General features: G+C 40.8%; 1 protein-coding gene and 2 long non-coding RNA genes across 7 annotated transcripts; 2 read left to right on the top strand and 1 right to left on the bottom strand.

Moving 5' to 3' along the window:
* Window positions 1-33,139: 33,139 nt before the first annotated feature.
* On the bottom strand, window positions 33,140-128,838 carry TLE4 (TLE family member 4, transcriptional corepressor). Of its 2 annotated transcripts, none has more exons than XM_040540884.1 (20): window positions 128,666-128,838; window positions 128,201-128,298; window positions 127,062-127,125; window positions 125,626-125,670; window positions 97,460-97,522; window positions 88,632-88,706; window positions 75,624-75,828; window positions 75,179-75,195; window positions 46,492-46,611; window positions 45,897-45,950; window positions 45,049-45,201; window positions 43,691-43,823; window positions 43,198-43,391; window positions 42,921-42,997; window positions 39,113-39,362; window positions 37,785-38,032; window positions 36,659-36,806; window positions 35,954-36,104; window positions 35,234-35,310; window positions 33,140-33,583 (listed from the first exon to the last, which is right to left on the bottom strand). In XM_040540884.1, the coding sequence occupies exons 1-20, from the start codon at window positions 128,708-128,710 to the stop codon at window positions 33,476-33,478; spliced, it is 2,325 nt and encodes a 774-aa protein (XP_040396818.1). In that variant the 5' UTR covers window positions 128,711-128,838; the 3' UTR covers window positions 33,140-33,475. The 2 variants fall into 2 exon arrangements, with proteins under 2 accessions (XP_040396818.1, XP_040396819.1); XM_040540885.1 differs by having other exon boundaries at window positions 75,624-75,825; window positions 128,666-128,815.
* On the top strand, window positions 67,246-73,629 carry LOC121061681. 2 transcript variants are annotated; one of them, XR_005815214.1, is made up of 4 exons: window positions 67,246-67,818; window positions 68,081-69,780; window positions 70,264-70,388; window positions 72,209-73,629. It is a non-coding gene; the product is annotated as an uncharacterized LOC121061681 (long non-coding RNA). The 2 variants fall into 2 exon arrangements; XR_005815213.1 differs by lacking the exon at window positions 72,209-73,629 and having other exon boundaries at window positions 70,264-72,193.
* A 69-nt stretch (window positions 128,839-128,907) lies between the features above and the next one.
* On the top strand, window positions 128,908-133,448 carry LOC121061680. Of its 3 annotated transcripts, none has more exons than XR_005815211.1 (2): window positions 128,908-130,026; window positions 130,530-133,448. It is a non-coding gene; the product is annotated as an uncharacterized LOC121061680 (long non-coding RNA). The 3 variants fall into 3 exon arrangements; XR_005815212.1 differs by lacking the exon at window positions 128,908-130,026 and adding an exon at window positions 130,155-130,311; XR_005815210.1 differs by lacking the exon at window positions 128,908-130,026 and adding an exon at window positions 130,155-130,434.
* Window positions 133,449-144,179: the final 10,731 nt, after the last annotated feature.

The raw sequence follows: 144,179 nt of genomic DNA, 5'->3' as shown, positions 1-144,179 counted from the left end.
GATTTAAACTAAGATTAATATTTTGATTTGGTGTGAAATAATAACCCAATTAAAAAACATGCTGAAAAAAAAAAAGCCTCCTCTCACCTTCTCTCCCTTCCCCTCCTCTCCCCTCATCTCCCCTCTCCACAACCCCATGTGGTGGTCAGATAAGGCTGGAGAAACAACAGTGAGCACCAGGGAACATACACCATGTTTACAGACACATCCTGCTAGTCTGTTCTGATCCTACAAGTCATACAGCAACAGTGCCCCCACCCCATCCACCACCCCTCCCTCCCTCCAGTGTGTGAGACTAGGAGAGGGACTGGATCATGCATCCCTACCAGCTCCACCACTTCTAGCACAGCCTCTAAAGATTTGTCTGCAATAAGAATTTCGGTACACATATTGTCTTATTGGTAAAATATATATTCTCATGGCTGGTATAGCATTGATAGCCTGATATAAAATGGTTTACTTTGATGTAATTTATCCCTGTTTAGAATTAGGATTATTAATTCCCAAACAAATTACTCTTTACCTTGGAGCAGTGTACCTACTGTGTACAAAATAATGCAAACAATCATGATGTTTATAGTTACAATTTATCTTCCACTTCAGGACCACCTTTATTTTACACCTAGCTTGCCAATAAAGCCAGCTCTTACTGGAGGCAAGTTGAAATTATAAGATGGAAAATATGGCAACTAATACTGCAAGCTCTCAACAGTTTTGCTGCAGAGGAATTCTCACAATCATAAAGCCATAATTGTGGAACAGAATTCTCACAATCATAAAGTCACAGACTGAGAAGAGAACCCTTTCTTAAACAAAACATTTGGGAAAAGATCAAATGCTTAACACAGGGAACCAAAATGAATGTGGTTTGACTAGTTTTAAAATAAATGGAAAAAAAAAAAAAAAAGATTATTCATTAAATAAACATACTTGTGTGTATCATGAATGGGATTCAACTAATACAAGAGCACATGTTTAAATTTAAACACCAACTGCAACGTGTCTTAGGTGCATATTTATGCGCTATGCTGAACAAAGATTTTGCAAGTTAAGTTGTTGCCTGCTTCACTGAATCGCATCATATTGTAATTTCGGGTGGGGGGGAGGGAAAGAGAATATCTTACTAGTGTTTTACAGTGAGATACTTTTCTCTTTGCCATCATCCTTTTATAATAGTGGTAATGAATGATTATAAAGAAAACATCCTTGACTTTAGATAAAATATTGGGCTCGTGCATCTTTTAAACAGATCATGTCTTGCTGCTTGGAAAACAACCGAGGACTGTAATACCAGCCCTATATAGCTCTGCAATGACTAACAAGGCTAAAAGGATTAACATTTAGTATCTATTTCATGAGGGAAACAATCGAACTCTGGAAGATGACATAGAGAAAGCACTTGAAAAAAAAAATCTGGATTTTTTGACAAGTGAAGGTTTCTTTTACCACTGTTTGTAATTTCAGAGCATATGGCTGCTGGCAACCATTGAAAAATGACATCATCTTTGACCCCAGAAATACGAGTGATAAATATAAGAGGATTATAAACCATTTTCCATAGTGCTTTAATGCTACTTCCTAGCTTGTCAGAAATGATTGCCTTAGAAGCAAAGTAGTAAATATTTAAAAGTCTTCGTTGTTGCAGATTTAGCTTGTTAACTGTGAAGGCAACATTAGCATAAATATCTTCTAAATAGTACCATTGCTGCTCCCTGTCTACTCATGTGACCAAGCCACAGCTCGCTGAGCTCACCATCACCCACCTCTGGCAAAGGGCTTGCTCAGCGTTTTTGAAACAACTTCACTTCCCGTGGCTGTGGCTCACCCTCTCAGACTCTTTTATTTTCTCTAGGCCACCATTCTCATCCCTGCATGTCCAAAGTTTCACAGCTGTGATGCACTTTACATTTGATGCCACTTGAAAATAGGTGCTTTTTCTTTCGGGGCTGTATCCTGGTTGTCCCTGGAGGCACAACACCGGTTTGCCAGTGGAAAGGGCCTTCAACTGCACAGGTGATAAGCATTAAGGAAGAGCTGAATATCTCCACTTTAAGTCTCGAAACATTCTGACAGAGTGGATGTTGGGTTTTTATCCACTCTCCAGAATCCCTGGTCTTTTTTCCACCAATTATGGTCTGCAAATGGCAGCAACATTGGAAGACAGCTGTTGCCTGTTGTATTTTGATTTACTACATTACAGCATTGTTGTTAACACATAAACAGTTATGCCAAGCTAATAGGCGCAGAAAAACACTACCACAATCAATAAAAAATGGTACATTTTATATATATTTTAAACAATTTTTCTCATTTATTTATTTACTTTTGTGGGGTGTTAGAATTAAAAACAAACAGCAATATTTTTAAAAATTTGTAGCAAGATATTTACATTAAAACACACTTTCTCCAGGGGAAAAGGAGAGAAAGGTTAATGTATTATTTCATCCTTGTGTAACCCTACCCTGTTTGTTTGTTTATTTCACGTGTGATCAAGCATGCTGATATCTGGGATTACACATCATCAAGGGCATGAAATTTTAACTGTGCAGTACTTCGTGCTGTAATCCTATAGACAGGAGAAGGGCTGTAGAACCAACCCCCCTGGTTTATTTACTGTACTTGTCTACTGTGCATCCCATTAGATATATGGCTGACCTGTACATCAAATAAGATTGAAACCAGGATATCTGTTACACACTCCAAGTGTGGAGTTCTGGAAGCACTTACTTTTACAAGGAGCGCTTACCCATTTGAAGTTTAAAGAGACTCTTACAACACTGGCACCACTCACATGAAAATAACAGCAGGATCAAGTCTCATATCAAGACGAATGTAAGCAATGTACTTAAGCAGGTGCTCAGGCACACACACAGTGCTACTGAATTCAACAGTAATACAAGATGCATAAAGCACCTTTGCAGAAGGGGAGTTGAGTGGGGTGGCTTCTCAATGGACTAAAAATGTCTGCCCTAATATATTTGTCCTTGGTTAAGGATAACTTGCGTAAGTAAGGCTGTGCAAGGCTGAATAGTTACAAAACCAAGCCAACAACCTGCACTCTCCAGGAGAAGCATAAGATTGGTGGCTAACCCTTGTACTCTTACAGAGTCAGTACAAAATAAACTCACTAGTATTAAATGAAAGGAGCTTCACTGAAGATTGGTTTTAAAGAGGAAACATACTGCTTAATTTTCAATTTCAGGTGAAGGTGATTTGAAATAATTAATTTTCTCACATTTCATGTTAGAAACTTATAAAGTATTGCAGTTTTTCACAGAACTATTTTCAATAATTGATGATTGTTTACCATGTCAGCTTGCCCTTTGATGTTTGTCATTTTTTCTCTTTTAGAGAGCACTTACAGCTGTACAATAGATTGTTTTGTCATCAGCAAACTGACATACCTTGGAATATTATTGTTTACACAGAACTCCAGTCCTGAAGTCACCAGATCAACAGGAAATATAACATTAAATTTAATAACACCAAGATGAACTTTTCAGTTTCTCTCAATCTTCCAGCCAGAAAGTATACAGGATGCCCATATCCACATGCACATCGCCCAGGGAAAGTCAGATACTGCATTCTGACTCATAAAATTAACAGTAAGCCTCTATGCCTACTGAGGGTAAGAGGACTCTTATACTGATGTAGCCACCGTCACTACGCTATTAATTATAGCTATATCAAAAGAACTGGAGACTCAGATGTCAAGACATTGCACAAGCAATCATTCTCTATTTTCAGCTTTTCTACCAAAGGAGTACTAGACTGTGTTGATAATCAGGGTTTTTTTCTTTTTTCTTTTTTTTTTTCTTGGTTTGGTTTGTTGGTTTTGTATTGTTGTTGTGGTTTGTTTGATTGTTTTCGTTATTGTTGTTTTGTTTTGTTTAAGTCAGCCTATCTAAACATCAGTCATGGAACATGAAACTGTTGAAGGACATAGACCCATTACAGCGAGTACAGAGGAGGGCCAGAAGGACGATCAAGTTCCTTGGGAACCTCTCCTGTGAAGACAGGTTGAAGGAGTTGGGGTAGTTCAGCCTGGAGAACAGAAGGCTCTGGTCAGACCTTATACATTATACACCTAAAGGGGGCATACAAGAAAGCAGGAGATGGACTTTTTGCTTTTGAGTGTAGTGATAGGATAAGGGGTAATGGGTTCAAAAAGAAAAAGGGTAGATTTAGAGTAGATGTTTGGAAGAAATTCTTCACTATGAGGGCAGCGTTGCACTGGGACAAGATGCCCAGAGCAGCTGTGGTTGCCCCATACCTGGAGTGGTTCAAGGCCACGTTGGAAGGGGCTTTGAGCAACCTGGTCTAGTGGGTGGTATCCCTGCCCATGGCAGGTGGGTTGGAAATAGATGATCCTTAAGGTCTCTTCCAAACAAAACCATTCTATGATTCTATGATTTTATTGCAAGTCATTGGATGAAACCTCAGCTCACATTTAAAAGAAATATAAATATTCAATGTAAGTTTCAAACCATATTTTTATATGGGGCAGGAGTGTTCTAAAAATCAAATCAAATCAAAACCTCTGTCTCATTTTTATCTAAAACATTCTTCAAGCTTTAAAATTTTTGTTCTTTTTTGGAAAATACAAGAGAATTTGTGGAAATGACAAAAAGCAGTAATGCTGGTTGGTTGAGCTTGTCTTTTCTTAGAAAACAGATAATTAAATTATAGTGAGAGCTTAAGACCTCCCTTTTCTGGACAGGGAAATTACCGTGATCAGCTTCCACATCTGATTCTTATGTCCTCCTGATGAAAGTCACTATCCTTTCAGATTTTCCAGCTGAGCTTGCTCACATATGATTTCCAAAATGAATCAGATTGGCTCCTTTCAGGCCACTCTTTCTACTGTTTCTCCTAACCTGGTTCATTTGGACCAAAGTTTACAAAACATTCATGCAAACACATTTTTTTAGGCAATATGTGTGGTATGAAGCTCCAGGAGGAGAGCAAATACGCAATGCTTAGTACAGGCAGTGATACAACTATGTCACTCCCTGTTAGAGTTACTCAGAGCCCCCACATTGGTCTTCGGTCTTTCACTTTTTTCCTGCTCTACACACAACCTCTCAGAAAGATAGGAGGGAGATTTTACTTAGGATAACCAATTCTGTAGATAACAAGGAGAGCAAAATATTAAAGAAAACTGAAAGTATTTTATTTGAAGGGTCTGCAACAATATTTCAGATTAAAATAGCTTTTATTAATACCTGGCGAGTTAGTTTCTAATCTGAAATATATATGTACATATTTGTGGTCCTTTAGATAACTGAAAATGACCTATTAGTGTTGATATAGTATTTTGGATGGAGCAGATCTGTCTTCAAGTCTGTGTGTGATGTATATGCACAAGCTCACACACCTGAGTACATTTGCATCTCCAGGATCAGCCATTGTGATAAGGAGGAATTGCAGACATACAGAGAGGAATCAAGCAGATGAACAGAAATAACTAAGGGATCTGGAATTTGCATGGGCTGCATCATGTAAAGGTTTGGAAACTTCACAAAGAATGACAAATGATGCAAAATATAGTATATATTTGAAGGAATTAAAATAAAAGTTATCCTCACAAAGCTAAGAAAAGAAATGTGCGTACATGTCTGTACATAAGTGGTAACTGTAAAAAAGCCAAAAAATTGTAAATGGGAATAAGCTAAGAACAAGATCAACTGTCAGAAAAAATCAAAACAAACCCAAAACCCAACAGTAAAGAATGCATTGAGACAAGTGAGAAAGATCTGATGCAGCTGCCTGATCTAAACTAAAAACTAAACTGAAAATGTGCAACAGCAATGCCTTGTCAACACTAAAACAGAATATGGAGCAAAATGCACAGAGATAATTAAAAGTTTTCAACACTTCTTGCCTGAAGATGATTTTCAGTTGGCAATACCAAAAAGGCTGTGGTGATAGCCAACCAGGCCTATGTATAGATCACCATCTGTAATTCTGAGGCTGGTGGAAAAAGCAACAGATGACTGTACTCAGATCTCACATAGCATCTTTATAAGTGAGGTGCAATCATTTTATGGACTTTATCTATTATAATCTCAGAAAACATCAGCAATCTTCAAAATAATTCCCGCAAATAACTTCAGCTGAAGAATGAGATAAAGGGCATGGCTCAGAATAGGTGGAAGAAATGAATGAATGAATGAAACCAAGAGTGATCTACCTATATGCCTCCAGGAGGAGGTGGGCAGCCTGAGGAATATCAGCGAGTTGGAGGAGATCAACTGTTGGAATCATACTATACTGTCCCTGAGACAGATACATTGGCCAGTCACAGCACAAGAAATGCATAATCCCCTAGCCTATTGCTACCAGGCTGTAGGAGGGGACCTAACAGAGAAAAGGGAATGGAAGCAGGTTTATGCTCAGGGTGGCATGTGAGCCCTCCCTGCCCACCTCACCTTCCCAGGTGCCCTTATACAACAGGTATGAGTCTCTAGAACTTGATGAACCAGCAAGCAAAGATGTGGATGAAGTTCCATGCAAGCTGAAGGGGTGTGGCGGTTTTATTCATCTGGGCAGCTGAGCTGCACCACAATCATTCTCTCACACACCCTTCTCAAAGACAAAAGGGGGAGAAAATATGATGAAAAGGGACCGAGGGCTGAGATAAGGATAAGGAGATCATTCAATGATTATCATCACAGGCAAACTAGACACAGCATAGGGAAATTAACGTAATTTGTTACCTACTACTAACAAGCTAGAGCAGTGAGAAAAGATATACAATAATAATAATAATTAAAAAAACACCTTTCCCCCATCCACCTTCTTCTACTTCCTCCCGCTGGGCAGTAGGGAGAACAGGGAATGGGGGCTGTGGTCAGTCCCTAACACTTCGTCTCCTCCACGTCTTCACGGTCACTCTCTGCCCCTGCTCCACGCGGGGTCCCTCCCACGGGATGCCGTCCTTCCTGAACTGAGCCTGCAGGGGCTGCCCAGAGGCAGCAGCTCTTCAAGAACTGCTCCCACATGGCTCCGTACCACAGGGTCCATCCCCTAGGAGCAAACTGCTCCAGCATGGGTCCCCCACGGGCGGCAGCTACCCCCAGACCCCCTGCTCCTGCGTGGGCCCCTCTCCATGGGCTGCAGCTCTGGCTCGGGGCCTACTCCTGCGGGGGCTCTCCATGGGCCGCAGCCTCCTCCAGGCCACATCCACCTGCTCCAGTGGGGACTCCTCCACGCGCTGCAGCGTGGAGATCTGCTCCATGTGGGACCCATGGGCTGCAGGGGGACAGCCTGCTCCACCAGGGGCCTCTCCACAGGCCGCAGGGGAACTGCTGCTGCATGCCTGGAGCACCTCCTGCCCTCCTGCTGCACTGACCTGGGGTCTGCAGGGCTGGTTCTCACTCCTCACTCTCCCAGCTGCTCTTGCAGAGCACTTTTTTCCTTTTCTTAAATGTGCACAAACAGCATTGCTTGTTGGCTTGGCTGGCCAGAAGCAGCTCCCTTTGGAACCGGCTGAAACGGGCCCTTATCTAACATGGGGCAGCTGCTGGGATCTGCTCATGAAGCCACTCCTGTAGCTCCCCACTGCCAAAACCTTGCTACATAAACCCAATATGAGGGGCTGTCTAAGGCAAGTAGCCTACCCCACATATAGCAATAACCTCCATCAAGAAAAAAAGAAGGGTTATTGTCATAGGAAACTCCCTTCTGAGGGTGACAGGGGGCCTGATATACCATTTGTACGCAACCCTTAGGGAAGTCTGCTGCCTCCGTGGGTCCTGGGTAAGAAACATTACTAGAAAGACACTAGCTTGGTACAACCTTTTGATTATAATCTACTAGTGGTTTTTCATGTTGGCAGTGATGTAGTAGCAAAGAGAACTTCAAGGGCAATCAAGAAATACTTTAGGGCTTTGAAGCAATTTGTTAAAGGATCAGGCACATAGGTAGTGTTTTTCTCTACCTTTCCAGTATCAGGGAACAATATTAAAAGGAAGAGGTAGACCCAGCTGAAGAATATATGGCTCTGAGGCTGGTGTCACTGGCAGAATTTCAGGTTCTTTGAATATGGGATGGTCTACGCAACACCTGGCCTGTTGGTGCCTGATGGAATCCACCTTTCTTAGAGGGTCAAAAGGATTTTTGCACAGGAGTTAGCAGGGCTGATTGATAGGACTTTAAACTAGACTTAACAGGGGAAAGGGATAAAATCAGGCCCACCTGTGTTAAGCTATGGAGTGGCAAACAAAAACCTGAAGAACTAAGTGCTACTCAGATCCTTCAGTCTGCTCCACAAGGTGCTGGGTACAATGAAGCACATTTGAAATGTTTCTATACCAATGCACACAGCATGAGGAACAAACAGAAGAACCTAGAAGCCTTGGCGCCATCCCAGAGCTACAACATCATTGGCATAAGTGAAACTTGTTGGGAAGAGTCCTCTGACTAGTGTGAATTGAGAGTACTACACAGCTGGTACAAACAGGTCCAGGAGATTCCTAAAACACTTTGATAATAACTTCTTGGTACAGGTATTAAGGGAGACAACTAGGAAAGGTGCCCTTCTAGATTTTTTTGCTTGTAAACAGAGGTCTCATGGGTGAAGTGGCAATTGGTGACTGTCTTGGCCACTGTCAACATGAGCTACTCAAGTTTAAAATCTTTGGTGATAGTAAGAAAACTTCGACACTGGATATGGGAAGAGCAGCCTTCAAGTTGCTCAGGCAACCAGTTAATAAGATGCCCTGGGAAACTGCTTTTGAAGACGTTGGGGTCCATCAGTTCTGGTCACTTTTCAAGTAGCACCTGTTAAGAGCACAGAAACAGGCAATTCCAAAATGTCAGAAATCAAGAAGGCTGGTCAGAAGATCAGCTTGGCTGAGCAGGGATCTTCTTGTAGAGCTCAGGTGGAAAAAGAAAAGATATTGCCACTGGAAGTGAGGTTGGGCAACAGTGGAGTACTACAGAGATGTTACATGCCTTCATAAGGATAAAACGTGTGCCCAAAGCTCAATTAGAGTTAAAGTTGGCCAGTACTGTGGGGAACAATAAGAAAGGATATATTTTTACATATGTTAACAAGAAAAGGAGGACCAGAGAAAACATTGGTCCATTACTTGATGAAGATGTTCACCTCACAAATAGGAATGTAAAAAAAGCAGAGATGTTTCTTTGCCTCTGTCTTCAACATCAGTGATGAGCTCTGGGACCCCAGGTGCCCTGAGTTGGAGGACCATGACTGTGGTAATGATAAATTCCCAGCAAACCCTGAACTTCTGTGAGACTTGTTGCTCCCACTGGATGCATATAAGTCTGTGGGACCTGGTGGGATTCATCCCAGGGTACTCAGAGAGCTGGCTGATATCACTGTAAGACCTCTCTCAATTATTTTTCAGTGGTCTTAGGAAGGCTCCATTTTCATACAAGTTCTCTTTAATGTTTTCATAAACGACTTAGATGCAGGACTTGAAAATATACTAAGTAAGTTTGTGGACCATGCTAAATTAGGAAGAACTGTTTAATTCCTTGAGGGTGGAGAGGCCTTGCAGAGAGATCTTGACAGACCAGTGGGATGGGCAATCATCAATAATATGAAGCTTAACAAGATCAAGTGCTGGATTCTGCACCTCGGAAGGGGCAACCCTGTCTGTACGTACAGACTGGGGACAAGAGGCCTATGGAAAGGGATCTGGAGGTTTTGGTCAATGCCAAGTTGAACATGAGCCAGCAACATGCCCTGGCAACCAGAAGGGCCATCCATACTGTTGGGTGAACCAAGCACAGTACTGCTAGCTGGTTGAGGGAAGAGATTGTCCCTCTATGCTCTGCACTGGTACAGCCTTACCTTGAGTGCTGTGTGCAGTTTTGGGCGCCACAGTATGAGAAGGACATAAAACTGTTAGTGCCAAAAGAAGGGCTACAAAGATGGTGAAGGGTCTAGAGGGCAAGATGTATGAGGTGTGGCTGAGGTCCCTTGGTTTGTTCAGCCCAGAGCAGAGGAGGCTGAGGGGAGGCCTCATGGAGGCCTGCAGTTCCCTCACGAGGGGAGCAGAGGGGCAGGCGCTGAGCTCTGCTCTCTGGGAACAGTGACAGGACCCGAGGGGACGGCGTGGAGCTGGGACAGGGGAGGGTCAGGCTGGGTTTCAGGGAAAGGTTCTGCACCCAGAGGGTGGTCGGGCACTGGGACAGGCTGCCCAGGACAGCGGTCACAGCACTGAGTCTGCCAGAATTCAAGAAATATTTGGACAATGCTCTCAGACACATGGTCTGATTTTTGACATATAGTGATCCTGTGTGCAGCCAGGAGCTGGACTCAATGACGCTTGTGTGGGTCCCTTCCATCTCAGGATAATCTACAATTCTATGATTCTATTCTCCACACTTTCTAGAAATATATCATTTAGTTCAATTTGCCATTTCAAAGGCTGATATTATAAAGAAGAATGAACATGGAGATTTGAATGAAGAGCCGATCCTAAATTTTTACATGTAGGGTGCAAATACAAAAGGGAGTGTTTATGGGTTCAGGTCTCCTGCATGTTGCATATGGTTTTCATTACTTTTCAGAACATAATCTTAAATATCTTCTCTGTATGAAATTGCATTCTTAAATGGTAAAATAGAAAGCTAGTAAGACTGAAAAGGTAATATTACTGTCTTGAAAGAGGGATTGGCAGTTTCAGTCAAGAAAATAAAATTCTAGCATTTCTGGCATTTATATTTTGATTGACTGACAAATAACTTCTTATAGCTTTAAAGCACAAAATTATATGTATGTTTTAGGGATATAAAATACACTGGCTAAGTGTTCAAAAATAACAAACATCCAACTCTGCCAATATCTCGTGTCCAAGACAAAAGCATATTGTAAACCAAAAAAAAAAAAAAAAGTAAGAAAAAAATGAAATTTCATAAATGTTACAAGTACACATAGGAATGTTTCACTTGTCAGACGACAGACCAACCACTGGAAAAGAAAGTATAACAGACTTTTCTACAGCTGTACAGTTTGAGGATCTCTGTACAAAGAGCTGCATTGTGTTTATCATGTCTACAAGAGAGCTCTGGACCCATAAAACACTTTTGACCATGATTGGACCAGTAGAAAATGCAACCACTCTCTGTTTCTGACAACTACATAGTGTCAAGAGATATTGCGGCTTCTACATGAGGACCTCATCTGAGCGCAAATTAGCTGTAAAAAATAGGCTCAATAGCAGGACTTTTAGTGATTTGGCTGAAGCAGGCTAGAGGATGCCTACTCAAACAGCTGTGCCAAGAAATCTCAGGGAAAAGTAACCACCGCTAGGGAGCCAGTGATGACAGTTGATAATCCTGAACCAATAAGTTTTTGAGTAAACAGGAATTGCAATAAGTTTTCTCCAGCATAAAGAAAAAAAAAAGTGGTGTTTCTCCAGCATAAAGAAAATTCATGCCTTGGAAAGCTGACAATGCAAGTAAACAGGTAGAAAAAGAGGGACAGAAAAATGGTGGTGTTTTTCCTCATTTTCATGCAAGAAATTAAGTGGTGATGAGACAATTTCCTATGTTCCATGAAACACATCTTGTGATCATTGGGACATAAGTATGTGTTCAAGCATTTTGCCAAAAAAAAATGTGACTTGAATAATCTGTTTGAGACCACTCATGGTACCAGTAATAGCACACACTGTGTTCTGAATCTCAGTCCAGTGTCCTATTAGAAACACAGAAGTAGTTGAGCATGGTGCCAAATGTCTGTATTAATTTGGCTACCTGTACTCAACCTCATGTTAGCTACTAGCAATGGCAGTGATGGACTTTATCATTCTTTAGAAATGCTGGACTCCTTTAGACATTCTTTAGACTGATCTTCACTTGAAGAAAACACTGGAAGCTTGTCTATTTTGGGAAAAGCACTGAAGCAGTTACTGCAAGACACCTTCTTCCCTCCAAAGATATTTCGTTATGGAATGGAATGTCTATTTATCATACTTTATTCTGGAAATACTACCTTTTTGACAAAGTAGGGATACAATATCTATAGGGCAAGCTATTTTCCAAACACTACTCAAGTAGTAAATCATATTTTAGGTGTATGTAAAATGAACATAGACTGAATAACAAAAAAGGAAAATAGAGTATTCAAAGAACATTTGGGGGAGTGGAGGGGCAGGCACCGGTCTATTCTCTTTAGTGACCAGTGATAGGACCAGAGGGAATGGAGTCAAGCTGTGACAGGGAGGTTCAGGCTGGATATCAGGAAGAGATTCTTCATCAAGAGGGTGGTCACGCACTGGAACAGGCTCCCCAGGGATGTAGTCATGGCACCAAGCCTGTTGGAGCTGGAGTGTTTGGACTGTGCTCTTAGTCACGTGGTCTGAATTTTTGGGTAGACCTGTGTGGTGCCAGGAGTTGGATTCAATGGTCCTTATGGGTCCTTTCCAACTCAGGATATTCTATGGTTCTATTCTATGATTCTATGCCCATTTCAAGCTATACTAAGGATTAGATTATAAAGTAATTCTTAATACATAGTATATATACATATATATATTTAGTAATCTATATATATTACTTTTTTTTTTTTTCCAGATCCAGTACACACCCTTTTCATTCAGTAATTTGGCAATATCTGTGAAGACTATAGAGAGATATATTCAGTGTTAGCCATCTCTTGGTCTGGCAGGCAAAGTAACATCTGTTTCATTCCCATATTTTTCTTTCTTATTTTAACAGTCATGAACAATTTCTCAAACTGAAAAAGAACAGAGCTGCAATTCAGATAAATTAAGATTTCTGAATTCTGAAAACTATGCTTGCAGTTTTTCGCCAAATCAAAATAAAATTTATTTTACTCCCAGAATGTCACATTCTCTACAAGTACTAGACAAGGTTTCAGCAGTTTTACTCATCCCTTTGATTTTGAGTTTTCTGATCCCAGTAACACCAGTAATGATAAACATTCAGGACCATAAAGTTTAGTCACCTCTGCAACTTATGTCCACATAAGCACTCCAAAGAGCAGTTGAAAACCAAGAAGTCTTTATCCTAAGAAAGTTAGCAATAGTAGGCTGATCAACAGTGTCTTGTGAGTAGAGAACCTTCAGGAAACTAACCAAATCTTGAGTATATCCTCTCTTAATATTCACAATGAAATATTACAAACTAAGATATATAACCAAATACAAAAGAGCAAGGTAAAATCCTTTTCTATTTCAGAAGATCTGCACATCTCCTGTTCTTCCACTCTGAGAAAGGATTACATAAATATTTAAATAGGGAATACAAGCATGCAATTCACTATCAAAGAACAAATATAATAGCTGTGGAAACAGTAATAAAAGTACAGATTTGCCCTGGACAGAAAAGGATCAAAATATATTAAGCAATTTCCTGAAGCTGTGCCTTGAAGGGAAGGGAAGGGAAGGGAAGGGAAGGGAAGGGAAGGGAAGGGAAGGGAAGGGAAGGGAAGGGAAGGGAAGGGAAGGGAAGGGAAGGGAAGGGAAGGGAAGGGAAGGGAAGGGAAGGGAAGGGAAGGGAAGGGAAGGGAAGGGAAGGGAAGGGAAGGGAAGGGAAGGGAAGGGAAGGGAAGGGAAGGGAAGGGAAGGGAAGGGAAGGGAAGGGAAGGGAAGGGAAGGGAAGGGAAGGGAAGGGAAGGGAAGGGAATCTATCTTCTTCTATTATAACTGATATACAGACTTTCAGCCAACAATACTATAATTCCATGGCCTCAAACAAATTATAACGATCAAAATAAGGGTGAGTTAAAAAAAAGAGGAGTAATAATATTTGCTGAGCAAAACTGATATTAATTGGATTGCAACCAGTGTAGAAATGTAACCTGTAAAGGACCCTCTAAGCAACTAGAGGATTCAGGTTGCAGTTAGGTTGAAAATCCGCAAACAGAAGTCCCTCCCAGCACCTTTTCCTTCTTCTCACAGCTCCATCTTACTGTAATAAAGGCTAACCTAAGTTTCAAGCTCTGAATGCAAGTTCTAATGAGCTATTATTCATGAACTTCAACCATCATCAACATTTCTTCTTCTAATTCCTTCCTATCTAATTAATGTAAAGAGTTTCATTATCAGGTTTACCAAAAAAAATAAATCAAACAAACAAAAAAACATTCATTGGGAAGACAGGAGTATTCTACATTTGTCATATAACTAAAAGAGAAGGTGGCCCTGGAAGCTTCCAAAGATTCGAAGGGAGAAGTGGGATGGAAAGAGTGAAAAACAGCTAGTTCCAGAAACATGATCTATGAATTTCATGGCATACTGATCTTACCAGATGTCTTGGTTTCAGTTAGGACAGAGTTAATTTTCCTCCTAGTAGCTGGCAGGGTGCTATGTTTTGGATTAGAATGAGAAGAGCGCTGATAACATGCTGATGTTTTAATTGTTGTAGAGCAGTGCTTACACCAAGCCAAGGACTTTTCAGCTTCTCGCTCTGTCCTGCTAGCGAGCAGGCTAGGGATGCAGCAGGAGCTGGGAGGGGACAGACCCAGGACAGCTGACCCAAACTGGCCAAAGGGGTATTCCATACCATCTGACGTCATGCTGAACAATATATAGGGGTGGCTAGCCGGGGTGGAGGGGGGGGGCGGCTGCTCAGGGATAGGCTTGGCATCGGTCAACGGGTGGTGAGCAATTGCATTGTGCATCACTTATTTCGTTCACATTATTACTATTAATACTATTATTGTTATTATTATTGTTGTTATTCTTTTCCCTGTCTTAATAAACTGTCTTTATCTCAACTCACAGACTTCACTTTCCCGTTTCTCTCCCCCATCCCGGAGAGGGAGGGGGGAGGGTGAGCGAACGGCTGTGTGGTGTTTGACTGCCAGCCGGGCTAAACCACAACAGCCCATTTGGCGCCCAACGTGGGGCTTGAAGGGTTGAGATATCGACAAATTTGACCAGAGTGTGTTAAACTAAAATTGGTATAAGTATTCGACCTGCTTAATAGTTGCTAGTCACAATGTTGATTGTCTTAATCTCAAGTCTGCTGTGCCTGTTTCCCAAATTGAGTTTTATAGCAAGTTACTTTCTGTATGTGCTCCCTGTCGTGCTGTTTATCCTTTCCGGGCCCTGGTTTAAGATTGTTATGGTACTGTGTGGTGTAACGATGGCTTATGAAATGATGAGATATCTGGTCATGACTCTAACCTGGTATTTGTACTCAGCACTGTCGTCGACTCTATACTTCGGAAACCATATCTCAGAAACTATTAGCAATTACACCTATTGCCTTTTTTCATCAGGGAGTCAATCTGTGGAGGGGACAGGGGAAGATATTTTTTCCTACCTGTTCACTCTCCCTTCCTCCTTCACCACTCTCTTATCCCCCGAGCTAGTTACGGTAGCTCTCCAAGATGTTGAATATCCTTGGGATACTCAGACCAGCATGTTCTTGTTGTTATGTCTCCTGAATGCGCTTCAGGTTTTGTTTAAGGTTAAACAACTACTTAGGAATCTCATCCGGAGATCTGTCTTGAGGCAGGATATTTGCGAGTGGCAGGGAGTGCGGGAGGATATGGGCAGGTTTCTAGGGCAGTGGGCACCTCCAGTGTTTTGGACATTCACCCCTGAACAACTGCAAAATCCTAAAAAACTGGTAGAATGCTTGAAAAAAAGGTGTCATGACTCTGGCAGTTCCAAAGTGACACAAATCACTGTGGTGTGCTGGGGTCTGGCTTGTGCCTATCGAGCTGCAATTGATGCTACTATCAACCTAGTGACAGACCCTGCGGCCGTTCCAGTCCTGGCTCCTGCAGCCGTTCCAGCTCCAGCTCCCGCAGCCGTTCCAGCTCCCGCAGCCGTTCCAGCTCCAGCTCCCGCAGCCGTTCCAGCTCCAGCTCAGTACTCTAGCTGCCAAATTTTCCGTTGTAAGCTGATGGGAATGAGATGGCTAGGTGCCTTTCAAAGTATTACTGCTAATTGTTCTCTTATTGTGATTAATACTTATATCTTTTAAGTGATTAATACCTGTAATAAAACTAATAAGAATTTAAGCTCAGCTAAAGGACGTTTTTCTTTATTTTACTTCCAGAGTATAATAAGTATATATTTTTACACAATGTGAACAGCATAAAGTAGTGCATGACCTATAGTAAGTCTGAAGAATCTCATTATTTCATACTAGCAAAAATACAGTTTTTACACTTCAAAATGTTAATGTAATCCATGTGAATTAAAAAAAAAAAAAAAAAAAAAAAAAAAGCTGAAAGGATTCAGTGATTGTATTTAATTGGTTTTCCACAAACCAGGATATATTTCCAGAGGCAACTGATAGTTGTTATTGTGTTAACAGACTTCCTTTTGTGAGTCCTTTTCCTGAGCTGCCAAAAGCATTTGCCCCTTGGCAGGCAGCCAGCTCTGATTTTAGGCCCATAGCAGGATCTATTCTCTAACGTGGTTGCTTTTGCTGAGAGGAGCTTTCTCAGCATTGTACTGGTGGTTACTGCAACAGTCAGCATATTCTTGGAAACATGCTTTAGCTCTAAATTAGGGATGAGATGCTGTAACACATTGCTCTAAATTTTGCACACCTGTCAGCAGTAGCTTTTGAAGCTTTGAAAGTGCTGCAAGATGATCCTCCTTCTCCCTTGCCTTCCTGCAATTCAAGGTCTCCTTGAAAGTGGCAGCAAATGGCATCAGGGCCAGGTACCCACTCACCCAGCCCATCACTCTCATCTTTACAGGTGCAACTTCTCTTCCTGCTCTCTCATTTCATTTTGCCTAATAGTGTCTCCCGGCCAGCTATACAGGCTGAGAATCAGAATGTGGACTGGAGTTTTAGTACAAAATACAAACCCATGGTGAGTTCATAAGGAATAGACTTAGATTTTATATATATATATATATATATATTTAATGCAGAAAAAAAGTGTGAGGTGTTAGTAGGTTGAGCTGGGGGAAAGAGATTATTTCCCTAGTGGTTAAGAACAAATTGAGATAGAAAATACCTTTTACACTTGTTTACTGCTCTGCCAATAAGCAGGTTGCAGCTGCAATACATGACATCTGTCTTATCATAGAATCATAGAGTGGTTTGGATTACAAGGAGCCTCAAAGATCATCAAATTCCACTCCCCCTGCCATGAGCAGGGACACCTCCCGCTAGACCAGGTTGCTCAGAACCCCATCCAGCCTGGCCTTGAACACCTCCAGGAATGGGGCATCCACAGCTTCTCTGGGCAACCTGTTCCAGTGCCTTACCACCCTCTGAGTAACGAACTTCTTCTGAATATCTAATCTAAATCTACCCTCTTTTAGTTTAAAGCCATTACTCCTTGTCCTATCACTACCCTCCCTGACAAAGTGTCCCTCTCCAGCTTTCCTGTAGGCCCCCTTTAGGTACTGAAAGGCTGCTATAAGGTCTGCCCAGAGCTTTCTCTTCTCCAGGCTGAACAACTCTCTCAACTTGTCTTCATAGGAGAGATGCTCCAGTCTTTTGATCATCTTTCTGGCTGTCAACTGGACTCACTCTAATACTTCCATGTGCTTCTTGTGCTGGGGGCTCCAGAGCTGAACACAGAACTCCAGGTAGGGTCTCATGAGAGCAGAGTAGAGAGGGAGAATCACCACCCTCACCCTGCTGGCCATGCTTCTTTTGATGCAGCCCAGGATGTGGTTGGCTTTCTGGCTGCAAGTGCACATTGCTGGCTGATGTCAAGCTTCTCATCAACCAACACCCCCAGTTCTTTCTCCTCAGGGCTGCTCACAATCCATTCCCCACCAAGCCTGCATTTGTGCTTGAGATTGCCCCAGCCCAGGTGCAGGACCTTCCACTTGGCCTTGTTGAACATCATGAGGTTAGCACAGACCCATCTCTCAAGCCTGTCCAGGTCCCTCTGGATGGCATCCCTTCCCTTGAGTATGTCAACAACACCACACAACTTGGTGTCATTGGCAAACTTGCTGAGGGTGCACTCGATCCCACTGTCCATGTCACCAACAAAGATGTTAAAAGCACTGTTCCCAATACTGACCCCTGAGGAACACCACTCATTACTGATCTCCACATGGATGTTGGCCATTGACCACAAATCTTTGAGTGCAACTATCCAGCCAATTTCTTACCCACTGAGTGGTCCATCGATCAAATCCACACCTCTTCAGTTTGGAGACAAGGATATCACGGGGGATAGTGTCAAATGAAGTCCAAGTAGATTATATCAGCTGCTTTTCCCCTCTTCACCAATGCATCACAGAGGGCCACCAGATTTGTCAGGTACAATCTGGCCTTAGTCAAGCCATGTCACATATCACCTCATTATATGCTCATTATATTATATCCTCCTTACTATATGCTCATGACTTTGTGACTTTGAGAAGTCATGTTGCTAGGACTCCAGTGTGACTTCTAAAGCATGTCTCCATATTTTGAGAAGATCGATCAGCATTTTTTCACAATCATGCAATGTTATCACATCAGGCATCACTATCACTAAGTCCCTGCCATCCCTATACAAGATAAGGACAAGAAATTTTATGAAATGCCCTTTTGTTAATAAGCATAGCTGCAGCTAAATTCCAGACTCTTGAGCTCCAGTCACTTGTACCACAAGAGTGGTTTTGGATGGCTTAGCTCTTGATCTTCTGCTGTTTCCATGAATTACTTGATTTGACCTAAAAACATTTCAGGCTAAGTTCCTTGGTGATTGTACACACACACAAACACACACACACACACACACACAAAAGAAAAAAAAAAGAGAAAAAAAAGCTCTATCATAACCCATAAGTAGATGTCTGAATGGTGAGAAAACCTCAAACCACCCTCTTTAAGACCTTTGGCAGGAATTCTCAGGGAGGAAGATCAGCTAAGTGGCATTTATCTATTCTCTTTCTGTTGAAGAAGAAATCAGGTCTGTGAAATCTGTTAGGGAAGAGCTATTCATGTTCTTTTTCTTCCTCTGCTTCCATCACCACACACACACACTAATAATTACAATGCCCTGTTAAAAAATGACTGTTTGCAGTACTGTGAGGGGAACTGTCTGCTGACCAAATCAGGCCTTCATCCACTTGGGGTTGTCTGCCGTATTTATATAAAGAAATTAATGTTGGAGATAGAAAGTCATGTTCAAAACCATATTCATCCAAGTTTTCTTTGGACATTAGAAAGAGAAGAGACAAAACTGAAACAGAAACAAACAGAAACAGAAACGGAATAATCCTATCCCAGTTTTGTTTGGCATAACCTATAAGCTCTTTCTTTAACAGTGAACATTATTTTGTATTCTGTATTTTAAATATTCAAGGAGTTATACAGATCGAACTACCTTGAAGATTTCTGCTCTCCTTACAACAGGTCTAATTATAATAACAATTATTTTTAACATCACAAATCTCTTCTTGCTGTTGATTGCAATTAGACATTCGCCTATTTTCTGTAGAGAGCAGACCTAGTTTTTTGTATATAGGTATTATCTGCATGAACAAAAATTGTCTTCACATTTGTATCTTTGCATTTGCAGATACATATTTACATAAAATACATATTACATTTTTGAACACTTTTCAGCAATAGATTACTTTTGAATTATAAATATTTTTTATCATCATTTTCCTGCCTGTATGTACTTCATATTTGACTTGCTTGTAATGCAAATAAACCAAGGCTCGGTGTAAAGTTTTCTTTTTTGTTTGTTTATTTTTTTATTCTGTGAAGATGATTTTTTTTTCATGGTTCTATTGCTGTTGTTTATTTTTTTTTTCCCTAAGCAAAAATGTATGGAAGCAAAAGGCATGTTGTCTGAGCAAGACTAGGTGAAAATCACTGGACTGGCCCTTTAAGAAAATTATATCACCCTATATCATTCAGAATGGTTGGATTACAGCTCTGCTACTTTTGTGCTTCAGTTGAGCAAGTTACAGATATTAAACAGAATGGCACATCACAATAGGACATGAAATGAATTATAGCATAATGAGTGAACACATCTACTGTATTATTATACATAGTCACCTTTTATGTATTATGTAAAAGAACCCAACTTCAGAGATCTAGCTCATTTTTCATTTCAAAAGAATTTTGTAGAGAACATTTATAGTGTCAATTACTTCACTATCAAATACTAGATTTTTTTTTGAAAGCTGGAAGGTGCAGGAGGGGCAAACAGAGGTAAGTACATCACTAATCACTTGGACAGCACTGATCTTAACACACAGCTGTGAAAGTAGCAACAACAAATTTCAACCCCATTTTGCTATCCTGCAGTATAACAGCTCTGCTTCAGATAAATGACAACGCAGTGTCAGGGCTCTGACAGGCTACACAGAGGTCTTACCAGTGTCTTGGGAGGAGCACCACAGCTATACCCACCATCCTATTTTACAGGTAGCTGCCTGCACTGATGAGAGAGGTTTATTCAGTAAAACTGATGTCCTGTGGAAAATAGGGCAAAGCAAAGTGGAAGAAAACATTCCTCTCCAGGAGGAAATACCAGCAGCCAAAAAATAAGGTTGTCTGCTGTAAGAAAGCAGGCAGATTACAGCTGATTGCATCTTTAAAAGGAGATGAAAATGTTTTCAAGACTTTTTAACTTCTGTTCAGAAAAAAATGGAACATCAGATTCTTCAGCTATCAGAAAAACATTCAAGCTAATGCCTAGGCCACCCACAGACCATCCTGCACAAGGTGAAACCTACGTCCTTCAAAATTTACCAATGTTTGTAACAGAAAACAATGTTTTACCTTAACTTCTTGGATTATAATGGCTCATATGACGTTGTGATGTTTCACTTACTAAAAACAAACAAGCAAACAAGCAAAAGTCAGCCATAAGTAAGCCATCAGGAAAACACACAATAGGAACTGTGCACTATATTGGTGCCTCCAAATGAAAATTATATCATTTCTGTTCTAAATAAAATATTTCATTGATAGATGTGATTCATTTGTAGCTTACCTGCGTGCAGCTGAAAGCATTTACCTATTGGATAGCTAAAACACTTAAATAGGCTAACACTGCCTATACTGCTGATAGTGGTTTAACAACTGCAGAAAATACAGTTTTCTTTAGAGAAATAATTTCAGTCTTTTATCTATTGAAAACCAAATACATTTTAGGAAAATTACAAATATTCTTTTATTTTACTGTGATAAAGAGATTTACTGCGAACATTAATTTACCTACTCACCACACATAACTTATGACAGAGGAAGAATTTGAAACACTTTTACGTAATCAATCATAGATTTTTCTGTGTTTACTAAGAGGCTGTTTAGAAGTCTTTAGAGCAAACTCCAGCGTTTCCTTTAACTTTTGCAAAATATTAATTCTACTGGCACTATATTTGTCTCAAACCCTTAAATTATCAATGTTTGTGGTAAACCTATTTTTACCAGTTTCTTGTAAAGCAGACCCTGGAATAGATATGGAAACAAGGAGACCAGTGTAAACTACTGAAAGTGTCTTCAAACCCCTATTGCTCATCAAGTAACTTCAGGTGTCTCCTTTCACAGAAAATGACACTTTTACCTCAACTTGTGGAACAGAAAGTATACAGGAATCCAAATATCATACGACAGAGTTTCATAACTAACAATGCCTGTTATTATAAAGAATGAGCAAGGATGCACTTGAAAGAAAAAAGAAATACAGTTATTATACACTTGCCCCTATGCCCTCCATTCACATAACAATGACTAGAAAAAACTTTCAACTATAATGCAATCTTTTGTTGAAGTTCACCCATCTGGAATCTGGCTTCAGAAAAGGAGAAATGAGACTCCAGATGTGATCACCTATTTATTAGAAGGCTGTTTCGAGACTCAGAGTAGGCTTAATAATTTAAGTTTCTGGTCTGTCTGGGAAACTACTACAAGCCTCCCTGTTACATTAAGTCCTCCTTAGAGAACAGTGCATCTGAGGGTAACATCATAGTGCAAGGCAAATGCCGACTGACAGACATTATGATAACCCTCAGGAAGGTACCTCATTTTATACATGATCCTGCATAATGAGACACAATGTGCAAGCATTCTGGATTCTGGAATATCTATAGACGTGTCAGGTTTTCACATTAGCCTGTCTTTTGGTCTCAAATTTCCTGAAGCTGATGTGTTAAAAGTATGTCTCTGTTCTTTATGTAATCATCCACTGAAATAATGTTACAGAGTTTATAAATTAATTCCTGAGTAAAAGATAATAGTCACACTTCTAATACATAGTTATCAAAGTACCTCATAAAGAAAAAGCATATTTATCAACTATATTTTAATAACGGATAGGAGCTAAGTTAAAGTACCTTCACTAAAATAAATAAATAAATAAATAAATAAATAGATAGATAGATCTGTAGGTTTCACTGTAAGACATTATCAGAACGTTTAATTAGGAGTCACTGTGGAATAACTGATCCATTATGGTCATTACAGAAAAAAAGGAACATGATTTACATCAGACTCTAGTATCAGCTAGTATGGGATCATACTAGCTGAAGTCATGTCTGTAGACACATATCATAACAGAAAGCAACATCAAACATGCCTCAGAATCCTCTAGCTTGGTCAGAGTAGGATTAGTAGGAGTTGATATTTCATTTTCTAACCCCCAACACAGAAAAGAAAAACAAAAAGAAAAAAAAAGTCCTAGACCCATTATAATCAATTAGTGTGAAAGTTTATAATATCAATCAGCAGTAAAATAGATTATAAAATAATTCAGAAGGACATTCAGAATTGTGCTTCAGTCTAGACCTGTAGACACAGTTACCAGAACACGACTTTTGTTCGTGCTGTGGTTAAGGCACAAAGACCTCAGAAAGGCCAAGGCACTGCACACACAGAACAAGAGGCAGTCCCAAAAGCCAAAGAGGCTGCAGCCCATGAAACAAGATAGAAAAAAAAGATGATAGGCACACAGATGTGTATCTGATGGCTGGGATCAGTAGCCTGCCACATTGGCAATGCCTCTGTTCAAGCTGTTTGGCTGAGCTCAGCAGAGCAGGTGGCTGAACATGGGGCTCCCGTCCCATCCCTGGTCATACCCAGGATGCCCTCACATTGGAAGAAGAGAGATCTTCATTTCAGCAGAAACTGAGTTCTGAGTCTTAGGAAAGCTTCCAGTTGAATTTGTCTAAATTTGCCTAAATTTGTCTAAAATAAAAATTTCAATTTAAAAAGTGAATTAGTAAAATTATTTGCATTTCCTGTGAAGGAAAACCAGGACATTTTTCTTGAGGTGTTTTTAATTTATTGGGGGGGGGGGGGGGCATTATTATTGTTATTATTATTTTAAGATTTTAACTGGCTGTAATTTGATGCATTTGATGTCCTAGCAATGCCTAAACATAAGAATGACCAGCACCTTTATTAAGGAAATGTTTCAAAATGAAGCAAAAATATGATAATAGAAGGCAAATATTCATCAAGCTGGGCTGGCAAACACGACTATGCAGCACACATACTGTGGAAGTCATACCACTGAGTGGCTTGAACAACAACGCTTCTTATTTGTCTTTATCTCACACTGGGCTAAGGCCATGTAGAGATGTGGAGTGAAAAGCAGATAATATTTTCCTTTACCTCTAAATGTGGAAAGACTTGGTTTTCAACCAATTCAATAATATTCTTTAAGAAATTAGCTCTTTTTTTTATTTTACTCTCTTGTTCAACTATGCCTGTTCTTTCAAAAAGAAAAAAAAAAGAAAAAAAAGAAAAAAAAAAAAAGATTTGTACTTTTGTTGAGCTGCAAGTACAACAAAACCAAAGGCTGCCAAGCAGCTGAGAGGCTTTGATTGGACACAATAGGCAGCTGTCCCAAGAATCTAAAGTGTCTACATCAAACTTATTTTCTAATAGAAAAGATTATCAGAAAGCAACATAAAATACCAAATTCCCTTCCTGAAAGACTTGTCGAGATTATATCTCAGAGGAAGGGCATATCTCAGATGAGGTCGCAATGGCTGAGAAAAAAGTCCTTATAAGAGCTCAAAATACAACCAGTCCCAGTCACAGGAGTTTCAGATGCTTTAAAGTTTTCCATGCCTGTCATACAGTTACCATGAGCATGGGAATTCCATTTGTGCTTGAAGTCAGAGCTGCAGGTGAGACATGGTGGGAGGAGATCACGGATGGTGTGATGGTGAAGGCCATACAGTACTGATGTGCCTGAAGCTGGAGTCCCTCCATGCCCAGACTTGCAATGCCAAGCTAGGACTGCCAGGTAGAAAAGACTGATGCTCCTTAAATCCCAGATATTTCAGTACCCCCAGTGTGGGTCAACCTTTCAGTGAGATCAGTAAGACAAACCTCAGTGCTCCATGACCATTTCATGTGCTTCCTTCTCAAGAAATATTACTGACAGTGTGTGAACAATTGGGTTCACAAACACCATAACTGTGAAAGATTATCAGAACCTGCTCACATGAGCAAGTGTATGATGGAGCACATCCCCACCAGTAGCTGTCCTGTATTTTCAAAAATGCCTTACTTATTTTTTAAGTAAAGCAAATTTAAGTTTAAGGCAAAAATGCCTTACTTATTTTTTAGCATACCTTTGCTCTGCTGAGTGGCTGCCTCCTGCCAATCCCGCAATGGCTGGAGCTCAGCAGTAGATAAAGCTTTCCCTGGACTGTGCCTGTGGTTTGTCAAGTACACTGGACGAAGGTGCTACATAAATGTCACTAGTTATATTAGGTGATTCCCTAAGGGAAAGCTGCTATAAAAGATGCCGGGAATAACTGTTACCACAGTGCTAGCAGTAGACACACAATCCCCCGGAAGAGTCTTCAGCAGTCTCCTCTCACAAGTCATGGCAAGAGAGTGATGAAAAGTTACACAGGAGCTACTGAGCACAGGTGTATGTTCTCCACTGCATATTCTCAAAATGCAGGAGAGCAGAGCAGAGCTCTTGTCTTTTATTTATTTGTTTGTTTGCTTGAGTATGCCAGCTGTAATCACCCTTATGACTGTTTTCTGCATTAGAAAATTCAGCCATCTACTTTTTTTCTGTCTTCTGGGTGTTCCCCTACCTACCTGTTTTATTTCAGTATCAAAACAGCCAGGCACCTAACTTAGCTGTATCAGACTTTTTGTTTTTGTTTTCTTTTGTTTCACATCTAAAACTGGTATGAGGCCACACAAAACTCAGCTCAGATTCTCCTTCTGTTGGTACCTTTGCACTTTGGTACATTAAGTTCTGGAAAACTACGCAGGGTGATGGACAGTGATTTCTCAGGTGGACTGGTGTTCAGCTTCAGAAAATACGGTTTGAAATGAAAAAAAAGAAAAAAAAAAGAAAAAAAGAAGTTAGAAGATATAAAACAACTCTCTAGGTGATCTATCAAGCCTGTACATGCATGTTCACATTTTTCCAGCTGCAGCCTTGCCCAACTAAAGTATATAAATACTTCTGGCGACATATCAGGAATTCCTTTTGCTAAGCATTAAGAAAAGAAATGCCCCATCTCAAAGACACAGCTGATAAAATTTAGCCTGGTGTGGTATAGCTGCCTGAGTTTCACATGGAACAATTTGGCTTTTAATACCATTTTCCCCTACTCTTCCTGACGTGTTAAGTGAAGGAATTTTCAGCAATCCTTGTCCCCAGGCCACATCTCTCTCAGCAGTGAGCAGTAAGCAGCCAGTACGACTGATGACCCCCAGCTGTAACCATCTTGCCTCCTTCCTGTGCAGGGAAAAAAAAAAAGAAAATCTTCCCTCTCTTCCCTTGCTGTTAGTCTGAGCAGTTTACAGCTACCAGTCTGCAAGCTGCAGTCTGGGTTACTCCACTGAGCCCACAGTGCCCTGGACATGACCAGTGACAGACGTGGAGAAGCATCTGCTGTGTCTCCAAGCTCAAGAAAAATCCAAACATTTTGGCTTATAACAGAAACCAGATCACTTGTCTGGGCTGATAGAGTACAAACCCAGCAAGTCTAAGTAGGCTGCAACATGCTGCATTAGAGCTTGAATAATGTGCAGTTTTCTTTTTAACTATTGTTTTTAGATAAGCAGTGTCATAATAAATAGACCTAACAAGCAGCACTCATTTTTCAGTAGCAGTGAAGCACTCCAAATGAATGTTTTCTGTTTGACAGGCTTTCTCTCCCACTCTCTTCACCCACCTCCCTTCTCCCCCTCCCTCACACCAAACTTTTTTTTTTTTTTTTCCAAAATAAACATCACTTCATTCCCTTACCATTATATACCCCTTATATATGCAGGTCGAACACACAGCAAGGACTGGAAGAGACATGCGGGGCTGTGGACTCACTGCCCTCCCGCCTCAGGTACCCTTTTGTAAATGCATCACGCTCCAGCTAAAAGCAGTCTGTGATTTTCTCCGCTGCTTCTGGATGGGAAGCCTACTCCAGGACCTCCCTGCTCTGACAGGAGCCTCTTTAATTCCAGGCTACATCGTTTTCCGCACTTGCTTTTTATGCTAGTTTTATCTTTCAGTTTTAATACCTTTTCACCCTCGATGAATAAACATTTGAAGCATTTTTAGATGACATTCGTATCTGCTCTCAGCCCGCCACTTCACTAGATTAAAAGGACATAAACTCTACTTACATGACATAGTCTTCATCCCCTCAATTTTCTAGTCTGCCTGGTAGGCCCTTCTCCCTATCAGTCCCATTTTCAATTAAGTTTTTTGAACACAGATGACCAGACTAGCACTCACTATTCCAGGCAAAGTCTCGCCAGTGCCTTGTATAATGGCAGCAATACTTCCCTCTCTCTGCTGCAAATGTCTCTCCTGACACATCCTAGATCACATTTGTCTTTTTCATGGCTGTGTCCTGCTGGCACGCTGAGCCCAGCCAGGACACTCTGCTCCTTCTCCTCCTCCATCATTTCCAGCTGATGAACACCTGTGAAACCTGGTAAAGCAGAAGGGTCAGCTAGACCGAGGGCTGCTCCTACTGCATCTCTTTATTTAAGACTGCTCAGAGGAAGTCAGAGTCATAAACGAGCCTGCAACAGCTGTCATGGCAGTTGTTACAGCCAGCCAAATCCCATAAACACTTTCCACTCCCATTCGCTGAGCAGCCCCCAAGATCCAGAAAAGCCACATGCCACAGCATCTCTTCAGCCTTGGAATGTTTGCCAGTGGAGGAGGAAGGAGTAGGAAAGCAGCAGCAAAGCCACACGCACAAACACACAAATGCAATACCACAAAAGCTATTTTGTTTGCTTCCTAAAGGTCTGAATGAAACGGGCTAATTTGCAAAGGAAATGGGATTTTTTTATATCAGGAAAAATATGTGTAAGGGAATAGGGGGATAACGTTAATGTTGCTTTGGAAAAAAATATTTTCACTGAAATATTAAAAACACTGTCCACACTTAGGAAGTTATACTGTAAAGGGAGCAGAATTTTGTGTATACTATTGCTTAACGTGATCCAAGGAGACAGCCTGGTAACTACCTTCATTCTTTAAACCTCGCTATTTTTTGTAAGCTGGCTACCCATGCCATGCTTAGTATCACAAAAGCATTCATGTTTGTTTATTTTAAAATGAATGTAAATTAGACTTTATACCTAATACCTTAAAGCCATGCCGGAACACAAGGAAGTCTATTATCTTCATACCACGTATTTTAGGATTTTTTTCCCCTGCCCCATTAGCAGCTTCCAGCCATTAGACAGAAGACTGACAGTCTGTAATGCACCTGTGTGGCTGCCTTGTTTGCACTTACCGTGATGATATGGGGTTGAAATGCTTGATTCCCCAGAGGTCCTCCTTGTTCTTTTCCCAACAGAAAATGTCTCCCTGTATTTCAATTTGGGTGTGACAAATTCTTATAAGTAAAGGACATCTAGTATTTAGATAATACCTTTTGTGCAGAAGAATGTGAAAAACATTCTCTACAGGGCTCAGGCAAATCATCTCACTATCTGCCAGGAGGCAGAGCACAGCCCAGGAGCAAACATGGGGCAGCCCGCTCCACCTGACACTGACTGTGGCCCTGGGACCCAACCCATCAAAAAGCACCACTTTTTGCATCAAATACTAAATTACAGGGAAAAAAAAAAAAAAGAATTGTTGAAACCCATCAAAATTTCCCTAAGCCACACTAGATATACTGCCAAATGCACTCTAACGTATTGCAAAACATTCAGGTCCTGTTGCTCAGGAAATGAGGTAACACCATTGACCACCAGGTCATGCGGGCTTTTTTTTATATCAATAGCACTGTCCAAAGTCTGATTTTTAATAGCTACTCCATCATCTATCCCCATTTATACCATTACAGTAGACTGTGCCACAGCACATTTGTTATAAATTTCTTCCAGAATAATGATAATAAAACTAAGGCAATTACTCTTCCAAGCACTAACATTAGGGTATTTTTTAAAAGAACATATTTGATTGAAACATAAAGATTAGCATTAAATTTTTCCACCCCCTCCTTTATTTGAATAAGAAAAGAAGGTGTAATACAGATGCTTGCCTTGATATGACATTAAAAGACAGTTTGGGTCAATATAATTACTGTAGAACAGCAGATTTTTTTTTTTAATCCTTAAATATTTGTACTTACTGATTTTACCCTTCAGATGCATTTTAGCATTTTAGGGTAATTGGCTAAGTCCAAGACATGGATGCAAAAGTCCCTCACTTAATGTATATACTACACGTGCACTATCATCGGTTAATTCTCTCAAAACAGGGAAAAAAAATATTTCTGCAACAACATTTTAGAACACATCCATGTGACTCAGAGTGACCCCCAGAAGAGCTTCTTTGCACTTGATGGCAGGTTTATGGACATGTTGTATATGTCAGACTACACCATTTTTAATAATAAAAAAAGACACTATAATACTGTTTCCTTGTAACTGGGACAGAAAATCATTTGGTAAGAGTAAGAACATTTATTGGTTTTGACATAAAAATTTCTTGCCGTGAGGTGGAAACACTGTACTCCAAATACCGGAAGAAACGCGAAATCTCAAGGGCTATGTTCAGTAACTCTTGGTTCAAAAGCAGACGCGGCAGGTGCATTATTTAAGAGCTTGTCAGAGATGATCTTGTACAGCACACTACTCCAGGATTCATCTCCTGCTATGCCTAGGAAGGGGATTCTCATGTAAATATATGGCAGAACTGGCTAGCTGCCTGTCCGCATGTGCAAGCCCACACTGCCCAAACCACTTCAACACAACTGTGGTCACTAGAAAATGTTAATACTAGAGAAGGTCTTCAATATTGAATGCAACTACTCCTCCCACATATTCCACATAAGAGCAGCTCTTTGACTGAGCTCTTCAGCATGCATTTGTTCCAAAAAATTCAAAGCAGCATTTCTCACAGCAGCCATACTTGATGTTCTTAAGCATTTTTTGTATTGCTGAATTCAGTGTTAATTTGGTACCATAAAGATATAGGAAATTCAATGCAAATGACAAACAGTTGCAGACCAAACTACTGCTTTGAATTTACTGACTCCTGTACATGCAAAAACTTGACTATATTTTATTTAACAATATTTTGCTTGTCATTCTTTCAGAGCATAAATCCTTGCATAGAAGCTAGTCACTTCAGGATTTCAGTGGGGACGATCACAAATAAGCATGCTAGTAGAACAGAAGAGGCTCAAAGGTCCAAACTGTTAAAAACAAAGCAAAACACCACCACCAGGAACAAAAAGTAGTTTGATTAGATCCTCTATGCCGTAGAGCTAGAGTTTCATCTGCATATGTCATGGGAGCATTATTGCCTTAAGAACAGATGCGTTCACTTGTGCAAAGGATATGACCTGTGTTTCTGTAGAGGATACTCCAAATACTTGCATATCTGCAAACCTACCTTCCTGTTCCTCTCATTCATTCACCAGCATTTTGGGAAGAAATAATTTTCTGTATGTTTTAGGTGCCAGAGTGAAAACAAACAAAGTCCTGTTTGAACTATTCTAATACAGACTTAAAAATACAGAGAAATCACATCAAGTTATATATCTGGTATATATCTAGTATATAATGTAACTGAGTAGCTTAAAAATAACTAGGAGAGAAAGCTCATGCCTAAGCAGATGCAGGAGAAATAACATTTAAAGTTACACATTTTTAGAAAATACCATTTTGATGGAAAGTACTCCCACCAAACATGTCTATACTGGCCAGAGAGAAAAGACAGAAAGATTAGAAAGAAATGGCTTTCCTAATGCATCATTGCACTAAAAAGCATTTGAGAGGGGAAAGAGATTCAAGACAGAGCCATTGCTTTTTTGTACTATGGAGAATGTTGGCCACGTTTGTGGTACAAAAAAAATAGCTGTAACAAAACATTTCTGCGTGAAATTGTGCTCTGCAGTGGTAGGAGAAACTAAAGAATGAAAAAGGAAGGTGCACCTATGGGAGTTTAACTGAAGAACAGAATGTAGCTGTTTACCACCTCTCACTTGCACTGAACCCTGAAGGGGAGAAAAATTAGGATGATTACCCATTTAACTGCGATAATCTTTGATTAAAACATTTAATTCCTAGACTGTTTACAAGCCATCAATACATATATTAACAGGCAGATATATGGCAGGTTGCTTGAAAACTGTATTACTGCACTGTCAAAACTAGCTCTGGTACAAATTCAAGATATGCAGTGTTTTATTCTTTTTAAAGGAAAGCTTTATTTTAGGGGTTTAAAGTAATCTCTTATGCCTGAACTATTACACAAAAATACAATATCCTCTGCAAACATTAAGAAGATGGCTTTTCTTTTGTTAGTAAATGGAGTACACCCCTAGCCTTTTAAATTTTTGAATGGCTTTGAAAATAAAAGGTGTCTCCAATATAATAACAGGTAAATTATATCTCTTCAGACGAGTAACAATTAACAGAAAGCATCTGCACAGTGTTTATCTTTACAATGCATTATTGTAATAAGTAGCACAGAATCTTCGTGTGAGTGAAAACTTATGTTATTTTGGGGGACATCTGGAAAACTCTTCAGTGTTAACTGTAAGAAATCTGACAGCTCTGAGGGAAAAATACCAGCATTTCCCTCCACACTCTTCTCCACTGACAAGTATTACCCTGTCACTCACAATGCAGGTAAATGACCTAATCAGCTTAAGCCTTGTTTTAGTACTTCAGAAAAACAGTAATTTCTCAGCCTGGGGTTCATGAAACAGAAGTTACCATAGGCTGGACCTCAAAGCACAACAGGTTTACACCTCTGATATTTGTAACATGCACGTCACTTTCAGATATAGGCTACGGGAGAAAGGTTTAATTCCAATTTCCACTTGGATTTCTTCCATTTCTCCCATTATGACTAGTACAATTTCCCTCTCCCTGCAGAGTGTACAATATTTCCTCTAGTTCACTTTATTTCCCCTAATAATTTCCCATAGTTCACTTTGTGTCCTAACTCAATGGAAGCTGGATTGACTTCTTAACCAAAAGCCTACTGTAGTCAAGAGAAGCCTTTGCACTGGTATGAACAGGTTTTAGCCCTTGATGAGGAAACCCAGGTGTGACATTTCAGTGCATCATTCCTCTCCCTTATCTTGCTGAGCTCTGCATACTTCAGCAGGCCTGGGAGCTGGAGTTGTTCCAAATTTCCCTCTCATGGACATATGGGATAACATAAAACTTTATATCTGATGAGAAACTACACAAACAGGAGGTGACAAACTCCTAGGTGACATACTTGGAAGTCTTGTGGCCTCCAAGAGCTGATACTTCCAAAAGCTGAGAATGAACGCAGTCAAGAAACTTAAGAAATTATAAATTCATTGATTTAGCTGGCTGGGAAGAGCTTTGTGAAACCTAACACTGTCTATCAGTGACAAAATTGCATGCATCTGTACTGGCATGCTCTCTGAATGCCAGTTCTCCCTACCAGCAGCATTCTACACAGGTAACTGAGACTGTCGTACGCGAGAAGAATGAGAGAGGGAAAAAAGACTTAGAAAAATACATCTTAGAAGTTACTTATGTTTAATGCTTAAAAGTCTGAATGCACAAACAATAATCTACCATTATAGAAGTACTGGTGGTCAATACAATGCATTAGAACTATGTACAATGACACAGTTTAGTATCAAAATCTTTCTACAATGTAGAGTATTACGAAACTGTTAATGACATCAAACACTAAGCACTTAAGACACCATTTTTTGCTACCACATTTGGAACTTCAATGAACAGTCCATTTTAACTTGCAGCATCAATCCATTTCTAGTATGAAATTAAGTAATTTTCTACTTATACAATAAGATTTATCTACACGGGTCTTTTGATTTTGATCCATAGCAGCAAAGGCACTGTACATCAGCAGATCCACAGACTTAAAGATTTTTTTTTAAAGCATTCAAAAAAAAAAAGTCACAGATCATAGTTTAACAGCAACAACAACAACATAAAAAGATAACACGTTGTCTCTGGCACAATGGCTCAGTCTATGTCCGTTTTAGGGACATCCAATCGAGACTTGGATTGAACTGCTGGCAAACAAAGCAAGTCCTTTTCCCAAATGAGAATCCATTCCACTTTGTATGTTGGAATGAGTACTCTTGTAAATCCTACCTCAGAGGTCATTGCTTTTGTAGTTTGTATATTGGTAGGCATCCATTCTTATTTCAGTGCAGTTTCCAAAGAACATATCAAATATTTTTCATAATCTCTTGTAATTGAAAAATTGCCCAAAGACACATATCCCCATTTTCAAGGAAACATTGCAAAAGTTTCCAGAAGTAACAAAGGTGATTCTTTGAGGCAACTTATTGTACTCTCTACAATATAACAAAGAGAGGTGTTCATATTAAAAAACCTAGCTTGACACCAAAATGCTTTATGTTCGTCAACAGAAAAGCATTGAGAACAAATCTGTACACAAGATGCTATATTAACATTGCAAATATATAAATTAGCACATTCTTACTTAAAGTGAATTTAATTTAGATGTGAACTGAATTTGCCATTCATCACAGGCATGTAGATTACTGGCTACAGTTTGCGATTTCCTAAGTTTCCAAGACTGTCTAAAATAGTTAAGTTACAGCATCTTCCCACCAAATAATTATACTGTAATAACACTTAAGAGGTCTCATCCAAGAACAGGACTAAAAAATATAACAAAGTTTATTTTTTTTTTAAATAGAAACTACAAGTCTATTTAGTGTAACCTTCACCATCTCCTGAACATCCTTCTCCAAAATCCCCAGTTTATCCACTAGCAAAAACACAAAGTATACAATGCACCTTTTAAACTAAAGCCGGGCCAGACAGCTTTATTTAGTCAGTTCATTGTTAGAAAGCCTTCTTTAAACAAAATAAATACATTACAGCTATAATACATAATTAAAGAGTCAAGTTCACTGTTAAGTATGCTTATTGAATCTTCCAAGTAGCTATCTGACAATTTGGTATCACAAGTTGTTAATGAGCATTCACAAATCAACAGCAACTTAAGAGGGTAAAAATAAATTCCACAACTGTGATGAACATTTAAATCCTCAGTTTAGAAAAGGGAACAAAAAAAAAAAAAAAAGGAAATACAGCAAAGTGCTAGGAGAAGGAGTTCTGCCTGCATTTAGATTTGTCTCTAATAAATAACTTCATAGACTGTAGCTTTCTTGTCCCCAGAGCCAGTGACAATGTATTTGTCATCCACAGAGATATCACAGCTAAGCACAGATGAGGATTCTTTGGACTACAAGAGAAAAAGACAAAAAGAAAATTATGTATTTTCCATCTTTCCATCCAGAAGGGTTTGAAGATTAATCAGAAGAGCTTATTGAGAGGGAATACACAGAAAGCTCACTTAAATATCACCACTGTAGGTTCAGACCTAAAGTGACAGGGTGGCAACTTCTGCTACAGGACTGTTACTCCAAACTTGTTTCACCTAAAGCTCTACGGCAACAAAAAAGGGCAGCAGAAAGGAAAGTGAATGTTTTATTCAATGCTATGGACCTAGAGATAATCTGTCAATCCATCAAAAACAAGCAGTCCCTTCTATACACTTTACAAGCAATGAGCACTTACTAATATTTTATACGTTAGCCTTTGCTTAAAAATAAAAGACATCTTTCTTCTTCCTTCCTTTTTTTTTTTTTTTTTTTTAACTTAAACCTTATGGAGAAGCACTACAGAGCCCTACTACCTACAGGTATGAAACAATTCCAAAGAAGAAACTATATCTCATCTCAGTATTTGCTCAACATGGAAGACAAAACTCTTGTACAAATGAATTTACATTATCAGGGAGGATGTAAATATAAAAAAGATACTGTGGTTTAATAAGAAGGTGAATGGAAGACAGGATATGACAGGATGCAGTAGCTTTGTCTTTCCCAGATGTTCTTTTTTTCAGATTATGTGTATATATTGTCACATGTTACTTGCTATTTTATTGCATGTTTCCTATATATATGTCTACATTTTCTTTTCTGCCTGTCACTGCAAGAGCTAAATACTACCCAATCATGCTAAGTTATTGCAAAGAAACCTCTGCTACGCTGCACAAGAAGTTTCTTTCTCTACCCCTCATTAAGAAAGCTGCACCAGGAATAATAGTTTTGAGTGAGATGGGCTCCTGAAAGGACAACTCGAGCTGCCTGTGGTAGGTCATTCCATAGCTGAATACTCTCCATTGAGAAAACTCAGATTTCTCTTGCCAAGGCAGACTGCTCTAACCTGAAAGGCAGAACCACAGCAGGTATCAGTACAGGTGAGACCTGACCATTTAACCCTGAACACCAGCTACCTTAATTGAAAAAAACATCCCAGCATAGAAGTACCTGTAGGTGAAAGAAAAGAAGGACATGCCCAAAATCCTGATTTTCTGTAACGGCACTGAAGTGTTGTTAAAATTGGGCACAGAGGGACTAAAAACTGCAGATAGGTTAAGACTCCCAGTTACACTTCACAGGATCCTTCCATGAGGGCACAGTCTTCAGCTCGTGAGTCTGCCTGTCCAATCTACTGACTTTACGCATTCCATCCAGGAAAAATATGTGTTGGATACAACTTCCACTAGTTTAGTTACATGACCTTCAGTGAATGTTAACCTAACATAACTTGGGTGCTATATTACAGCAATATGGACAAGAAGGTGAGAAAGAAAGGTATTAAAAACAACTTCAGAATAAACGGTTAATTTATTGTAAGAGACAAATTACTAGAACATTAGGAAGGACAAATGCTCATGTCTATTTAATTACAGACAAAGTCTTAAGGAAACATAGCAATTAGCCAAGAATTTCTGTTATAAACTCCTTGAGCTAATAACAGACTGTGGGATGTGCAGCTCTACTGCACTGTAATGTGAAGTGGAAAACAGCTTTTAGGAGATTATTACCTGGAATATACTGGCTCCATAAGGTGTTCTCCAGGCATTAAGAAGATTATCTTTTCCAGTGCTTACAAACCATTTGCCTGCAACAGATTGTTTAAATGTTATTGTTGCCTTTTGTTTTCAAGGAAGGCACCCCAAGAAACACAGTAGTCATAAAAACAATGCATTCACACATTAATGAAAAACCTATCCAAAGAACAGACATTTTCATCTGGTTACACTAAGGTGTTTGATGACAACATAAGGAGTTCTCATAAAAAAACAGCCATAGAGATTTTTTTTTTTATTTTAATACTTAAATTTGGTGGGGGTTGGTCTATTCTCCCATGTGCCTGGTGACAGGACGAGGGGGAATGGGCTAAAGTTGCGCCAGGGGAGGTTTAGGTTGGATATTAGGAAGAACTTCTTTACCGAAAGGGTTGTTAGGCATTGGAATGGGCTGCCCAGGGAGGTGGTTGAGTTGCCATCCCTGGAGGTCTTTAAAAGACGTTTATATGTAGCCCTTAGTGATATGGTTTAGTGGAGGACTTATTAGTGTTAGGGCAGAAGTTTGACTAGATGATCTTGGAGGTCTCTTCCAACCTAGACGATTCTGTGATGCTGTGATTCTGTGAAATTTAACATCTAATTTTTTTAATATCTCTACTTTCATCTAAGGATGATCTTGAATGAATATCTCAGGAAGTAAGGAAGGAAAATACTGGCATGGAAATATTTGCTTACCACAGTGAGCAAATTTGAGTGACAGCACACAGCTCTCATGAAGATGCAGCTGATACTTGTCCGGCTTAGTAACATGCAGCACTTCAACATTACTGTTCTCCATTCCTACTGCCAACCATTCACCGGTTGGACAATAGCCCAGTGAGAAGATCTGGAATGAGCACAACACATGCTTCAGTTAGTAAGGAATGAGAATGAGGTATTGAAAATCGACTTCTGCGAACACTGCAAAAACACATTTTGGTCTGCCACAGTTTTAAAAACATGATAATCCAATTACTATAGTAATCAAGATAAATTAGTTCATGTAAACAAAGCTCAATTAAAACTGTAATAGCAAAGCACTGAATCAAGCTATAAAAGTTAATGTCCTAGCTTATCTGACAGCATTTTAAAATATTTTTGTAAAATATTTTTGAACAAGGATCTACAGAAATAGGAGCAGATTGTGTACAGGAACACTTTAATCTGGCAATTCTTTAATAAAAAGGATTCTCCACTGCTCTCATGGGAGAAGTACTAATCTGTCAAACAGTCATAATCCAGAAAGATGTTTAGCTGCCACATCAAAAAAAAAAAAAAAAAGTGTGAGACTAAGTGAAAAATTCTTTGGAGTTCTCTGAGTATGTCTTTTTTTTTTTTTTTTTTTTTAAACAAAGGGCTTGACAGATTTTTCTTAATATGCCAAAGCTTCTAAGATTGAACCTGTGATGTGAAGTCATGTTGCTGTAGCTGTCTCCCTTCTCTGAGGTCCCAGGATCTGACTGTATTGTCCAAGCCTCCTGTCCACAGTTTGGTGCCATCATTAGAAATGTCAATACAGCTGGCTCCATCTGTGTGACCCTGAAATTGCCTGAAAACATCAGAAGAAGGTTCACACATTCTTGCATTGGAACGAGTGAGTTCTGATCATGTACTCAATATACCTCCTTTTTCTTTTAGTCTCTGACACACAGCCATTGAAGACAACAGAAAAGTATATGCTAGTGGAAATCCAGGATTAATCTAAACTCTAGGATGAACATGTGAGTTTTGTGATGAATTGATGAAGCAATCAATCAGACCAGACAGCTCAAGAAGCATGCTTTATGAGTTAGGTATTTTGGGGATCTTTGTTGCTGTGTGACACCCACCATTTGACTGGAAATACCACATACCCCTGAAAGAATGTAGCACGATTGTCAAAATTCACTTGCTTTAAGAAGAATCTGCAGGACATCAACAAAATGGTTGTTTTGTTGGTGGTGTTGGTTTTTGTTTGTTTGTTTAAAAAGCTGCCCAACTGAGAATATTAGAAGGTGAAAGTCTGCCTTTACATGCAATACTGAAAGAGTACACGTAATAGTGTGTACACAGTGCAGTGCACAGAGAAGGTCTGTATGACTGGCTCTTAGCTAACTGTACATTAGTGTTGAAGAGCAACCCATATCCCTAAGAAGCTGAGGTGTGCAATGCAGTAATTTACACACATTTGTACCTGAAACATTTGCTGAAGCATTGATTAAAGAGATTGGAGTGTGAGCACAGAGTATGACACGGGAAGAAAGAAATCCATCTGTTCAAAGAACCTACAGCAGTGTCAACACCAGCTGATCTTAGGCAATTATAGTTATGGTGCTGTTTGGTAGGCCTGAATTTATGAAACTCGCAAAACTTACAAAATACTATATCGACTTCTGTTGAAGTACTACCATAGTTATTGCCTAGCAATGAAATGCCAGGAGCAGCTACTCTGATACCATGAAAAAAAGAGTGTATTTATGCAGAAGAGCATGTAAGGCTATGTCTAATTAATTCTTCACAACCCGATGATCTGGTTCTGTCGACCTACCTTACCAAAGTCTGGTTATGCAGATCCCACACTGCAATGTTCCCATCGCTACAGCATGAGAAGCAGACCTTGGAATCAGGGCTGATTGCTAGGGCATAGCAAGCTGGAGCAGAAGATGTCAGCTCTGCTTTAATGCGTGGAGTTGGAGCTGCCAGGTCCCAAATGGATAACGTGCTGGCTTCCCCACCAACAATCAGGGTGCGGCCGTCAGGGAGCAATCTGCAGGAACGGATGTAGTTATCTCTGTTCTGTGGAGACAGAAGCCATCAAGAGATTACTCATGAGGAAAGGAAAATAGCATTAACATGAGAGCAGAAATCCATAAAAGTATTGTATTCCCTCCTGGTTTTAATGAGCCATTTATACTTATGACAATGATAAAGTATATTAATGCCAGAAAATTACATGACATTAGGGAAGTACTTAAACTTGATCTACAAAATTCAGTAGTGAGAGATATTTAATCTTAATTAGCATCAGAATGCAAAGACCTGAACCCAACCCCAAACAATTCAAGATAGCTGTATTCGACAGCTTGTGTAGAAAGTTACATTTTCATACGCTGTTTATTTCTGCACATTAACCTCTCGGTATGGGGGAGTACCAAATTCACTGCACACCCCCCAGCTCTGCTCCAGTGAGACTTGCTGCCACCATCTCGGAGATGTCAGAGAAAAATATTTGGGCAATTTTCTTCATTTGTGTAGCAATTTGTGTAGCAATTCATTATATGTCTAGATGTGCTGCACAGTTCTCGTTTTACTGCCTCTGTAACAAGAAGCAACATCTTACCAAGAACTGGTAAATGACACGAGAAAAGCTGCTAACAATGGTTCATCTTGTTAGCACATTCAAATAATTTGTGAATAACACTCAGGGATATTTTTAATTGTCACATTAAGACAGCGTGATGCATGCACACACATACACAGACAGAAAATACGTGACAATCTTCAAATATTCTCTGAGAATACAGCCGCAAGACAGCAATTTTTAGCATTATAGGATATCAAGCTTTAACATTACCAACAAATGTCAAAGTTTATAAACAATATCGGGTGTGCTGTCTTTGATCTTTCCCCCTGTGAATACAATTTTAGGATATTAAAAATGTTTTGATTCACTGGGGGGAAAAAAGACACAAGTACTACAAGGAATATACTTTAAACTCCATTCTAAAAGAAACAACAAAATTACAAATGAAATACCAAGCTCTGATACCAATGACAACACTCAAATAGCCACTCTTTTTGTACCTTACCAGTAGCATTTCAACCTTAACACAAACTGCCATTTTCTTCCACTGTCATATGCCACTGTTCACCTACCAGGCAGTCCAGCTGAGAGACAGGACTCTTGTTGCCAGGGTGACTGATGTCCCAGACTTTAACGCAGCCCTTGCCACCCGTGTACACGTGTCTTGTGGGGTTGCTGATGGTAACTGCACACACAACTTCCCCGTGATTCAGAGTGTTGATCTGGCGGGCATGGCGAGGGATTCCTGGACCGATGAGGGCGTCAGGAGGGAAAGGAACAGGCTGCATCTGACCATCTGCACTTACATGAAATGAGTAGGCTCTATGGGGAAAAAAAAAAAGCGGTAAGATTGAAGAAGTTTTTCTTCAAGCCTGTTTAAAAAACCAGATTTATAGATGTGTTTCCAATGCAGGCATTCATCAGATTGTTTGCTTAGTTCCTCTTGCGATTTTTTCAGTGATGTAAAGAAGAAATCCTTTAGATATTTACAGTATGGATCTCAAAACATACACTTTTAATGGGGCAAGCCAAGGACCATCTACCAATCAAATGAGCTTTCACAACTCATGCAATGACAGTTTCTGGCAATGCGTGGGGAGGCCACTGCCTGCAGAGATGTGAAGGAAGGACAGGTCAAGGCCTACTGGCAGACAGAAATAGCTGGCCTGTTGCTGCAGAGCGCTGGGGCTAGATGACTGCCAGCAGACATTTGGTTGTTCCCTTACTGACTCTAACATGTGGACTTCAGCTGGACTGCTGCCCAGCTGCGCCGAACACACCACGGATCTCACGCAGCTCAAGTGAAATTGCCAAGCACAATGTGTAAGGGTGCAGTGAAACCACCACCACACCACCATCAAGGAGTTAAGCCCTCAGGCATGCTTGCTGACATCTGACATGACAGACCAGCAAAAATACATTGGGATGTTCTTCCTTCTTTTGAGCTTACTTTCTTTTTCCCTTTTTATTTATTTTGTTTTTTTGTGGAACTGACACAACAACTACAAATCCCGATTTCTCTTGCCAGAATCAGGACTCTCACTGAGAAAGAATGTGTTGTGTGACTGCCAGCTATGCCACCTGTGAATAACCTATCAACAGCTTCATCTCAAAATATTTTCCAAGGAGAACAGTTAGGTTGTGAAACTGTCTTGTTCTTAGATGCTCCCTGACACATCACATCTATTACAAGAGCACAAACTTAAGAGGATTCACCTAAACACACCAAGTATGCTTAACAGAAAGCTTTAATTTCCTTAGACCTAAAATGTCACAGAAATACAGATGAAAAAAAAAAAATGTCACAATGGTGAGAATGAGAAGAGCTCACAAAAAAAAATTATGATACTACTTAGAAAGCTCATTTCCTTAATTGTTGCTTGAAAGTCGTTGAAGAAGGGAGGCTTCAGAATTCAACTACTGAATTTGTTATTTAAGATTCATAGTGCATTAACATCTGAACAATAATTTTCAGCAGGATAAATTGCAACTGCATTTTCACCTTTCTGCCCAATTCCCAGAGCTTTACATACTCTTCTCATCCTGCCCTCTGTTTCTTGTTCTGGCAGGTCTGAGTGACAGATCATATCATCATTCTCCATTTTTTGACATTAAACACATTCAGGAAAGGGTAGGACAGATTTCTGTGGTTGTCAGAAGCAGCAAACTGCCAATATAAGTAGAATCTTGGGTTCAATTATCACCACAGAAATCTGAAATATCTTCCCCATTATCTCCTTAATTCCTGTTTGCTGCAGTAAGGTACTGAAAAAAGAAGCTAAAATCTCTAACAAAACAAGTGGAACTTCATTATCATCTTTTCTGATTTCTGGCTAAAGTTTCAGTCGCTCTGTAGAGTCACTATGAACACTTCGTATATTATTTTCATCAGTCAGAGAGATTTTTGCCAGGCTTATGAAGTACGTAGGGAACAAATTTGAACAACTGCAGAAATAAAGCCTAGTTCTGGAGCAATCAGTGACTACAGTATTCTCATTCTAACCATTATTCCCACCAGCACATGTGATTAAACTGTTGCTTTGTTGTGTTTTTTGTTTTATTTTTTTTATAAACACTGAAAACTCACACTGCATGTTGCTTATTTGAAGTACCCTAATAACCTAGAAAATATCTGACACTATAAACACCCAGTGAGCACTTTTTTCTTCTGTCCAGATTAGCTACCTTTTCTATTTATATATTGTACTACCCTCAGTTCTCTGAGATATGTCCAAAGTGGAAAGAGAATTATTAGTAGCCAGACCCCTGATGTGCCACATGCTACCAGCTGCATTTCAACTAATACTCAACAGTGCAGAGTTACACAACTTTTGCTTTAAGGGCCAAGAAAGAGTACATGAGAAAGCAACAATCCCAAATGGTAGCTTTGAAAAATAACATACCTAACAACGAAGAAAAAAGAATGCAATCATGCTAAAGGAATCACAGATTTCAAAGGTTTCAGAACCGAAGGCTGACAAATATTTAAATGCAACTGTCATTTCAAACTGTCATCAATATGTCAATGACATTCAAAATCCCTTGAGATGTAACAGAACTTGAACTGGTTTGACTTCAGTTTGCTACATGAGCAGGAAGGTCTGCACAGTTCACATTTCTCAGAGCACAGCAAGCAAACCCTAGCAGAGCTGGTCACCTTTCTTGGATCCGGCTCCACCAAGGATGAACCTGAACAGTGCAAACATCTGAACGTTACATCAGGAAATTTCTAAGTGCCCATTGCATGTGTAGAATGAAAGTCTGCACCCTGCAGAATTTTTAATGCAAACAGCTGACCTGGTGGCTGCTGCACACAATTTCCAAACCCAGCTTACGCAACAGCCCATCAAAGTAGATCAACTGGCAGAAAGTCAACCGAGGCGAACAGCAGTGTGTGCAGTCTGAGAGTTGGATATAGTTTATGATTCCTGTGATATGTTTGCACAAGAGGAGTTACAGGCACTAGGACTTATCACTTCTCCCATGATAGGTTACTAATCCTGCACGTCCACAAGCTCAGTGGGAGGTAAATACACATTCACTCACATGCAGGTGCATGACTATCTCCCATCCACTCCCCCACAAACACGTTCATACGCGAGACAGAGAGAGGAGGAATGGCACAAACCACGTCCCCTGCCCTTCCACCTCTGCAGTATTAGCCAGCCACAATTTCCCATGAGTGTCACGTAGGAACTGGAGGACCATCACATAAAATCTGAATCAATATGGTTTGCATTGCTGTTTCATTTTTTTCCCTCTCTAACTCAAGAGGGATGTGAGCTCAGAGTTCTTCATATCTGTGTAATTCTTCTTCTGAGGCTCACAAGAGATGCCTGGTAGAGCAGGTCACCTTTTACAGTCAGTTCCATCAAGGATGAATTTGAACATTACGATACAATAATTCTTTCCAGTATTTTCAATCAAATAAAACATCTCAGTGTTCCTTTCTCTGCACACTGCTGTCTATAGCAGCTGGTAAGTTTGCAAGTAATTGCAAGGCTTTTGTGAACAAAGAAATCATTTTTTAAACTGAGAAGCAGAGTACAGTGGAGAAGGAAAGCTGAGATCCCATTCCATTTTGCATTTCTATATAAGACTAACCAGTCAGACTCAGCATGTAGTACCTTGAAGCTCAGCTCCTTTTTCCATTTATTTCTATCTCCTCTATACCACCCAATACTTGCCCGCTGCTGTTAGTTCTTGAAACAAATTTACACATGCAACTTTAAGATTAAACAGTTTCTCCTCCTTTTGTCAAACAGCTGTATTTATTTCTATTCACACAATAATTTTCAGTAGCTAAGGGAAATTCCAACCAGCAAGGGAACATAACTTCAGCAGATGAATAATTTGTGATGTTGAATGTTTGATACTCACGGTTTTCCTCCTGGGATGCCTGTGAGATTGGGAGGGATGCCTGGGACTCGCATGTGATGATGTGGATCAAAACCAACCTATAGGTTTCCCAAGCAAAACAAAAAGGTATATTAAAGATGGAGATAGGCAAGAGAAGACTGTTTAATTCACTTTCTCCATAGCATACTTCCCAAATTACAAAGAGACTGAACTAGATATAACCCCACAGGTCTTACTTTGATATGAAATTTGATATGAATTACTTTCAACACCAACTGCACTAGCAGCAAACACTTACCACTGGAGATCTCCCATAAGCTGCTGCCGCTGCAGCTGCTGCAGCTGCTGCACTCATCTGAGGGGAAATATTGTGCAGACCAGCGTAAGCAGCTCCAGGGCTGGTCAGCTCCCCATTCATTCCAGCATGCGGAACGATGCCAAACGGAGTTGGATAGGGACACGGCACTGCCATAGGTGTCCTTAAACCTGAAGCTATTGAGGGAAAAAAAGAGAGAAATCACACAGCCACCCCAGACCCATTAAATGAAATACGAGTTTCCTAAACCACTAAACCGTATTTATATATATATACACATATAATATTAAACGTATATAAAAACAAGCATATATACATATATACATATGTAAAACATATATAAGTAAGTTTTAAAGTGCTGAAGAACCAGTTCAGCATCCAATTTAAGCAGTCATAACATACTGATTTTGCCACTGTACATGGAAAGGAAATGAATGGCAGCAGTTTCACATTGCTGAGACAGACTGACGCTCACCTAGTGGGTCCACACCCGGGGGCTTGCCCGGCACAGGCCTCAGCCCAGGAGTGGAGTTGCTGCCTGGAGTTGGCGCATCAGTCCGTGGAGTTGGGGTATTTGATTTAGATACAGGAGTGGTAGATTTCTCATTCTAATTACCAAAAAAGAAAAGGAAAAACAGTGTGTTCGTTATGTTACCTTTTTGAGTACTGGCTGAAAAAAGAGCGGAAGACAACAAGAGCATGCACGATCAGTGAAATCTAGCTTTTGGGTTTGGGCTTCAAAAGTCACTGGCAATGAAGAGAAGCTACAGAGACAATGAAGAAGACAGAATGGCTTTGCAAATTAACTATAGCCTTCACAGCTTTCCTTGCCTGGGGCATCCATGTGATTCAGAATGAGGTCAATGACTGAAGATCATTGCCATCTGGCAATTATATTGGCAGCATGTGATCTATGGTGGTGGTCTCAGTCTGCTTGTGGTGGACATGCTCATGTTATGAGCTTCCGTGAGGGTCCACCTCCCAGCAGACAGGAAGAGCAGAAAAAACATACAACTGACCAACAACTCACACCCAGATCTGGGGCTGGTAACATAGGATGGAGACAGTGATGAGTATTAAGTCAGGAACTGTGCAGTGCTACTCTTGTGACAAGCTTGTTCATCAGACTCCCAAGCCTGAACATGTCATTCCATCACCTTTCCTGAGCACTACTTTCACTTTAAGCTTTTTATTTATTTTATTTCTTTAAATAATCATGTACCCTGACCTGTGAAGAACGGAGATGGGAGTTACTGTGCAGCTCAGAAATGTGATTAAATGTGGTCACAAACAGGAAAGGAAAGAACACCCCCGACTTGCTGGCAGCTCTTTTTTTGCCTTGTGATTTGTGATGCAAGTCAAGGAAGGCTCTTGTAAATGACAGATTACTTTTTAGATAGAAAATAAAAATTATTGTTGTTGTATATGGCCTGGTAATTCAAACAAAGCTAACAACCAAATCACATCCAAGCAGGAACTGAATTTGCTATAAACCACAGTGCAGGAAAACAGCTCAAGGAACCCCTGTGTACTCTTATTTATTCTTAGAATGACAGTTTTTCATATGGGGGAGGAGAAAAACATCTCTCAGCACAGCACATCTATCATCTACCCACACCACCAATGAAAATAACCTCTTCCTATACCAAAAAAAAGGCTGTGGATATTCTGCTTACTGTTTTATAAAATTTACTGAAAATTTTTTTTTTGAAATTAATGTTTCATGATGATTTACTGATAGTTGCGGAAATCCAAATGGTTTCTAGATAGAAAGCTGGTAAGCATTTGTTTCAGCTTATTATCATAGGTTTTGGAGACTTCAGAAGCACTTACAAGGCTAAGTTCTTTGGATTTGGAGGAAGGAGTACTGCTGGAGGATGCAATTGACGCCGGACTAATTGGTGCATCTTTCTTCAGCAGTCGAGTCTTGTCCAAGCCATTCTCTCGTGGAGAGTGTGCTGGGCTCCCCCGGGGAGAGGAAGGATCCTAAACATCAGCAATGTGGATTAGCATGAAAACTTCATACTACCCGCTAGTGCTTGTCTTGAGCAATTCACACTTTGGAGTGAAGTTCTGTCATAAAGTGTGACATCTTCCTTCAGTCCTTAAGTAATTTAGTTGGCAAAAATGTAAAATCAGTATCAATAATGAAATATTTTTAAAGCCTTAAAATTTGTTGCCATTAAACATGAAAAACTGTTTAAAATCTATGGATACTGAAAAATATTTGAAACCTATGGATATTGAAATAGGCAAATAAATCTATTTTGTTCAGTTGACAGACTGGAAAGGTTTAAGTTGACAGACTGGAAAGGTTTAAGGCACTTTAAAGGCACTTGGCAGACCTGATAAAGTTCACAAAAGAAGTCAGGGCCAGAGTGAAAGAAAACACAGATACTATTACAAGCTGCATCCTATCTGCTGGGCTGGGCTGGCTTCAAAAATCTCAAGCAGACTTTTGGTGTGAACAAGAAACAAAAAGGTCCTTTGTAGAAATAAGTATTCCAGATTTGATTTGCATTCTAAAGAAAGACCTGACTGGACTTCCTTACGCATTTCATGCCCTCTTATGAAGGCAAAGGCTGTAATCTTATTCATACCCAATACACCCAGAAATCGTTGAAGATACGACCAACCCCACCACTGCTAGTGTAAGGTATAAAAAACACAATTCTGCATACCTCATTGGAAACGTCAACTACCAAGTTATCATCACTCTTTTCACCATCACTGTCCTGCAATGACAGATCACAATGTGTAAAAATATATATTCGATATCCTGAAGTTTCTTAAGTACAAAGAAAAAAATAAGCCAATGAAATGCAAAGCTGCTCACAACTATGTAATATTTCCTTTACTTTAATCAAACTTTATGTAGTAAAAAAAATGCTGTAATATTTAGGTGCTTCCCCTTAATAGGTTCTCACAGCTACAGCATTCTTCCCAGTTTTCAGAACAGTGAATGAGGCCCGAGGATGAAAATCTTCACTCAGAGTTCCACTGCACTTTGGAGCCAAGCTATATTCCAGATTTATCAAGTTCCAGCCTAACTAATGCTCCATCCTCGTCCCCTGCCTTCGAAGTGCTCTGTATCCGTATTATCAAAAATACTATTAATCACACACACCCAAACCTTCTACCTATCACAGATGCACACAGTAAGAACACAGTAAAAACCTGACCATCAATTTTAAAATTAGTTGTGCAGTAGGAAATTGGTGAAATTACCGAGGAACACTTAAGTTTAACAGTGCACAACATAAATGTTTTACTCACATAACGAGCTGCTATTTCCTTCTCTTCTGTTTTCTGTTTTTTACTCTCTGAAGAGTAATCTGTTGAATTTCTGTGCTTTTCCGCTGTTCTGAAACTGGCTGAGGGAGATACAGAAGAGCTCTGCAGTTAGAAAAGAGATGGAGAAAACATATCAGATGCTCATTCCAAACAAGGGTTTATTTGTCACGTTCCCTCAACACAACTTAAGCCAATGAGGTGATTTAGAGCTGCTCTTATGGACAGCACTTTGGGTTTTAATCACTGATAGCTACCCAGCAAGTTTCTTGCGTTAAAAGTGCACTGCATTGCAAGATATACACATAAAGGAGAACAATTTACATCACTGAATAGTTGATATCTGTGGTGTCAACAGGATGAATGTAGAGCTACTTTGGACCATTTTAAGAATACTGTACATTGGCCTGGTCTTGCCTTGTTTCCTGTACAAACATGCAGGGTTAAATCAATACTGACCTCCGAGAAGGGGGGTGTGTATGTATGCATGCAGGAATCAAAACAAAAAGAACAATGAAATCAAAACAAGAAAAAAGATGACTCAAGGTAAGTCAGACCTCAGCAAACATTTGAATGAAGATTCCTAGCAAAGACCGAAGCTATCTTCTGAACGAACAATCTTGCAACTGGAAAGAATAGGGGAAAACACCTAAACTGGTTTTAATCCGTCTCCTTTTACAACTACCAGGTGTGCCTGCAGTAGACAGGAACACAACACAGTGTCTCAGGGAGTCTTGTCATTCTGCGGCCCTCACTTAGCAATGATGGTTGCAAGGCATATTTATGGGACAGGAGAGCAAGGAAGGTAATTTGTACTTTATGCACTCTCATCCAGCAATTCTGCTCTACTCCTTTAAACAGGAAAGGTGACATATATCAAGTCCTACCATATTTCCAGAGCTTGGTAGAACCTGTATCTTGGTATACAAACAAGGAAGTAATGAAAGATGCAAAGTTCCCTCTGGGATTGATTTTAGCAGCAGCAGCAGCAGCTTTTGGCCCTAATTCAAGAAAGCATTTAACCATGCGCTAAATTTTATCTCACACTGAAGTCAATGGTTGAACATACATAAGTAAGGATGTGTTCAGGCACTTTGCAGAATTGGAACTGACAGGAATGAAGATGAAAGTAATCCTCAGTCGAAACCCTGCTGACTGTTTCCATCTCTCTATTCTCCTTATATAAGGGATTCAGAGGAACAACAACTAATGAAGTCCTTACTACTGGATTTCAGACACTCCTGTTCATCCAGAAACTCTCATCTGGGGGGTTCTTCTTCCACATGCTATGACCAGTTGTTGTTCCTCATAAAACTGTAGGATATAGCACTCTGGTTTTGGGGTTCTAAAGGAATATCTCCCTAGGTTTATTTTAATCACTGCTACCAGGAACACAAAACCAAGAATTAGCATTTACATTGTGCAACTTCTGTTCCATTTCTTCTTTTCCTTAACTTATTACACCACAAACTTCTGGTAAGAATGAAAAACACTTAACCATGGAAACGGAGCTGCGATCATTGCCCAAGTCACGTAAGAGAACATTTCTCATTGCTGGGACACTCAGATCTCTACTTCTCTAAAATTTCCAGTTCTTGTCAACAGTAGCTCAGATTAATGAGTGTAGAATTTGGAAAACAAAACAAAACAATTTTTGGTTGGTGATTGCTATTTACCTTTTAAGTACGCTGAGTGGAAATTAAAATTTTAGAACAAAGATGGTGCCGAGCACAGCCTGTGCCTTTCTCATTTCCCTCCCTTCTTCCTTCCTGACAGTATACAATAGGTAGACAAGGATTTCCTATTGTGAGCAAGTACATCTTAAAATGAGTTCACTGATCTAGCTTTAAAGTAGATCATTAATCAACTATTATACTGTAAATGACACAAATTAAAAACGTTATTGTTTGCTCTGAAAAGACAATGTACGTTAAGGCATTTGGAGGCAGTAGTGACAGTAGCCACAGAAACCCTTATAATAAAGGCCAAGTAGAAATACACTATTAAATGAACTGATGGCTTGAAAGAATGTAATTGTTTACTGCAATGATATAGCATAGTCTTTTGCAAAAGATTTTAATAGCATACTCCTATTACATTTATATTCATTTACAGTTTGGGAGGCAGTAGCTTGTAATGTGAATTCAATTCATTATTTCTCAACTTCACCCTACAGAAAGCAAATTACTTTAAAACGAAGAAAAATAATCACCAGTAAACTACAAATTAGAGTGGTGTCTAAAGAATTAAAGCAAACTACTGCACTTATTTAAATAGAAATATTTATTTTCATAAATTTGAAACCATATAGTTTCATTTTTCACAATCTAGTTAGCTATGTGCTATACATACCATTTTAATCTTTGATTTCACTGCTTAATAAAGTAATAAATTAAAGCTCCCTACTAGAATGATAAAGTAGTTAATTATCACTAGCACATAAAGGATGAGCACCACATTGGGCACTGGGGCAATGGATAGTGCTTAATGGTTTTATTGCTTCAAAGATGGATCAGACTTGATACTGATATGAAAAGACGGTATCCCACCTGACATTAGTAGAAAAAATGGAGACAACTAACTTAATGATAGCTGGTGGGAAGAGTGGGCAAATTAGTGGAGTGAAGAAAGCAGGAAGAATCTAATTTCCCAAACTGAAATTTGGCCACTGAACTTGGATTAACATTATTTTACCTAAAGAGTCAATTACTACAGAACAAATTAAACACTCTCACTTAAAACTATTTCACCCCTTTTCTTGCATGGAGCCACAGTTACCCAACGAATCAATACTCCTGCAATACCAGCTTCTTTTCTGTTCAGTATTTAATGCATCTGCCACACAGGGATCTCTAACTTCATGGGACCTCTAGTACCGGTACTGACAGATCTAAATTTCTCTCTGATTAATAATGATATGTCAAGTACTGCTCAGCCAACAGGCTATGGTCTAGATCTTCACATGCACCTAACTCCTATTAACTTCAGTGTGTGAGGGACAACATTATTACCCATAACAAGTGCCTGCTAATTGTTTATCATCTTATCAACACCTGTAAGGATCTAGCTACAAATGAGAAATTACAAATGAGAAATACCTAGACTTAACAACGTCTTCATGGTTTCCACCGATATCAAATTCCAACATACAATCCTGTATACCCACACATCCTGGTTCTCGTGTGTGCAAGCCTACATATATATTCCTTGAGAGATTCTTACATATGCGAACTGTGCAAGGAAACCTCCATCAAAGCGCACCACGTAGCTGTCAGACTCTGCCCTGTTTCTCAATTAAAATATTGGTGCTCTTCTAACAGCTGCCTTTAAGAAACTGGAGTAGGATAGCTACTTAGAGAAATTAAGTGATTCAGCATTATACCTTTGCAGGCTGTAACTTAATGGGCCAGAGTCCTCATTTTAGTAACTATTAAAATTTATTGAGAAATAAAGACTTTTCGCACTGCTGTTTTCTTCAATAAAATGCATTAATCTACTAGAGAGAGAAGCATTTTCCTGCTAACCAACACAGAGTTTGCTCACATAAAATAATTAGATCAAACATAGGAAACAATATTCTTTGGTAAAAATGGGTTACATTTAGTTTCCATTTTAGCAAAATGTACCAGTTATTCATTTTCTGCTTAGGTAAGACATTTTTATTGATGTTAAATACATCACAAAATGCTGACAAAAAAAAAAAACATTTGAACAGATACATTTATAGAAACGCTGAGCACATTGCCTTGTAGTTTGCTTAAGAAGTGAATCTATTTCTAGTGCTGGATCCACACTATCTGTTGCACTAGACCATAAAGCATGACACGTTATACTTCACTGTGTATTTTGGGCAGTGCTGAGCACAGTGCTGAACAAAAAGATCACCCATCATGAAGGCCATTTGGAGTTTCATAAAGCAGTCCATTTGCTCTCCAATGCTTGCAGGGTGCTGCTCCTGGTGGAGTATCGGTGCCACACAGGAACAAATTAAACGATCATAAAGAGGGCAATATAAGCCTCTTACAGAGCCGTAAAATTCTCACCGGTAACAAGGCAAACATCTGCGTGCTCACTGTCTCCTTGGGAAAATTAATACTTCAGACTGCTTGGAAAAAAAAAAATCACAGGAATCACAATCACCATTTTAACCCCAGCTTCCACTGGAAGTTCCTTGCATTAACACAGATGACTCATGCTGGAACACAGCAGAAAAAAAATCAATATGGTCAGATTGTGCTGCCTTCCAACTGCTCTCAAATCCTGTAAGCCCCAACTCCCCATATGCTAGCTCCTGCAGATGAAGACCTGGCTTGAGCAGACTAAGTGATAATTAAACGGAGTAAGTGTTAAAAGTAATGACTAGAGATGACAGGATGAAAAGCCCTCCCACACAATAAAGCTGGTAACTCTTTAAAGCATTCATGAATATGACCATTCCCCAGCGTACCCTTACCGCTATGCCAAAATGATGTATTTGGAGTGTAATAATTAAAACAATAATTCCCAACAAAGTGGGAATTATGAGATAATTGACCATCCTGAAGTATTAAGCAAACTGCAGTAAAAGCCAAGGATGCTCAACGCTAAGGTCAATTACAGTATAATTATCTGAATGACATTATTGCTGTTATAAAGTCTGTTGAAAGTATAAAAGAAGCTAAAGAAACAATAAAAATGGATACAGCATGCATCACAGTCCAGGGATGACCGGACAGTAATGCTGCTTGGTTGGATGGTTGGCACCAACGTTGTACGTGGGTGTACAACCGCCACAGACTGCCTGCAGGCACTGCTCCAGGCCTGGGCAGGCACTGGCTGCTGCCCTGTCCCTCCAGCTTCCCCAGCACCCTGGGCTGCTGCACGGAAGCCACCTGAGACCCTCTGCCTCTTCCCTTCAGAAACCACCAGCAAACCACCTATCTGGGTTTGTCTCGCCTGCCCCTCTGAAACTGCTGGTGACCATCCTGCCTCTGCTGCCTCTCATAGCAGCAGGCTTCAGATGATCTGTGTGAAAAGGGCTTTCTTTTTTCTGTTTCAGACTCAATCTTCCCACTCATTTCGTCATGTCCCCTAGATCTAGGGCTGCAGGAGTTGGTGAACATAGCCCGGCATTACCCACTGCCTTGCGGTTTTGCACATCATCCCTCAGCCTTCTCCTCCCCAGACTGAAGAGGTCCTACCTTCCCAGCCTCCCCTCATCAGGTGGGTTGCTCCATCCTGATGGCTGTTTCAGCTGCCTTTCCCTGTACCTCCTCCGTTTTGTTTCCCTTGAGACATGCAACCAGGAACCACACACGGCGCCCTAGCACCAGCCACCAGACACAGAGCAGCAACACTTCCCCTTTAGGATAAGGCCTGCACCAGCCCAAGCCAAGGCAGGAATTGTCACCATGCTGCCTTCCCTCAGGTCGTGGAAGAAAACCCCACCAGCTACCAGGTTTCCTCCAAAGCCCTGCCCAAATCACATGCTGCCCCCCTGAGCTCAGGAGATGCATGTGTGGAAGAGACAAACAGCTTCACGGAGCCCTCTTGCCTCTTCCATGAAATGGTGAAGGAAGTCGCCGAGCCTTCATCTCCACTCCTCTTTTTAAAGGCAGGTGATTAAAACTGTCTGGAGCAGTCTGTCAAGGCCATGTCACACACCCATGGAGAAAAACTGCAACTAAGCTCCCACGTATCAAATGTTCTTCATGGCTCCAACTATAAGGGAACACCCATCTGTTTAAAAAAAAAACATTTATTTACATACTTCTGTACGCATATGTACAGTACTTCCATTAAACTGCGGGAGGTGGTGTGAAATACCATGGGCTGCTCTGTAGGTACCGTATGGTGTTGTTTGTACAGGGGCTGTGTTCCTAAGGTCACCCACACCTCCACTGCTACTACAGCTTTTTGCTCTTATTATCACTATTACTACATCCCAGAATCCATGCCAGCCTCACTGAATTTCTGCTATTTGCATTATTTTAACAACATCCTCCCTTTGCTGTCCTTATTTAGGCAACTAGGTTTTCCTTATCCCGTTATGTATACACAACAGATTATGATCACACGAATACAGCCCAGAATAGGCTTATCGAATGAGGAGAGACCCAAGTATTGTTCCCCACATATATCACCAGTCACAGTGAACATTTTAAATATTTCCAGCTGCTCATTTCCAACTTGTTTCTCTACTTACCCAAACTAAAACCCAAAACCTAGTCTGCCACACCAAGATCAAGCTGTGTTTTTTGTCTCATTCACTGCCTTTTCCCTGTATCTGCGTTTTCAGATACCAAAGTCTCAGTAATTGTTTGTGAAAAATGCTACTAACTAGCTAAGAAAGACACAGAAAAAAGCTGTTTTTAATATCACATGACCCTGCCTGAGCTAACTGAATCGAGCTTAGTAATCAAGGGTGTGATAATTATTTTTAATACAAACTATGATTAAGATGCAAACTTTGAAGTTTTATATAGCATTTTTACCCACTAATTAACTTCACTAATTGCAAAATTAATGAAGTTAATTAGTGGATAAGAGTGTCAAAAAAACATCAAAGTCTAGATGTGCAGTGCTGCTGCAAGAGCAACAAAATGGCCGTAAAAAAAAGCCAACAGTAAAAGGAATGTGTGGGCTCAGCAGTTCATCTTTGAAAGACAAGTGTTCTCAGAAGTTTTACATGAATAAAAATATAGATATGTATATCCATTATGCATATGTGCTTGTAATTTCTTTAAACATAATCATGCAACTGTTTACACGGGTGATCTGCTTGCCCTGCTGGCACCACTGTGATTTCTAATCTAACCTAGTCAAAAGCACCGAAGTCTAGATGTTACAAAAGGGGTGATAAAACAAACAATAAACCACTACGGCATGCATGTTAATTCCAGTTGTGTATTTTAACATACACTTATCAATTTGCTATAAACTGTGCCGGCCACACAGGAGAAATTGGAGATACCCAGCAATTTTGACATGTAATCCTGTCAGCATGAGCTGTTGTTTCTCCAGTCCCTCCTGGTGTACAGGCGCACAGTGGTGGCAGGAAAAGGAGGTGTTTAAAGCAATGGCAAGGGCTGCCGGCTAGCCTTTCACAGATGGATTTTTGCAATAAATCCTTTAAAATACAGCTTCTCCAGTAATCACTGGCTGAGGGACATAACACACATAAGGCCTAATCACTGCTGACACTGTGAGGGTCAAAGGATGGAGAGAAGAACCGATGCGGCTTAAGTACAAGCAGTGAAGTAGTAGAGGAGCATAGCTGTGAGGCAAAAAGGAAAGACAGGTTTACGTTAAAGTATATCTTAGCACAAGCACATGAAGGTAGTGAAATCAAGCAGTGTGGCAAGAATAACAAGCATCCTTTGGTAAGCAAGACGGTTTGAACAAAGGACCTGGTTTCAGCAGGGAACAAAAGAAAAAGAAACAGATGGGGCAGGAAAAGGAGTTAAACACTTCTGATAGGTTTACAGAAGCTTCAAAGTTCACGGATTACATTTACCATCAAGCCCGCTCTTGTCCACATCTGCCAACTTGTAAATATTGAATTTAATTGATAGTAACACAACCCAGGCATTGTCAAACATCCTCCCCTTTAATCCGCAAAGCAATTCACCTGATCCATTTCCCACTCGCTGTCCCTCAGTTCAGTCTCCTCCCTTTTGAACAGACCCCAAACCAAGACCATGGGCTTCAGCACACAGAAGAGCAGGTGATTTGGACAGAATGAAGAGATTTACAAAAAGGTGTTAACACACAAATTACAACTGGTACAGGGAATACAGAGGATGAGAGCCCCAGGGCATATGCAAGATGCAACGGAATTCTGTCGCTAATGATGCCAGAACAGATAAACACTCCTGAAAAACCAAGGTGCACAAGTGCAGAAATGCTACCTGACAGAGAAAATTCTAGTGCTGGCATATTGGAAAATAAATGCCAAAATCTGGGACAAGCCAGCATATCAGTCATCACAGCGTACAGAATCCTAAACGTTATTTTAACCAAAATCAGAGACACTGAAACAGAGGGGTCAAAGGCCAGTGAGTTACAGAGATTCAGAAAGACTGAGGGTAAATACAATCATCTCTGGAAATCTGAGGAACAGAGCTGTGCCAAGGAAACACAGAACTACAGCTCTGCTCTTCTCAAATATTTATTTGGGGTTCCAATTACTGATCTCTCATGCTATTTCCTTCAGCAGAGACCTGAAACAGTTTGAGCAGCTCTAGCAAAATAGAGGCAGAAAGAGAGAGTGTTGGGAGTTAGCTAGAGAGAACAAGTGAGGGAGAACACGCAATCACAGGATAAGAGAAAAAGCTCAACCAGCCAGAGCATTCAATGCAGCAATTTAATTGTGGGCTCACCACCATGAAAGAGAGAGAGACAGATAACCACCAGCCTGCATTACAGGCTTTGATTCAGCAGCGTGCCACAACGCGAGGAAAAGCAGCGGCGCTATGTGAACATTCTTCAAAAGCCGGTGATGGATGCACACAGAAAATTCCCAACATCCAATGTATCTCCAGAATATTAACACTAATTACATTTCCATAGCAGCTGAATCTAAACAGAGCACACAAGGTAATTTGGTTAGTTTTAGAACAGTAAGAAAACACTAAAGACGGAATGTTTTATGATATCCATTAAAGGCCTGTGTCAGTATGCTTTATACTTTGTTAAAAAATATCTATAAGAATCAAGAAATCCCTCCGAAGAACAGCTGGCCCTTTTCTCAGACTGAGTACCAAAGTAAAACTGTTATCCTTTCACTTTGCACAGTAATTAAAATGGACTGTATGGCACTGAGCCAAGCTGAACACGAACACTTCCCTGCAGTGGCTCAAGCCACGGGGGTTATAAAAAATATCGTCAGTACTAGCAACAGAGGTCAGGAGGTAAAAATACACACACATACACACCCCAAATTTTCCATGTTAAAGTAATAACAATCAGGTTTTAAGGTTTACCTTCTCTGGGGATAGCTAAGCGGATTCACTTTTCATGTGACAGGTCCTAACAACTTTCTCCAGGGATTTACGTTCCCTATCTAATTCTTCACTTTGACCGGAAGGATATAACCTGGCACTAATTAGCCTTTTTTGTTGCTGTAAAACCACAGAGATCATGTCTGAGGGCAGTCTCATGGGACATTCCATTTAGCTGCTTTCAGGAGACATTCAGATCAGATACTTTGCCCCAGTGCCCCACATTTTTAGTTTTGGGTACATCTAACACAGGTTATATCCATGGCAAAGGCATCAATTTGAGTTTTCACATTTCCGTTCCTTTCCAATGTATCCATATATATAAATTCTTCAGAGGAAAACATGTTCATTTTTTTCTTTCTGCCTGTCTCGAAAGTTGCTTTGCTGCAGAGATGACCTAGGAGATGACAAGAAAACAACGCAAATGATCGTTTTTACTGAATACTTCAAGGGTACCACTAATGATCTTTCTCCACACTTTCTAACTTGTTCCATCTCTTCCCCTTATTTTTAATCTTATTTTTTCCTGACTTGACCAGTAGAAAAGTGATAGGAGAAGTTATAGAGGGTAACAAGATTATAAAAAGCACACTAAATTTCAATAGAAACATTATGTTTACTTGCACATTGCTTCAATCAGCAGCAAAGCATTCATGTTTATCTTGGGTATTAAATCAGAGACTGGCAATTTGCTCACTCATCTCTTCCTGTGTCAGATCTTGTGCTGCTTTTGAAGACCAAATATACTTCAGCCTCTTCTAGTACCCTCCATGACTGAGGAAACCAGAGCCACTGCTACTCCTCCATCAAAACGTAATTCATTATCCAACCAGTGCAGGTGAATAAAACATGACTGGGTGCTATTAAATATTTGCAAATTACAGTTCATGGCGATTCTGAAGAAAAACATTTTCTCAAACATCTAAAAAAATATTTTCCAGAAAGAAATCTTTGAGCACTACCACTCACCTCCCTGCCCACATAACATCCAAGCCCAGTATCTTTGCCTCACTTCATTTATACTCACCTACTTGTGTTCCCAAGACCCTTGTTCAGGAAATTATCCTATTTCCTATTCAGGAAAGCGCTCGAGCAGTTGCCAGATTTGAGGCACACACTTTGATTTCAGAGAAGTCACAAGGCAGATAAAGAAATGAGAAGAATGTACATATGTGCTGAACTTTGGATGCCTACTGTGTGCTACCCTGAATCAAGACCTCAGCTGGTTGCAAAAATAATTGTGCCCAAACTTATTTTTCAAATCAAGGATTGTGGTAAGTGGAATGGATAGAACAGTGGTAGGAGCACAGATCCTGCAGTCAGCCTTAAAGCAGTTACATCAGTATATAATAGCACATTATATGTACAACACCTACTTTGAAGACTGAGAAAATAAAACACACAGTACTTCTGCCAGATTTTTAGATGCATTACAGCTCCTGAACATCCTAGAGCTTTGCCAGGAGAAGCAGCAGTAGCTTTTATTTTTCTGGTCCTTTCATTATTTATATTAGACAGGTCATGCTGTTAATTTTTTAAACGTTAAAAGCACAATCAAATACTAACTTCAGGCTAGCTGGAGATGTTTTGATGTCAGGAATGAGCAGCCAATACATTTTTAATTCAGGTTAGAGGAGAGGAAACGCAAAAATCTCCCTCTTCTACTCCCCATACACTCTGCCAAGTAGTTAAGTGTGATAACTGGCATGCACGCACATGACCTTCTGTTCAATTCAAATGAGTTATCTCAGATAATTTGTGAAGACTGTTCTGTCTCATTTAAGTCCTTCATAGTATGATCCATCTTCCCCTTTGCTTTTGTTAAGGGAAGGCTACAGTAATCCCCCTAAAACAGCATTCTGGCAAACACTCCTAAATTATGTAATTCACTAGGTTCAACTCTACTGTTACAATCATTTTCAAGGAAGATAAGCATAATACATTATCATTATAGCTATACAATCCTGAGTTGAATTTTCCTTGGCTGAATTCCTAACATTTTAATGCTGAAATTGATCTGTTTTAAAAACATCATGCGAAAGGTTTTTTAAATACCATACATGCTCAAGCTTTTTATTTTAAATGGTTTAGAAATGAGCTGGTAGAAATAGGGGAAAAAAAAAAAATCTTATGTTCTCTAATCTAGCATTAAGTACATTTTAAAGAACAACCGGCATGTTTCCAAACAAACTATTGCAGTGTACAAATTACCCAGCAGGGATGGAGACAACAATACCTATGGTGTGGGTTTAGATCTGCGAAGAAGTTGACATTTCATCAAGGTTGTCTAGGAAACCATTTTTAAAATTTATTTAGAAAACAAAATGAAAGATGTTTATTTCCATTTGGGATGCTTATAGAAAAGCTGGCTAGTAACAAGTTTATTAAAATGACAAGTTCAAGATACTTTCCTTGTTGACTGTAAATAACCACCCTGTGAGCCAATTAAGAACATGGAGATCAAAGGCCCAAGCAATGCTATAAAACGAGTCACAGTATTAAGAGAAATCTTCCTCAAGCTACCCACAATATGGGAAATTTCCTCTACCCACCCTTCACTCTCCTAATGGAACAGCAAAGATAAGCCTTTTTCAGTTTGCTGTGGAGTAGGTAAAAAAACTTATACCTACATGTTACTGGACACCTAAGCAAGTGGCTTGATTTTATGCATGGTCAGGGACTGTTTTAGCTGTTAAGACTGATCCAGATGAGACTTGAAGCAGCTAGATGGCGAGAAGGCAAAAAAAAGAGTTGGGGAGGTGTATTAGGATTTTGCCTCTGATTTGCAAAATGGGTTTCTCAGTTGGGAAGTGTTATTAGATCCCAGATTGCAGCAGTTTGTCAGTGCATTTGTTCTCCTTAGTAGCTGCCAAGACCGTGACTTTTCGAGGCAGAAGTCAGCATTGCTAGCAACCTGTCTCCCAGTGCAAGACTTGACTATTATTATGATCTCTGCACACATCAGATTCAAATTTGACATCAATGTAGGGCATGCTTGTCCTGATGAGTGAGTGGAGTCTTTTCACCGTGTGCGCAGAGAGCTGCCAGCAAGTCTCTCACTAGAATTTAAGAGGCTGAATTGTAAGTCACACCTCTGTTACTGACTGACATCTGGGCTGCCTGAGCTAGAGTGTACTCTGCTTCCTTGCAACACCACCTTGCTTATTCCTAGACACAGTTACATCCTACCCTAGGTCAGAGAAAATCTTGAATTTTCATTAGTGCTTCCTGTAATTAAGGGACAGATGCTGAAAGCACTGAGTCCATTCCCCTCAATTTCCACATTACTGGGTGGAAGCGAGGGAAGGGCTTTTAGCATTGTTGTGGCCAGTGAGATCGTCAGACTGCGCGTTGTGCGCAGACTTTAGTTTTGACAGTAAATGTAAATTTCCATTTAAAGACACCTAGAGCACCAGATGGAGCCCTTACAGTGAGAAAGTGTAACGAGCTCTTTCACAACAGGCATAATTGTATCCAGAGCTCCAGCCCACAGATGGAAATCCTTCTTCTCTGCCTACACCATCTCCCCACAGGGCACTTTCACTACCGCCAAAAATCACATTCCCATACCCACCTGTGGGGCTGCTCCCTCTGCAACCAAGCCAGAAGACACGGGGGAGCGCCTTGGAGCCCCTCAGCACCCCACGTTAGCTGCGGGTCTCAGTGGTGTGCTGCACAGCATGGTACACGACTGCTGAGCGGGTCGGTTAGGTGCGGGGGACGTGGCAGGCGTGTTCCCTGTCCTGTCGCTCTCCCAGCAGTGCAAGGGGGTTCCTCAGACTCTGCCACATCTACAGCCCCCAGCACTACAGACGGATCTGCTCCACATGAAAACAGCAATGTGATCAAACCCCGAGGAAGGATGAGAGTTCAGACAAAGCTTCTCCTCTGAAAAAACGTCCAGAGACTAGGTACTCGGCTGAAACAGGTATTAGCCCTGAAGGACTGAGCTGGCAAACTTAACCCACAAGAGCTACGACCAGAAAGCATCACCTATACATTTGCCCTGAATGGGACTCAAATGCACTGAGAGATTGAAAAGGAGGAAGGATCAAAAATTGTGTTTATATTTGGGAAATATAGGTTCAGTAGTCTGCTCTTTTATCTGATTGTGTGAAGTCAATTAAGCCTCTTCATGTCTCAGTTCATTATCTATAAGATAGGGATAATTTCAGAAGCCTAGAGAGCCTTTCTTTTCTTTGTAGGGTTGGTGAGAGGATTAATGTGTTGAAGATTTGGAGGTACTTCAGTATTATGGGGATGGATCCATTAAATACCTTAGACTGGAATGGACAAATAAGGGTGGAAAAAAAAAAAACGTTCCTTGAACCAGCAAAAACACAACCACAGCAATCCAAATACTATAACAGAGTGGCTATACTCCAGCAACTAATAGGTCTACAAATAGTAATTTTAGCCTATTCTTAATTTGCATAAATCCATATCACACAGACATATGAAATGTAAAAGAGGAAACACTTCTGCATTGTTTATAAGCCTGCCATCAGCTGAACTCAGAGAGGCTAAAACCGCTGCATCTGAGATGTAACTAAGTACCACCGAACAATATTTCAGAAATTGTTTTTTTATTATTATTGTTGTTGGTTTTGTTTGTTGTTGTTGTTGTAGTTTGTTTGTTTTCTGAATTACCCATGGGTAACAGAATTAACCAGGAAATCTGCTATCTGCAGGCTTGTCTTTGAAATGATTTTTCTCAAATTAAACTTATGCATTTGAAATGTGAACAAAGCCAAACCTGCAGCTGCCTAATAAACTCAGATCTGTACTTCAAAATGCATAAGGCCATCTCAAAGACAGCCAGATGTCAGATGAACCTCTCTGATTTTGCAGAGCCAGTCTTCCCATCATTACTTGTTTTACTATAGCCTACTAAGTATGCAGTCATACCCTGCTTTCTGCTACACAGTGTTTGCAATTACAGCACTCCATAAATATAAAAAACAAACAAACAAACAGGGTGTGTGCTTATCTGATTAAAATCCAATGTAAATTTTATGCAAAATAGGTGCAGCCCACTGGCACATGTCAACTTGCCAATAAAGACCTTCTGTGCTGAAGGCTTGTGCATCACTGATTTAGGGCATCATCTCTCTGTTGTTCTTATTCTGTCTCATTATTTTACACTTTCCGATGCTCTATTTTTAATATCCCTTCCCAACTCTGCTCTTATTTCTATCTGGATGCTGGCACTCCACTTTCTTACTGTCTGATGCCAGTCTATGAAAAAAATCTTGCACCGTAACGCGTAATCACTTTGCAATTTGGGTGAGTCCAAATCCATTCTCAACCTATGTAGTACACCACTCATCTCCCTTCTTCTTGCTCCTGTAATCATTCACAACTATTGTTACTCCAATGCAAATTCTTTCCAGAAGCACTTTCCTGCTTCCAGGTCTCAGTTTCCCAAAACTCGTGCTTTCTCCTGGTAAAGCACAGCTTGGGGCCATTCTTACAGGTCCATGAGCAAAGCAGATTAGCCTAAAGAGCTAACTCTCTGTAACCAAGTACAGGGGAAAGTGCATTTCACATGAAATCAGAAAACTACCCAAGCTTGATTAAAAAGCACCCAGGCAATGCCATAGAACATTCATGAGTTATTTCTTCTGAATTCTCGCATAATTTAGATGACTCAAAACTGGATTTCCCAAATGCTGTGCAGAGATGATTATGGGATATATTTATTTTGATTGGGCTTTAAGTCTCTATTTTTCAGAGATTTCTCACTTTTCCTTCATTCAGGGTTGAAATTTGCTATGAGAATTTCTTTAGCCCCCTGCAGGTATTCCCTAAAGAGAGAGACAAAAAGAATTGGGGATTCATCATGCACAAGCTGATATTTACAGTAACACCACTCCCAGTACCTGCCTGCTGGAAATAGCTTGATATTTCTTCACTTTCTTTTAATATTTGTAGGATTAATAACAAATTCAGGCCCTGATCCCACAATATTTAACATCTGGGCAAAACGCTCCTTGCTGACGTCCACAGGGCTCTGGTTTGGCACAACAAACACACTGCAAGTTACAAAAAAAAACCCTCAGCAATGGCAGCAGTAAAAGGCAATTTCTTCCTTATCTCTTTTTGTGCTTCCCTTCTTTTGTTGCTGTGAAGAGGCTTGGAGCAATATGGCAACCATAACAAAGGGGAATAAAGAAAACATTCATGGATGATTGTTCAAAGTGGGTCATAAATGCCAAGATTACCTTGCTACTACAGTATTTGGTTTTAGGACAACTTGAAGCTGTACAAAGGCAGGCAACAAAAAATACCTCCATATGACAAATTTGGTGCTACAAACCCTTGGGGTGCCTCAAATACCACCAGGTGCACACACTGCAGCAGAGGCAAGGAAGACCTTTGTGTGCCTTCATACAGCTGCAGAAAACTGCATTTTCTCCTCTCATCACAGCGGCATCTTCAACCCTGCGAACTCTATTTGCCACTTTCCAGTTGACCTGCACAATACTCGGAGGTTGATTGTTACAAGAAAAGTGTAGCTGCAATAACAAATATGAAGCATCTCTCCTGCTAAGTGGTAAGACCTTCCAGATCATACATTAACTTCCTCCATGACCAGCCACGGTAACCATATTTCACAACGCATTAAATGTATTAAGGGTCCCATGCAAACAATGCAAAGGCACAAAGCTCAGAGCCAGAGACAGCTAGAATGAACTTGCACCTCTTCCAGGGCCGAAACAGCCTTTTCAGCAAAGATATCCTAAAGTAACTCTATTCTTCTCCCTCTATTTTCTGCCATCCCTCATGAAAGACTTGAAAAGAAAGGACAGCTGACAAAAAAAGAAGTGGCAAAACCGCGAGTCAGACAGAGGTAAAAAGGTTAGACTCTGGGAGCCAGAAACCACAAGGATAGACCTCTTAGACACGTATTTTTAAATGCTTCCTTTTGCTCTCCTTCCTCTCTTCCAGAAAGACTAAATGCAAAATGAAATCATCTTACAGAAGGACAGCCGCTTCCCCCCCTGTGCTCAATCATTCCAGTCACACTATGTTGTCCAGTAACCTGCATTGATAATTCCTCATGAATAAAATGCCAACATTATCATCCTCAGCTATGTTGTTGACATGCTTTTGCTATTTCACTAAAAATACCATTAATTTTCTGGCTTCACAACAGCTGAGCTACTCCCCATTTGAATATACAAAAGAGTATTTTGTTTAAACCAAATTAAAAGCGTTCCAGTAAATGACTTCAATTTTGCTGGCTATACTACTTCAGTGTATACTGCTCTATTTAATCCCCTCTTTTCCCAACTCTACCCCCCTTCTACCTCCCCCTCCTTTTCTTTCTTTCCTTTTTTTTTTTTCCCATCCCTTTTTATACTTAATCCTTTCATGCCAGGAACTGGATTTGCCCAGCAAGACATCCACAGTCAGAAAGCGCTTGAAAAATGTGGTGCCAAAGAGTTAAGGCGATGGTGAAATTGCCTCCACTCTGTTTTTATTCACCTGTGTTTGCCAAAACATATTTAGCAGGGAGGAAAGGAAGCAAAAGGGAAGGGGGGAGCACACAAACACTGAACACACCTTCCATTTCCCATCCTGATTAAGTGTCGACATTCCCCATTTAAGTTAGAATGAAAACCACCATTACTGCCAAGCCCTCCTGGCATCTCAACACTTTATTTGTTCCCATTTGTATCTAATGCTTTTGTCAACAGTTCAACAAAAGTCAAAGCAAACAACCCACTACAAACACTGGGGGTAACAGCAACAAGCATGAATCCTTCACAATTAACCAGCCCAGCTGCTCAGTGCCTGTCCAGGCTGCTTTCATTTACAACAGTGTCAACAAAAGGCTGAAACCCAATAACTAGGTGGGTCAATACTACCACTGTAAACCCTCCAGAGAAGGAAATGCTGTTCTCCTGCTTTACTGCTTCAGCAAACATGCAGAATAATTCAGTTAGATAGACAAGTGCTTGCCTAATCATTTGTTGTCTGAATTATTCAAGGCTTTCCCCGTAAACTACTAAATAATGGCTCTTCAAATATTTCCCAGGAACTACCAGATGTCCGAAAGGAGAAAATAAAACATTAGGCAAATTCTGACACAGCAGAGGACAATGGTAACCTATGATCCTGAAAAGCGTAGTGTTCAGAGGATTAATGACTTCCTACGCATTGTTTCTGGTGTTACTGTATAGAAAGCAAACAAGTTTTTAAAATACAAGTGTTATGCACACATAGGTCTATTAGTTGCCTGATCTTAATCCAGCATAATCAAGCCTGCTGCCTACAATTTTTCTTCCTCTTTTCAAGTGTAAGTTGTAAAAGAGCCCTCTCCAGAGAATAGCTAAGACGTGAATAAAAATAAGCACAGCAGTTAGTAAGGTGGACACAGGCAACGTGCGTTTATTCCCACATCTCTCTCCACTGCTCATTTGATCTCTTACTAATCACCCACCTTAGTGTTTCTTTCTCCTCGGTTGTCAGGCGAATGTTCATGCGCTTTTCTCCAGAGGTTTCGTGAAGGTTCATATTTATGCTTTCAAAAAGCAGCGTAAACCAGTACTACAAGGCAGCACTTTTAAGTGGTATTTCATTTTTTACCTCATTTGTCTCTTCAGTGCAGGCCAACAGCCACCTTCAGAACATACATTTCCTTCGTTTTGTTGGCTTTGGCCATAACCACATAACTGCATTAAAATATTGTTTTTAAACTTTAAGAAAATGTTAGTTAACAAGTATAGGTGCTTGTTTTGATTTAATCTTACGTTTGGCACCAATAAGCCTGGATAATAGCAACCGCTTCATCTAAGACCAGTTTACGTATACATCACAGAGTAGTGTTGCACGGATACATATTTTGAGCCAGAACACAGTATCAAATACATTTATAAATATTTTATTTTTGACATCCACAGTAGCAATCGTGCATGCTGAATATCTAGTATTCCAAAGAGAATCCCTGGCAGTTTTAAGACTTAGCAAAACAGCATGAGAAATTCTGTCTGTATGTCAAATTAAAGCACATATTTTTGTTTTTATAATTAAAATCTGTAACATATTTTGTTTGTAAAACAGTTTTAGAGTGATTGCACTGTAATAATCTCTGGAGTTCTGTGTTGTCAACATAAAAACCTTCTTCAGTCAAAAAAAATTTCATCCCATTCCTGTCCAAAACAATTATGAAATGCTTGTCTACTACGTAGATGTGGCTATGTCACTTTGTGATTGCCACAGCTGTTTGTAGGCATTCCAGCCCTACTCCACTTGGTGGGCAACTTCAGTTACATTTACTACTATAAATCAAACTAGCACTATTTGCAACACTAGGTTTGTTTATCAGTAGTCCTAACAGCAGCACCTTCATTGGTTCAGTTGACTAGCAATATTTGTAAAATGGTTTAGGGTCCATGGGGACCAAAGGCACAGTGGAGAGGTACTACAGCACAAAAAACACTTGGTATCAAACGAGTTTCAACTTGCACAGACAAACTGGAGAAAAGACTGCACCGTCTGGTGCTAGATACTCTCAAGAGAACCAGGGAGAGAGAGACAGGGAGAGACAACATTACACCAAATTTCCCCCCCTTCCTATCCTACGGAGCAGGAAGAAGGGCCCAAAAATGGCACTTCCAGCCTGTGCCATGGCTGGCGGCAAGGCAGCTACCAGAAAATCTTCATGAAGCACACAAGAGTCCCACAGAAGGTCTGCTAAGTGCTTAATTGCTTTCAAATACCCCGCGGTGTGATATAAAGCTTTCAGGCTGCCTAGGTGGTGAGCATACAGTGCTTTTTACAAAGGCACCAAACTGACCCTGGACAGACTGTCTTTATGCTGAAAGCAGGGTGCCTTTCCTACTCTAACACCAATTATGCATACTGACAGGGCACCTTACATCAAGGGAATAGCAGTAAAAGGGTTTCTCTCTCCCCACAAGGTTTACTGGTAATTGATTTTAAAGGGCTTATTTTTACATTATTCAGACATTTTTCAGAATTCCTCTTTTTTTTTTTTTGCAGTACGGGACAGCAAAGCTCACTACAAAATATTTGCAGGTGAAAGAATTGAAAGGAACTCCTTCTCGAAGCAGGGGAGGAAAAACATAACACTTGTTTCCTGCAGGGTCACAATAAATTGCAGTTTGGCATTTTTAAAAGCAGCCCCGAAACAGAGGTGCGACGGACCTGTGGCATCAACAAAAACGAATTCAGCAAACATCAGGGAGAACCAAGGCACTCAAAGGCACGATTATAATTACTTCAAGCCAATTACAGTGCTTTCCTAACGCCCGGCGCTGCAACATCGCAAGGGGAGGCTGCGTGTTACTGAGGTCAGCGCTGGCTTTCTAACTCCAGCAGTGACCTCCGCATCGTCTGGCCGCTCGTTACCGAAACAAAACGAGCGAAGGGCTCGGCAGCTCGCCAGGCTCGGCCAAAACCCGTGCCGATAACCACTCGGACCCGCGGGGCGGCCCGGAGTACACCGGAGGACGAGCGGAGCGCTCGCCCCGGAGATCAGGGGGGGAAGGCGGCGTGCCCAAACCCTTCCCCTCCCCGCCCCAGGCTATGGGGAAACCTCCCCGAGCTGCCTCTCGAGAGGCTGGGGCACGGGGTGCAAACACAGCAAGCCTCGGCGCTCCCTGCGGAAAGCCCGCACCTCGGAGAGGGGCGACCCGAGCACATCATTTTGCTCCAGCACTTCATTAAGTCCCTGCCGCCCTCTGCCAGCGCTGAGCTTGTTTCCAGTCCCCCCCTGCTCGGGTCATGTGTTTTCCCGGCGAAGCCGGGGCCAGAAGCGAGCCAACAGCGCCCCGACGGCACCGCGGGGACGGAGCGGGGCGGCCCTGGGTCCCCCGGCGCCGAGGGAGGAACAAACTAAAAAAAAAAAAAAAAAAAAAAGGAAAAAGGTTAATTCAGAGATATGCATGCGTTTCTCACACAGGGTGCCCCGCGGTTTGTTGCCAGGGCGACGGGAGACCACCGGCGGGCGCCTCATTGGCTTTATCAAGTGCGCCCCGGGACGCGGAGAAGGGGAAGGGCCGGGGGAGGGAGCGCAGGGAGGGATCCCCGCTTGCAGCCTGCAAAGCCTCAGCCTGCAAAAACCCTAGGCTGCAAAGCCCCATCCCGCACAGAGCCCGTCCCCCCCGCCAGGAGCCGTCCCGCGGGCCGCAGCAGCGTGCCAGCAGCCGCTTCGGCAGCGGGACGGAGGGAGGGGAAAAGAAAGAAGGAAAAAAAAAAAAAAAAAAAAGGGGGCGCACCGGCTTCCCAGGCACTGTGCGCGCAACCTCACCGTCTCGTTTTTGGATCCCCTCCCCGGCAAGGGAACTCTGCAAAGCCGCCCGAAGGAGCCGCTGCTCCGCCGCGTCTCCCGCCCCTTCCCCGTCCTCCCCTCGCTCCGGTCGCGACTGTCACGACTATCGCGGCACCGGCATCAGCAGCAGCGCGCACCAGGCGTTAATCCAGCCGGAGAGCAAAGCGAGGAGGCGAGGGCGGCGGAGGGGATCAGTGGCCGAAGCGGCAGGTTCGCGGGAGAAAGAGCACGCAGAGACAATCATTTCCTGGGAAAAGCTAAAGCCTAATGAGAATTTACTCTGCCGCCTGTATTCAGACAACCAACCCTTTTGTGGCTAGGGCTTCCTGAGTGACAGAAACCCAGGGCCCCTTAATAGGATTTCCATATTATTTCCAACACCTGCCTAGAAGTTATTTGTTTACATTGAAGGAGGCAAGATTCTCAAATCAGACATCTGCTTCTGGTTCAGGCATATCTCAGGAAACTATCTAGAAAGAAGCTTTGTTGCTATGGAGACATTTTTATTTTCTTCCCTTAGTTGGCTGAAAAAAACATTAGCATTTCCAATTTTTTGTTCTTCAAAAGGCCAAATGTCGCTCAAGAAAACACAGAACTTTTCAAATCGTCATGCAGAATAGGCTAATCGAGCTTTAGATGTTTAATTAATTATTCGACTCAATTAGAAGTGTACCAGAGAGAGGCGGGAGGCCCGGTGTAACTTTTCTGCAAATTCTCCTCAATGGCTGATTCCCGCTGGCCAGCGTAATTGCTCAAAAACACATCTAAAACTTTGCAATTCATGATGCACTCGACAATCTTTCATAACAACTTAGGAATCAGTCAGACCACTCATTTCCTCCAGCTTCTTCTAAAATCAGCCTCAGAAACTGAAAACACTCTAACTGGGAATTTACTTCTTTCCCAGCGCGGGGGAAGAGAGAGCAAGAGCCGTGTAACACCAGCATTAACCTGCTACCAGCACTCGGTGTCTTCAGGCAGGGGACGGAAAGTTGCAGTGCATTTCACCCACGTTGCTGACTCCACAAGGTAATCTCGTCTCCTCTTCTCCCTCTAGTAGATAATTAGAATGCCCAATGAATCCACTGATATGCATTAAAATAAGGGATGTCTCAAATACCTTGGCCGTAAAGGTCTTAATAACAACTCAAAATTAAAAGAGGTGGATTAGCGCTCAATGCAGAGAGAAAACCTGTCACAGTGCTGGCATAAACACATAAAGCAGCCACCTAGTTTGTGTCCCGCTTCAGTAAAAGTTGATGAATATTATCTATCTTCTCCTATCCCTTAGGCTAACACCTCTTTAACTGAACCTGCAAACACGTGCTTCATTCCAGATACGTTCACCCTGAGCAAACTGGTGTAAACATGAATGCCAGCATTGGGGGGTATGGTTTTAATTGCGCACTTACATTATAACGAGGACTTCAAAAAAAAGATAATAAATAAATCCATCTCCTCCCTCTGCTTCTTTCCTCCTAGCTATTACACTGTCAAAGACTTTGCGCTGGAGAAGACCTTTCCACCCACCTCCTCACCCCAGCAAACTTCCTCTTCCTACTCTACAATGTGAAGTCATAATCTTGTATTATCAACATCACAGTCTGTTGCCATGGAAATAATTAGACATGACTGCTCAGGTTAGAAATTACAGCCCATGTAAGTGTTTGCCTCCTGGGTGAAGAGAGCATCTGGAGAGAGAACATTTGAGTTACCCTAAATCACCAAGTGGCAAAATAAAGTTTGATAGTGAGAAGCGCTGTAGGAGCTCATCCAAATGTGGGCACACCACTGAGTAAGAGTCACCCTGCCGTAACAGGCACGAGCAAAGAGGCCAGCATAGTTTATACACAGAAGAAGGAAAAAAGCCATTGCGTAAAGGAAGTGAAGCCACAGACATGGCAGAATCAACTAATTCTTTGATAGCAGAGTACATGTTACTTTCATATGAATGCTCTTCACTAAATTAAAATTCCCAGACGACCTCATTAAAAAGGCAAATGATGTGACACTGAATGAAAGAAAGAAATGTAAAATTCAGTTAAAAAAAAAGAAGAGATACCTGAGGTTCAGTTTTGTGTTTTAAAATCTGCTAAAAACCACAGACTTGAATGACATGCTACAAGTCTAGCTATGAAAAGGTTATTAAGAAAAAAAAAAAGGGCAATGCCAAAAAATCAGCTCCATAAGATAAACCAAGACAACAAACAGGACCCTGCTAATTAATATTTGTTCTGCTTCAGCAGACAGTTACTGGACGAGACTGCAACAAACAAGCTTGTCTCACCCAATCACATCATTAATCCATTCACGTTCACCACCTGAGGACCAGCTATGCCCTACAGATATTTATTCATCTGTTCCACATACAAACAATTACAACACATTTTCTGGAATTAAGGCACCTGTTACATTCAGCACAGCTTACATGCCCAGAGGCAGATATCAATTAATACTGAACAAATTATTGTATCGCGAGCCAACAGAAGTTACTCATTATATTTTGATAATGCTACCCTCAAAACACCCATGAAGATCAAAACACAACTCTTGTGGAGCAAAGTTTAGTTCAAACATGTTCAGCTCAAAAATTACCACTTCATCATTACAGAAAGCAAAATACACGCAACGCCTTGTTTCTGTACAGAGAAAGGCGCACGCAGAAGCCATGACACGAATGCGAAACATGTTTTGATTTTTACAAGTCTGTGAAGAGCTTTTCAGCTGAGTGGTATTGAAGTGGCAAAATGAAATGATCAGGAAATAAATTCTCTAACTTTCTTTACGCATGTAACAGATAACTATGTTTCTTTGGCTCGTTAAATACAAACTGAATGCAATGGTGTTTGACAGGAGACTCATATCACTGGAGGAAGTCTCACTTAAAAGAAACTTGACAATTAAGATGAAGTCTACTGCAGTAAATCATGTCAGTTTGTGCTGTTCCTCTACCAGTGGAAGAACAAAGTCCGAGCAATGCAATTACATTTGGTAATATCCAGAATTCTGATCATATATCTTGGTCTTTTTTATTTTAAACTACCTTGTTCTTTTCAGAAGCATTAGAAGTATCAAATAACAGCTGCAGGAGTAAGCAGCTTACTCTTACTTACATACTAAGTGAACAGAGGTCTAAACACTTAATAGCGGCTAACAGCTCGAGAAGCTAAATCGAGACAGGCTCAGGTTTTAGCAAGCACTGGAGCACCTGCCACCAGAAATGTAAATGGAACACGAGACTCACACCAACGAGTCCCCTTTCTCTGTATTTGCCACATGTATAATTATTAGCCTTCCCACAGATTAAGGCAAAAGTAATCTTACCGCTAAACCCACTTGAATTTGCCCTGACAGACTTCTCCTAGTTCACTAACATGTTGGACAGAAATGCATCTCCAATCTGCATTTGATTTGTTATTTCAGAAGCTAAAATTATCCTTTCATGTAAACCCCTTTTTTTTTTTTCTTTTCCAGAGGGATCTCAAATAGGCTATTTTATTCCAGCCACAAGATAGCAGCTTTTAATTATTGACTTATTGTGACTGAGATGAACTCATAGAAATGAACAGTTTCCACCATGTTGGCATATCGTACTACAGGTATGGCCTATCCCCAAATAATTTACAATTCAAATAAAAAAAAAAAAAAAGGAAAAATACACCACATGGGTATAAAGAACAGATAAAGAACAGAAGTGGATTAACTACAGACAGGGAAAAAAGTTGCAAGAGTTTAGTCCCATGTACAGGACAGTGATTTAGAAGACTTTGAAATTCTTGAATATGTTGGTAAGGGACATCACTGGCTGTGACAGACTCAAAGCTTGGTGAGCAGCTGGGGGCTCCTTTAGTCTAGGTGTCTCGGCCAACGCCATGGGAAGAGACTGCTACCACTTGATTACTGTCTGCCATATGACACCTTCACACACAAAATGCTTCCTAAGCTTCTTCAGAAGGTAATTTTTACAGAAGGGGCTTTGTTATGGACCAGAGAAACTTTTGTCAAATTTGTCCCAGAGACAGTGGGTGAGAAGCAGGCCAGGAAGAATGACATGCCTCCTGAATCAGCAGTCCTTATGAGAGGTGGAAAAATCCTTGCGGGGTGCAAACAGAAAGCAAGGGCACGCTGCAGCACCGCAGAATCATATTTTATTTATTTACTAGTTAGCCAAAAAAAAAATATTCTTACTGCATTGAAAAGAGAAAACATCAGACCTTCTCAGAAAAGCCATGTGTTTAACTGTGCAGCTGCTTGTTTGTCTTTGAGTCTAAACACATATTATTCTGTCATATCCCTTAAGCCACCGCTACACTGTCAGCACAGCCCCTTGCTGCCCTTCCCTCCCCTCTCCTCTGCCTTGAAGAGCAGACCCATGACCCAGTTTACTGCATCTCGAGCTCTTCCCCACTTCAAACTTTGCAGAGGATTCGGAGGACTGAATCCAACATGAAATCAAAGAGTTCCCAAAGCCATCCTCCTCCACCGAACTTGATGTGCAGATGGCGATCTATTATTTAGGAATAGCTCCTGGACAATCTCATGTTATCTGGAAGGTCCCTACTCGTTCAGCAGCGAACTGCTTGCTCCAGGGAGGTGCTGGGAAGGATGCAAGGCTGGGCTCTCTTATCAGGCAGAAAGTGTCATGTTTAGAGGAGTGATACAAACCGAAATGGGACTGTGTCTGAAAAGAAACAGCCTTTTGATGCCAACCTGCCTCACTCCATGGCTGCAGCCTCAGATCTTGGCTCCAGTGCTCACCAGTGACACGAACAACTTGCCTGCCACAACCTCCAAAGAACCCGTAAAATCTCACATGCAAAAGGTGTTACCAGCCCAGCCCTTCTCTTCCTCACCCACACGCTGCTCATTCCTCTCTGTGCGGAGGAACAGAGAGCAGCAGTTCCAGCTGCTCCAGCACAGCATTTTCCCTGGGCAGAACTACGCAGAGGGTCACGGTGAGCATAACTGGAAACAAGTTTCACGAACAAAACTGCCTGCCAAATCAAAGACACAGGAAGTGGTAGCATGAAGTGGCGAGGGGAAATGGGACACTTCAGTCAAGCTCCTCTGTACCGATGGGCAGGGTACCTTCATTATCTGAATCATACACTAAAGCGTAAATTTACACTTTACGAGCTATTCTAAAATCTGCCCTGCTTAATAATCTGTATCAGCAAGAAAACACTTTAAAGTGTCTCTCACAATTAAACCCAGGCACAACCTTGTATAAATCAAAATTTTGCTACCATATCAAAACGTTACACTGGGGCTGTATAACGTTGCCCATATCCTCATTACATGCTACACTAATTACTACCAGCAGATTCAGAATTTTCTGCACATTAGAGGCTTTTAGAGGAGCTATAAAAAATTTCAGGCACCATTAATTTAAATTTGTATTGAAATTTCCTTTTGACAGATGGCCAAAAATTACTTATTATTTAGAGTACCAGAGCTGCCTGTTTGCACATTAGAAGAGGAAAGGGAAAAATTAAAAGCAAGACGGAAATTTATGTCACGTTCATTACCTGTTAAATGTTAAGGAGCATTATCCTGCATGAATAAATTATTTCATACAAGCACACAGACTCCAGCTGCTGGCAACTGGCACGTTCTGGCTGACAAAAAACATCTCAAGTCACACAGCAGACGATCATAAAAAGCCTCTCTTAACCAGGAGCCACTTAAGGGAGGACAGATCGATAGAACAAGCGACTTAACTGCTACTCTGGGCATCACTGAAAACATTTAAGGAAATTAGCAAACTATTTCACCTTGCAAGGCTGGCAGCAAGCCCCATAATGCTGACACACAAGCCAACTCACAACCTGAACACTGTACAAGACAAACATCTACTTATCATTTCAAAATAAATTGCTACGAAGTAGTGACACCCTCCTCTCACTGTCAGAAGCTGTATGAGTAACAGTGCATTTGAATCATTCTAAGTAATTTCAGATGAACTAAACATAATCAGTCTTTTTAGTATAAACACACCCGCAATACTCGTACCAGCATAAATACCCCAACATCCCACAGACATTATGGAAACAGGACTAATAAATCTATTTAAAACAGTAATTGGCATACCCTATATGCTAGCAGTTCTCTTTATTCACCTTCATGAGTGAAAGGCTTGTGGTCTCAACTATACAGGTATGCAAGCCTGCTAAAGAAAATGAGCATTTTTATATTCTCAGATATATTTAGATATCTGCCCTACTTGCACTTGTTTGTTTGGATGTGGAGAAAAAAGAAGAACAGCTAAAACTATTTGCTCAGAGTGAACAGCGGGCGTTCTGCTGAAATCATCATTAATCTGTGCCTGGTTTCACTGCACAAAGCAATAATCCCAGTTTCTAGCCCTCGTGACAAAGAAGCTAAAGTGAAATCCAATGCGCTGTTGTCCTGTGTCGGTGGATAGACAGCTTCAGTGCCTTTGCTGCTCACAGTAAAAACTGACAGTTCCTGTCAGCTCCTGGTTGTTATGCAGAACCACGTGAGTAACAGTAAAACTGACAACAACCAGCTCAATTTCATTCTGCTGGGACAGAGCAAAGTTGCCAATGGCAGAATAGATATGTGGGGAAGGGCACGGGACGTGTCCCCACTGGGAACTGCTGGAGAAGCAAAGGCATGCCCCCTCACACAGCAGCCCCTGGTGGGACAGGTCTCTGGTGGGGCAAAGCCTGTGCCTGGCACTGTGCTTCTCCTGACTCTGTCCAGGGCACATGAGCAAAACAATCGTAGCACATCCTGAGCTGAAGAGACCTTAGTTGAGTCCAACTCCTAACTCCACACAGGACCACCCAAAAACCAGACCATGTGTCCGAGAGCATTGTCCAAATATTTCTTGAACTCTGGCAGACTCAGTGCCATGACCACTGCCCAAGGGAGCCTGTCCCAGTGCCCGACCACCCTCTGGGTGCAGAACCTTTCCCTAACACCCAGCCTGACCCTCCCCTGTCCCAGCTCCATGCTGTCCCCTTGGGTCCTGCCGCTGTCCCCAGAGAGCAGAGCTCAGCACCTGCCCCTCCTTCTGGTCTATCAAGATCTTTCTGCAAGGCCTCTCTACTTTTAAGGGAGTCCACAGCTCCTCCTAATTTAGTATCATCTGCAAACTTGCTTAGTATGCATTTGACTTCTGCATCCAGATCATTTAAAAAACACTGAAGGGAGCTGGCTCCAAAATGCAGCCCTGAGGACACCCTACTGGCCAGTTCCTGGCAATCTCATCAAACGCTCCTAAAACTTGTGCTGTGAACACCTCTTCTGCTGTTTGGCCACCCCCAAGAATGAATCACACATTTCTTAAAAAAGCACCGCTGAAAACTTGACAAATTGTTTGCAAGTGTTCAGTAAGTCAGGTGCACACATCTTGCCCTTTGTACGACATGCACCCTTTTCATTTCACACTCACCATCACCTAAACCCACTAAATCTTATACTTCTGAAGATTGTGCAAGCTGTTCAAGCTCTACTCTAACTGCATCCAGCTACCCAGGGCTATGCAGGTAACTGCGCAACCAGCAACAACTGCTTCTGCCGTGAGTTGGTAAATGGCCAGTGGCAGTGAGGAAAGCAGGCTGATCCAGGAGAGGGCAGAGCCAAGATGCACCTTTCCATTTGCAGCATTAAAATTCCAGCATCCTCTGTGAGACTGTGATGGTTATCAAGTACAGACGAGCACACAGGAATATATGCTGAATTGCTGCAGTATGCATCACTGAATGCTCAAAATTACATGAGCTGCAAGATATGTACTACGGCTGTTTATAAACACTATCATTCACAGGATGGCGTATGTATGTACGCCACAGAGTCATTAAGAGCGTGAAAACTGACTTCTGGGAGAGGAATATAGGATTCTTAGAGTGAGAGTGCTGCCTTCTGCAGCTCCTTTCACTATAGTTAGCCAACAGCTGCTGAAACCACAGCAGGTGGGAACCTGCTTCTTCCCTGAAAGTGACACAGCTCTCCATAACTTCAATGCAAATGGTATTATGCGGATATATCAGAATTATAGTTTTACAGCCTCTGAAGACTTAAAACCACTGGCTAATTCTTTCTATCTCCGAAGTTTACACAGAGACTCAGGACAGTCCTCTTTACCATATCTGAGAACAGCCTCAACACTGAGAGTTGGCCAAGGGGCAGAGATCTGATCACCAGCCTCACTGGATGGTACATCACTGGCAATCCTAGCTGCACTATGACCAGCCACTCTCTTAGTGTGATACACAGCCTATTCAGGACTCTGATAATCAGCATGAAGGTCACACCCTGGTTTCAATCAGTGACTTCTTCCACCACTCCAGACCACATGTCAGAAAAATGCAGTGTGCCGCTCTTTTGAGCCTATCCTTCCACCTGCAAAATGGAGTCCTACCTTAATGGAGTCTCTGTCTGCGTGCAGAGCAGCCCCACACACATGGAGGAGAGGAGGCAGCAGCAGGGGATGAGGAGGTGGGGGGAAAGAGAGAGAAAGAGAAAAGTACTAGTCAGTTTACATAGAATTACACATTTATCATTCTCAGAAGAAAGAATCTTGATATCTGTTAAATAATAAATTGCACAGATGTTAACTTTTCTGTACAGTTAATTATTAATACCCTACAGCCAGATTTATAAAACCAGAACTCCACCTTTTGAACACACTTTCTGGCTACTACAAGGTAATAAATACTAAAGCAATTAGCTAGTGAAAATTACTTGTGAATATTGTTGTTGTTTTTGTTGTTTGTATGTTTTTCAAAACATATGGAGAGTTAAAAAATAAAAGAAAGAAGGAATAAGAAACAAATAAAGCCATGTATGCATCTGGCAGTGCCTACCTCTTTGGTGATCGTTATCATGGTGCTTCTTTTCATCTTTGATCGGGAGGTGGGACTGCCCCCCCAGTGCGCTGGACAGTGCCAGAAGGCCAGCACTGCTGCCAATGGGTGGGATGGTTGGAGGCTGCAAGCCTGAGGGGTGCGGAGTGAGCGGCACGGGCAGACCATGTCCGTGTGACAAATGCTGGGCCTGGAGTTGTTGCTGCTGTGAAAAATGAAACACAGATATTGAATTTGTTCAGGGAGAGGGGGGGTTGTCTGACTGATCCTGTACGTCAAACCTAACTGATCAGATCAACCAATACATCCGATCAACCCACGTATCAACTCTCACAAACATCTTGGCATTTTAAAAATGTCTGTATGTTTGGACACAACACAATCTGTAAACTTCAGGCTGAATTAACAACAAAAAATAATTATAAAAAAAAGAGATTTTTTTCAGTTTTAGTGAATTTTTTTATTCCTCTGACAGAGCTGCTACACTTTATTCTTGCTAGCAGAAACACACCACGTACACGTCTAATCAAAACATATGTAACTATAAAAGCAGTTATATAATGCAAAAAAAAAAAAAGCTGAAAATTGAGAAAATTAGTGTTAAACAGTTCTCCCAGCGCTACTGCACAGCATGCAGTGAGAATTAATTTGAAAGAGAAAACCTGAATTAACAATCCAGAAAAGGAAACTGGTTGCAGCCACCGTTTTAAGCCCTTTAAGTGTCCTCAGCGGTACTTGAGCAAATTACTAAAGAAAATCTAATGTAGCAAGGCTTGGGTCCTCCTGTAGGCTTGCTCAATAATGCTGAAATAATTGGGCACTCTGTGCACGTTTAGTGATGCTCGAATGAAAAGCTAGAGGCCTGCCCTTGTACTCTTCTCTAGCTGCTGACTCTGTGTTGTGACAGGTTTATTTGAGTGGGACTGTGATGCATGCACCAGTAACTGCGCTGACAAGAGTTTAAAGTCATTTTTACCAGTACACTGGCAACACATAGAGAAAGCCCTTGAGAGGTTCAAATTGGAGTGCTTGACCTCAACCAGAGCTGCATCAAGCTCTGTGCTATGCTAACCACTGTGGGTAGATAGTTTGTTTGTTGCTACTGAATGGGAAGGCATGAAAAAAAAAAAAAGTTATGTTAAGTACATCCCAAGAGAGATCTGTTTAGGTCCAAGACTTGCCCACTAACTGTCCAACTAATTCCTGTTCATACAGAAACTAGATTAGCTTTGAAATTTTCTCTTAGTTTCCAAGCAGTCACTTCTCAGGACTCATGGTAAATCAAATCAGAAGTCCTCTAGGATTGCTCTCTTCCCTCCACGTCTTCATAAAGGACTTTCAAAGAGGAAGAAATAAAAACTTAACTCACTTTGCATAAAAACATTCCATTTTAAATTCCTAATTGTGGAGATTCAAGTTCTGCTTTTATTTGTTTTTCATTTGAATCTAAATTCAGTTCCCACCTCACAGCCTAGCTCTCTAATCAATCGAGAGGCAGTAACGCTGTTCACTTGATTTTTCCCTCCCCTCCCTAGCATGAAATCTTTACATATGGGTGAGCTGAAAGTAAAAGAACGCAAGTCATATATACAGCACGCCACGTAACTCATGCAGCACCCTGCACGCATGCATCCCTCCACACTTTCCTGTGAAGGTAGAGATCCTTCTCCTACTTTTCAAAACACAATCCAGGCAGTGGAATCTGAGTGACAGTAGCACGTACACGGCATCTGACTCAGCCCAGTGACAGGGACAGAAGATGAATGACCCAAAAGGAAGGGGAAAAATAACACAAATATAAAAAATAGGACAAAAAAAGGCACAAAAAGAAAGAAAACCAGAAACAAGATTCTTGCAGGTGGGAAAGAAAGATCAATCCTCTACCTACTTGCAAACCCATGTCACTCTAGTTAAGTGTCCTTTTTTGTAGAAAGTACCAAACACATTTTGTTTGTTTAGTGCTCTTACGGAAGGATGTTTCATTGCTCAGAATTGAAAATTAACTACAACAAAATGAAACAAGAGACAACTGTGTGTTGGTTAGCTTTAGAATTTGAATGGGGCTCCCTTACAGCAAGGGAACAAGCTGGCATGCTGGATTTGTGGAGGGAGGAGGACAGAGAGAAATGATAAACAGAGAAAGAATATGAGCAGACAAAAGACCTTGTAATCCAGAATCTTGGATTTTGTTTTAAACATGGATTACCCGTTCCTCTTTGAAAATGTGCTATAAACCAATGCAAGAAGATGTCTTCCTGAGTTTGCCAGTGGCTTTGAGAAGCACCAGAGAATACCAGCAGTGACAGAGTTTTGCTCTTGTTAACTCTTTCACTGTTGATCAAAGTATACAAGTAAGGGTCACTCACTGCACAATTCTGTACAATCCATAGACATTTGCCTACCAATCTACCCAATTTGCATTATATGACCTCTTCTGTGGATACAGGATGGTTTCCAAAGAGCTTGAAGAAAATGTTCGTACAAACTCAATGGCATTTTTACTGGACTTTGTTGGGAGTTTCTGTACATAACTCAGTCATACAGCACCACAGGCTTTGCATCTTGGCTATGCCAAACATTAACATCTCCCGGACATAATTTGGGCATTAAGATTAGTATGTGCAATGACTCCTCAGTGCAGTGGCTTGAGATCACCCAGAACTGCATGGCTGGCCCAGATTCTCTTGGCCAAGAACTAAAATGTTTTTCCTTGCAAGTTGTCTTGCAGACATCTCTGAAAAGAACTGAAGAGAGCAGGTGAAAAAAACGAAACAAACCCACAGCCTTCCTGCCACAGAGAACCATGCACACAACTTTTCTGAAGGGACTCTGAAGATCTTTCACAGAAAGTGATGGGAACATGAAATCTGGATGGAAGATGGCCCCACAGTCACGCAGTGCCATTCACTGGTACAGCGGAAAATTGGTGTGATTTAGTCACACTGCAATGGCACAGAGAAAACACCTTGGTATGAAAAACAGACTGCTAACCTAAGTTAACATCCCAAATTCCGTTACTACCCCACTTGCTCATGCCATGTAGTTGCAGATAACATGGTGCATATTTATAGACTAGGGTAGGACTGGAAGTTCAACAACACGTGGATTGGGAGTAGGACTGCATCGGTAAAGAAAACGACTGTGAGCTCCTCCAATATGATGAGCAATGTTGTATGTCCAAAGTGAGACACCGGTCCAAAAACACAAATGAAAAAAATAGAAGTGAAATACTGGGTAGACTTTTGCTCTCAAAATACAATGCCTTGTGGGGACAAAGCTGGCAGTCATCATAAAAGAAGGAAGAAAGTAAATTACAACATAATTAAGCACTGTTTTCTAACGCACATACTCAAGAAGGCAAAGCCAGAAAGTGGTAGCACCTCCCCAGCTGCCATTTCCAAACCTTTGAAATCTATTACTATGTTCAAATGCCTGCAACATTCACAGCTTGGTTTTGCTTTTTCACTACCCATCAGCATCAATAGTGAGTATTATCTTCTAGACCAGCCTGTACACAGCTGCTTGGTTACAGAGAAAGTTAGAAAAACATGGGCAATTCCTTACCCACTGGGCATCTGGTTAGTGCTACAAAGTAGTAAGAAAAAAACATGGTCTTCTCTCTAGTCCTCAAAATGTTGAAGATATGAAATAAGACAACTGACAGATATACTCCCCACAAATAAATATGCCCCTGTGGAATGCAGGTTACATTCATTTTTGCCTATAGAATGAATTTAGATCATGAAATCTGATACAATTTAAAAACTTGCAAGGAAAGCCTGAAAATGAACTAACTGAGCAACCACACAATTTTTTGATGTTGCTGTAATGCTTTCACTTCCCACTCCTCCATCTCCTCTTTAAGTTATTATCCTTAGTCATGTCATTCGTGAACTCTTAGCATACAGTTAACTAGACAATCCTAGAACAGTTGACTACAGTATGCATAAAATCAAGCGTGCATTTTCGTAACAGGTGAAAACTTGCAAAACCAGTACACCAGGCTTTATTATGCTGTAAATTTTCCAGAACTATTTAGAAATAAAAACAGCTACAGTTACCAACCAAGAAACATACCCTATAGAATGCTACTGGATTGCAATGTTTTTAAGAAATATCCAACACACAAAAATATAGGAGCAAGGGTAAAATCAGTAGTCAGAAAGAAGCCAAAAAAGAAAACCTCGCTCTTTTGGTAATAAGTTTAGGAAGACAGTCATTTAAATAAGTTTGTCATTAAAAATGGAATTAAAAATTTCAACAATTATCAACCCATATCAAATAAAGATAACATCTAATTGCTATTAATCTGGTTTGGGTTTTTAAATTTTCTGAATTTTCTTCTACTTAGTCTATAGTGACAAGGGAAAAAATAACTCCCAAAGCCATGTCTAAACAAATGCATAAAAAGGCTTTGTAAAAGGTTCTTATCTGAGTATCACTAATTTTTACAACTGGAATTATAAATATTGATGCTTAGCTTAATTCTTTTCCCCACACATCTTAAGAGATCAAATTTAAAACAAAATGTGATAATAAACCCACTAACAAATTAGCTTCTAATGCTCTCGTTATAGTCAGCACATTCGAAACCTATTTTCCTGGAAAAGGTTCAAGTTTTTACTGGATACTTTCCAAGCAGCTCTGTGTCACGGTAATCTACCACTTTTTCTTTTACAGACCCTGGAAGTGCACAGCCATTATCCAAACAACCTGAACATACTCCTCTAACCCGAAGACATTTCTAATGTTAACAAACTAACGTCTCAAAAAGATATGTAATCACACACAAACCTGCTATACTGCTGGGGGGACACCAAAGCATCTGACTAAGATAGCTTCATGAAATTATTCAGGTGAAGTGACTGACTGTTCAGAGAGAAACATTATTATGATAGCATACACACAAAACCCTAATCAGGATAAAAAATATAAAGAGATAAAAACAATGGCTTGAGTACACAGTGTCAATGGTTCAAAGACCAGCAAGAAAAGGAAGTGCTCTGGCACACACAATTTTAAGCATGTTTCAGATGATACGAATTTTTATCTGTCATGCCTGTTAGCACCCCCTGACATGATGTGCACTGTCTCCACTTCCTTTCTCTGCTGTCATAACCTCCCAAACCAGGGTTGTTTTCTTTTTGTTTGTTTGTTTTTTAATGTTAAAGTACAACATGGCAAAACAGCATAGAAGGACAGTCATGCAATAGCTCCTCCAGTGGAACAGTCCTGGAGCTATATGCACATATATCATATGATTGGTTTGTCTTAAAGAGACTGTGGTATAGATGTAGGATACAGCAACCTACTGTCCTTAAGACTGGACTTGTAAGGGAGTGATCATTTTGCATGCGCCCAGTGTGAAAGGATGGCATCAGAGACTGGTGGGAACTCAGTACCCTCATACACAGCTCATCTGCAGCAAACACAGTGCTTGTTTCTGCTCACAAAGGAAAACGGATGCACAGGTTAGAAAATCCAGGACAAAGAATGAAAAAACATAAAAACGGAGAAAAATGAGATAAATTAAAAGAACAATAACAAAAATAAGTAAATAAAAAACATCAAGCAAATGCCAAAATTCTTCCTCCCTGAGAATCAGTATTTTCTGTCTTTGAGGATACTGATTCCACAGAAGGAAAGCAAGCTCCACCGAGAAAACTATGGGGGAAGGGAAAAATCAATAGCTGTCATTAATCAGAAGGGGAGCATTTAGAACTCCTACATAAATAACAAAGAAACTATCAGAATCATATCTCTACAAATTGCCTCAAAGATCTTTAAAGTGATCTACGAATAAGAAGTCAACTCCAGAATCATATTGTGGGATGAAAGGCAATATATGCAGGGAACATTTCCGTTCTTAATCATATATACAGGAACATCTGTCAGGATACGTTTCACCATTTGTCCTCCCTTCCCCCCCGATGACTATTTTTCACACAGTGAAACAGCAAAGACAGAGGATGAAAGCAACAACAAAAAAAAATATGATCCACCACCAAACCAAAGACCTGTGGTTAAAGAGGCCAGCATTTTAATAATGAAAAAAAAAAAAAGCTGGTTTCCCACAAAAGGCCGCGTGCATTTTTCCCCAGAATCTCAGAGTTCAGTAGTTCATTTTTCTGTTTGCAGGACTCCTCTCTCATTTTTACACTGGGACTGGAAGGAGAAAGAATTAGGCTCTTTAAAATCACTTTCTATTATCATTTAATAAAGGGCAGAAATTCTTGCATAAATCATGCCACTTAAGCTCTCTTCTTCCTTCTTCCCCATCCCCTTGCTAGCTTAGGAAAAGAAAATTCGCATCTGCAAGAGAAGGCAGAAAGCACCAAGTGCAGCTGTGCTCAAGGTCTTACTGTAAGAAACACCAGTGGCTTCGCATGTGCCTCGCATAACAAACCTCTGCTTCAAAACCGTTTACAAAGACCAGTGCAGAGAGAAGAATAGTGACAGCAGCAATGGGGTGTCTTCACTTACAGAGGGCAAAATTCAGATCTGGACAGGTGCACGCTGTCCTGATTTATTCTATTTACACACACCTGATTTATCCAGACACTCTATTCACATCCTACCCATGGACACTGGGAAGAGATTTTCTCTGCTCTGGACAGACAGTAGGAAAATGGGTGTCTCCACTGTGACTTGGTGCTAAAAGAAAAAGCTAAAAGAAAAGAAATGCCACTGATCACACAGAGACCTGAGTTGCTAAATCTATAAGCAATTCTACCACCAGAGCTTTTAATGTGGCAACAGTAATTCACTTCTAAACTTCCTCACAAGGTATAGTCAAAGAGCCATGCAGTCTTAGCATAAAATGCATATCACGTATCTCGCACGTGCATTTGCTTGATGCTTTTTTTTTTTTTTTTTTTTTTTTTTTTTTAGAGTCTACCACTAGTAAGTCAAATTTCTGGATAGCAATCACCAAAAAACACAGACTACATAGCTCTTTCAGTCCTACTTTCTGTTTTCTCATGGTTATAACACACAAATCCACGCTGCGTTGAATTTCAGCAAATTGTCTTTGTTTGGGATCTTCATACTGTAGAGCACAAAGAAAATTCTCCACAGGAAATTCTTCTCCTATCTGCACTGATTAATCCTAACCCCCCCCAAAAAAGATGTGGTGGCCAATTAGCTGTGGTGCCAGGGTTTGGAAAATCTTGAGAAACACGGAGGCAGAAGTCAGCTCTCCTGCCTGATCAGATACAGCATGTGAGCTGTAGCACTCGTGTCATATGCACTTACTTAAGCATAAAGAGCAGGGCCTCTGGCATCAGCATATTGGCAGTGGGATGTAATAAGTGGTCTGCACTTCGCCCTGAAACATGTTACTGACTGCTCCTAGAGTGATAGACCAATATAAATTCAGTAGCTACAACAGCTTGCATAAAGAGGAAAATAGTGACAGCCCACTCCAAGTGTAGCAACAGCATTTAAAATCCACCCTTGGAGCGTTTTTTCAGTAAATATGGAACCTGGAATTATTTACATTCTAATTACTTCTCTCAAAAATCCGTAAAAAGATCTTGTGTACTTCATTTTCACCTTCTTTAAATCAGGATAATGCTGCATATGGAAGAGATTTAAGTCAGGCCTTACCTATAAGGCTCTCTCTGAAGCTGGCACATGGGAAAAACACTACAAAAAACTCTCCACTTCCCCCACCTAAAAAAAAGCAGTGTCTTCAACCCAGCCATACCTCAGACAAATAATCAGAAACAAAAAGATGTTTGCCGAAATGTTTTTCCTCCTATGATTCAATTTCAGGGATTAGGTAGTGTCAAAAAATTTGCAGACCACGTCTCACACATTCTCAGTATACAAACAGCAAAGGAGCAATTAAACAGGGAGGAGTGCATTTCAGTATTTCTTTAGGTACACAAATAAACACAACCAAAAGCACGTACCCACTGAGTCAACCTCGTCTGCCACCTTCCCACTATAACAATCTGTGTACAATATACAGCAGGTGGCCACTTTGTTTTACAGCATCTAAGCTTCAACCACTGCTAAAGACCAGCACAGCCCTTGCACAAGCAATACAAAAGGGCCCGAGAGACAAGTGGCTTGTGCCAGTGCCACAACACAGTTGGGCATTTTGCTGCCCTTCCCCGTCCTCGCTGAAGTTCCCATTTCTGAAGGCACGTGTTTTTTGCAGGAACGGCTTTACCACACAAACCAGAAAGCAAACGTTCATAGTTTACACAGGAAAAGCTTCTGCCACACCTGCCTGCAGTCATCTCTCTGCTCGGGCACTGGGCATGGGGTGGCAAAGAGCATCCACGCTCCCTGCCCGGCCCCCAGTCCGAGCCTCAGCCCACCTCTGCCCAGGTACCACCAGCAACATCATCCCGAGTCCACCCCCACCAAGTGCTGTGGCTCACCCAGAAGCTCCTCTCCTCTCTTCTCCACTGCACAGGCACGCACGAGAGGCAGAAAAAAAAACACCATCCGCGAGGAGGCAGAAATGCCTCTAAATTGCACACCTTCGCACCTAGCAGCAGGAGCTCTGGAGCACAGGGGCCGTGGGAGCAACAGCATGCGCTGACTCTAAGTTTTTTATTATACCCTGTGTGCACCTATCTGCATCTCAATACTCCCACAGCTTTGTGTACCTGCACACCTATAAAGTTGGTACATAATTTACTTAAACAGGCGTCGTTCTTCACATCTGTAAAAATGGAATACTCACTTAAAAATAACCAGAAATTACATAATTTCTGAGATGGAGCAAACAAGCACTTCTACCTCAAACACAGGATTGAAATTTTGACAAGCAGTGTATTAAAGAAGGAACTTTATAGCTTGATGGTTATATGTCACAATACAGAGCCATCCTTTTTTCCAATAAATGCCATTTGCTTATTTTTAAAGAAGACAATAAAAGTGACATAATAAAACAAAATGCTTAAAAATTAAACCAAAGCCTTCTTTCCGTTTTTTTTTTTTTTTTTTTTTTTTACTTTTACCCAGATATGTATAGAATGGTAAAGGCAAAATCATTTAAATCATTTCCTTAGTAATACAAGTAATATTTAAATAGATTTAATAGTGCTGCTCCAAACCAATGAATTATGAGTTTAAAACCTATTAAAATGTAATGTTTTTTTCCTGAGCTGAGGGGAGAGAGATTTAAATCCACTGAATTTTAATATTTCAGCTTGAGCTGCAGGAGGTAGAGAAAGTCCAAATGAACTATTCCATCAGCACCATTCAAGCATGAACATTTTAATCAGTTTTACTTCCTTGGAGTTCTCTAACACAGTTTACGCTGTCATTCTGAAAGCACTTAACACAGAGAGTGTGAAAAACCACCAAGGCTTGTTATTGCCTTCACAATTGATGGCAAATAATTTTGCAGACTTCCTATCATTAAAATGTCACTGCTAAAAATTGAGGTTCAGCATTTCTTGTGCTAAACTGCATTTTCTTTGAACACCATCACATACCTGTTCTTAAGTTTTTGGTGCATTTATCTGTTTCTGTGATAAACAGGCAGTAGCTTCCATTTCTGTCTTACCATCCAAATGCAGTTGAAAACTGACTATTTTAAAACAGGGAAAAAAAAAACATACTCTGATAAAATTCTTATAAAGTTGCAAGTTAAATTCCCTGGCTTCCTTATTAAAACGTAACCACACTCACACAGCATGTTCCGATTATATAGTACAATGGATTAAAAAAAAAAAACATTTTAAGAGAGTTAGACAACTCAATTTAGTAATACAGGAAATGAAAACATCATTCCTAATTAGATCATATTACTGATTTAAGGCTACAATTTGTGTGTTGTTCCAACAGTGTGAACTTGCAGTTTCTAATTTAAAAACACGGCAGCTATGACACATGACGAGATCAACTGGATGCATTATGTTGCTCATGCCGATGCACCCAACCTGGAGAGGGACACTGAGTGTGCACTACTAAGTACCCCAAGCAAGAATCCTGCACCATACTGCCCAAAGCAAATACCACCAGATACAGATTTGCAGAGCATGCTTATGATACATAGTTTTGGTTTAGTTTTTCTCCCTGTATCTCTCAAGAAGAAGATGGATGATATTTAACTTGTTTCAGTCCGTCAACAGTTTTAAACTGAACATGACCTGTGAAAGAAGTCATTATAACTGTGTTTCATTCCATTAAACACAACGAGTTTGTTGTCAGGAGAACAAGCAGTCTCTCCAGGTTCCAGGCTCACTTCAGTATTTTGCATTTAAACTGCACGGATCAGTGATTTGGTTCATTTACCAATGAAGATAGAATAATATTGCAAAGTTAAAAAGGTGCTTCATCAGATTCCATTAAATCAGAGAACATTCATATAAAAATATATATGTGAAACACAAAGAGAGACATGATTTGTGCACATTCTTTTCTTGTGCCATACCCCATTCCAGTAAAATGCATTTTAAACTCTAACCGTAGTTCCTCCACTCAAACGAAAAACAGTTCAGCATCAACGAGGTGAACTGAATATGGCCCCAAAGCACTGAGAAATCTAAGCTACATTTGTATTTCAAAAACTCAGACACTGCTTCCGCCTTCTTCCAATACACAATTCAATGGGTAATTAACAGATATCTTTTGAAAAACTATCAACAGAGAACAAACACTGGAAGCTTTTTAAATATCGGTGTTAAAAGAACACAAACTTTGTCAGACTTACCAAGCAGCAAAATAATATAAAACAACATAATTAGAGATATAAAGAAGACATGATTTCTAATTATGTGTTTTGCTTTTTTTTTTATTGGTATTCACTTTACAAAGTATGACAAGCCTTTTCGAGTCCCTTGCTACATTTTCAGACTCTGAATCTCTCTAAGAGCAGGCATAAAATTATTGTAGATATTCATGCAACTAGAACTTAAGCTCTTTTGATAACTTGCTATCTTATTTATTCAATTTTCAATGAATCTCTTAAAGACTGAATTAGATTACTTCCCCTTAAATCTGATGAACATGAAATTTTCAGTCTGTATTGCTCCTGTTTCTCTAAAACTATACAGAGGGCTACACAGTATTTTTTAAGTCAACATAAAACAAGAGTGAAAAAAAGGAAGGTAAAATCACTCTTCTGAGGGAGATGAGAGCTATCCCTTTTTAATCCACAGAAACAAAACTCAGATATTACAAAGATTTCAAGCAATGGAATCTCAATTGACTTGAAAAGATAAATTCAGACAGCAACAGACAAAATAGGAAATTCACTTCTGTCTGCTGGGGGCAGACCAATAAAAGTAACTGCTGGGCTCCCAGACAAGCTTTTAGCTTGTTTATATTTATTCTGTGTAGTTTAGCGGTTCATGAAGGCAGGATAAACTTAAATAACAAGTGCAATAGGCAGTATCTACAATGCCACATGCTCTACATCAATACACTTAACATTTACTAGGAATCTAATTACTTTTCACAGTCTTCCTAATATATGCAAGGGTGAATGACAAAAACGTACACAGACTGTGATATATTCATGTGCATGTGCGTGCATGTACACACGCACACACGCACAACGGTACGTGCACATACACAACAACACTACGTACACACTAGCAAAGCAGACGTATAAACTTCTACAACAAAGAAGCCAACCTTTAGCTACTTACTTTATGCAAAGAATGTTAATAGAAGGCAATATTTTTCGTTAGGTAATGAAAACTAATTGGGAAATTATTCATCTCCCACTCTCCCCACTGGAGCGTAAAAGACGTACAACAAATGTTATTCATGATTCTACACGACTCGCTCTGATTCACCCCCTTCTTTCTAACGGGTACTTCAGAGGAAATAAAGGTTACTCTTTTCCATTTATATCTTCTAATTGACTACCAGTGTTTTCTTGTGGTCAGAAGGATACAAAATAGAGTTAGAAACAGCCTATTAAAAACAAGCTACAATCAGACCACTGCTCTACACTACCGTCAGCAATGATCAGAAGAGTCCTGATTTCCTTGTTAAAAGACAGAGGCATAATTGAAGCAATATCTTCACTTCAGATTGATTATTCGGCGACCCTTATCCACATCTTCACTCAGCAATTTGAATTTTAATGAAAGTAAATGGAATAATTAGCATTTCAAAGTGTGTTTGATACACTGAATAAAAAAAAGGAAAAGACTTTTATGTATAATCTATACACAAAAGAAAAAGCATTTGGGAGGGGGCAGAATATGGGAAGCACAGTTGTAGTGTCTTCATTAGAATAACTTAAACAACTGCTTTTACCAGCTGCATAATTATACATGTGAATAATGTGCTATTAAGCTATGACTTCTCACCTTTATTTTATGTAGTGTGAGCAGCCATGGCTTTTGTTGTTATGCCTTTCCTCTCCACTCATAAAATGTAAACACTGTGGCTGCCCACACCCATAAACCTTGCAGGGCTTCTGTACTACCAGCCAATACTGCTGGTCGTAAAGCTTTTAAAAGAGGGGCTCCCCACACCTGTGTTTTTAGACAACCGGGACTGGAACCTGTGAATGAACTGGGGAAGGGTTATTGTGCTTCTTTTGCTCTATTTAAGCAAAAGGTAGCTGAATCATTTTTTAATGTAGAGAGAGAAATGTGTGGCATATATTTATGGTCTCAGGCTACCACACAGAAAAACACACGGGCAGCGGCAAGGGGAATAACCAACCCCTCAGCAACGCACAATGCATCATACAAAGGCTATCTGTTAGCATGGCTAGGGAAGCAGGCTGGCAAGCAGTATGCAAAGGAAGCAATGTGGCTTAAAAAGGACAACAGAAAACAGATACCCACTCCGCTTCAGGGAATGGATACAACACAGACATTAACCCTCTTAGTCTTCTCAGCGCAGCACAAGCGGAAGTTTTCAAGCAGCAACCAGCTTTTACAAAGATCAAGCTACCCAACTCCCTTCCCCACTGCCCCCAGCTTTTGCCCACCTGATAGAAATGAGTTCAAAAAAGAAAGAAAGAAAAAGAAAGCTGTTTTCAAATACTATTAGAGCTGAAACGGAAAGACCACATACCCCAATGATTGCGTTCAGTTCTGCCATGGTCACTTGCTTGGCACGCTCCACAGCCTGCACCACTTGTTGCTGGTGCTATAAATGAAGACCAGAAACAGAATAAAATTATTTAAAAAAAAATACTAAGCACAATTTTTTTTTCCTTTTTTTTTTCTTTTAAATCACATGCAGGGCTTGAAATAATTGTTCTCTAACAGGCAGTCAAATTTTGTGTATAAGGTAAGAGGAGGATTTTATTTATGCTGTTACTTGACAGGAATTACACCCTTACCACCAAAAAGAGCTATTTTATAACCCAGCTATATGGGGGGACCTGTCTTCCTTTTGTTCACAAGCACAGTGTGCTCCTGAATTTACATGCCACCTTATAAAGCAAACCACTTTCCTTAAAGGCATGGAAACTTTTTCATTAAAAAAAAAAAAAAAAAGGCATACTGGAAAATGAAAGGTATGTATTTTCAACAACCACACAGTGCCCACATCACTGAAGGATATATAGATTCTCCTCCTTGGTACATTTCAAAGCAGCTCAACCGTAAGAAAGAAATTTAAAATGCCATTCACAATTCTGTCAAACACGTGAAAGAGAACTAATTATTTCAATCCCCAACATATAAATTTTAATAGCTTTAAAAAGTCCATCAAAAACACATGGTCTAATTAACAACACAGTTTACAAGCTTCAGTGGTTATATTATCTCAGTTTGAGTGATACTGTATTAGTGCAGTAAATTCAAAATTGCTGTATGCTGAAAACTGATTGGTATTTATTTGAAAACATCAGCTACAAATAAAAGCAAGGTCCTAATCCTGCAACCAGACCTGTGCCAGTTTGGAGCTCCAGTGGTAGCAAATTCATCTGTACATGCAGCCTTGCAGGATCAGCATTAGAAACGACAAATTGGTGCAATGTAGGGCCAGGGCGAACTGCAAGTAGGTTGTATGATCGGTACTGGGCGTGAATCACCTTTGATTTAGAGCCACAAGCTGAGCATGGTAAGGCAGCCTGAACTCGGATGGAAGCAAGGGCCCTACAGAAAGGCTCTGTTGCACTAGGGTTTGGCATTCAGGGATATGTCAGTTCTCAGTGTTCCCCCCACTACTATCTTTGTAATAAAGGGAAAACAGAGCCTGCAACGCAGAAACAAAAATCACATTGTCCTTTCCCCTAAAAGCTCTCGGGACAAGGAGAACCAAGCCTAAAAATTCACCCATAACCATGAAAAATGTTGACCCCAGCTACGAAAAATGGATGCTTGCAATAATGAAAGAGGTAATCTAGAAACATTCCTGGAGGGTAGAAAATGGTTTTAAGGTTTGTTTGTTTTTAAGCAAAGAAGAATTAAATGACGGAAATGCCAGGAGAGCAAATAACATACTGCTGCAAACAGAATCACAGCAGTCCCATTTAGGGTTTTCTAAAGCTACAGTGCTAACATAAACCAAATCTGTCACTTAAGAGCAGCCAACATAAAGAACGAAAAGCAGGCCTGAACATGAGCAAATGTGTTCTTGGCATTTGGGAAAAAAACCTGCAGTGACTGATGTATCACCATCATGGATAACCGCTAAAAAGGAAATTACAATTCTCAAGCCTCGAGTTCCTGATGATGTGTTATCATCTCCAGGTCATCACGTGATGAGGACAGGTACAGCTTGCATAAATAATGTAGCTGAAAGCCCTGTGATAAGTGGCTTTATAAGGCAAGGGGGCGACCATAAAAATTGCAACACCATTTTCTGGTGGAGGTCATTTATATCAAAAATGGATTATAGTGTTTGATCCTGTAATAATAAATAAATAAATACAAAATAATAATAAATAAAAAAAACATGAACAACTTATTTGGAGAACAAAAACAACCCACCTCATTTACTGAGAGGTTTACAGTCATCATTGCTTTCCTAACATCCCCTAGGCAATGCCATTTTACATGGAAGTAAAGACAGGAATGTAGTTCTTGATTTGTACATATGAGCACTCTTTACAATTCCAACACCCATTTAGTTAAATCCTGTTCCCAGGGCCACGGGGAGGAAAAGAAAAACTTCTGAGGAACCTGCAGAAAGCTGGCCTAAAACATCAAAGCTATTGCGGAAATGACTTCAATTTCCATCCAGGCTTTGAAAAAATAAGTCAACTCTGCAACAGTTTAAATGGTTTCTTTTCCTTTACAGCAAACGTATAAAGAATGGCTCTGAAGAGTATTTGGGAAAAACATCGTTTCGTTCCCAGGTGTGGAGAACAGAAGGTGGAAGGGTCAAGTACCAAAATCTCACTTTAAGATTTTTGCTGAAAAGCACTGTAAGACAGAAATTCCCTAAGCAGTCTCACAAGGCATCTTTCATTGATTCTAATAGGTTTGAGATCAAGCCTTCATAGAGAGGAGAAAACCCACGGGCCTTATAACACTGAACCTAAATTAGGTATAGTAGAAACAATTAAAACTCTCTATTGCTAGCTGCTTTAACATTGATTTAATCTTCAGTGGCACGGTATGCACAACACCCAAAATAGATGGTCTGTAATTAGCCTCTCCATCATTTCCAACTCAGCTCAGCAACCCACTCACATCCAGCTCCCTCCCTGCTCCTTGACACCCCACCGGAGGCCTGCCCCAAGCGACCCATAAGTTACTTCGAGTCACAGATGCAAACAACACACACCACAGCATCACGGCAAGCAAAAACTGAGCAGTCCCTGTGCCGACTTGCACCTTTTTGGCGAGGGGACCCCAACTCATTTGCCTCAGCAGAGCAAACAAGAAGGCACAGGGCAGTGCTCTGGGGTCCCAGCACAACCCGAAGCCCACGTGAGGAGCAGGCAATGCACACAGTGAACGGGGCGGCAGTGCGGAAGGACAAACAGCCCCGCTTCCAGATGGATGCTCGGAGGCATTCTGCTGCAAGTGCTCCAGTAACCAGCAGCACCGTGTTAACACCACACAGTAGTCAGCCCCTGAAGTGGTCATGGAAAGGCTTAAAGCCAGGTAAGAAATACATAAATAAATAAAAATGTGACTTTTCTTTTTCCAGCTGAGTAAAGACGGGGTTGCAGCTTTCACACACACTTTAATGCTAGCCTTCCGCCCTGTACACAAACAAATAGCAAACCATTTTTCTTCAGATATGAGAAAACAGTATTTTACATCGCATTTAACAGGCCAGAGCAATGAACTCAATACCCTGCCCTGCCTGTCACCCTGACTAGTATCGTTTCTCGTTTTTAACTTCTTCCCTGTCTCTTCTCTTCAGCCCTTTCTGTTTTCTGTAATGAGCGGTGTCTGCAGTTGCCTTCTGTTGGAAAATCTTCTCCTTTCAGTCTCATGGTGGGTAGCGACAGAGACCACAAGTAGGATGGAGGCATTTTCACCATCACATTGTCTTACCACACTGTCTGTCACCTAGCCCTGGCTCCTGCACATGCATTGCAGCATGGTAGAAAATACCTGGGTTTTGTGTTTTTTTTTTTTATAACATGTCAGAGCTCCCTGCTGCTTCCAATGACAGGTGAGCCATGCTGATGGCAGCCAAGCAGCAGAAATTCCTCCTGACAAGCATGCACAGGAGCTGGTGTTAAAAATACCTAATTCCAGCCTTTCTCAGCACCACTAACAAAACCCGATGCAAAACTCAATGAACAATTTACTTTGCAGAAGCAAGTGGATTTTGCCATGTTTTATTCATATTATTTTGTTGTTGTATTATCTGTTTAGAGGGAGTACAGACCAGGTCTTGCTTAAGAACTGCAGCAGTGTCATTCTGAAAAGCCTGATCTAGAGACAGCATAATGAGATGAAGCAGTGCTGAAAACACTAGTGAGAACCAGAGAGAAAAAAACACATTTACAGTGGAGTACAGCACTCTTAGGAAACTAAAAAGGACCAGCAGGGTCACTGAATCCACACACTGTAACTCAGACAAGAGATAACAACCACTTCATAAAATCCTAAGAAAACTACTAGTGATATATGCATAAATTGCTAATAAGATGCCTTTCTTGATAGAAGGATTACAGATACCTGACAGCTCCCTTGTACTCGTTTCAGCTCTAGTCTTGGGCAAGCCCTAGATGAAGGCAGATAGTTTTCTCAGAGTTTTCTCAGCCTCTCATATCTCAGACCAACACTTACTTCCTTTTGAATAACATTTAAGGACTCCTGCTCTGCTTCTGTATAATGTGTGTCATGCTCTTCACCCAAATTTACTGAGCTTTAGAAGCACCTCCTGGGAATATACATACAGAGAAGAGCGAGCATGTTATGGCCCATATCCATCTTGCAAAAGGAAAAACATCCACTAATATAAAGGTGTTTGAGGAGAAAAGACTGGATTTGGTAACACACGCAGCATTTCATTTTTGTGTGTTTCTTTGCACATATGCATGCAATTGTTTGGCATTTGATCGTGCTTCTAAGTAGACATGACCACCTTATTTTGCATGGGGAACTGAAGACCCCCATTAAAGCAAGTTGTCTGGCTTGTTGTTATTGAAGTTTAATGGTAGTTGGAAGGGATGGTGAACCTTCAGAAAATGTTTCTCATAGCTTCCTCCAGTCTACATAATGCTTGCAGTGTGGCATGGAAGTCGACAGGGGACAATCCTATGAACATTTGTTTGGCTTCTCAAGCAACATTTGTAGCTTGTGCTGAGCTCCAGACTGCCACGACTACTTTGTTAGCTGTAAATCAGTCAGCTTGTGTGTGTCTGCATGAATATAAACACAGTCAATATTTACTCAAAATCAGGTAACCATGATATAAGAGCAACTGTAGTCACACTGAACAAACACAGCACTCCAGCACATGAGTTCATTTGCCTCTCAGGGCACACTGACAGAGTTGAAAGGCAATAGCCACTGGTTGCACCCAGTCACACACACCACGTTGACCAGACAGGAACCAGACTCGACTTGAAAGCTGCAGGGTTATGCAAACGCCATGCTGTGCTGCAGCTGGTACACTCAGCTGAGAAGAAGCATAAATTAGCAGAGTAATAATTTACAGCTTTAGACCCCAAATGAATAGTGTCTAACTGGTTAGATCATCAGATGATATAACATCAGCTACCTACACCAGCTGCAGCTGATCTACATTAAGTTAACTGAGTGCTAACAGTTACTCCAAGTATTTACCTACAGCTTGAAGGCACCCCTTTCCTCATATATAATAGAAAGTACTTTGAGAACACTGATATCTTACAACATCACACAGAGGTGGAAAATGACTGTTGCAACACAGGAAGTCTGCAACAGCAGCAGAAATTGAACGCTGATCACCCCTGAGGTTCATCTCATGCCCCGACCACAAAGTCATTCTTTCTTATCAAAATGGGAAGCTTGTCTTTCTTGATGATATTCTTTACAGTCTTCCTAAGCTGGAATCAATGTAAAAACAAGGTACCACTTGACTGCATATTTAGGCAGGTTAAAAAATTTATTTTCAAGGTATACTTAGGTAATCTACAGCACTGTAAAACTGACTCAAGTCTTCTGTCTGGAGAACTTCCTGAATATTTTACTGGATTGCTCCTTGAAACAAAGCAGGCAGTAAGGCACAGTAGGGTGACGTATTGTAATTGCATCCTTTTCATGAGATCTCTAGTGATTTTGGCCACGATTTCTTACTTCTAAGTGAGTTATCGCAAGCCATTGATTCCTTACAAAGTTAACAAGCAATAAGACAAGTTAACCTGGTGCTATTATGAGGCAATAATGTTGCCATCAGTGCATGTAACCACTGTATTTTGTTCATTTTTCCCTCAGGCACAATACAAAGGAGTCTGATCACATTTTTCAGCCACTATTCCACAATTAGACTGTATGCAAACTGCATAAACAGCAAAAGCACGCTGCAATTCAATTCTCTATTAATCTAGATGATGAAATAAAGAGGCTTCCATTAAGACTCTTACTTCTTAAAGATACAAATTAGATAGAAACCAAGACTAGCAGAACATTCAAAACTGGAGATCAGTTCTCTTTTGTCTCATCAGCATATGCTGCCGAAATAACCTGATTTTAAGAAGTGTTTGTATTTATAGAAGTCATGCAGTCACCAATATTTTCTTAACCCCGATACGAAAACTATCACCATCGGTGGCACTGTCAAGAAATGTGAAAAGTTTTTTTGCACTTCCCCTTTCAATCTTTCTTTGCTGTCTAGCCCTGCTCCCTTCTTGCTAGATGAACTAAAAAACACGTTTGCCTCCAAGCAAGACAAATGTGTACACTGGCTTTTTGGAAGTGTTCCCTTTTGTCTTTGTCAATGCATGTAAAAATACTGAAGTTGTGAACTTTTCTTGACCTCTCCATTTCCTTTGTAGCCTGAAGAGCTTTGACATCACAGAGCATGCACAGAGAAGCAGATGTAAGACTTGGTAAACAAGACATGCAAACAGGTGAAGGAAACTTTACGGGCCATGGTTCTGAAAAGCAAAGGCTCACTAGCACAGAAACCATAAGAGATATTGTTTTCAGATCTAAAAACTTAACTCAAAGCTCTGATTTAAAGCCTAAAAAAGAAAACGGTGGTCACGAAACATACCGACAATAGTGCGCTTAAGCCCTTACTGCATGGTACAGTACCCATGACAGAAGCGGGACAACATCATTTACTAAATTTACAATCTGGATCATCTCTGTTGTCTAGTTCTTACAACAAGCATATTAGTGAGAAAGCCACTGAAATGGTTAAGTTCATGATTATTTTAAAATTATGTTCTCCATGCCTGGCTTGATGGCCAGGAGGTTGTCAAATACTGATCAGAGCCTTTGGCTTATAGTTCAGAAGTTACAGCATGTGAGCATCACAAGGGAGGTTCGCATTGACTGAGGAAAAGTAAGAAGCACGATGTGAAGCCACCACAATGCCTCCTCTCTCTAATACATGCACTTAAACTGTATCAATACCAGCTTTCAGGAGAATGACTCCAGGGTGATCTAGTACCAGGGAGAGGAGAGCATGATGAAAAACAGAGCAGAGAAAAAGGAGAGAGTCTGCTCACCTATGTGGGATGCCACTAACACTAAAGCTCAAAAACTCACTGCCCTTTTTTTTTTTAAAAAAAAAAAAAATTCCACATAGATGGGGTAGACACTAACGCTTTCAAAATCAGAGCCAAAGGCCAAAATTTAGCAGTCACTGTAAACAAAACACATCTCACTTCAGATGTACTCCCTGGCAAGAACCAGACCTGCTCCAGGAAGAACAGGCTAGGTTCTGGAAGCAGAGCAGGCAGAGCAGTGCAACTTGCTTGTGTACCAGAATTCTGCTTAGGATTTCATCTGAAAATAGCAGTACCAATAGTAGTATAGCGGTACAGAGTTTCTAAACACTGTATCACATAATCAGGAGAAGATGTCTCTGTCATGGAATACTGATCGTGTGCCTTCGCCAAGATCACAGCTTTGCCTGCCAAGTACTCACCCCTGCCTTTGTTTCAAAATCGTGACATTTTCGTGCTCGCTTTAGCATGAGTATGAATCAGCTTTACACTTCATTTTTACATGCTGTGTTATTCCTGTGCAGCAAATAAACCCCCCTAACTAGAAGTACAGCAATTCCATAGCAGTCGAAATACAAAATCAACAGTTACCCGTTTTAGATCCACGCAGCACTTGAATTCTGGTCCCCCAGCAATCTAACTAGATCATTAGACATCATTTAGTTTCCACAAACCCATCTTTACAGGCAAGGAGCACTGCTGCGCTCGCAGACACTGCCAGGTCCTAGTTTTGATAGCGTCATTCTCGTTTCAGACGCAGGCAGACGTGGGCGCATGTATACAGGCAGCATCAGTTGAATGCTGGTGCTGAGCACACGTCCCCTGGTACGCAGCAGGATGAGCAGCTCTCTTCAAATGCAATGGCACTTTATGGAGCAGCTGAAAAGGTGGCGGAAAGAGCCCTAGCATATTCTCAGGCACGGATATGATGTTTTATGTATGCAACACAAAGAAATACAGCTTCCAGCTTTGACTTCTCAGCTACTGAAGCGAAACCACACATTAAACAGATGCGCACCAGCGGGCACTGTCAGACCCCACCTCCCCGTCCCTCTCCCGCAGTAGGGTGGGGAGGGGAAGCCATCACGCACGCAACATCTCCTGTCATGCACCACGCTGCCATTTCACTTTGCACATGCCTGCGGCTCCAAGGCTCCCTCGCTAGCTCCAACCAACTCCCGCAAATCCCAGTGCCCCTCCAAGCATCTACTGCGCACTCGGGATAATACCGGCAAAGAGTAATTTGGAGAAAATTAGTGCTTAGAGAAATTAGCTCACAGTGAGTTTCAATCTTCTGTCTATATTCCCCAAATACGCAGAAAACATAAAAGGATTTACGGTAATAAGTAATCTGGGATGCGGAGAGAAAACACGCAGAAAAAAAGCTGCATTTGTAGGTCTATTCTGTTGAGCACCACTACTCATTTCACCAAAACATAAGTTTCTGCCAAACTTTAAAGCTTGCTGCCAGGAATGTAGCACAAATCATGCCTTTCTAGCATTTTTGCAAGCTACCCTCTGATTTCAGGTTGACAAAGTCAGAATTGTGAGCAAAACTGCATTTGCGTGTGACAGCAAAGTATTTAAACAAGTAAAATTTTGCTTAACACATTACAACACTCTCAATTTCATAAACACATTTAAATGACATTATAATAGAATTGGAGAGGATAATTAAGTTACAATGAGGACAATGCAGTGGAAAGTCATCTACAAGCACTATGAGATTTATAAATGAACAGTCTTAACACCAAGTCCCATTTTTGTAACAGATACGATGAGGCAATTGTTTAGATTAGTACCAGTGCAAACTACTACCTACCTCTTGGGACAGGAAAGGAATAACTTGTGCACATATAGCATTCAGCCTCTTGACAATTTCTGCCTGCAAATGACAAGAAGAAAGAAGTTTTAATTATATAAATTCTCAGATGCAACTGTTACCCATGAGCACAGAACATATGTTTGTTTGTTTCCATCTCTAGCCACCTTCTGGCTAGGATAGCTTAGCAGAAGCATTTGGATGCCTGTTCAATAGTTCCTAGCAGACAGTCATTTCTGGCTAAAAAGTTTTACAGTTTAGAACTTCCATATAAGACAAAGAGAAGTTAATTTTCATTATATAAACAAAGACATTTGTTTTTAAAGAAAGACTCTTCAGGAGATTTAACAAAAAAGAAAAACAAAATACTGTGTATTGCACTAAAATCTCTCCTAAGAGGCAAAAAGAAGTATCACTTCAAATTACGACAATGCCACTGTAAGCGAAGGGATCAAATAAACCAATTACTTCTATATGTACACTGGGAGAATGTTAGCCATACTATATACAACTTCACTGATAATAATTTTATACATATTTTATAAATTTATATTTATATATTCTTGCATAATTGTATCATATTTTTGCCATTATCAAATCCAAGGTTAACAGTAGTTACTTTCATGATGCAGACCATAATCATGATCAGAAATGGATAATATATGATGCTTTATTTCCGCGCTGCAGAATTCTTATTCTGTGTATCTAATCTGCAAATCTCAATAAAGACAGAGGAGATTTGGAGAGATAACACAAGAATTACAGCTTTAGTGACAGAACATTTAAAGTGATGTAGACTTTCTTACAATAAATTGTAACTTTCTTATAATAAATTATAACCAGGGCCAGTTCTTCATTATACAGTAGGACAGAATGCTCTTCCTCTTGCAAAATCACTAACCATATGACAAAGACGTATAAACTTGTGCAATTTGGGCTTCCTTCTTTTACCAGCAACCCCTCTGGCCTTTTTGCTATGCAGTCTCTTAAATTGCACAACCTTAGAAATGAACCGACAGAACAGAAAGGCCCAGAACTAGCATTAAAAAAGACAGAACTACACAGAAAATAAACCCGTGTTCAAGGAATATTACAGTTACGTAGCTACATAACCAGAAGACATGGAATGCTGGAGGTAAGGGCATGTGTGAAACTAACTCTGCCCCCTTGTGCGTACTGTGACACACTCGTGTTTACACATGCTACTTCTCAATGCAATTTCTTCATTTCTCCAAAATCCATTTAAACTCCCATAGGTTATTTATGTATCAATCTCTATGTTGCACTATCCCAGCATCTTCTCACTGATCTTCATGATTTATGCAAGTCCCCATCTCACTAAAGTTATGCATTTTAATACGTTTGACATTCATCTACTAGACATTTTCTGTTTTACCAGCAAGCATAGACACCTTAAATGACACTTGAGAATATTTCATCACAAAGCTAAATTATCTGCTGATTTCAAAGGTCTATACATGCCTATAATATCAGATATGCTACAATGCAAAACCTAAATACTCCTTTAAATAGACAGTGTTTGCTATTTCATCCTGAGATTTATGAACTGCTTGTTACATTAAGCAATACAGGGAGCTACGAGATGTGTGTCTACGCTTCAGCCAGAAAGGCTTCATGATCTAATACTGCATTATTTGAGAAGCAGTATTTGATTAAGGAATTGTAGACTGTAATACAATGCACTCTTAAAAAGTACCTGTGCTGTAGTAGTTCAAGCACCATTAATTCAGTCATTTCCAAATTTTGGGTCCCAGCCACAGTTTTTGTTTTTGTTTTTTTCCCCCAAGGAATCTCCTGAGTGCCTTAAAACCAAAAAGAAAACTACATGTCCTGCTCTCGAAGGCTTTTCCACAGGAAGAGAAAACACCAAAGCACTGCTGTCCGTGACTCAAGGTGGAGTCCCTCTGGCCTACCCTTTAAGCAGTAATAAAACAGAAGTGATGCTTTTCTCACTATGGAACAACACCTCCTAAACAATTCCACCCATAAAATGCCTGTCACAACTACACGCACCTCCCACACAGCCCCAGGGGACTTTTCCCTTGGCTATGCTCAGCAGAAGACTACTCCCCACCTTAGCTGGACAACTCAAACTCGGTGATCAAATATGAGCAGTTACACAACCTTAACAGACCTCTTGGTATCAGCCGCACCAGAGTACAGAACAGTGGGGGTCCTTTCATGCAGGAAGGTGAACTGAGTGAGAAAGCACCTGGCCCAATGTACAGAGAAGAAAAAGAGCTCAGTGACGGCTTTAGGAGATGCTAAGACATCCCTTAGCCATAGTTCTCAGCTAGCCATGGGGCCTGCTGGACCAGTCACAACAGAGCTGAGAAGCCTAGGCACAGCCTCTAAAACTAAGATGACTTCCTTGTTAAAATTGTCTTCACTTCCCATGGCAATGAGCTTTCCTTGTTGTGTGGTCCTGCGTATGCTTGCATTTTACCACTAACGCAACACTAACGCTTAGATAAAATTCAGAGCAGTTTCCAGAAAGACAGTTGTTTTGAAGAGCAAAAATAACTATTACAAGGTCCTGGCAAGGGAAGCAAAAGGAGGAAGTGATCAATAAGAAGTAATACGCACCATCTCACGGCGCTGCTATGCCAAAGGCAGTGATAGAGCCACCTGATGAAGAGGGAGTCAAAACACCAGATCTGGGAGTAGGTCGCTTCGCATGGCACTCCGCAGACCCCTCTGCTCCTCAGCAGAGTAAGCGTGCAGCAAGGAAACACCCCATATAAGAAGCAGGACCTGACTGACAGTCTGCAGAGGTATAGCTGGACTGAGACATGGGCTGCCTGACCCTGGAGATCACAGATTGCAGGAAAGAAAGTGCCAGGTACGTGCACAAATGCTAGGAAGGATATGACACATTGTGCAGTCTGACAACCTCAAAAGACCTGCTCTGCTTTTGTCTGCCAGAGACAGGGAGACTTCACGAAGGGTACACAATCCACTTTATTATTCCACAATGCTTTGGGCCTTGACTCTAAAGCAACTGCTTTTCAACTTCCTCAGAAAGTTGTCTTTGGATGCCTCTTGCTATTGCCAAAACAGACACTGAGAACTGTAAAACAGACACTGAACTATTCTTGAATATTCAAGGATGAAGTCTTCAATAATTTCAAAAATATTCCAGAAAGAGTTAGAACTTCAGCATTAGCCCTCCAGTGCCTGCAGATATTGCTGGGAAGACTTTAATTACGCTTCAATTATTCCTTAAATTCAGAAAAGAAAAAATCAGAGGCTTCTTTACAAACGAGCCAATAGCATAGCCTGCAGATGAAGTTCACCTAGGTTTATGTTAGGTTCATGTTCTTTTAAGTGTTGCCAAAAGCATCAGAAATGCACTACAGTCACCCTTCTTCCAGCTACTCTGAAACCCCACAGAGGTGCTGGACTCGATGGCAGAGGGACTTTCAGCGCTTGGGACTGAAACATGATGCCCAAAGCAACATACAAAATTTTAAGGGGGTCTTGCTTCTTTCCCAAACTTTCATACAATTTCTCTAAATCGTAATTTCGTACCAACAAATTTGTTTCTTTAGCCATCAGCAAGTATTTATAGCAAAAAGTATGGGCAAGCTGTATGCTCACACAGCACATTTGTCAGCTTATAGCAATGAGCAGGTTATCAGAGGCAGAAAACTATATGATTAGAGAATTCAATGTGGCTTTATACGCAGCTGAGAACACATGGGTAAAAAAAAGGAACAAAGCATGTTTGTTGTTTTAACACTAAAGTCTCCTGATGCACGCTGTGTACTCAAACAGTCAAATGTGAAAGGCATTTTTAAACAAATGCTTATTATTTCAAGTGTAAAGATGGCAGGGATGCCTCAGGATACTGTTCGTTTTGCCCGAGGAATGTTGTCTGCAGTAAGCATTTCCAGTGGTCCAGAATTGAATAGTTAACACAACAACACTCAGCGATGCAAGAATGTTTTCTCATCGCCTTGCTCAGTGTTAGGTATTAAACTAATGATCCCAAACCGTAACAACTCAAGAACCAAAACACACCTTTTGTGTATTTGTTTTTTGCTTAGTATGAAGAAAAAAAAAAAAGTGATGTACAAAACAAATCTTAAACTAGACATTTTAATTTAGTAAAAGCAAAGTATCCTCTGCCATGGCACTGCAACCACTTTTGCAATTAACTGCATAGAATAATCCAACAGCAATACGCTCAAGTGCTTATTACAACTGCAATTTGACAAAAAGCTAACCAACTAAAGCTAGTTAGAGTGGATTTCTCACAAGGACACCCTAAGATCTAAAGGTGTAGACACTGATAATGCAGGCTAGCGTCTTGGTAGGCCTACTACAACCATGATTAGACAAGACCTGAAAACTCCGTAATGTACAAAGTAAGAGACAAAACAAAAACACAAGTCTGCATTACATTTCCATGTTGACAGAGACTTTTAGAAATATACGTTTAAATAGCAGTTTAAGACCTTCTATTTTCTCTTAGATGCCATACCAATGTTTTTTTCATGATCAGCCTAATTGGCAGGAGAAGGAAAAAGTATGATTTCATAAAATAAGGCAGCCAATTCCTCACATTGAAAGCTAAAGTTGCCTCGGAAACACTGCTGCTTCCACAGCCATCTAATTTTGCCTCCTTTGTCCCATGGGACCAAGCTTTAGAGAGGCATCATTTATTTACAGGCCTTTCCACTGGGCTTCAGTTATCGGCCAATAATGCTGTGGACACACACTTCTAATGGCCTATGTTTTGAAACCAAGTCTAATCTAATGGCGCAGCGCCCAAACTCCTTTTCCAGCATAGCCATTAAAGGATGTAGGTTATTGCTGTTGTCACCATTGATATTTGTCATTGTAATGTAATTAGGGCCCTAAAATGATGCATTACAGCCCTTGGCACAGCTTCTATTAAAATCTTTTCTTCTGCTCACTGAACTGTGACCTGCTTTCTGATGAATAACAGACAGACAGCTTTAGGGTGAGGAGCAGATTCATCAAAGAAGTATTTTTCAGCATTGGAAATAAAATAAATAAATAAATAAATAACGGAGGGCAACCTAAGGAAAAAAGCACAAGGGAAAAAAAAAAAAGCACAGAGCGCATTTGAATTTCATCTGACCACTTGAAATTCTGATTGCATCTGATGAATCTTTCTTAGGACAATATATTCCCAGTCTGTGAATCACATGGTTAATCAGGGCTCTAATCTGCTATCCATCAGCCTATGCCAGCACTGTAACTTCCAATCAAATTTATAGGTTATGTGGGTCACGCATCCCTGAACAACTACATTCACGGATATCCCATTTAAACCGGCACAGATTCTGAAATGCTGTTGTTAGGGTTACTGAATGTTATAATACTATTCAAAGCTTTATGAAAGCTCCTGATAAACAGCTGCTAAATTATTGCCTGTGGATACAGCATGATGCTCTGAAATAGCATTAATGGCCCAATAAAAGGGCAATTGTTCATGCCAAAATATAAAAAGGATAGCTTTTGCTGCCACAGTTTGTCAAATATGTTAACAAACAACGACACTTCTATTACTCCTTTCCCTAAACACAAAAGGTGTTTGGTTTTGCATAAAAACACACCAGCATGGAACCAGAAAGGATGAGGGAGAGGCAGGCAGCGAAGGCTCGAGTTGGAATTGTCTTTTTACTTATCTAACACAAGCTTGTATTGTCTGACTCCCTCTGAGAGCCACCTAAGAAAAAACACTATTTTAACAGTTTTAAGCTCTTTTCATAACAATTTACATTGTTGCTTTTTTTCTTTAAATGAATGGTTGAACATTTACTAACTATAATGTTAATAAACATGCTTTCTCCTACGTTTTTGGTATGCATATAAAGAGATGATAACAAAATCATTGTGCCTGAATCTGACCCACGTAAAGGAATGAGGACCTGTATCAGTCAATAGTCCCTCAAAATTATTGAAAGGATACAACACAAGAGCAACCGCTTAATTCCACAGCTCAGACAACAACATCTTTTTGACCAAAGCAACGAGGGAGGAATATTTAAATGATGCTTAATTGCCTAGATATGCAGACCAGTATATTTAAAAATCTGACCTTTCAAAGTGCCTCTGAAAACTTGGTAATTCTGAAAAACGTTCAGCAGATAAGTCTGTGGGCAAGGCTGTGCAGAAGAAGCCCCCATGAGGCAGCCCAGCCCAAAACAGAGCTAGTTACTGGTGTCATAGTGCTTGTGGCACAACTGCTGCCCAGCAGCCACCAGCTGCATGCAGGAGAGAGCACACAACAGACCACTACACTCCTGAATCCCCTTGACGGTAACACCTAGGGACTTAGTTCAATTCACCTTTGCTGCACACAGTAACAGTTGGACTTAAGCACATGGTAAAATATGGGAACGTGTTTAAGTGCCTTGCTAAGTATTTTAGCGTATGTCCCAATTCTTAACACAACTGGAGCCTAAGAGAGAAGCAAGAGTCATATAAACTTCAGATATTGAAATACTCAGAAATGTTCTAACACATACAGAGTTGAGAATCTATTTGTTGCTTTAAAAATCTCCATTTGCATTTCTTTTTAGCAGAGAAAAAAGCAAAATTGGGATTTTATTTATAGTATATAAACTTCAGGAAAAATATTTCCACTACATTTCATGAAGTTCCATAGTTATTACAATTATAAAAAATTGCTGGTAAAGAATTACCACTGGAGGCTGTAGGTCTGTCACTGGAATGGAAACAAAACTACTATATATGTATTGTTGAAATAAAACAGAATAATAAAACACTATTGGGAAACCCATTTCAGCAGCCAGTAGGAAAAGGAATATATGCAATTACACTTTCAGAAAAATAATCTGAAACAACTGTTATTTCAGGTTTAATTTGTTTTACACAATGCAGCCTTTGCCAAAAAGATCAATCTAGTTTATTAAGTGCTTACCAAGAACACACGCACACACCCATAGTATCTAAACAAGCGTTTCGCAAATTAATGAGGAAAAAAACATTATTACACTGTATGAGACATATCAGGATCCTGAATAAAGCGAGCAAAAAAGCTAATCTTAGTATTTCACAGAAAATTAACTCTTCTTTCATAAAGAAGAATGTGTTTTGTTTTAATCACAGACTGTTGTCTGGAAGTGCTTACCCCAGTTCTACAGAACTGGAGAAAATATTGCAAGCCCTGAATATAAAAATCCTCTTCAGCCATTAAGGAATGTTGTTTGGAAACAGAGATGTAAATAATCTAGTCCTGTACTCAAAGAGAATGGAGGACAAAGATCTCTAGTGAGAGAGACATTAAACAGAAAACTTCTTCAATAAACTTGAGCAACAGAAGATTTAATTTTTATTGGTATGAAATGCACTTATACAGTTGAATGCAACAACAAGATCCTGCTAAATAAACACATATACCTACCCCCCCTCACTTTCCTAATCAACCTCCTTTATAAACATTGCAACTAAGCCTATGGAGTACTGTAAACTTGATAATTACCCTTTAATAAATTAATTTATGTGCTTATTTTGTACAAAAATATTGAGGACAGCCATATAAGCAATAGATTGGAGTGGCAGAATTTTCAAAATCAATTTACTAACATACATCCCAATCCATGGGCTGCTGAAGTGATAAGACATGGCTTTTATTTAATGTCTCAAGAACGACATGGACCTCAACTGAACAAGAAAAGATACATACTGAACCATTCATGATTAAGACAATAAAAAGAAAATCAAGTGAGCTAACAAACTTGCTTCAAACCTGTCACTTGAGGAACTCATGTTTACTGTTAATATCAATGTCTTCCAGCAAGTAAGGACACAGAAATGCATTGCCTGGAGTGTCTCATCTTCAGTTCTTCAGGCTACCAGCAGGTAGCAAGCTGCATCCTGTCCTGCCATGCCAGAAATACTTGCAGAGCATTCAGAAGAAAAGTTGCAAATGGAATTTAAAATGACAGAAACTGGCTTCAACTTCCCTTCTTCCAAGAGAGCCCAAAAAGCAGACTGAAACAAGTAAGAAGGGACCACTGTGAAGCACGGTGGCGTTTCAGGAAAGACATCAATACAGCACTGTAGTACCCTAAAAGGTACTATCCCACCACATACCAGCAATCCTCACACAGGACACTTCATAGGATTACATACTTTGTAAAATATGGCCTCATACTGTAAGAATGAGAAGATTCCAGCTTGCTCCACCATCTCAAGGAATCTGACTTCACAGCTTTTTTTTTTTTTTTTTAAAGCTTATTTAAGCTTTTTTTTTTTTTCTTTTTAAGCTTATAAACCTGTGGCATCCCACTAAGGCAGCTTTAGCTCTGAGCTCAATCTTTTGTGTCCATCTCATAACTAATTAGGTCAGAATTTTCCATTTTAATGTTTGCCCATAACAGCTGAAATGCTGGAACATGCACTCTCACGCTCTCTTACTGCTTGACCCGTCCCCTCATGCATCCCTCCAAACAGTCTGAACACAGTTCTTCCGTACCTACTGGAAATGACACGAGCCAATCTCAGACTGGCCATACAACTACATACATATAGTGCTTTTAATGCACAGTTTCAATTTGATCTGGTGCAGTAAGTCCCCTATCTATTTACATCACAAGTTCATACTCTGTTTCTCAGGAGTTGAAGGAATTGTAATCAAAGAGAAATACTGCTGATCAGTAGTTTCAATCTGTACATCATAAAGAACCAACAGAAGGTGAGAGTCAAAACCCATTCTCAGTAGACTTATCGTTACTTTGGGATGTCCTTAGCTGCACTGGAAAAATATTAAGGAGCCAGCTTTTTAGCAAAAGGCTGAATGCCTCTACCAGGTTAATCCAGACAAAACCATGCTTTTAAAACCTATACAAACAGTGCTCAGGAAAGGGGACTCCGATGCTTTTTTCAAATGTTAACACAAAAGAAACACTAAAATCATTTTCCCTCCACAAAATAGTTAGAGCTGGTTCAAGTGCCCACGTCTCACTCCTGATCCTGATCAAGTGCCCAGCTCTCACTCCTGATCCCCACCAACACTTGCCCTTCATTTGCAAGTAGACAAAAAGAAGAAAGAAAACATTCAGAAGAAGCAATAGGCCCCCATCATCCGACCTCCACTCTCCAGTTCCAGTGCTTTGGAGCAGTATGCTCCCAATGTCATCATTAAGAAGCTGATACACTATCAAGCCTTAGAACTATGGAGATTGTGCCAGACTCCAGTTACGTGTACGAGGTTGTACTAGTCCAGTCCTGACCACCAACTCCATGCAACCACTGTCAACACATTTTTGCTTTCCTCCTGACAAAAAAAAAAAAAAAAAAGAAAAAGTTTATCCAGCAAACATTGTGCTGCTCCAGGTTTAAATGAACTACAGAAAGTTGACCAATAAACTTACAAAAAGGGAAAAAAAAAAAGGCAAGTCTCCATAAAAAAAAAAAAGAAAAAAAAAGCACCATAGCTATTGAACTTGGTTTATTCTCTTTCAAACTCATCTGGAGATGTGGTTACTACTTGTCTTCCACCTTCCACTTCTGGTTGTCTTTGCTACCTCATCCTTGCAGGTCATGGATGTTGGAGCCCAAAGCCCACTCAATTCATTTATAATTACGTTTGTTTATGTTTGCTTCTAGAAAGATAAATGCTAGGAATCAGCACACTGACCTGTGCAGTGGATTTGTTAGGTCTGGTTACAATAATTTCAACACTGTTAGAACACTGTGTTGTTTCACCTCCAATCCCTCATCTCTTCTTCCTACCCAGAGATTTCACACCATGTGTTGGATAGTTATCATTTAGTTAAGAAATTCAGAAAAAAAAAAAGTTTACTTACTTAAGGAAAAGTAGTCTATGCAAAGGAAACAACAATTTAACTCATTTTCCATTGCACCTTGCTGTTGTATTATGAAAATGAGCAATATCCAGATGTAACTTCTGTACATTAAGGTAACAAACTTTGGTATTTGACATAATTTAGTAGATAAAAATCTTACCCTTCTTAAGCCAATACACAAAACCATTTAATTTTAGTTATGCCCCCCAAAGAGATGAAAGAATAGTGCAGTGGATTTTAAAGCAATGCTATAATCAAACATCCACTTTCGATCCTTTCAATGACACACATCCAAATAAAGCATGTTACCATCTCCATTTTTAAACCCTGTAGAAGTATGATACCTGTTAAATCTTTCTGAAGATAAACAAACAGATGTTCCATTGTATCCCTTGGTGGTATTTTATCAAGTTCCTTCTTCTGGAATCAAGAGATTATCTAAGAATCTGATTACATTTAAGATACCTCTCTCCCTTTCCCACCTATAGAGAACTTTTTCTTTTTTTTAATCAACACTCAATAGACAAATTAAAGTTATATAAAATGCTAAGGGTGTGTAGTAGAACACAAGTTTTTTTTACTCTGAACATAATTGGAAATTTCAACTTCAGGTGCCGACTCTTGATTTCACCATGTTTTGAGATGACGAGATGATATCACATTTCTAATTAAGTTATCAGCCACAAACCTCAATGCCATGGCACCCTGGGGACAGGCAAGCGAGGATGAACTGCTACCAGCCCTGCCGTTTGGGGCTTTCACCACCCCACCCCACACACATTGGCACAGCCAGCAGGAACCCAATTCCTCTTCTCTCGGGCAGGCTGCCCACAGTGTAGGTGGGACAGCACCGTGGAGCTGGCACACTGAGCAGATTCACACAGTAGTGAAACACTGAATGTTCCAGCAGTTCACACATCTCTGCCACCACTCAGACAACACTGCTTTGTACCCACATTTTTTATTTTTTTTTTTAAGTAAAACGTGGGGCCACCATTAGCCTAACAGGAAAGGATTCTTGCTGCAGCAAAATGCTGCTTTTCTGCGAGCAACAACAAAGTAACAGTCTGTAGCCCTGACTCCTATAGAGGAAAAAATATTGATATGAATTGTCATGGCTCATAATTTCAATCGCTGTGGACCGTAACTACCTCTGCTGACAATAACTCTATTCGGATTTCAGCATTTCTGCAACTGGAGTTCCCTGCAGCACTCACCGGTTTTCTCTTAAGTGGAGGAGGACTAGAAAAGAACAGGTAATTTTATCCTTCAAAATGTGAATATCTAACAAGTGGTAGTTTCGCTAGTGAAGTACATCTAAAATAATCAGGCAGTTTACAATACGCCTTTTAACCTTCTAAGAGGACACATTTGCAAAGCAAATGTTAAGACACTTGTAAGACATGAATGCTTAATACATCCAGGAAATTCGCTTGTCCAAGACAGCTGGATACACTAAGTACATCTTCATATTCAATTCATTTGAATGGCATTTCCCCAGTAAAACTCTTACCAGGACAGACTCTGAGTCAAGCAATACTAAATTACATTTATCTTGAAATTAAATCACCATTATAGAAGTTTTCAAATACCTTTTATCCACGAAGGATTTCAACTTAACATAAACTTTTTAAAGAAACATAAAATTTAAGAAAACGCTGTAAAAAGCAGAACAGGAGGTATGGAGCAAAGGAGAACTCTCTGGTGCAGAAATGTAGGTTCCATGAAACCTCTTCCAGTGCTATAACTCCCTGTGAGATCACACTTTATGTGAAGAGTTCCTATGAACTGCATTAATTTCAGATAAATACTCAAGATGTGCCATATGTTAAATGTGCTCCTCATCATTTCGCATACAGAGACTTTAATAAAAACATCTAGAACATGGGAAATAGGTCAAAAGCAAGCACATCAAAGGGGTAAATGATCAATTCTATCAACAGATTAACCATGTGATAACAACATGAACACATTTCTCCTTACAACGTGTTCTTATCATCACTTTTGGATTCCTCCACAAAGTTAGTGCAGTTCAGCAACCATGACCCCCCTGTAAAAACAGCTGGGTCAGAAACATGGGCAGTGCTCTCACCAGTTATGTTCAACCTGTTTTGGAGATAGAAGGCTTTTGCTGTGGTTTTCACATGAACTGGTGTAAAAACGGGCACCAAAGTGTGCCACTGCTCCTGTAATCCAGCTGCTCCTGCTCAACCCACCCTTGTGCTGCTAGTCTTTTCATGGGTATGTGGTGAACCAAACCAGGAACTTATCCAAGTTAAAACTAACCCAAACTTCCTTTATTTCATTTTTTTTTTAAATACAAATCCCATTCCCAGACCCAGTTTACCCTAGGGTTAACCCAAAGAAGAAGATACAAAGGCAAATTTTGCATCACCCCCTTCATTATCAATGCCATCTGTTGCCACCTTGAAGCTCACAGAAAACTGCAGTCTCAGACACCCAAAGCCTCTATGCTGAGACTTCTTGTGAGTGCTCAACACCTTCCTCCTTTAAGTCAGAAAACAAGAACACAGTTAAAAGAGCAAACCACACCACAGCGCTCTTGGCAAGCTGTTCTCATCTTGTGACATATACCGATACTCCTTTCAGCATGGGAAGGCACTCTGTTTCACTTCCTCCACTATGCTGCAACCAAGACATGTTCCTATCAACCACACAACAACCTTTTCACCTCTCGGGTTAGCATCACTATCTGTTTCAGCTGCAAGTTTCAACTAGTCCTTGCAGCCATGTCTTAGATCATCTGGTAAACCAAATCACCCAGGCACAATTGCGCAGTGAATTCAGAATAATAAATACTTACTGGTGAAAATGAGTGGTGGACTACCAGCCTGGCAGTGGTCAGATTAAGTAATTAAATGTTGTGGTCAGAACTGTGAAAGAAAACAACTCAAAACAATGTATGTTTTTCAGTTATAGCAGACAGCATGACAGACAGCAAAACCACATTTCCTTGTGTCCCTCCCCCTCTCTCTTTTTTTTTTTTAATGGATATGTGGCTTTTTGCCACGGAGTAATTCTATGGTTTACCAAAATGCAGTCTCTGGGCTTGTTAATTTCATATTTAGTTAGCTAGGTCTGTAATCTCTCCACCCTTTTAATCAAAAAGGTTTCAGGCAAGTGTTTATATGAAAAGCACTTATTCAAATCCTAATATTTTTACCCACAAAAGCAGACAAAGGTTGTTATCTATTCTGTTTTATGAGAGTCTGTTTTGCACAAACTATTATAATTATTCCCTTTCATAGCAGTAGTTTCCCATGACAATTAGAGACTTAGTTGTGCGATTCTGTTTGCATTAGAAATTTGCCAGAATACAAGGAAACCTTAAAATCACTGAACTACCTACAGTTTGTTTGCAAACCTGTTCGTGAATAATCACTGTCTGTTTTTCACAAAGACAATGGAAAAAGCCAGGGGGAGGAGGAAGGGAAATAGGTTTGATGACTAGTGGATAGCTCAGGCTGGGTTTTCTTTGTCTGAGCTTCAGTGAAGTTAAAAGAATTAAGTTGGAAAATATTAACCTTTAATATAAAGGGAAGGCAGTTTAAAATGACTGATTTCCTTATCGAAAAAGTCACTTTTCACTATTATAACATATTATGTGGTGTACGTGAAGTCAAAGGAAAGAGAAGCGAAATAGGATTGTTTTTTAAGTCATCAACACTTGTTGCATTGAGTTTGCCCACACAGGCATAACTTTAGCTCATGAACACAAAACAGAAGTTCCTTTACGCTACCTGTTGAATTGACCAAGAAATACTCAACATAATCAACTCTTGCTGACCTCTGGGCTCCCAGGCTACTCAGTTAGCAAGACCTGAGAGAGTCTGTTCAAAGGTGGTCAAAGAACACCTGTGAGTACTTCAGTCACACTCCTGGAAATCATCTACATGCACCACAAACCATACATTATCTTAACTGAGGATATTTAAGTGAAGTTTTAAAAACAGATGTCATTTTCTGCCAGTGCCACCCATGGCTATAGAACATTACTCTCAAAATCTGCTGCAAAACCTTTGTAGAGCCCATATGATCTAGTTGTAAATTAGGTTTTCTCCACCTCTACAGACCAAAGCAGACTATGCACCAAGAGCTGTTACAGTCCTACTAACTTCACAGCTGTTCTGCATCCAAAATTAGTTACCAAGAAAGGTAGTAGCAACGTGATGCTCACATAGAGACAGTGACCTGCTTTTTCTAAGTCCCACTGCTTCAAGAAGGTGGAAAAGCACAGCAGTATTTCAGTGGAAAACATCAGATATGAAACTCTTCTTCTATTTTGTATTTAAAACAGCCTTCTGACTAGTATTTTTGACCAATGTCCAACTTCCTTTTACCGTCAAAACTACATTTACAGGTTCTCACACATGGGGTACTGACATGCTGAGATGACTCAAGCAAAGCTGTGATCCTCTCTATTTAATACTAAGAGGGTTTGCCTGATCTTTTGACAACTCATAATGCCATTATCTTCTTCCAACCTCTGCAACCAATTAATCAAAGCAGACCCTGCCAAAAAATGGGCAGGTAATAATTCCAATGAAGTTGAGGAGACTGGGAATTAAGGTACCTGAGATCTACAGCAGAAGCCTATCCCAGACTAATTCTGCCTGGAACTGGGAGGTATGAAAGACTTCGTCAACACCTACATTTTCTTCAACTTGACAATATAATTACTTGTACAAGAGAACCAAGATCCCACTGTGCTGCAGCCAGTGGGTGTATAGGAATAAGCCCCATCTCTGGCATTTGTTAAGGGTCGGGCAGACCCCTGGTCCCTGCCAGGGGGCATGAAGAAAGGAGTTAGGGACACACTACACAAGGTGAGAAAGCTTTGTGTAGTTTCATCTTTCCCCCCAGAATCCCACCCCCCCAAAAAAAAAAAAAAAAAAAAAAAGTAGTACTAGTATTATCCTGTTTTCCAGATGGAGAACAGAGGCTGGGAAGACAGATTACCAAGGGACAAGCCTCCTTAATACAAATTAAAGCATTGACTGCATTACTGCCGAAAGGCACATCACTGGAGCATGCTAATTGCAGCTGGGATGGAAAAGACAGCAGAACTCACATGGGAGGCAAAATGAGGACAAAACTGTCTTGGGAAATAACACCCTGCCCCAAGCATCTTACAGTCTAGAGAGATAAACACAGCCACTTCTAAGTGACTCCCATGTAATAATATCCCACCTCTTATTACTTAACATATCGGTCTCCAAAAATTCCACTGTGGTTATGCTTCAGCAATGGTATTACTTCCACTTCCCAGGCAGAGAACTCAGGCAACAAAGGCCACATGTGAAGTCTCAAGAAGGTATGTAATGGGATTTTTAATAACGCCTAAACCTGCTAATTTGGACAGAAAGTCAGCAGATAAGTACCCAAGATGATTTTTCAATAATTCCTAAGCACAGGGGAGCATCTAAACACACCTACAGGGATGTGTTCTGGGAACACGCAACGCTGAAGTCACCAGAAGCACGCAGGAGTGTCTGTCTCCAGCACTGAAGCTCCCCAGTAAGCACTTCTAAGTCCCTTCCCCAGACATGTTCAGAAGTGTCTTTGGCATCCAACCCAGCTCACAACTAAGCCCTGGCAAACACCCCCCTCCAACTCAGTGCTTCTCCACCCATGTCCCCAAGGGAGCTGGGAACTCCTGCCAGAACAATTCCCACATGAAACACAGCAGCAGTCACGTTTGAAAAAAATAAAAAGGGGTAGAGAACAGAGAAACTTCTATGTAACAGCTTAGTGCTTAAAGAATTTAATCAGAGCATTACATACATTACTTTAAATCTTTCTTTACTTCTCCTTCCCACCTCCTAGCACACCCTACCTAATAGGCTTCTGTGAACTCTGGGAAGGAGATACTCCCAGTTCTTCCACTGCAGAAGGAAAGTCCCTTTTCCAGATCCTGCTCACAACCATTGCACATGAAAAAAACACCATGGGCCAAAACATAAAAGGGTCTGGGGCAGGAACCCAGCACAACCCCTTCCAGCTGGCCACAGTCTTTCCAAGGCAATAGCACAACATCCCTCCTCTTTCAGCTCTACTGAATCATTATCTCACGCAAACCAGCTTTCTGCTGGATAGCCCAGTCTCTACTCACTCTCCTGGGAGAGATCAAAATCGGGATCACTCTTCTAAAGGTAATTCTGGTCTGAGACTACCAAGTGAAGGCAGCATGTCCTGGCAGCACCACCTCAGGTGTCTCAGTCTTCAAGCAGTGCCAGATGTAGGGCACACCCATGACCTCAACATTTCCCTGTGAGCTACCCGCTGTACGTGCTGGATTTCTTTGGCTCCACAATGAATCACTCGGCTTGCCCTGCATGCTGCAAGCTTCCCTCTGCCTTCACTCTGCTGTCTTTACATCTCACCAGTGGTGCAAGAGCATCTGCTGCAATGCCCCAGCCTCTCAGCTGGGAGTGGGTGCAGTGGATGGTCCGAGGTCTCAGGAAGCCTCTGACAGCACAGATCAGACACCTGCACCTGGTCTCCACAATTCCCAGATGCTGTATTTCATCTACCTGGGAGCTTTGTGCTTTGCTTCATATTAATACTGAGAGGTATTTCCTGTGTCTACAGATTTTCAGGCTCTCCAGGTCCTGTTGCAGGCTTAAACAGACCTCGTGACCCTTAATACAGTGCATACTTACAGCGGCATTTCTCTTTGAAAATGTGTAAACTAAGATTATCCCAGGATTCTTCTCACCCACACAAAATACTTGGTAAAAATCAATGCTTTAAAAGAAATACCCACCTGAGTTCCAGGCAGAAAACAGAGCTAAGTAACCTGCATCTAAATAAAGGACAAAATATTTCATACATTCACAAAGTATATAAACCTATTTGGCCAAAGGTGTATTTGAAAAAGACATTGCATACACAAAGAAGCTGGACATTTCTACATTCAAAGGAAGGTGTTACATAACAGAGATACGAGTTTGAAAGCGGGTAATAATGAAGCTGCTAAGGCTAGTCTGAAAAGTGTCTCATAAACATTTCTGAAAACTCATCTTCAGCGGAAATCCACAACCTCAGAAAAAAAACACCCCACATGTATGCTCATGGGGACTCTAGTACAGTTCTGTGGTGCTCCTTATTTTTACATATCTATCTACATGATCAAACCTGAGAACAAGAACAATTATCATCCCCAGTTAAATGTGGTTTTAGAAAGAATGTCAGAAACAAACCATTCCCCAGAAATTTCCAGGATGCCACAGGCATAGAATTGTAAGACTTTCCTTATGCTGCCAACAACTGAAACATCATGCATATTTTGGCGTCACCAGTCTGCAGAGATAAACCACGGAGAGTGGTGAGGAGGAGAGAGCTAAATGTCTTCTAGCACTGCATGGAAAATGCCCTTCTCCTCGTGTTATCCATGTTAAAGACACATTATTAGCCTTGTTTGATTTAACAGCCATCTCTAGAAGAACATGGAAGCACACAGCTGCAAAGGAAACTGGACATCACTATTGATCACATTAACCAAGAACCTATATGTAACTTACTTTTAAACAGTAACACCTCGCATTTATTCATGGACAAATACACAGCAAATGACTCTGACATAAAAAAGTCCTTTGATGCTCAGAGAAATCAGTGTCTCCTCCACAGTTACTGTTTTAGAGCAACAAAGAAGAAACTCTCATCAATGCTTGCATTTTTTCTGTTTGTTTGTTTAGGAGGAGACTAAGGAAAAAATACACAGTTTCTCCCCAGAAATTAACACTGATAGGAACTGCAAATAAGCAACCTGTTCAGATGGTAACAGTTTTCTGCAGTTAGGACAGAAAGCCTACTGGTTAAACTGCATATAAGAATGTCCTATCTATTCTTTGTTGACATGCCGACGCAAACATACAGAGTGTGTTTTTCGTACAGTCTTTTCAACCTTCTTGTGTTATTCAAACACAAGATATTTTAAGAAGAGGTATCTACATGCTTTATGTAGTCACATGCTTGATGAAATTACAAAGGGCAGACAGTAGTGGCATTCTAGCCGACTCTCTTGCACATCACCACAGTGCCGTCTTTCCAAGAGGGCACTGTGAAGTTGGATGGCTGTCATACAGACTGAATGGTACCGCAGGGAAATACGAGATGTGAGAAGGAAACCAATTAACTAGTTTCCTCCTATCATTCCTTGTTCTTTGGCTTCTCCCTCAAACCAAAAATCTAGCGTAAGGGTTCTGGTCAGCTTTGGCCTTACACACTTTGCTTTCCTTCTCCAAATGTTATCACAGGACCAGGCCCCCATTTACAATTTTCATCTCCAAATACAAAATTAACAGAGGAGTAAGCAGGAGGACACCTCTTGCATCTCTATTGTTACTTCCTGGGGCATAAGGATAAAGGAAAACACACAGTAGTAAAGGCATTGCTGGACCTTGTTACAAAGCTGACACGGGTTTGGAAGGAGTCCTTTTCCCTTCATAGCAAATATATATTCGTTCAATATTCTGTGATTCTCTAGAGTCTCTCACCTAATAATGTAAGTTAACAAATTAAATCTTACATCACTCTTGTCATGTAAATATCATCACCATTTCAGAGTCGGAGACAGAGGCACAGAAACGTTCAGAGATTTTCACAAAGGGCTACAGAGTGTGAGCCCACAGTCAGAGAAAACACAACTACCAATTTGCCACACCATTTAAATGGTCTCCTCTCCAGATCTAAGGTAGCCAAGCACATATGTAAGCTTCTACAAGTACCTACAGCAGGAAACAGGACTCATATCAACAGTGGCTTTTCTCTCCAGACCCACAGTACTCCACAGAGGATGAATACTGAATTCACATCTCCTCATCCTGCAGATACCACAGAAGCCCAGCAGAGCCCCGCACCTCTCTTAATGCCAAAACCACAACACGACTTGATTCATCTATTGGAGTTAAATGACCTTGCAGAGTCCAAAATGCCGCTGGCTTCTTGGCTGTCAACCAGCTGGATGAGGACCCAACCACCTCAAACCCTGAGCAAGATCTCCCAGGTGAGGAAGGAGGACAGTCAGAGACACCCAGCCCTGAACAGTCACTGGTGAAGTGGTTTCCATAAAAATGTGCGGACAAATATTGCAAAGTTCATATTTGACTCTTCCCCAAGCCTTGGCTGGGCTGCACTGCAGTTATTTTGGCTCTCTTTCCTGTATCAATAGGAAAGAGAATACCGCTGTGTCTTCAAAATTAGGTCCAGAAGTGTTTTGGCCATGAAGCACAGCTGCAAATTCCTTATTCATCCCCGGGAAAGCTGAGAAATGGCAAAAAGTGGTTGCCCAAGATAAATGTTAGGATTGCTCCACTTTCTCCAGGGTTTTAGAAGCTAAAATTTGTATCAGGTTATAAAGAGGAGTAATTCATGCATTAACTGGATATCCAAATGCATAAAACTAGAAGTCCTGTTAGCTATCTGCATTGTAAAAAACGAGCAAAATGAAGTTTCATCTCTGCTGCTGAGCGGAGGGACACAAGAAAGTAAACAAGTGACCAAAATGCCCTCTTCTCCCTCGACCCCAGGCGAAAAACTCACTATGCTTTGCGTTATGATTAATTTTAAATAACGCTATCACATCAACACAGCCAATGACGGCTTCAGCCATTGAACTGCTGTCAGTAAGAGTACTCTGCCAGCCAGACTTTGCAAACACTGGCCACGCAGGTAACTGAAGCTCATTGGATGGGCCAGCAGCAGCCTTACCATGCTCTCTAGACAGAGGCTACCTACTGCAAGGGGTGCCCATCTATTATTACCAGCTAGCCAGCCCCAGGGCAGCCACTGCTCCTTCTGGGCTAAGCCACGGATGCAGGCTTAAGGGTGTCTGCATTGGCATATTCCCCAAACCACCAAGACACCAAGAGTACACCAAGAGTAGCCAGGCACATAAAGAGATGGGAGCAAATACATGAGAAGTTTATTGCATTTAAGATGGAGGAAAGAACAGCATTTTTAAAAATTTAAAGTGCTTTCAGTGATCATCCACAACATGCACACAGCTCTCAACACGAGCCAAACAAAATCTAGTGGCAGGACCTATTATTATGCAGACTCTTTATAGCATGAAAGGGACAGATTTTGATTTTTGCTCAACTGTGAGATGCTCTGCTGAGGTTTTTAAGCAAACACAAGAAAAAGAAAAGCACACATTCTCATTGCCAATGTTCCACATCCCAAACATAATAGCGAGAGGTTTTTTCCTCCTTTGAAGAAGTTGAATCTCATCCAGCAAATGTCAGAAACCTCTGGCAGTATAAGATCCTGTGGAGAAACCATTTAAGCAGACCAAAAGAAAGAGGCCAAGTTAGAAGACCTGCACTCAAAACCACATCCTGTGTTCCTTCTCCTCCTGATGCAGAAGGGGAAATCACCACCAGCAAGTCTGTGTCATCATGGTACATAATCCTCAAAAACTTAACAAGCTATTCTAAATTGAGTATGTACATAGTTTTAACTTGGTATTATTTTTTCTTAGTAGAGTACACCTCACGCACCTTCCAAGAACAGGAAATCACGACAAAATTTGCCAGCTGCATCACATATCCAGCTCCCTTGACTTTATTGTGAATCTTAGGATGTTTTACACTTTACTAGCAAAAAACGATTATAGAAGAATGCTGGAGAAAAAACCTAAGAAGCGTGAGCCAAGTGTAGTTTGGCAGCTTAAAATTAGAAGGAAAATAAAAAGAACCCCAAATATATTATTTTTATCCCATGATTAATTTTAAGCCAATCTCATGATTTTCTGACAACTAGCATGATTTAACATTTAGAGTTGGCAATAGAGCGTACCATACAAATACATAACCATAAAGAGACCAATTCAAGTTTACTGTGGGGACTATAACTTTGACTGGCCTGCGCATTTAAACATCTCAGCCATAACGCCACAGTGTTCAATGCCAGAACATTACATACCTGTCCTGGGCTAGTAAAGACGATTCCTTAAGTCTAAATTCTATCCATACAGGCAAGAAAATACTGTGTAGACTTCAATGTACTACTTCTGATATATTTTGATTATATTTTAAAGAAAAAAAATTTAAAAGTTAGACACCTGCTCTCGACATTGTGCCAATATGCTTCCCACTACGCTTAACTACTACAACATTTGTGTCACCGCTAAGATAAACAATACCAAGGGGAAATTTTTACATAAGAAGTACTTCAAGGTAGCAGTAGAACATAAAAATATCATCTTGAACCAAAGCCAAACTTGTAAAAACACACAGATAAACAGAGGCACAAACAGGTATTCTTAAAGACACCTCGTATTTTTACATTTGAAAATAAAGATTATTTTTTCATTCAAACATTCAATTTCTTTCTTAGAATCAGATTTCTTGAGTATGGATAGGTTTAGCTTCAAGTGTATTGTCATCTGTTAGTTAATGCAAGCATCATTTTATACTTCCTATGTTTCACATTATCATCTTCGCTCTGCTCCCTCTGTGCCTTGTGGCTAAATAGGTTTTCTGAAAGTCAGTGGCAACAGATGTGCTCAATATGCAGACAGCAGCAGAAGTGACTTCTGTAACAATTACAATCACTCTGTTCACTAGCTGGCATGCGTTTCTGAAAAACCCAGTTCTCCATCAACTCCACAACTAATATGCTGTATCTTCTCATTAAAATAAAATAAAATAAAATAAAATAAAAATAAAATAAAAGTAAGACCAAATTGATAGCTCTGAATTCTTAGTGTTTGCCAGCCTTGGTATTAGTGTCAAAAAAAAAAAAAAAAAAAACCTGTTCCCATGCTTTAGCACAACAACTCCATGGCATACACTGTGATTGACCTATTAGGACATCCCCTTCACTGCCACACAAACACAGAATCCCTGCCTTGAAGAGCTTCCAATCGCTATTATTTCACATCCCTAAATCCTTATGTTAAAAGTTATTTATTTCGGTTGCAGAGCAAAGCAGTCAAACATTTTCAAGCCAGAGCTACAGTCACCTCTGCAACTTTAATTCTACTTTCCTAATGTCTATTTTGTGCTGTGAAAGAGGTCCTCTAGGAAAACTGGTAATGAAATCGGCGAGTACGTAACTAAAAATTGCACCACAATGCGCATACACAATAGGGCAGGACCAAACCAACACGCACGCTGTAGAGCTTGGGCATCCCAGCACCCAAGTACCTCACTTTGAAACCTATCCGCTGATGTTTTATTCCTGTGTTTAACAACCTCGGTACTTCTTTTTTGCCCCTGAATGGAAAGAAACCTCATCGTAGAAAATGATGCAAATGTAATTAAATATGAAACGGTGACATGGCTTCCCTCTCCTCCTCTGTCAGATGCATCGCAGGCGGTGAGCTCCAGCGGCTCAGCATGAGCCTCACGCTAGAGCTGTACTTCCAGCCGTGCCAGCCGGCCGTGCCGGGCAGGAGCTGCAGACCACCTCCTTCTGCCTCCCATCTTTCCTCTCCCCTGCTGCTGAAAAAGAACACGGGGCTCCTGCCACAACATGGTCCCTCACTGCAAATAGTCAAGTTGACAGAGTTTCTTGCAAGGCAAAAAAAAAAAAAGCACCAACCACATACGCATTTTTCCAAGAATTTTTTACACCAGAAAGTGTTAGGCGACCCTAACCATGGGATCACCACTGGCCCCCTCAGTAATTACAAGCGTGCCCATAAACTAACACAGCCGGTGAGGCAGCATCACAGCAATTAGCATCTTTCAAAGGCAGAAAAATGCTGTTATGTTTAAGCACTGTCAAGTACAGCCTTTTGCCAGTAAAAACAGAACGTATGTCTTAATTTAAAAGTTTGCTCAGCATGTTTTGTGCTACTTCCTGTGTCTAAGGCATCTGCCTGAATTGCCAAAACAAGTGGGAGAAAATGACATTTTCCTTTGCTTATGAATGGCAAAACCAGGATGAAATAGAAGCTCTTGTCCTAATACATGTTATTCTGTGGTTTGAGGGGGAAGGTTAGTTCAACAGCAACTTGTAGAGAAGCAGAAACAACAAACTTCTAAGTAATTAACAGGAAGGCTGTCTAACAACTGTATCAAGAGGAAAAAAAAAAGCACAGAATCTTGTTTAAGAACTCAGCAGTTATTACAAAGTAAAAGGTTTTTGGTTTAACTGCAGAATAACATGTTTTCTAACTTTTCATAAGCTTCTAAGCTATTCTACTGGCTTCAGAGGCTAAATAACCTAAAACTGGGACAAACAAGCCTCAGCTGTCAAACTGATTTGACAACCTATTTTTTATATTTTGCGACTTTGATGGAAAAACACTTGTTTTTCCCTTCCTCCTTAATAGTCCTGTGTGAGCCACAGTCTTCAAGATTTCACGTCTAATCCCTCACATTTTGAAGTTTTCCAGCTCGGTTCTGACTACCCACTGCCAGTATCTCTATTAAATCCTTCCTACTGTTCATAATGGAGAACAAATTCAGCCAGTATAATTTCAGCTGGCTCTCCAGCTATTCTTCAAACGGAAGACAATACACATTCAGCTGCAGACTGTGTTAAAAAAACAAGGTGTGCACACACATGTATGCACACGCATTCACGCGAAGACTAGCCCATTGTTAATGAAACAAAAAAAAAAGTACTTTTCTGTTACGTAGATGGCACACGTACAAACCAATTCGCTGTGATACATGCATTTTATGGCCATGAAGATGAAAAATGGTCAAAACTCAGCCCTATATTAAACAAATTGATTCCCATCTTTACCCTTTTACCAAAATAATTTACTAAGGCTTAAGAAGCAAGCAGGCTCAAGGCTGGGATGCCGTACAACCCATATATTAACTCAGTCGGCAATAAATCTCCCCTTACTCTCCAAGCTCCATACTACTTTCTTAAATAGCTCACTATAAAGCCCCAACCTAATTAAAAACAGCTTTCTCGGCAACAGTGGCCTTGATTTCACTTATTTACACATTAACTGCAGCCTCCGTTTGGCCAATCCAGCCTATTCCCCATACCACGCAGGGCCTTTTATCTGCCCTGGACAGCATTTTCTCCAGCAGATGAAGTAGATGCCGATTGATTTGCTGTCGAGCATGGTAAATTAATAGCAACAAATTGCTGAGGGCCCCATCTCGCTGCTCCACCATGCTTCGGCAGTTTTGCTTTATTTGCTCCATGATGGGCAGCAGTCAGGCCTCTTCAAGTCAATTTCTTCTTAACAACCTGCAATACTTTTCAATGGTGAAAATAGAGCCGTTCCTTGTAAGTCAGAAATCAATATCCTATTGCCCTTAGAAAATGCTAAACAAGCAGTATTGGCAATCCACTTGGTACTAGAGGGTATCAGATATAATGCAAATCCATACTGCTTCCCTCCTCGTAGTTATTACAGTTTGCTAAAAGGTTCCTAATGCCATTTATCATCATTTACCATCGACTACTGCAGCTATGATTATGATATCCTATCAGCTAGTAGAGCCCTTTCATTTCTACCCAATTAATATTTTAGCAGCACTCAAATGGTTGTTGCCCAAGTCTCGTAATAAAATTTACATGGATTGGACTGAAATGGTGGTGTTTTTGTTTTTATTTTTTTTCTTTACTGTGATCTTAAGAAGTCATTTCATTTATTTTTTAACACCCGGCTTCTTAACAGATCTGAATTTTCCTTCAAAAATGCTGAAATCCAACATTTCAGCATGTGAATTAGTTCAAAGACAGAAGCCTAACCAAGAAGAATCAGCATTTACGTACTGCCACCCCCAAAACCATAATTGAAATAAGAAGTGAATGCTGTATCCTATTTATGCTTTCCATCAGTGCCATTCACAAATATCTGTTGTCTGTAGCAAAATACAGACATTTTAAGTGATAATTACAATTCTCAATTAAAACCTTCAGAAAGCATGTTTGATTACGGCAATTTAAATAAACTGTTTACCATAACGTTAAAACAGCCTAATTTCAGAAATTAAACCAAATGACCACCAACAAGAACTAGCAACACCGAATTAGAAACATAGATCAGCACATCAACTATTCATTCATAAACTATCCACTGAGCATCTTAAAAAAAAAAAAAAAAAAAAAAAACCTTGGTAAGAAATAGACCTCTTTGGACCACACTCAAACATTTCCATTTGTTCTAATGCTGAAATTAAAACCGTAGGGAAGTACCTGTTCAATCCCCAACTTGCTGGCTTTTTTCTTTTTCTTTTCTTTTTTTTTTTTTTTTTGGAATCTGTTTATTTTGAAGTTCTATTGATCCTAGTGGTACAGAATATCAAAAATTAGCTTACTGTTTTAGGCTATAACACCACATGTCACAACACACCCCACACTTGTCTTTAAAAAAAAATACAAATGACTAATTCTACCAGTCTAATGCTATTTACTCAGTTACCAAAATTTAAATTAATTATGTTCTCAAACATAATTGTTAAAAATTGGCAACATTATGCAGGCTTAATTAAGATTAAATCCAATTTACTAAATGTACTTTAATTGGTACTAATTACATTAGCTTTCCTTTCAGAATGACAAATTCCCCATAGGTTTCACTTTAATAGTCTTCCATCAAAATCAACACAGGATGACTGATGATGAGCATCATATGAGGGGTGGGAAAAGCAATGCTCTCCCCCCGCTCCCCCGCCCGCCGTGCACACACACTATCGCTGCGCTCCACGTTTATCCTTTTATCAATTTGCTAAGTCACAGAGTCATGACTCCATCACAGCCATCATTTTCTGTTCCAGTGAAAAATTTCTCTAAAAATAAATACTCTGTGGCTGGGAGCAGCCAAGAAGAACAGAAGCTTTAACAGAAAAATACACAAAGGTTTCAAATATCAGGGCCACCAATTACTAGGGTACTTCCAAGGACTCCAGGGAGTCCTGCTCTTGAACCCTTTGAGACGCAAATCTAATAAGTGAATAAGCCTAACCTGATCTCGAGAACTAGGCCCAATTACGCCGAAGGGCAACTTCACTGCATTATTGCCTGCTTTCCATTACAAGGGCATCCAGCGAGTACATCTGGAAAAGAACCTAAGAGGAACCAAGGCTGTCTGCCCAGAAAAACAAATAAAGACAGATATGCCTCTGTGCTAAAGTGAAAAAAAGAAAGAAAATATAATAAGTAGGTGGTTTGCAGGGCTGTCTGTATTTCATAATGTGATAAACTGCCCTCAGGATTTTTGATATGATTGAATTTAGAAAGCTAGGGAAAAAAAAAAAGGGGGGAGGGGGGGGAGGAGGGTGAATCGCTCAATTTCAGCCAAGTAAAATTCAAAGATCTGAGTGGAAGAAAATGGGAATTAAGGTGGAAGACTAAAAAAGACTTGTGCGCGTCAAATGAAACAATCAGCTCCCTATATGTACAAAATTGGTCCCCCACACTGCGATCATAAAGCAAGATGTGAAATATTTTGCGGTTGCTGAAGCAAGAGGAGGAAGGATAAAAATGCTGTGGGAATAGAAGGGGAGGCATGAAAGATACAGAACTAGCGTCAGATTTAGGAATGATAGCGAACAAGTTTCTTAGCCGCAGTTGATTTGAATCAACGTCTGACAAAATATTTAAGTGTTTTGCATGAGAGCAGAATACTTAATCTACTAATTTGAACAGACTGAACAGTAATGGAAAAAGGTGTTTAATTAAAACCATCCTTCGTAATCCCCACATTTAGTTTTAACTAGGTGTTTAATTTTTCCAGAATATCACTGACGTCTCCATTGCCATAATTGTATACAATTTCTGAAGTAAAGCGTTTAGAAATTAAAAAGGTTTTGGTTTTAAGCGGGTTTCCCCCGCTTAAAACAATCTAATTACATATTTCACTTGCAAGCCAACATTGTCCCACATAATTTTGCACAGTCAGTTTAAGTCCACATACAGCTAACTGCTGTAAAAACAGAGAGCCTAGAAACATAAACAAGTTTGACTGCAATGGCTGCTTTCAAGCACATGCAAGCATTTACTTCGTAGGTGGCCTGCAAGGAGGACTCCGGACTTGGTGGATTGCTTTTGCACTCACTACGGCGGTGCTGTTTTTTCAGACGGAACCTGGGACAACCTGGGCGTTCATTCACCAGCTCCAGCACCTCCGAGAGGCTGCCATCAGCCCGTCCAGCAGCACCCGTGACCTGCATCACCCCGCTCAGCACGAGCTGCCCCGCTGCAGGCACTGCCGCCTCCTGCCAGCGGTTCTCTCACCGCTCCCCTCGAGCCTTCATAAGCACATTTCGCACCTACGCTTCTGCAGGTCTGGGCCTTCGGGTGCAAAACGCTGCGAGGCAGGAAAACCCGACACCTTCGTCATCGCGTGCCACCCAACGCAAACGTCCCCAGTCATTTGGGTTGGGGTGCTAATGGCATACAAAATACAATAAATAATAAATAAGTGGGAAAAACATTTGACTTCTATTTCTGCTCTCAACAAGATAAAGAAATCCTATTTCCGCAACCCGGAAAAGTTACTTTGAACAGAAGCGCATACAAAACAATTTTCAGATAGTCTTTCTTGTCCCATTCAACCATTTCTTTACTTCTGCAGTTTACGCTCCCCAGCAACACTGGCGAATTGCTCAACCGTTTGCTAAAATGAGTTGTCAGTATTAAATTCCACCATATTAAAAGTTCCCTCACTGGAAAAGAGGTCAGATGTTTAATTCATTCTCCTCTGGAGAAGGTTAAAAACACACATTACTAAGTAAGAAATTCTGATTTACGCTACCATGCTCCATCCGAGTAACCTCCTGCTAATCTCGGCCTAAGTGCTAGACTTCAAGGCACAAAACTGAGCAAGCTAACATCCTTGTGGAAAGCTCATTTACCCTTTCTGTGGCTGAGAAGCTGAGACTCTGCTTTTGGACAAAGGTCCAAGTAAGAGACCTGAGGGAGACAGGAACATGGCTGAGCATCAATAGTTATTCTAGTTCCAGCTTAAATCCGTCCAGGTTAACCAAAGGGAAGTCTGTCCCAAACACAAACACATGTCCCTTTGCACCCAACGCGTATTTACAACGTCGCTATCACTCCAAGACGCAAACCCCAAACAGATTTTTGAGGTCGGGCGGATCTGAAGCCACCACCCCATCCGTCCCTGCTTGCCTCGGTCCTACCCGCGTGCATGAGGGTTGCACGTGGAGAAGTCAACACAGCAACACACACCTGGTGAACAACACCGCTGCCTCCGCAGAGCCACGCACCGCACGCAAGGTGCAAGTTTCAGAGCAGCGTGCAGCGCAAAAAAATTCCAATGCATTTAAGCATGCAATTAAAGTGGCTCGCACGTAATAGACATCTGTTATAAGACTGATGGGAGAAATTACAGGGAATGCTCTTACACAAAGCAAAATATTTACCTACCTGTTTATGCATTTCTATATTCAGCCCATAGGACATCTCGTAATACTATGAGAGAAGAAAATGACTCTGTTAGACCTTGCAATTGTGAAAACCATTCCCAAATTCGCTTTGACTCTAACGTCATCTGTACAAAGAAACAGAGACCTAAAAACCATTTACTAGCTAGAAGAGCTCCTGGAATTTCAGACAGCATTTCACAGTAAACTGTTTTTTCTTTTTTCTTTATCTACATTGCTTCTTGACAAATCTACAAAAGATGGCCATAAAACAAGCAAAAAACCCAACCCAGACAACAACAAAAAAAATCACAAGAAGTAATCACAACCAGAGTTAAAGATTAGAAGCAGGAGAAAAAAAAAAAAAAAAACACAGAAAATGCTGAAGATTTTATTCTCTAGCACACATAAAAGATGCCAAAAAACACTGAAGTGCTTGAAGCCAGACACACATATAAATCAGCAACGACTAACAGACCAGTTATTCAGTATTTTAAATTAAAAACACAAAAAAGCTACAATTAAATTGCAGGGATGCGAAGAATGAAGGAGCACGTAAATGCAGAGCCAAAGCAGACACACCACCCTACATATCCCCTGATGTGCCTGAGCATCAGGGAACTCAGGTCAGTGTGTGATGTTAGCACCAAACAATCTCTGAGACTTAAGCAAATCAGGCATGAAAAAGACAAATGCAAGCCTTAACATATGTTTGTTCTCTTGGTTAATAATTTTTCCAGGTTATTTGCTCTTTTTTTTTTTTTTTGTGAATACTTGTATGTTATTTGTCACATACAAATGGAAAACGGTTAATCCTTTGTAGATGCACAAGGGAGAGGATGGCAAGAGCTCCTCTGGAGTTATCACGATCCATCATGCAATTATGTATTTAGGGATGTCTTCCTATGCACGTTATTTAACCAGGCACACCACAACCATCGAGGAAATCCCTTTCACAGCTCAGATCCCTGCCGCTATGAGTTCAGTAAAACAATGAACCAGCAGCCCAGAAGCAACAGTTCTTCTAAGGACGGGGGCTTCAGGTTTATAGACACACATGTGCAATTTGGGCTTACTGCCATCACAGAAAAAAAAAAAAATGTGACCCCAAACGGCTTTACAGAGGCACGGTAGCTGGGAGAAGTCGGTGTAAGTGAAAAAAACATCGTCCCCAGGAATACTGCTGAAGTTGCACACGTCTTAAAAGGGCTGACAAGTATCCTACCACTTTGAAGAAATATCCCCAGTTGCTTAAAACACCGAAGAGCGGATTTCACGTAGAAACTAAGCGCTACAAACAAGTTACAAACCCCTGAAACCAAGGGTGGATAATGGCAGCACGGATGCAACCTCCACAGCAGCAGCACCAACTATAATCTTTCTTCAGTCTCAGCACACCAAGCTAATAGACATTTTGAATTTGTTATGCAGCTTGCTTACCATGACATAATGTCGCTGCATCTCTGTCTTCTCACTGGCCAGTTTCTCACATTCTAGCTTTAAACTGTTCGAGACATTAAAAAAAAAAAAAAAAAAAAAAAAAAAAAAGAAAGCATGGGTACTTCGTAACGCAAAACTGACGTTCTTCTGATCACAGGGTACTCCCCTTTTTGAGCATTTCCCCAAGACACAAACAGAAATGTACGTTCCAGCACCTGCCTGGGAGTTCAGGGTGGGGTTTATACTTTTCATCTTTTGAGAGAGATTGTGCAACATCCTCACCTCCTAAGCGAACTGCATACAGTATGCAGGAGAGCATTTTTCACTGACAAAAAAAAATAAAACAAAACACTGCTTCACAGAAGACAGGCACACATGTTCTCACCTGTAACACTTAAGCTTGAGAAGCCACTCAGAAATTCATGCTTTGATTTTCCTAGCTTTTATTTAAACGAGCTTAGGAAACACCTCTTGCTTTCACCCAGCCCACAGAGGAATCAAATGTGTATCACCGCTTCAAGAAGCAAAAAGTTGCTGGGATTTTGTTTTTGTTTGTTTTTTCTTTTTTTTTGGGGGGGGGCTGTTAGCGATGACAGGAAAAATACTGCAGGTAACTTAGGGAATACTGCGGTAAACACGAACACGTCCGTCGCTTTTTTTTTTTTTTTTTTTTTCTTTTTTTTCGGTTTGTTTGCTTTCAGAGGCGCGCTAAGCAGTCCTGCCAGAAGTCACTTGTCACTTGGAGCACACACCGCTCCTCCGGCTCAGGATAATGAAATAGCTCGCCGCCTCGCTCTCAGGTTATCAGCACTTGACATGTCAATGAAAGGCGCGAGGGGGCCGAGCCAAGACGAGATGCGTGTCCTGAGCGGCATTTCCAAGAAAAAGTGGGGGATGCGCCCAGCCGGACGCCCTTTCTTCCTACATCCCCCACCCCCCCCCCCCCCAAAAAAAAAGGGGGGGGGGGGAAACAAGGGGAAAAAAATAAAATAACCCCAACAGCCCCCCGCCCATGGGCTCGCACGGCTGAACACCGTCCCCGCCGCCCTCCCCGGCTCCGGCTCCGGGTGCGGTGCCGGGGGGGCTCCGGTCCGGGGTGTCCCCGCGGGGTCCCGGTGGGTTCCGCGGGACGCCGTTACCTGTGGTACTGCGCCTGCAAAAACTGAAACTCCTCCTTGATCCGATCGCAGGACTCGGAGATGGTGAATTTAAAGGGCTGCGCTGGCTGGTGCGGAGCCTGCAAGCGGCGGCGAGAGAGAGAGAGAGAGAGAGAGAGAGCGAGCGAGCGAGCGGGTCGTGCCGGCGCCCCGAGCCGCGGCCCCTCGCGCCCCCGCCCGCGGGGGCTCCCCGCGCTCCCGCCCCGACGGGGCCGCCGCGGGGGGAGGCGGCGTCGGCAGCCGGGAGCCGCCGGGAGCCGCGGGGACCCCCCGGCACGGCTCCGGGACGTGGGGCGGGCGCCGGGGCCGCCGCCCTCCGGCCGGGGGCAACTCGGCGGCGCCATCCCGGGTCCGGGCCCGGGGCGGCGGCGGCGGCGTTGGACAACAATAAGAAAATGGCTCCAAGTCCGCGCTGCCCGAGCCGGAGCGCTGCCCGCCGCCACTCACCGGGTGCCGGGTCTGCGGGTACATCTTGCTCAGGTCGCGGATCATCCACGCCGCTTCGGGGGGCGCTGGCGGCCGGAATCAAAGCTGCGGGCGAGGCGGCGGCGGCGGCGACGACGGCGGCGGCAGCGGAGGGCAGGGGCGCCCCGGCCCCGCCGCCCCGGTGCCGGCGGGGCACCCCCGGCGGCAGCGAGGCGCGGCGGAGGCGGCGGCGGCGGCGGCGTCCCCGGGGCGCGGGGGCCGCTGCCACATCCCCCGGGGGCCCCCGGGCGGCGCCGACCGGGTCTGCCGAGCCGAGCCGAGCGCTCCGGCGGGCGGCGAGCCCCGTGCGAGGCGGCGACGGAGGAGGAGGAGAAGGAGGAGGAGGGCGGGGAGAGCCCCTCCGGCGGTGCGCTCCCCGCGGAGGTCCGCGCTCGCAGTTTCCTCCCCTCCTGCAAACTTTTGGGGGAGCGGAGCGGGGTGTGGGTCCTCCTGCTACCGCCCCGGCCGCATCCCCCACTCCGGGCGCTGCTGCGTGGCCGGTGTCTGCTGTTGTTGTTGCTTGTGGTTAAAAAAATAAAAATAAAAAATTAAAAATAGTAATAATAAAAAAAAAGAGTGAGGAGGACGAAGAAGAAACCACGGTCCGGGCTGCTTTATTTACGTATTTCTCTCTTTTTCGTTTGTTTTGGTTGTTTCCCCCTTCCTCGCCTGGCGGAACTCCGGGAAGTGCCGGCGGCGCCGCGCGGAGCGGAGCGGAGCGGAGGGGTCGTGCCCGGCCCGGCCCGGCCCAGCCCTGCCCGGCCCAGCCCGGCCGCCACCGCCGCTCCGCGCCGCTCCCCCAGCACGCTGTGGCGAGGTGACTCCTTTGACCAAATTTAGCAGCGGCTCGTCATTAACATTCTGATACATATTCACAGCGCACGGGAGGCCGCCGCGCGCGGGGCACCCTGGGAGATGTAGTCCTGGCGGCGAGAGGCACGGCCGACCCGCGCAGGCAGCAGAGCGCGCGGGACTTTTTCTCCCGGCGGGCACCGCGGCGTCGCCGGCACCCCTCGCTCGCCCCCTCCTCCGCCCCGCCCACGAAGGGCGTCGCCGCCGACCAATCAGCGCCGCCCGCGCATTAATCGCCGTTCTGTATTAATGCCCATCATTTCGCCGCTGACAAATGGGCGTGCGGGACCGAGGAAGGAGGGTGGGGGGGCGGCCCCGCGCTCGGCCCCCACGTGGGGACGTGACGCCTCGAGGTCCCGCAGCCAATCAGGCGGCCGCCCGGGCCTCTCCGCTGCTGTTTCCCCGCCGCCCGAGGCGGGGCTTTGAGATCGCCGGCGTGCCATAGCGCCGGCGTTGGAACAGGGGAAACATTTGTTCACCTGTCAATCAAAGTAACGTGGGGCGCTGCCGGCCGCCGCCGCTCCCGCCGCATCCAGAGCGCGGGGCGGGGGCGCGGTGGGAGCTGGGCGGCGGGGGGGGGGGGACACGGCGGCCTCCTCCTCCTCCTCCTCCTCCTCCTCCTCCTCCTCCTCCGGATCGCCCCCGCCGGGGGGGGCTGCGCTAATTGGGGGCAGCGTCGCCTGCAAGAGGCCAGCGCGGCCCCGCGGCGTCGCCTCACAACCCCCTGTTCTCCCCCCCCCTAGGATGGGGGCGTCCAACGGCCGGGTAACGGTCGGGTAACGGCCGGCGCCTGAGGGCGCGGCAGCCCCCCTGAAGGCCGCCCGCGGTCCCGCCGCGGTTAAAGCTCCCCGCGCTATCCTTTTTTTTTATTTCTTTTCCTGGTGTCGTTGTGCCCTGCGGTACGGCTCCGGCAGCCCGGGGGTGCGTGGTGTATGCGGTGTGTATGTGACATAATTTAAGTTTTTGTTTTGTTTCGTTTTTTCCCCGCTGGCAGTGCTTAAGGGACGAAATATTTCCTCTCGGAAGCGGCGCCCGTGAGAGGATGCTGTTCGCAGCTACTCGCAGGAGTAAGGCTGAAGGATTTGACATTTGAACCTTCTATCCTAAAGATACGCTGGCATTCCGCAGGGCGTTTTCTGCCCCGTCAAAGGAGAGAAGGGCCGCTGGATCCCAAGGGACGGGTGTTTTTGAAGGTGCGGTGAGCCCATCTGGAAATTAACTGTCAGCAGCAACAGATAGCTAACAACGTGTAGGTCTCACAAGCAGTTTGGCTGCGGCTGCGGTGGCTTCCGTGGTCTGCAGGCAGGAGGGAACACAGCCGGGGAAGCGTGTCCCCAGGCTGGCCTGTCGCGTGCCTGCGTTGCCGCCTCTAGCAGCCCTAATTTCTCAGAAAGCAACCCCGCACCGATCGGTACTGTGTCCTAGAAAGACCCCATGGCAACTTTCCTGCCAAGCCCCATTGCAGGCAATACCATGCACCGGTGCACATGCGAGCGATAGGCTCAGGCTCCTTTTTTTGTCTGCGCCTGTCAGGCTTAGATTTGCCTCCAAGCAGTTTGTACAACTGATGATCTGCCGTTTAAACCTGCATGCAAAATAGATGTGGTTTAGTCACGTCATTTTGGATGCCTGTACTCAAAATCCATAGTCTCAAAACTTTCACTCGGCAATTAGTGCCCTAATAATGGTAGCTAAATTGCACATATTTGCATTTTTAGTAGTAAAATATTTTTACCACCCCCTTCTCTCTGGCTAAGGCTTGTAGTTGCTGAGCGGCCTGAGGCCTTGATGGGACATCTCACCAAGGTTCTGCCTTCGTTGCCTGCCCTCCAAGGGCTGGTCCAGTGGTCAGGACCTCAGGATGCTGGTGTTGGTGCTGATGGCACCATCTGTCCACCTGAAGAAGGTGGTGATGGCATCCATCTTCCACTGCCGTCTAGAGTTTAGGAGGTGCAGGGCAGAAATTCATCAGCTTTCTGTTTTGAAGGGAAGTTTGTAACCAGAGTCTGCTTGCAATCTGGCATGTACTGTCACCTAGAGTGTTTTGTGGTTCTAAATCCTTCTGAAGCCATTTTTGCCTAATCCAGGTCACTGGGAAATTGACCAAAATGTGTCCTTCTCACCTTTTGTTTTTCTATGACCAAAAATGCCTTCAGGGTTGGCTTCATTAGTCGTTGTAGTACCCAGGCTTTGTCATGCTTGCAGATTTCGTTTCTGCTGGTATTTTCACATTTACAGGGTTCATAATCAGTGCTCCAGTGGAGTTTAGGCCTCTAAATACCGTTCAAAGATATGGAGACAAAGCACCTGACTAATTATGAAAAGACCACTTTGCTTGTGTCTGAACCTTCCAGCACCAAAAATGCTTTTAAAGGATTGGTCACGAGTATCCTGCATGAAGCAGTGGAGCACTTTCAGCTCCTCTGAAATGGAGGATGTTCACCACATGCCAGGATCACGTCTCAACATTCAGAGGTATGGCTGCAAAGCCTGCAAATGCCTTAGTGTAGTGCCTGTCACCCAGGTGCTTGAAAGCTGTGTGAGAACAGAACAGTTACAGGACTCTGCGGAGTTGTGAGCGTTTCTGGAAATATGATGGGCGGGTTCAGACCATAATTTTAGGATCCTCAGTGCAGAGAAGAATTAATCCAGTTATAAAATAAACACTCTGTCTGAAGATACTGAATTCTGAGATAACAGGAGGATTTTGTGTTCTCTGTAGCCCTGCCTTCGTGAGGTACAGAGTTCCAGAGGGAAAGGTCTTCAGCTCACTAGCAGACCAACGTACAGAGCTCTGCCATCAAAGCCGTCCCTCTTCTTTTGGAGAGCACTTTGGCAGTGACGTTATCTACGCCTCAGCACTGTTCATTCTCTCTTGTCTTCAGTGAATTTATGCAGCTAGGGGAAGGACAGAGCTAGATTTGCTGAGCTTTACCAAAATGACTGTGTGTACGTGCTTAACTCTTTAACAAATGAATCAATGTGCACTTTTGCCCAGTTTTGCAACATTCTTGCAAGATCCATGAAACTCAGAAGTTTAAGAGAAAGTGCACTGTAACTTGCCACTTTTAAATGATGTGAATTAAGATCAGGATGTCGATGTCATTCTATTTTCCCGTCTTTTGTCACTTCTGACACAGCCTTGATGGATCTTTAAATATAGGTTGTTTTGTATTTAAAGTTCCTTGTTTTTTCCTTCTTTTATGAAAAATCTTTTATGGTAGGTTATATAACCTGTACTATTATTTCGCAAGGAGAGAAGGTAGCTTTTAAATGTTTTACACATCTTGCTAAAGATTTCTTATAACTGAATCAACTGCAAGAAATATTTAGGCAGTTTTACAGGCACAGTAAGTGTGTTGAGTTTGGGTTGGTGTAAAAAAAAAAAAAAGCCTTGTGAAATATCGCAGAGAGGCTAAGGGCTGCAAAGTGTCTCATCCATTCTTTTTCTTCTATGAAGTGGTTATTTCGGTCCTATTGATTCAGAGCTAGTCTGCTTTTACTTACATTTAAAATCTTAGGTCTAAAATGAACAGAACAATGTGTGCCTATATATGTATATTTGAGGATAGGTTAAAAAAAAAACAAAAATTTAATTTCCAGTTAAGATTGTCTAACCCACTCGCAGACTCTGGTGATCATTTTATAGCTGAGCCATAACCTTAATACAGAGACCTATCAGTGCCAGAGGACCTTTAATAACAGGTCCTATCCTGAGGCCATTTGGTATGTAACCCCACGGATTTCCTGTCTGGAATGACTGTAGCTGAAGAGCAACAGGGCTGTGCCTATTGCTGCAACTTATTACACTTTAATTTGAGACCAAGCTACCAGGTCACCATACTTGGTCAGCTGTGTACTCACAAACACACATGTGCGCGCACACATGTTCACAGAAATAAAGGTGTGAAGCTCTTTGACAAATCAATTAATTCAAAATGCCTTATACTAAGTCCTAAATTAGTAGACATATTTAAATACACCATGTAACAAGCCTTCAAAAAGATAAACTCAAGGAGGTTTTCAGTTGAATTGGCACTAAGTTCTCTCTGCTTTAAACTTTTAATTAGGGTGTTAAGCCAGGTTTTACTGGTAGAAGAATGTGACAACATGACACCTATTTTGTGTACTTGTGTTTTACAAGTGCTATCAAGTGACCTTGTCTCAGTACGTCTTTAAAACAATCACTGTGTACAACTTCCTGAATTAGTTGTTAGTGACTGTAGGGGTATGTTGTTAATAAGCACATTAGGAGAACTTATGATACTGTGTTTAATATGATGATTTATATGTCAGTTTACATGTATCCCTCTCACAAAAACAAGAAATCTGTGCAAAGGAGTTTTTGTGTTCCAAACTGCTTCTTAATGAAGTCTGTACATTCTTCTTAAATACTGCCAAAGTCCCATTTTCTTTAATTTTCACAGGCATTGGTGTTTTGGATTCATGATCTTATTTTGCTTATTTCTGCAGGCCTGCCTGATTTATTTCATGCAAACTTCTTGCAACGACACAATTCTACTTACAATAAATTCACTTGGGATGTGGCAGGAAAACCTCTATTAAACTCCACAGAAGTTTTATCTGCAGGAAGGGTAGCATTTTAGGGCCTGTCATATACTAGAGGTTGGATTTGCAAACTTGGACAGTGCAGAATGGCTTAGGCAGATATTTGAAATTAAAGTAATTTTTCGTAGATAAATGCTCCCTTTCTCATTCAAATAGAAGAACTATCAGTAAGGATTTTTTTATTTTTTTACCTGTGGCAAAACCAGTGCAAATTATTTGGGAAGAAAATTCAACTTCCTTATAGAAGTCTTGCAAAATCCTATGCATCACTAAATTGCACATGCACCTTGTTATCAGGTTCTAGATATGAGTGCTTTCTGTAAGGCAAGGAGTTAGTCTTAAGGCCTGTCTACAATATTTGTTATATGGCCTTAGCCATGAGGCTGTTTAACCCCCATTTTGTATCAACATTCATCTGGTTTATAATAAACACGGACCAATTATGATATGACATGATCTGCAAAGCTGGACCTCAATAAAGTATTTTCACACAAGTATACTTTATAGTTACATCTTAGCTAAATAAAAATTACAACCCTGATGAGAATACAACAATATTTCTTAGTGCATTTTATTCACAGGACACATGTTAATCTCAGTAAAAGTCCATCAGTTCATTTGCAGGCTTGGATCCAAATCTTTCTTACCTTTCAAAAAATTAATTGTCTTATTTTCACAAGACAATGTGTGGGCTTGGCTAAGTGCTGAAAGGCAGAGTTAGGATGAGGAGGAAGTCACCCAATCACATGACAGACCTCACATGCAGTCACCCGCAGCACAAGAAGAATGAGGACATCCATCCCAGAAGTCGTGACTATCTGAAAACATGTGGCTTGCCATCTTCCCTAACCAGGTTTCAGTGCTTACTGCAATGTTAGGAGTCTGCTAGCAGTGTGAGATAAGGAGAACAGATTTAGCATGCCTTCTTGCTACCCAAGATGCACTCCAGGCCCCTGAAGGTAAAGAGAGTTCCCCAAGCCTTCACAATACCATTAATGAAAGTCACTATTTAGCCTCTGGCCCATATTAATTAATGAATAAATCTAATTATTTGAGTTAAATCTTTGACTCGAGGCTTCTTAGGTGCAATGAATACTATTCCACATTTTTCGAAACTTTAGCTTATTAAAAGTACATACTAAGTTGAAAGGGGATGTTTTTTCACATTAAATTGTTAAAAAGTAAAGCATCGCTGTTTGGAAATTAACATTGTGGAATGATATGTATTAGAACCACATATCTTGTCATGCAAGGAAGCTATGTAAACCAATTGAATTTTACAAGTTCAAGTCACATTAAATAGCATAAGGAAAGCTGTACTAAAAGGCAAGAGGTCAAAATAAAGAAAAAATAGTTTAATGTAATATTCCTTTAGAGTATTATATGGAATATAAGAATATTTAATATTCTTTATAATGACTATATTAACATTACTTTGGCAAAAGTGAGTAAACTAAGCAGCTCAAAAATATATGAGACAATAAAAAAAAAATATTTTCAGAATGCAAGTAAGATTTTGAAGATCTCTTTTTCCACATTATATACTGCAAATTTCCCGGTTGCTCTGAAAGGGAGAAGACACCATTGCTCTTTTAATTTGCAGTCATACATTGCTGTTGACTTGCATGCTGTTATTGTCCTGCAGACTCAGCAAGCACTGGGAATCAGAAATTTAGATACTGTGTATTGTGAAACAGTTTTATTGTCTTTGCACCTTCCTCAGGAGAAACATTCATGACTAAGACATATGCACCTCTTTTAGTAGCTAGATTTGCTAGTAGATTAATGTGTTTAGCAGAGACTGATTCAAAAAAATAGCTTCTGTATATGTGTTTATTCTTCTAAAACAACAGAAAACTCTATTCAATGGCAGTGTATTTTCATCCAATGAAGAACCAGGGTTGTACTCTAAATACGTCTTTAATTCCTGAGGAATAAGGAGAATAATTCCTCTCCAGTTAAGTCTCTCCTTGAGAACTCAGTGTAAACAATGCAATTCTCTTCACTGGGTGCTGTGGGTGGACCTTTACAATCCACAGTTAGAGAAAGTAAATGGGAAATGATTGTTATTTGAAGGACTGTTCTTATCTCTGTAACTGGGTATAATGTAGTCATCCTCACTCCAGGTACTCCAGGTATCAGCAGTTCTTTAACCTACACCTGTTTGAAAGGTAAACAGTGAAGTTTTCCTCCTGATAACTAATCCTTTTTGATGAGGCAATCTCACGAAGGCTCTGAAAAGTTTACTTAAGTAAACAATGAATGGGGATTTGCTCCCTGATTGCTCGTAGCTCAAGTGAAGTGACTCCATCGGGTTTAATGACACTGCTTTGGATGAATATTGGTGAAAAAGAGAGAAGGAACAAAACCAAGAGGGTCAAATTATTTGGGAAATAAACTTGAGAAGCAATGAAATTGCTTTTTTCCCAAATGACCTCCAAGATACACTGGGTTGATCTGGACGGGAGGTGGCTGAAAACAAAACAAGGAGTAATCTACTAAACAAACTTTTTTTTTTTTTTTTTTCCTTAACAATTGAAACAGTGCCTGCCATAGCAGAGTCCCTATCAGAAAAAGAAAAAGGAGGGGTAGAGTAAACCTGAATACAGTCAATGAAACTGTACCTCCTTTAACAACAGTCTTCCTGCAATCAAAACCATGCTAGCATGTGGCCTGTTCAAATAAAAATTACTGGACCAGAACCAAACAAGAAATAGTAACTGATAATATGTTTTTTTCAGAACCTACCCATCATCAAATGTGTCGCTCCTCCATAATACTTTATTGCCCCTTCTGAAGAAAGACCTTTAAAATTCATCATGTGCACTTAAAAACAAAGTGTCGTTGTCCTGGTTTATTATGATTCTCTTTTAGTTTGGGTTTGTTTTTTTATTTAATTACATTCTCTTCTATCTTGCATTTTTGTACAGACAGTTGCTGGAAATTTCTGCTGCTCTTAAACAAAGAATCTTTTGTGCTGTATCAGCTTGCATTTTCCCTGGATTGTGTTGTGCGGGTGTCTTTTCACTGACTTCAGCACTGGAGTATTGTAGTCATAGCTTCACTAAGTAGACTGTAACAAACAGATTCATTGGTCCTTTCTCTGTGCTGCATCTTATTAACTGGTCTGTGGGAAATGCTCTTTACATTGTTAAGGCATATGCACTATCACAAACAATAAATTAACCTTAACTGGAGGAAGCTTTGAGACTCCGAAGACAGTAACCCAGCAGAAAACAGTTTATAAAAGCTTTCTACCTACCAAATATCAGAGATATTTTTGTTAAAAGACACTGTACCTATTTTCTACACCAACCTATTACTACTACGTTTACCAAACGTGTTATGAATAAAGCTGTATATTTTTTTAATACAAGAACGCAACATAAATACTAGATTCATTCAACTGAATTCAAACATTTCTCCCTTCCCCCCCCCCCCCCCCCGAATTAAAGAACACCAATGAGCCCAGTTTTAAGAATAATATTATTCTGAATTAGAGGGCAGTGTTCACAGATCCATTGTACCAGTTTTATAGGGGCTGCTAATGATAACCCTCAAATTACAGACCACAGTGGTAGGAGGTCAAATGCCATGTTACTAATTAATTCATAAAGGAGTGCTTTGGATTCTAATGTTTAGACTGCTTTTTTAATATTATAAAACGTTAGAGCTTGCAACTTGTGTACCGAGAAAAATGTCAATACTCATGATAACACAGGACTAGCAGCGCCTTGAGCAGGCAGAGATCAGGAAGGACATGCAGTTCTGGTAATGGAGAAAAAATAGGGGCATACTTGAAACAAGAGATATCCTCCCCACCCTCCTCAAACAAGATGTCCTTGTTCTCTGGATCCGGGAGGGAGGAGTTTGTGCTCACACGCTGTCTCTAACCCTTTCTTTCACCTTTATGGAATTCTCTAGCTGTAAATTTGCACCAAGTATGTTTTTAAATGAATCAGAAGTACACCACCTACTTCTCTCCCTTGAAAGTAAAGACCCAGAAATAATAGAAATGAATTTTACATCTGTTCTATCTAGAACTGATTAGCTAAAATGCAATAACATCAGCCCAAAGTCTGATTTGTCGAACAGAGTGTCTAGATCTTTGAGTCAGATATCACATCAAAGTAGGGAGCAAATAAATGCATGCTAGAAGTGTGTTATCCGCTCCACCACTCACTGCTTGGCTTTAGACGATTTAGTTTCAGTTTTGCTATAAGGAAGAGTGATAAGACTTGCTGTAATTAATATTTGTACAGGGCTGTGGAATCTGTAAATTATTTATTATATTTCAGTAAGAAGCTCCAAGGTTAGTACATGTAAATCCAGGAACTCCTGCAAAAACATATAATTCATGTGCCCCTTGGCTTTTACAGAATTGCTGTGGTTTTCTCAACATCAACACCAGTTCCAGTTTCAAACTAACTACAGATTTGGCAGTGTCTGAGAAGCAGGCCCACAAAGCCCTGGTCTAATAGTTGTAACTGAGTCAGTAAAATACTTTAAGCATTTGCTTAACTTCAAGCTCATGAGTTGTGCTATCAACTCAGTGGAGCTAGTCACTAGGTTAAAATTAAGCTTATACCTAAACGACTTGCTGTACAAGACTTTTAGGCTTATGATTTAGGTATCTTTCTTAAACTTGCTGGATCTTCTCCTGATCTAAGAATTTATGGTGAAGCTGAAAGTGGTGGTAGACTTAGATTTCAATTTGGGGCAAAAGATCTCACAACATTCACATGTACTTTACTTATCTAAACACTGACTAATTTTTGTTTAGTTATCTAAGCATTCCAAATGCTAGCATGTGTGACTCATACTCTTGTGTTTCATATTCAGTCATTTTATATCTCCCAGTAATGCCAGGCTAAATCCTATAGTGCTATAAACCATTGTGCCTCAGTCAACTGCAAGAAGGCTACTGTGATTTACGTGTCTGAAGATCTGGCTCCTGCTCTACACTACTTTGTAATGCCGATGTTAGCATTTGTAGTCCAGTACATAAGTAACGGCTTATATACATCGCATCTTCCTCTTAGAGAGTTGTCTTGACTAATTTTAACGAGCTTATTGCAGACAGTAGTCACTACTGAACAGTGCACATTGCCTTGCAATGTCATTCTTGTAATCTGTATTTTAAAGCTGAAAAATAAGGCTTTTACTTTAAAGTAGGTGTTTGGGGCCTTATCTTCATAAAAACAAATCTCTGAACAGCTGTAAGATTCAAAGGTGTAATTTAAAACGATATAAAGTAATATGTAGCAAGAAGTGTTGTTTGTTTATTTGTTTGTTTGTTTAAACATAAAAACAATCCTCTGGTGTTTTACCCAGCCACCATTCTAAGCAGTGCTCTGAAATTTATTGTCTCAGGTCAGTATTCTAAAAATGTGTGATTCATTTGCGCTGTGGGTTGCTTTGTCTTCTATTTAGTAGGTAAAGGTGTAGAACAGTGAACATCCATGACATAGGAATATTTGTACTTAAAAGGTGCTGTTCCTTTTAATTACTACATTAAAATATCTATTACTCAGTATGCTATAGGCAATTTCTACTTCTTTCTGATTAGCTTATGGGAATACATTATTTACATTTCATATGACGATTTTGTTTTTAAGAAATGTGCAATATTGCAACAATGAATAAAAATTTGTTTCAGTCTTCTGGGATGACAGGTTTTATTATTATCCTAAACATAGAACTTCAGTTAAAAACAGAATAGATTTTTTTTTTCCAATAGTAATCTCATTTGAATGTTTTGATGTATCAAGGCATTCCATGTTTACTTAAAAAACACATTTTCTGCTCCCTAGAGAAGTCCATAATGCACTCAGTAAAAACTAAGCATCAGGAAAAATATACTCAAATGACAGAGTAAAATTCAGGGAAAACTGTTCAGATTTGCTTTGGTACATATGCTTGTTGTTGAACATTGATGATATATATTTTATGTGTATGTTGCATAAACATGTATGTGTTATCCTTCTGTGGGGATCAGAATAATGTAAATTATTTTATTCAAAATACAGCATGTGTACTCTTTCATTCAGTTAAAATACTGCTGTGTATTAAAATATTAATACCTTACAGATTTCAGTTGAAGAGTAGAAGTTGAGCTTTGGAGAACCACAATTCCTTTTACTAATGAAACTACCTGACAAGTTACATGTGACTAAATTGAAATTAGGGTATTTTCTTAGTAGTTAATTTGGTAAAATCCAGATAGTTCATGTATGACTTAAGTTTCACCTGACTGGAATGGCATTGTTCCTTAATGAATAGCAAGCTACACAACAGCTTAGGACAGGAAGTTAAGAAATCTCTACCTATATGAAATTAGAGAGGGAATTTAGAGAGCAAAAATGCAATTATTAGAACTGGAACATCTCCAAGATCCTTAGGTTAACTTCTGTGTTCTTATTGGAAGCTATATATTAGACCCCATTTCTTGTCCCTCTCTGCTGTACTTTTCTTTTTTTTTTTAATTAGAAAATTCTGAATCAGTTTATTTCTGTTTTAGTTTAAATAAAGCTGGTCTCAGTGATCAGACATAAATGTTTTAAAATACTTCGGTATCCTTACTCTTAACAGATAAGCAACCTTAGCTTAACTGCTTAACTGTTAACAATTTAAAAAGTGGTGCCAGGTTGAAAAAAGTAATGCTGAGAAATTTCCAGGGCTCGGGTAGACTGAAATGAATAGATATGGTCAAGCCTTATGTAGTTCTATATTTCCTCTAAAAAGAAAGTGTGAAGTCATAGAATCATAGAATGATTTAGGTTGGAAGGGACCTTAAATATCACCCAGTTCCAACCCCCCTGCCATGGCCAGGTACATCTCCCACTAGATCAGGTTGCTCAAAGCCTCATCCAGCCTGACACTTCCAGGGATTGGGCATCCACGGCTTCTCCAGGCAACCTGTTCCAGTGCCTTACCACCCTCTTAGTGAAGAACTTCCTCTTTACATCTAATCTAAATATCCCCTCTTTTAGCTTAAAATTGTTTCCCCTTGTCCTATCTGTACCTGCCTATGTAAAAAGTCACTCTTCAGCCCTTAGCCTGTCTGGGCCTCACTGACCATACTAGCTATCATGAACATCATCATGTCCAAAACAAATCTGTATTGTAGGGATAGAAACAGTCACCTTACTAAGCAAGAACTAGAAATATAAGGAAACGTTATGCAAATATATCTCTGGGAGTACTTTTCAAAAGTGATGAACTCTGCTGAAAATACTTAAAAGTGGGGGTTGATAGGAAGTCAGGATCTGGGTCTCATGCTCCATTCCTGTAAGGCTCTCCACATCCTGTAGAGTAAGGAACGGATCCCAGAGCTGTGATCTGCTAATGTGCCTCCGTGTTTTTAATGGAATAACCCTTGATTCTCTATCTGAGGGGAAAAACTTAACAATTTGCATGTAATCTCTTAAGGAAGAAGCTCAGTGGACACATGAAAAGAACCTAAATTTTACATTTAAGAAAAGATTAAAAAAAAAAAAAAAAAAAAAAAAAGAAAGATACTCATTATTTTAAACACAATTAGATATTTTTTTTTGGCCCAGGTTACAATTTTTCAGTGCTTAGCACTCAAAATATGTAAGATAGATGGTCAGCTCCATGATGTTGTTCCTTCCCCCTAAGTAGAAGGCAGATGTGTTTTTGTGCTCACTGTCTATAATGAGTATCACTGGCAGTAAGAATCCCTAAAACATTTTCTGTGTTAGTACAAACTGTTTTACGATACTTAACAGGATCAGGAAATGTTTGTACAATGTAACTGGTTGCTCTGTGTTACTAGTTCAAACTCTACTTTTAGCACTTGTAGACACTAGGAGATTTTACATCATTACAATAAATGGAAGTTCCTTTCATCTTGATGCACTATCATGTAGCCCAGCCATACAGCAAGAGCCCAAGCCTATGTATCTAACCATTAATGAAATCTCAGAATATGTGTATGAATTATATTGCAGGCATTGTTCACTTGGCCAGAATTAGTTCCTTCCATTTAATCCAGTGTTCTGTATATGTATTTTTCCTGCACTTGTCACTGGAGTGCTGAGCGCTTCTGTGATAACTGAGACTATTTCCCCTGAGTGCAATCAGGTTCCTACCATTGATATGCATATCCAAAAGGTCCTAAAGTTTTTAGCTTTTCTGTAGTAAACAGTTCACTTTTAATTGATACACATCCTTGCCATGAGAACACTCAAGATTTCTTATTTAGAGAACAGACAAAAATGAAGGACTGAAAACTAAAGGAAAACAGAAGCACAGATTTCTTTATACCTTATTTGAGTGAATGTGTGTGCTTCTTTGATCATATCAAAAGAAAACTGTTGATGACGTGCTGAAAAAATAAAACAACATAACATATGGCTGAAAGCATATCAGCATAGTACTTCTGTTTTTACACCACTTTCTACTGAATTTTCCTGAACTACATTTGCTAATATTTTACAAAATGTATTGAACTGTTCTGATTTTTGCTATTTGCCATTATGACAGCTTTGGAAAGAACTGATTCATTAAAGTAGTCTACTGTTGTCATATAATTTTTTTAACTTCTTTAACACTGAACTGCTTGCTCGGGTAACTGTGAAAAGTAATAATTACAAGCCAACATTTGTAAAATACAGCGTATGAGTTTTTAATGAGGTATGTGTCCTATACCATATTTCTGCAAGTGTCTGACTACAAAAGCACAAGATAAATGCAGACACAATGATATTCCTTTTTGTGCAATCTTTAGAAAACATTGTGTGATAAACCTCATATGAGTTTATGAGTGCTTTACTCTCTGACGCTGGAGGTACTAATTCCTATGGAAGCAAGTAAAAGTTGACTGCGCTCAGTCGCTATGATTAAGCACATCTTTACCTGTTCCAGCTGAAAGTCATAGCAGGAACCTCTAAACTGCGTGTATAGAAGTCTGATCTGTGACTCTTTTCAAGGCTATATTTTTTTTCATTTTCAGATTGTTTTCCCTAGTCCAGAGACTTTATTAAATAATTATGTGCAAGGTGAAGATTACAAATGTATTATATTAAAAGGTACTTTTTAACATTTGTCATCACACTAGCAGAATTTCAAAGATGTAGCTTTCAGTAACAGGAATAAGTTTACTTGATCAGTTCATTTGGATTTACTGTTATCTTTAAATAAATTTTTATAGTATAAGGTTTTTATATACTTAAGATGAAGAGGTGGTCTGAATAACTTGATTATCTTTACTTAAATTATTGCTAGCAGTAATATTAATTGTCATGAATTAACTTCCAGCAAAAGTAGTCTTACGGATTTCAGTCTTGAACTTCAGAATCAGTTTGTTTATAACAAGTAAATCTGAGTTTATTTCCTCAGAAGATTTTATGACATGGACAAGTGGTGTTGTTACTATTTGCATAGCAGGGAACTAGCAGTAGCCAAATGGAATGACCTGCTTGTGGCAACACAGGGAGCTAATGGCATAGCCTGGAAAAGAAATAGAGCATCCCAAAGATCCATATCCTGCCTTGTGGACTCTGCTGCCTTTCATTGTTATAGTTTCCGTCTTTTTTTTTTTTTTTTTTTCCCCCTGGGTTAAGTAGGAGTTAGGAGTTCTTGAAGAAACTGGGAGATTTTAAAAAAAAAAAAAAAAAGAGAGAGAGTTTAAAATTTTGCAATGCTTATGTTTAAGGCTGTATGTGGAGGAAACACATCTATTTCTCTGCATTTTAAAAAGCCACTGTACAATGACAGCTTGTACCTTTGTGCAATGCAAGAAAACTAATAATTGAAAACCTCTGAAGGGCTCATGTCATGTTTTTAATGTATTCCTGTTCAGTGTTCTGAGTAGAAGTTTTGTTGTTGCTATGGGTAGGGGATAGATTGAACTGATTACATACTGTGTTATAAATAAGTGTATTTTGTTCCCTGAGAAATGATTCTTCCTTCAGTAATAGGAAAAATAAACAAGGGAAAAAAGGTACATTTAAGGTTGCTGTCAAGTCTTAGCTATGCCTAGACTTTCAGATTTCTGTTCTCAGCTACAACGTTCTAACTAAAATATATTTTCCTCTTAGATTAAATTCCA

The sequence above is a fragment of the Cygnus olor genome, chromosome Z (assembly GCF_009769625.2).
Source record: "Cygnus olor isolate bCygOlo1 chromosome Z, bCygOlo1.pri.v2, whole genome shotgun sequence".
Taxonomy (NCBI): domain Eukaryota; kingdom Metazoa; phylum Chordata; class Aves; order Anseriformes; family Anatidae; genus Cygnus; species Cygnus olor.
Note: the sequence above shows the minus strand (reverse complement) of the source record. Positions and strands in the feature narration are given on the sequence as shown.

What these genes read in the sequence shown, in the direction of transcription:
- TLE4 (XM_040540884.1), bottom strand. Translation starts at nt 128,710, where the DNA reads ATGATCCGCGACCTGAGCAAGATGTACCCGCAGACCCGGCACCCG. An exon ending in TGCAGCGACATTATGTCATG is followed by an intron (nt 125,671 to 127,061) that starts GTAAGCAAGCTG and finishes CTTCTCTCATAG; the next exon opens with TATTACGAGATGTCCTATGG. An exon ending in TAGTTGACGTTTCCAATGAG is followed by an intron (nt 45,202 to 45,896) that starts GTATGCAGAATT and finishes GCTGATGTTTAG; the next exon opens with GATCCTTCCTCTCCCCGGGG.